Genomic DNA, 144,179 nt, shown 5'->3' on the forward strand with positions numbered 1-144,179 from the left:
TTGTGAAATTGTAGCAAGGGCTAAAATATTTTATTACACTGCTTAAAGAGGGTCAGCCAAATAGCACTTTCCTGGTAAATAACAGCTTTATCCTAACAGCTAGATCTTCTCCACTCTCCATTTACTTTCAGGATTCTTCCTCTCCCTCTGGCCTGTCCAAGTTGTCTTTCCACAGGTTTCCCACAGGGTAGCTAGATTTTTTTATATGGAATCTCAAGGTTCACGAAAGCACAAAAGTGGAAGCTGCCAGACCTTTTTAGACCCGGACTCAGACCTGACACACCATCACTTCCATCACATTCTACTGGATAAATTGAATAATAGGATCAGGCCAGGTTCAAAATAAGAAAAGGCCTCACAGAGTGTGAATCTTGGAAGCCATGGTTCTTTTTTATACTAGCAATGACAAATCAATTAAAAGCACAGGCTTTGGTCCACCTAGTCTTAAGTTGTAACCCTGGCTCTGACATGTTTCCTTGGGCAAGTTACTCTACCTTTTTGCCCTTTAGTTTCTTTATGTCTCAACTGGTAATGATAATAGAATAAAATTCAAAAGTTTTGTTATAACAGATATAAACCACCTAGGAGTATATCTGGCACTATAGTTAATGTTCAGCAAATGTAAGTTGTGCTTATTATTTTTGTTATTCACCAGTTACAGGCTTACATTTGACTAAGATACTTAACCCCTTTCAGCATTAATTTCTTTTATAATGAGGGTAAAAATTCCCACCTACAAGTGCTGTTCAAAAATTCAATGAGATATGGTCTGGCTTCCTGGTACAGAGTACTTAGATAGTCAAAAAATCTAGTACTTTCCTCCCCAGGAGTGAAAGTCATGACGGAAGCTTTAAAAAAATTAATTTCAAAGTGCAACCAGCATGGTACTGAACATATGCAGTAATTTAATTATCAGTTGATATTAGCTAGTTAAAATATTTTTTAAATATTTTATTTATACATAATATTTATACATAATGTAATAGATAAAATATGTAAATTATCTGTTATTATTTATCAATAAAAAGAACTTCCATTTCAATAACTCAAAAGTTCCCTGTGACTACTATGGCTATCAATATACATTATACTTAAATTACTGGGAAAATGTAAACTTCAAATTATTAATAATTATTAATAATTGTGTCTTAGATACTGTCACCAGAGTACAATATAAAGGACTGGAATATTTGCATGGGTTGCAATTTCATAGCTTTGTCACTTGGGTTGAACACGGAAAATGCATACAAGGCTACACTAAGTAAAATCTTAATGAAACTTAAAATATCATTTACAGTATAGAACTAAGGAAAAGAAGCAAAATTGCTTTGAATGCTCCTACCTTAAAAAGTAATATTTAAACAATGAATCGATAAAAAGAACTCTAAATTATAGCAAATGATTATGCTATTTCAAGTAACTACTTTCCAAATGAGCTAATTATTCAATAAACATTACATATATATTCTAATCTTACAAAGTACATATTGAAAGAGTTCCTTGTGCCTCAAAAAAGACAGAAAGAAGCTAGCCTGAAGCTTCTTTGAAAATAACATTGTCTATGGAGCCTGAGGTATACTTGGGATGGAAATAGCATTTTGTTATTAGCACCATCGTGAAACCAAAGCATACCACACCTGTCTCAGGCAAACTTTCTCTAATTATCTCTCTCAGTGTTTTTGTCAACCTGTCTTGAAACCTAATGCTGGTTATAGAGAGCATTTCTAATACAGTAATTAAATCTGTAAACATCTAGGAATATTTTTTTTTGATCTCATACATGTACAAGATAAAGATAGCTCAATAGGATTTTAAAAATTATTTCCCTTATGTTGCTTATACCAGCTCCTTATAGACTAATTACATTCAATTTATCTAACATGGGCATTTATTTTACCTCTGTTCTCAACCAAAAAACTGTTGGATCTAGTCAATGAATTCTGTAAGTCCAAGAATATAAAATCAACATACAGTAATCAGTTGTGTTTCTAAAAAAAAAAAAAAAAAAAAAACTGAAAAAGTACAGAAAACAAGCCCATTCACAATAGCATCAAATAAAATACTTCAGAATAAAGCTAACCAAGGAAGTGAAAGATCTGTACACTCTTTCTGTACAAGATTATTAAAATTAAGAAAGAAATTGAAGAAGACACAAATGGAAAGATAGCTCATATTCATGAATTAGAAGAATTAATATTGTTAAAATGCCCATAGCATCCAAAGTCGTCTATAGATTCAATGCTATCTCTATCAAAGGTCCAATGGCACTATTTCACAGAAACAGAAAAAGTGATCCAAAATTTGTATGGAGCCACAAAAGGCCCCAAATATTCAAAGCAATCTGAGAAAGAAGATCAATGTTGGAGGCATCACATTTCCTGATTTCAAACTATACAGTAATTAAAACAACATAGTATTGGCATGAAAATAGACACACAGACCAATGGAACAGAGTAGAATGCCCAGAAACACATAATATCAACTAATATTAGGTAAGGGAGTCAAGAATATTTAATAGGAAAAGCATAGTTTCAACAAATGGTGTTGGAGAAATTGGATAACTGTATGCAGAAATTGAACCCCTATCTTAAACTACTCACCAAAAATAACTCAAAATGGATGAAAGATTTAACATAAGACCTGAAACCATGAAACTCCTAGAAGAAAACAGGGAAAAACCACCTTGACATTGGTCTTGACAACAATTATTTTGATATTACACCAAAAGTATAAGCAAAAAACAACAAGCAGGAATACAACAAATTAAAAAGCTTCTTGTAGTCCAAGAAACAATCAACAAAATGTAAAGGCAAAGTATGAAATGGGAAAAATATTTGCAAGCCATGTATTGGATAAGGGATTAATATCTAAAATATATATATTTTTAAAAACTCATACAACTCAATAACAACAAAATCCAATTAAAAAATGGGCAGAGAAACTGAAGAGACATTTTTTCCAAAGAGACATTCAAATGTCCAACAGATACATGAAAAGATACTTAGCATCACTAATCATCAGGGAAATGTAAATCATAACCACAATGAAATATCATCTCACACCTGTTAGAATGGCTATCATCAAGAAGATAAGAGATAACAAGCATTGGGGAGGATGTGGAGAAGAAGGAACCCTTCTGCACTATTGGTGAGAATGTAAATTGGATTGGACACTATGGAAAACAGTATGGCAAAAACAAAAATAGGACTACCATATGATATAGGAATTCCACTTCTGGGTGTATACCCAAAGGAAGTGAAAATAGAATATCAAAAAGGTATCTGTACTCCCATGTTAATTGCAGCATTATTCACAAAACCAAAATATGGAAACAACCTAAGTGTCCATCAACAGATGAGTGTCTCATGTATGTATGTGTGTGTGTGTGTGTGTAGTTCAGCCATGATAAAGAAGGAATCCTGCCATTGGCAGTAATATGGATGTACCTTTGTATCTTGAGGACATTGTGCTAAGTGAGATAAGTCAGAGAAAGACAAATGCTATATGATATCATTTACATGTGGAATCTAAAAAAAGCAAACTCATAGAAACATAGAGTAGAATGGTGGTTATCAGGGGGTGAGGGGTGGGGGAACTAGGGAGATGTTGGTCAAAGGACACAAATGTGTAGTTAGAAGATGATTAAGTTCTAGAAATCTAATGCACAGCATTGTGATTATAGTCAACAGTATTGTGTAATATATACTTGAAAGTTGCTAAGTGACTAGATCTTAAATTAAAGATCATTTCACAAAAAAGAAATGATAATTATGTGACCTGAGAGAGTTGTTAGCTAATGTTATGGTGATAATCATATTGTAATATATAAATGTATCAAATCTACACATTGCACACCTTAAACTTATACAATGTTATATTGTATATGTTGATTATATCTTAATTAAACAAACAGAACTGAAATTAATAGCATGTACTACTCATATTCTAGAGCCAAATTTTACTTCATGTGAATTGTGTAAGTAAAATTACTACAATGGAGTGGTAACTCAGCAAGGAGTTAATGAGCATCGGTTCTGAAGTTATACGTAATAGAGTTCAAATCTAGCGTCACCATTTCCTATCTATATATCTTTATACCATTTTTCCCAATGGTATGTCTCAATTTTAAGCAACCGACCATTTTTCAATAATTTGCTTGGAAACAAATAGCTTGTTCATTAATTCCACAATTAGTTTTCGATCTTCTTCTACAGCACTGTCCAAGAGAAATGACACTGATGTGAATCCCATAGGTGATTTTTAATGTTCTAGTAGCCACTTTTTAAATGTTTTTTAGAAAGTGAAATTAATCTTGATTGTACATTTTTAACATGAAATATCATTTCAATATGTATTCAGTACAAAAATTAATGAAATATTTTAGATTATTTATTTTACTACTCAGTCTTTGAAATCTGATAGGCATTTTACACTAACAGCACATCTTAATCTGGACTAGGTATATTTCAAGTAGCTGACACATACCCTGTGGGACAGAGTGGATTTACTATGATTTAGATTTGCTTTCAGAGAGTAAGATTTCAGCAATGACCAACAAAATTTGGGAGGAGGCATATATTCTAGAAGCAAAATCATTGCTTGCATTAAGATTATAGTGTTCATGCTGAGGAAGAATACTGTAGCAGTTATAGCAGGTACTTACTCTGTGATCAGACTGCTGTATTTAATCCAGCTCTACAACTTCTGAGTTATGAGACCTTGGCCAGTTTTCTTACCCACTCTGAGACTGTTATCACAGAAATTTTTAAAAAGACATCACAATAGGACTTATCTCAAAGGGATAGTCATGAGGACTTGTAAAGCAGTTAGAATAGTGTCTGCTATATAGTAAATATTGAATGAGTGTTATGTGCAGTATTGCTAGTATAATTGATTTGGGAGATCAAAAACTTAAGCATAGAGTGGAAGTATGGAGGATGGGCATGTTGTTTCAAATTTAATTAAGGTATCCGGGGAAGGCACGACTAAGCAGGTAACATTTGGATGAGGTCCTGAATGGGTTAAAGGAGTGAACCATGTAGACACCTGGAGTAAGAACAATCTAGGTAATAGAAACATCAGTTACAAAGCCCCCTAAGGCAGCAGCATGTCTGACATGTTTATGAATTATCAAGGAAGATTGTGAGGGAACACAACAGAGTAAGCAAGGGCTAGAATTGTAATAGATGAGTTCAGGTAAGTCATGGAGAGCAGAGCAAAGGACCACATATTCCAGATACTAGCCTCATAACTTAATCAGTTGACTCCTGATAAGGAAATATGGCTCACTTCTCCCCTTACAACATTTCTCAGCTTTCCTGGAAGTGGGGTGTAGCCCTGTGATTATATTCTGGCCGAAACAGTACAAGTAGAAATGGCACACTTAACTTCTGTGCTGTGTCTTTGGTGAGCTGGCAGGGGACATAGCATTATTCTTTTCAGTTGTCTTGCTGGCTGAAACGTGGATGTATTTGCTGGAACCTGAGAGCCCACTTTAGATGGAGGTTTCATTTGAGGTTGAATGAGGAGTCCCATCCTCAATGATCCTGCTCTCATCATATCTGTCCATAAGAGACAAAGCCACTCAACGTTTTTAAAAAACATTGTAATGGAGTAATGGGGGGAAAGTATTTTTTTAATTATTGTTTTTCTTAATCTTATCTAAACATCCTTCTAAGGGCATTTACATTTAAAGATTAGCTAATATTTATTGACTGTTATGTTCCAGCTACAAGGCTTAGTACCTTGCATAAATTGTCTACTTAATCCCTACCACAAACCTATGAGGCTAATAAAGTTAATATTTGCATTCACTGACAGGAAACTGAGACTTAAAAGATGTCAAGTAATGTGTCAAAAGCTGTATAGCTAGAAGCTAACAGGGGTGGATTTAATTCAAGGATGTCAAGAGATCTGGAATGGTTTGTAATTATTACACTACAGTGTGTATAGAAGTCTTCCAGAGAAGCAATGCCTTAAGTCAACTAGGAGCTTTCTGGTGGTACCATTTAAGGAATTAAAGAGGTCTGAAAAAGCTGAAATTGTGGGGCAGGATGAATTTAATGGTTCTGAGTATTCAACTTTATAGACTTTTGCATATTAACCAAGAACAATTCTAAGTGATCTGAGAATAACTGCAGGCCACTTTATTGATTAAAACTCTTAAAGGATAAAAAAATTAAGTGTAAAATATATTTTTCAAGTTTGAATAGATGATACTCTATGTGAATATATGTGTGTATATGAACAATGTATAGGTAAAAGTGATTGAATATATGTGTGTATATGAACAATGTATAGGTAAAAGTGATAACCACTATGAGAAACTGGATTAACTTCTCGAGGAATTATACATTGGAATGTATTTTGAAAGAGCTTATAATTGCTTTGATTGCAACCATATAAAAGCATCAGAGACTACAGATATGTGACCATATATCAAGAGTGATGCATCATCTACAACATACATCTACATAGAGCTATGTGACCACATCATTAGGTAGCACATTCAGGTATGGACATTTTCTTTTTTTCTTTCCCTTATTGATGGTCCTATTGATCATTTTAAATATTCATGATCAAAAATTATGAAATCTATTTGCAAGGAGAATTCCTTTTATTCTAGATAATTCACTTATAGTCAAATTTTAATCTAATGCTCAAATATATCAATTTATGCATATGTCCAACTAGTCATTCTATCATGGCAAAAAATTTTAAAACATTAAAACAAATTTACAGACATAATTTTAATTGTCATGTATTCAGGTTATATAAACCATTAATAAGAATTATTTATTTCAGGTTAAAAGATATTACCTATAAATTATCTTTTACTTTAATTTTATATATACGATGACATATTTTCTTTCTCCCTTTCCTGCTTTATTTTAGTTTTAGATATCCATGTGAAGAGGCTCTATGCATGTATTAGCATCCAAATAGTTTGCACTGTTTTTTAAATAATCTTGATCTCATTCCTCATTATACGATAGAGCTTCCACACAGGGCTCCATGTAGTAATCTTAATCGTTGCTGATTGGTGAATTTAAAAAAAAATACTGTAAAAAGAAGAACTTAAAAATAGGACTATTATAATTGTAAAAGAAAATGAATACGTGTTACAGTACAATTATTTTGCATGTTGGAAATGAGATGCTGACTTTAATTAATTAAAGGAAAACTAATCTAGCATGTACCAGGAATAATTGGAGATGCTGGGATACAAAGTTGGCTAAGACAAAGTCTGTGTCCACGTGAAACTTACAACCTAGTAGAAGATAGCCTGGTAGGAGGTTACTATAAACAGACAAAAACATGCATGAGGCAGTACTCTATTTGAAGAAAAAGAATTCAGAAAAATTTCTAAAATAATTTAGGAAAAAAGAAAAGAGAGGCCTGTAGAAGTGGTGAGAATGGTGTTAGTGCAGGGTGGTCATGGACTGCTTTTTGGGTATGCAACATATTAGCTAAGTTGAGTATGAAGTATAGGAAGTAGAGTGAGAATGAGAATAAAGGGAGGGAACAATGAGATGACCTGAAAGAAGTTTATCTCAGGCAAAGGGGTAAGTCCAAAGTCCATACAGCAGAACTGAGCTAGGCATGTTCACAGAATAGCACAGGCAGCTCTGGTTGCAGCAGAGTGAACAGAAAGAAGGTGGGTGGAGGAAGAGATGAGCATGGCGGCCAGGGGCTGAGGTAGAGTCCTGCGGATCATCGTAAGGTGTTTGAGTTTTATTCTGAATGTGACAAGTAAATATTGGCAGGTATAGGGCAGAGAACTGCCAGAATGACATGATTACTCTGTCATGTGTATGGGTGACTACAGATAGAGGATTGTAAATACGAAGGCAAAGAAATCAGTCAGAAAGTTATTGATATAATAGAGATGAGAGATCACTGTGGCTTCAAAATGATATGACATTTTAAGATTTCAGCTACATTTATAAATTGGAATTCTCAGTTTTAGTATTGACAGAAAAAATATACCTTCACACATAGAATGCAACTCTGTTTCAAAGACTTAATAACACTCCTTAACTACCTATTCTCATTTTAGCAGCTTAGAAAAACCCACATAAAATATCAAATTCAGAATTTTATACATAAGCCCTATAAAAATGGACATACACATAGATAACTGGTACTAAAATATAATTTAGTAGCCATATATTTCTTATGGATATATGGCAAAAGATGTTTAGAAAGGTAAGTAAAATGGATTAATATTCTATAATATTTTACTAAACTTATATACATATTGTACATACCAATGTTAAATATTACTGCAACTTTTTACATCAATACACATTTAATATATATCTTATTTTCAAATTAAGCATATAAACTGGGGAAAGATTAACCTAGATCACTTTCCTGATTTTCCTACACAAACACTATTCAAATGCTTAGCTCTTCCTATAATTGATTCCAAATGAATTAGTCCACAAAACATGAATTTGAATCCCAGCTGTAACACATAATAATAATGAATGTTCTAGCAAACATCTAATAGAATTACAGTTGACCTTTGAATGACATGGGGGTTGCAGTACCAACCCTATGCACAGTAGAAAATTCACATGTAACTTATAGTTGGCCTTCTGTAGATGTGGTTCCTCTGTATTCACAGTTCCACATCCAACGATTCAACCAACCACAGACTGTGCAGTACTGTAGTATTTACTATTGAAAAAAGTGAACCCATGCAGTTCAAATGCATGCTGTTTATGGGTCAAATATATATGGTATAGAGATAAAGCATATAAAAAAGAGGCTTGGAACATAATATTTTTATCATAATGATGTTAATCATCAAATTAAATAATATATAATTGACCAGTGTAATACAAGTAGAGTAATATGGAGAAAATGAAAAATAAAAAATTTACTACAGAGTACTATATAAAATAATAAATAATTGACTAGTGCATAATATGGAGAAAAAACATCTTAGAGTTAACAGTTGACCATATCATTTTGGTCTATAGGAACTGAAGATATAATGCTACAATGGTGATTTTCTGTGTTGACTGAGTCACAGAAGTGCCCAGATGGGTTAAAAATTATTTCTGGGAGTGTCTATCAGGGAGTCTCTGGATTAAACAGATTTCCCTCCTCAATGTAGTAGGCCTCATTCAATCTGTTAAGGACCTGAGTAAAAAGGCAGAGGAAAGGAGAATTCACCCTCCCTGCCTAACTACTTGTGCGAGGACATTGGTCCTTTCCTCCTCTTCCACTGTGACTTACAGCATCAGTGTTCTTGGTTCTCAGGCCTTCAGACTCAGACTAGAATAACACCACTGGTTTTCCTGAGTCTGCAGCTTGTGGATGGCAGATTGCAGGACTTCTCAGCCTCCATAATTGCATGAACTTATTCCTTCTAATATTCTTTTTATAGATAGATAGGTGATATAGAGATATATATGTGTATATGTATAATCTAAATGTTTTCTGTAGAAAAAAAGAATCTCTTGAGGAACAGAGTTATATAATTATATATGGGTAGATAATTTACACATATTCCATAATTATATACATGTATGTAATTAATATTTGAACATGTATGCCTGCATTTTCTCAAAATGTACAAATATTCATATATGTATAGCTTTGGAAGTTCTTCTCCAGAAGAGTTATAAAATATTCCAGTAGAAACTCTTCTTGATTCATTAAACTAACAAGCAGTAGACTTTTCTGGGCATTATGCCAAAAAAGTATGATAATGCTGACTTGAAATATGAAGCCCTCTTGTGGAAAGTCAGCTATATGCTCATACTTTTCCCAGAGCCTCATTGAGAGGGAAAAAACACCCTAAATATATCTCTTGCTGTACTCATTAAATACCATGAAACCATTAGGGCAGAACATCATTCACACTGCACCTCACTTTGTTTGGCTTTGTTTATAGAATCTATTTAGAAGCACTTGGAGAAAACATTTGCCAGATTTTTAGTCACTTATCGAATTCCTAGTAAGTAGAGTGCTTTCAAACACTAACAATCTATAAACACAGTTATAAAATCAAGCAACATGATATAGAATCAAACTGACAACTAGATAAGCACTTCAGCTGTATTTGTTGGAATTATTCCTACCCTCAAATGCTTTCAGCTATAAAAAAAAAGAAAGAAAAAGAAAAAAAGCAATTTCCTTATATTAAGCTACTGAGCTAGAAAGGGCAGTTGAATTAAACAAGATCTTAAAGACTGAAGAATGATGGTAAATAAAATGGTAAATAAAATTTACAGAAAATAATATTTCTTACAATATGCTTTACTAACCAATTGCTACAGAAGCAATAGTTTTAGAATGAACATATACAAATCTGAACTTTGGTAATTGAAAAGAGTACTCACAATTTAGCACTCACTATAAAGTAAATGCTTACGTATAATGTCCTCCATTTTAATTTATAGATTTGTTTCATAATTCTAACCATGTAAGTATTGTAATAGGTACATTGCAATAAAAGCAAAACAAGCAAAGAACAATCTTCTCTGCTTATGCATGAACTTGGAAACAACAGAGAAATAGGTGTGTAATGGGATTTTACATTTTTTCTATTTTGCATAATTATGTGTTCATCACCTATTTCTTTCATTTCCAGAAGATCTTGATGAAGAATTTTACCCTGAGTTACACTATATTTTACAATATACAGGATCATTTAATCAGGATAATTTTGAATAAAGATAGAAGTAAAGGTGGTAACAGTGTATTGCAAAGAAGAGATAATTACGATTAAAAGAAGTCCATGACCACTCTCCTGGTAAAATGAGAAATTTCTAGGTGTAAATAATGTTCCTAAAATGTGTACCCTCTTATCAAAATGAAAACATGTTTCAGAGAGCAGCTGTTCCAATTTTGAAAGATATTGCTTAAGAACTTAATAAAGATTAAACTTGTAATCAAATACAGTAAAAACAGATATTAAAAATAAACATTTAAATCATATTTAGTGTAGTTTCTGAGCTCTCCAAGAACATATGGAACATTATAGAGAACTTTACATACATTTAATAAAATCCTGAAAAACTATGATATACGTGTATTATATTATTAACAAATTCATGCATCAAACAAATTTTGATTGAATACTTACTGTGGCCAAGGGGTAGCTATAGTCTGGGGAAACCTTAGTGAATTTAGGATTTGAAATACCAAGATCTGACTGTATGTTTAACATCTATGTTTTTACTCTGTTGCAGTTATGCCCTTTAATAGCTGAAGAACATTAGACTTAGGCTAGGACCCAAAAGGCCAGTTCTTAGAGCTGTATCAAAATGCACTTCGTGCTCAAAAGATAGTACAAATTTTTATTTACTCTTTCATTCATATCAGAATTAGTTAAGATCAAGTCTGAGACCCCTTTGAATCCGTATCCAAAAGTCCCTCTCTCTTTTGTCACCTACTTTCCCTTCTCACTACTTCAGATACCTGGACCCTCCTGTTGCCCACCTGTTTTAGTGTTTAAACAGGTAGGATCAGTTTCATGCTGCTATCTCATAAGCACACACCAGTAAGTCTCCAAGTAAATTTGAACAAAATGACTAATTAGCTCAAATGCTATCATAATTATGTCTAAAATAATTATATACATTGTGTCATAAATATATAACATGCTATCTAATGATGAGCATATCTGAAGATCAAACGCAATATTCATATTATCTGAGACAAATAAAAGAGGCTAAATATGTATATAAAGAAATCAATATATTCCTAGAAACCTGATAGTCCTTGAATTGCCATTCCTGATGTACATTTTATCTATATATAATATTAAAAGGAATATATATATATATAATATATATAATATATATTATAATATAAAAAGTATATATAATATAAAAGAATATATATTCTTATATATAATATATATAATATAAAAAGTATATAAAATATATATATAATATTTTATATATTATATAAATATATATAATATAAAAAAGATATATAGCTTCCAAAATTTTCAAGATAAAGCTTTTATATTTTATCTTTTAAGTTTTTACTAGATTTTTTATAGGCATTGTGATGAGGAATTAAATGATATAACTCTATTGATACATGGAATAGTATTTCTCGATACTGTACAAATATACATTATCTAAATAGATACATTTCCACTGATCTTAAATTTACTCCCAGCTGCTCCAGTCTTCCTAGTTTTGGCACCCTTAGGAGATTCAAAGCGATTAAAGAGAGGAGCACTTTATTTCCTGAAATGTGTTGAGGTTAAGGATTGGCACCGGACAGCAGGATAGTCTTGATAACACCATAGGGAGTGTTTTAAAATGGGACCTGTGGCATGTTAGATATGGTTGAGAGATTTTTGTTTTCCAGATGAACAGATGGGAAAATTAAAAAAACAAAACAACAAAAAACTTAGTGGAAGGGTAAAACACCTGCTCCCAATTCGGGGCAAATACTGAAATGGTAGTTATAAAGAGATGTATACATTTTTCTGCTATTTATTTTAGTATCTTCATTAGGATTTCATACTAAAACCCTTGAACTGGTCCAAAGAACATGCTGACTACAAAATATTCTCTCAAATCTAGACTTTTCTATTGGTATGAAATAATCCCTCTTATGAAATCCACAGATGTTCTTTCTATTGTGCTAGAGCACAATATGAAACTTTCTGCCTCTGCATGACTTCAGCTTATGCTTCACTTCTGCAGTCGCTCCACTGAATTGTCAAGTCTTAGCACATTGGTAAAGAAGGAACAATCATTTGGAGATAGACTCAAATGCAAACCAGGAGATTGTTTATCTGTAGTACAATTTAGAAACAAGTGTAATAAAAAAAAAAAGTGCCATACTGAAAATCTAGCCAGAGTTGTTAGGTGACATTAGAAATTAGATTGAGACGATGTTAAACTAAGAATTATTAGGCTTTCTATAGGCTCTGGGGATGCTCAAGTAGTAGTTGTTTGCAAACTGGGCAGTATAATTAGCTTCTGGTTGGATGATACATAATTAAATTTTGCAACCAACCCTGACACTTATTATCCTATGCCCAGAATTGACACACCATTAGTAGCTTTGGGAATTGCTAAAATCATTTTATCTATGGATTTATGTAAGCAGTTTGGCAAATAGCCTTACATGAAAATTCAGCCAAAATGAAATTTGTGTATTGGATGTGATGTGAATGCTCAATAATATATCCTTTAGACTAGGGAAATGCATCTGTTTTTTTTTCCCCCCAAAAGTGAATGATTTATACAAACTTAGACAATTTCCTCTAATTTTTATTAGTGACAGTGATTTTTAGTTAGCACTACATAAACATCAGAAACAGTTTATGTTAGTGACAGCAAAATTCAGAGTTAAGCTATAGTGAATCTTGATGAATTCTAAACCAAGGTTTTAAAATTATATGGTCTAGAATACAAGGTCAGAATTTTCTTGTGAAAGAAATCATCTATTAGGAAAAAAACGTGTACAACTAAGAGATACTAAGTTATTTGGTAAACCCATAGAACAGTTTCATTTTATTATTCTTTCCTCAATTTGTTCTAAAACTAATAAAATGTATATCTCAGACTTTCTTACTAAAATGCATTATTATTTCCAGTTTTGAAAATTCTTCCATTTTCCAGGCTTCACTAGGATATTCTACATTTGACATGAATGTATTATAAGACTTAAAAATATATTTTAAAAAACTTATAATGGATATTTGTGAAAATATGTCAGTGACATCTATATTTTAGGCTTTTTTTATTTTGGTGGTAAAAGAAGCTCTGTAGAATGCCTTATAGATTATTAATCCATTGTACAGTAAACTATCTCTTGGAAAGGTCATCAAAATCTTAAGTAAATAAGTTACAGACATTTAAAATAAAGAGTGATGAGTGATGGAATGTAGTTTTAGTTTTTTTACTGCAGTAAAATATTATTTTTGAGGATTAAAAAATAGAGCAAATGTGATAACTAAAAATTATTAAACATAATTTAAATAGCTATATATTGTGCATGCATGCCATGTATGCTGGAATACATGCCAGGATGTTATTTTAAATATAGTATAATACTGTATTTAAATTACTATTACTATTTTCTGGATGAAACATATTTTCTTTCTGAGAGTAAGTCTGATTCTCTCTCTTGAACCAGCCATTTGTAAAATCTCGAGCTGAGTTTCCACTATTGTTAGAAAGACTTGAAAGTCTTTTATAGCTACATATTTAGTGACCAGAATAGTTGATGGAATCATCATTTACATATTCTTCTCATCCTTATAATTAGAGTGTAATCTTACTTCACCTAACAAAGGTATTTAATTCTTTTCAAATTTCATTTATTTTATCCTAAATGGGAAAGAATGCAAGATCATCTATGGGGCCATCAGGTACATTTCATCTGGTATGGAGTTATACTGAAAGTACCCCTGTTATTAGCTATAACAGTCTAAGAAGAATAGAATGTTTGTTGCTGTGGGAGACCGAAGTCACCAACAAGTGAAAAAATAACCCAAAGTGAAACCAAGTCCCCCTAAAACCAAGTTTCTCTTCTGAGTTTATGATTAACCTCTCTATCCAAAACTTTATTCCCTTTCTTTTCCTGAACCTGTTCCCCTCAAGACTGAGGAGTATCAAAGAAAAGGGGGGTGGATTGAAACTGTATACAAGCCCCTGTGTCTCTGTCTTTTGAAGTAAAAAGCTTTTGCTTTAATTTCCCTGGCCTCCCTTGAATCCCAAAAGGCTGGCTCAAGAGTCAATAATTTGGATATGAGAAGACATAGAAACAAAGAATAGCTGTTGGTCTCGGAAACTGGTAATAATTTAGATTATAAATTTGCCACATAGCACAATCACCGAACTCCCATGTCCCTGAAAGATACAGATAAAGGCCTGACACACATTCCTAAGCTGTTTTTATAGGAAGCAGACCCCCTCCAGATGAAAACTGCTGACCACAAGCACAGACCCTAGACTGGTTGAATCCAGAAGGCTGATGATGCTTGAAGCTTCACCTTGATTCCAAAGTCAATCCAAGAACTGTGCACGAGCCGATCAACCCTGAAACCCCTCCCTCACACTGCCTTTAAAATCCCTTCCATGAAAGGCTTTAGGGAGTTCAGGTCTTTTGAGCAGGAGCTGCTCGTTCTCCTTGCTTGGTGCCCTGCAACATATGGCGTACCTTCCATCACGATAACCCAGTCTCAAATCAATTGGCTTTACTTCACGTGAGTGAGCAGACCCAAATTAGGTTCGATAACAAAAGGCAACTTGACAATACACAGCTGTATTGTTGACAAGAAAAAACAGAAGAAAAACACTTCTAATGGAAACTTAATAGGAATACTTGAATGATTCACAAATCCCAGAAAGAATTTAAAATCATGAGAGGTATCAGAGCTGTACATTAGAAACTGTAGAACAAACTGAAGCTGAGGTAAAATACTGCCATGGAATAGTTAAATATTCATATAAAATAATAAAGTAATCTAATTTTAATAAATATTTTTACCTTGTATTAGGGAAAGGGATAAGAGATATTGGTCTTTAAAGTTAATTATGGAAAATTGATAGAGAATTCATTAAAACTTATAAATCACAAAATACAGAAATAAACTATTTATGAATATGGAAATAAATGCAAGAATAACCAGCAAAACTGTTGAAAATGATTATATCTAGATTGACAATGTGGGATGAGGATTGGGAAACCAGAAAAGCTTTTTCAAAATACAACAGCACAGCCAACATCATTCTCAATGGTGAAAAACTGAAATCATTTCCACTAAGATCAGGAACAAGACAAGGTTGCCCACTCTCACCACTCTTATTCAACATAGTTTTGGAAGTTTTAGCCACAGCAATCAGAGAAGAAATAGAAATAAAATGAATCCAAATCAGAAAAGAAAAATTAAAACTGTCACTGTTTGCAGATGACATGATACTATACATATAGAATCCTAAAGACTCTACCAGAAAACAACTAGGGCTAATCAATGAATTTGGTAAAGTAGCAGGATAAAAAAACAATGCACAGAAATCTCTTGCATTCCTATACACTAATGATGAAAAATCTGAAAGAGAAATTAAGGAAACACTCCCATTTACCACTGCAACAAAAAGAATAAAATACCTAGGAATAAGCCTACCTAAGGAGTCAAAAGACCTGTATGCAGAAAACTATAAGACACTGATGAAAGAAATTAAAGATGATACAAACAGATGGAGAGATATACCATGTTCTTGGATTGGAAGAATCAACATTATGAAAAAGACGATACTACCCAAAGCAATCTACAAATTCAATGCAATCCCTAGTAAATGACCAATGGCATTTTTCACAGCACTAGAACAAAAAATTTCACAATTTGCAGGGAAACACAAAAGACCCCGAATAGCCAAAACAACCTTGAGAAAGAAAAATGGAGCTGGAGGAATCAGGCCCCCAGATTTCAGACTATACTATAATGCTACAGTAGTCAAGAGAGTATGGTACTGGCACAAAAACAGAAATATAGATCAATGGAACAGGATAGAAAGCCCAGAGATAAACCCATGCACATATGGTCACCTTATTTTTGATAAAGGAGGCAAGAATATACAATGGAGAAAAGGCAGCCTCTTCAATAAGTGGTGCTGGGAAAACCGGAGAGCTGCATGTAAAAGAATGAAATTAGAACACTCCCTAACACCATACACAAAAATAAACTCAAAATGGATTAAAGACCTAAATGTAAGGCCAGACACTATAAAACTCTTAGAGGAAAACATAGGCAGAACCCTCTATGACATAAATTACAGCAAGATCCTTTTTGACCCACCTCCTGGAGACATGGAAATAAAAACAAGAATAAACAACTGGGACCTAATGAAACTTAAAAGCTTTTGCACAGCAAAGGAACCATAAACAAGACGAAAAGACAACCCTCAGAATGGGAGAAAATATTTGCAAATGAAGCAACTGACAAAGGTTTAATCTCCAAAATTTACAAGCAGCTCATGCAGCTCAATATCCAAACAACAAACAACCCAATCCAAAAATGGGCAGAAGACCTAAATAGACATTTCTGCAAAGAAGACATACAGATTGCCAACAAACACATGAAAGACTGCTCAACATCACTAATCATTAGAGAAATGCAAATCAAAACTACAATGAGGTATCACCTCACACCAGTCAGAATGGCCATCATCAAAAAATCTACAAACAATAAATGCTGGAGAGGGTGTGGAGGAGAGGGAACCCTCTTGCACTGTTGGTGGGAATGTGGATTAATACAGCCACTATGGAGAACAGTATGGAGGTTCGTTAAAAAACTAAAAATAGAACTACCATACGACCCAGGAATCCCACTACTGGGCATATACCCTGAGAAAACCATAATTCAAAAAGAGTCATGTACCACAATGTTCATAGCAGCACTGTTTACAATAGCCAGGACACGGAAGCAACCTAAGTGTCCATCGACAGATGAATGGATAAAGAAGATGTGACCCATATATACAATGGAATATTACTTAGCCATAAAACGCAACAAAACTGAGTTATTTGTAGTGAGGTGGATGGACCTAGAGTCTGTCATACAGAGTGAAGTAAGTCAGAAAGAGAAAAACAAATACCGTATACTAACACATATATATGGAGTTTTAAAAAAATGGTTATGAAGAACTTAGGGGCAGGACAGGAATAAAGATGCAGACGTAGAGACTGGACTTGAGGACACGGGGAGGGGAAGGGTAAGCTGGGACAAAGTGAGAGAGTGGCACAGACTTATATATAGTATCAAATATAAAATAGATAGCTAGTGGGAAGCAGCCGCATAGCACAGGGAGGTCAGCTCGGTGCTTTGTGTCCACCTAGAGGGGTGGGATGAGGAGGGTGGTAGGGTCATGCAAGCAGGAGGGGATATGGGGATATGTGTGTATGTATAGCTGATTCACTTTGCTATAAACCAGAAACTGACACACCATTGTAAAGCAATTATACTCCAGTAAAGATGTTAAAAAATACAACAGTTACTCTTTGATGCTTAAATGTCAAGTATGACTTACATTGACAAAATTAATAATTTTTAAGATGGGAATTTTTTTCTGTAGCTTCCTTTCCCACTTAAAGTGCAAGATCTACGATTCTAAAGTACATTTCAAGTTGTGTTTTTAAATAGTATTTCAACGTGAATATGTATAACTGAATAACTCTGCTGTACACCTGAAACTAACACAACATTGTAAATCAACTATACTCCAATATAAAATTTAAAAAGACTTTTTAAAATAAATAGTATTTCATTCTTCTGCCATCTTGAAGCAGTGTATGCTGTTTGCAAAATCAAAACATAATTTGGTGAAAAAAACTGTAAAGATTAAATCTTAAAATTCAAGCATAAAATATTTCAAAAATAATTAACATGGGTCCCTATATATCTGATATAAATGTCATTAAAATTAAAATTATTTTAGTTTCTTTCAATATATTTGTGTCAATTTCTTCTTCTTATCCTTGTTAAACACAATTATTAGAAATGGATATGGACAAGCTCATAAATATAAAGGGATTTATTCATCATTCAATCATTAATTAAATTTTAATCATCCACTGTTTAGCTATAGTAGCCAGATTTTTTAAAATAAAAATAAACATTGTCTTTCTTGCTCATAAAGCGTTTCCCTTCTTAGGAGACAGAGAAATAAGCTAAAAACCACCGTGCAGTGTGAAAAATATTAAGATAGTGGAATATTCTAGGTTCTAGAAGAGGACAGGAGTAGGGGGGATCTAAATCACAAAAACTCTACCTGTGTGACAAGCTAAATAGCATTAATATACATACATTAATTTTATTGCCTATATCCAAAATATTTTGCCATTTCAAACATTATTTTTTACGTGTGCTCATGCAAAAAATACAAGTCAATGAGTGTTACCATCAACAATTAAAACCACTGAAAAATTGTAAAAAATGCAAACCACTTACAGACATATGCCTAATAAATAATAAGACCACGAAAAATTTTACAAGATGATTAAGGAAGTGATTTTAATGGTATTTTAACAAGTGGCGATCACTATCCAGTTCTAAATATTTTAGATAATGCAGTTGTCACATTCAAGGCAAATGTTCATGCTGCAAATAGACCTAGGGCTCACAGAGACTATGAACTAAATTAAATAAACTATGTCCTCACGAAGACTGGCAGGGTCTTAAAGGAGAGCTAGGGTACTTCTAAAGAAAGAATTAAAGAAAAAATGATGTGGCCTAGAATATAAATACCTTGCATTCCAAGACATGGCTTTCAAACTTCCTTTGGAATGTGTTTGACTTCACTGAAGGTGTTTCAGTAGGATAAAGTCAGAATCTCAGCTCTCCTGAGGATAGAGGAGAGACATGCTGTTAAGATATTATAACAATAATCTAAGCAGAGGTTTCAGAATAAGCCAGATTTGGCCCACCTGTTTGTTCCTTCAGCAAACACCCTATTTGAATGTGGTTTGTAATACAGTCAATACTTAAAATCTGGGAGATTTCACACAAAAACTCCAGCTTTCAAGTTTCTCAGGAGAAAATTTAAGTTCTAACCATACTAGGCCCACAGTCTAGCTTGTCCACTGTCTTAATCATTTTTTATTGGCTCTGTAATCCTGAGTCAAAGTCTCAGTTTCTGTGCTGGGTATCAATTTATTGCCTCTCAGCTCCAAATTCACTCCTTTTGATTGCTCTGTAAAAATGGACCAGAGACCTTTTAAATATGTTTTCCTTTGCCAGATGGCACTGGCATATTAGACAAATATTTCACTCTACTCATGTCTTTATCAAAAGTGGAAACATGAAATTTAGAATGACTTGATTTTTTCAAAATGAGAGGGCATATTTTCCAATGGAAAGGCAGTATATTCCCATGTTTCATAAAAAACATGAACTGTTGCCAAAAAAAAAAAAGTGTGCCTATGATTTCAATATAACTCGACCTGTCAGGAAATGTGATTTTTTTTTCTTTTTTTTTTTTGATGCTGGAAGCCTGGAGGCAGGGGCACTGCTCAAGGATGCCTGGACTCTGACTCTGCTTTCACCCCTGCCTCCCCATGTTGATACTGTGGCCTCATTGCCACTGATTTTGATTAAATAAATTTACTTTTTTATTTAAAGTATTTCCAGAAATACTTTTTTAATGGAAGAAGTAAAAGAAAATTGTTAGTTTAAGTTTCCCCTAATATGTATGTAGGCTGCAAGGGTTTCACCCCATCATAAAATACAATTTCTTACATCTGACAAGATCCACCATGAACAGGATTTGTCATCACCATGAGGAACCCCATTAAGTGACTTTTGAGGCTCATGGAGTCTTAGATGAGCTACGAAACATGTATTTGTTCTGTTTGAATTTCTCATGCCATGATTTTTATTTTTTTTTAACATCTTTATTGGAGTATAATTGCTTTACAATGATGTGTTTCTGCTTTATAACAAAGTGAATCAGCTATACATATACATATATCCCCATATCTCCTCCCTCTTGCCATGATTTAAAAACTTTTTTTTATTAAACAGGAAAGTTGATCCAACATTATAATGTGTGTACACTTTTTTCTGTGTGGGTTTCTTCCTACCACCAGTTAACCTGTATGCAATACTGCAATATCATAATAAGAACCATAACAAGTTTATAGAAACAAGAAATGGTGGAAAGCATAATAAACTGAAGAAAAATCCATAAATGTTTAGTATTTTTAATGTGAATTAATGGAAACATAAATTATTATTACAGTGATATATAAAGTATAAAAATTATACTATAATTGGCTATAAAAAATAAATTTGGGCTATGAAAATTATAGCCAAATCATTATACTGATGGTGGATTTAAAAAATAAATCTGTTGATTAAAATATAAATTAAATGTTCTAAACCAAAACAAACATTTTCAAAAGTAATCTAGCTGGAAATAATTTTCTTAGTTTGGTGAAGATTTAGCTGAGAGCTTATAGGATGACAGATCTATAATAATCTGAATTAGGATAGCAGCCAAGACAGTGGTGTAGAAGGACCCTAAGGTCACCTCTTCTCACGAGCACACAAAAATCGCAACAATCTGTAGAACCACCGTCACTGAAAAAGACTGAAACCTACCAGAAAAGATCCTCTACAGCTAAAGACATAAAGATGGAACCACAATGAGACTGGTAGGAGGGGTAAACTTGCAATATAATCAAATCCCATACACCCTGTGTGGGCAACCCACAAACAGGAGAATAATTGTATTGCATAGGCTCTTCCATAGGAGTGAGAGTCCTGAGCCCTATGTAAGGCTCCTCAACCCAGGGGTCTAGCACCAGGAAGAGGAGCCCCAGAGCATTTGGCTTCGAAGGTGAATATTTCAATATCCCCAAATCAATCAATGTGATACACCACATTAACAAGCTGAAGAATAAAAAACATATGATCATCTCAATAGATACAGAAAAAGATTTTGATAAAATTCAACATTCATTTATGAAAAAAACTTTTCAGGAAGTGGTAACAGAGGGAAGATACCTGAACATAATAAAGGCCATATATGACAAACCCACAGCTAACATCATACGCAACAGTGAAAAGCTGAAAGCATTTCCTCTAAGATCAGGAACACGACAAGCATGCGCATTCTTGCCAGTTTCATTCCACATAGTTTTGGAAGTCCTAGCCATGGTAATCAGAGAGGAAAAAGAAACAAAAGAGATCCAAATTGGAAAAGAAGCAAAACTGTCACTGTTTGCAGATGACATGATGCTACACATAGAAAATCCTAAAGACACCACCAGAAAACTACTAGAGCTCATCAGTGAATTTGGTAAAGTTATTGGATACAAAATTAATATATAGAAATCTGTTGCATTTCCATATACTAACAACAAAATATCAAAAAGAGAAATTAGGGAAACAATCCCATTTACCATTGTGTCAAAACAATAAAATACGTCAAAATAAACCTACCTAAGGCAGCAAAAGACCTGTATTCCAAAAACTTTAAGACACTGATGAAAGAAATTGAAGACCACACAAACAGATGGAAAGATATACCATTTTCTTGGATTGGAAGAACGAATACTGTCAAAATGACCATACTATCCAAGTCAATCTACAGATTCAATGTAATCCCTATCCAATTACTAATGGCATTTTTTCACAGAACTAGAATAAAAAATTTTTTAATTTGTATGGAAATACAAAAGACCTCAAATAACCAAAACAATCTTGAGAAAGAATGGAATTCAAAGAATTATGCACCCTGGCTTCAAACTATACTACAAAGCTATAGTAATCAAAACAGTATGGTACTGGCACAAAAACAGACATATAGATCAATGGAATAGTGTAGAAAGCCCAGAAATAAACCCACGCACTTATGGTCAATTAATCTATGACAATGGAGGCAAGCATATACAAGGGAGATAAGACAGTCTCTTCAATAAGTGGTGCTGGGAAAATTGAACAGCTACATGTTAAAGCATGAAATTAGAACACTCCCTAATACCATATAAAAAATAAACTCAAAATGAATTAAAGACCTAAATGTAAGTCTGGATACTATAAAACTCCTAGGGGTAAATATAGGCAGAACACTCTTTGACATAAATCTAAGCAATATTTTTTTACATCTTCCTTTTAGAGTAATGGGAATAAAACTAAACAAATGGGACCTAATTAAACTTTAAAGCTTTTGCACAGCAAAGGAAACCATAAACAAGACAAAAAGACAACCTACAGACTGAAAGTATTCGCAAACAATGCAACTGACAAGGGCTTAATTTCCAAAATATACAAACAGCTCATACAGCTCAATATCAAGAAAACAAACGACTCAATCAAAAAATGGGCAGAAGACCTAAATAGATATTTCTCCAAAGAAGACATACAGATGGTCAATAGGCACATGAAAAGATGCTCAACACTGCTAATTATTTGAGAAGTGCAAATCAAAAGTACAATACAGTATCACCTCAGACCAATCAGGATGGCTATCATTAGAAAGTCTACAGATAATGAATGCTGGAGAGGGTGTGGAGGAAAGGGACCCTCCTACACTGTTGGTGGAAATGTAAATTGGTACAGCCACTATGGGAAATAGTATGGAGGTTCCCCAAAAAACTAAAAATAGAGTTGATGTATGATCCAGCAATCCCACTCCTGGGCATATATCCAGAGAAAACTATAAATCATAAAGATACATGTACCCCAGTGTTCATAGCAGAAGCATTTACAATAGCCAAGACATGGAAACAACCTGAATGTCCATCAACAGATGAATGGATAAAGAATATGTGGTATATATATACAATGGAATAATACTCAGCCACAGAAAATAATGAAATAATGCCATTTGCAGCAACATAGATGGACCTAGAGATTATCATACTAAGTGAAGTAAGCCAGACAAAGACAAATATCATATGATATCACTTATATGTGGAATCTAAAAAAACAAGATACAAATGAACTTATTTACAAAACAGAAATAGACCCACAGACAGTTACCAAAGGGGAAGGGAGGTAGGGATAAATTAGGAGTTTGGGATTAACATATACATGCTACTATGTATAAAACATGTAACCAACAAGGACCTACTATATAGCGCAGGGAACTATACTCAGCTATACTCAATATTTTGTAATAATCTACAAGGGAAAAGAATCTGAAAAAGAATATATATGTATGTGTGTGTGTGTGTGTGTGTATATATATATATATAATTGAATCAGTGTACTATACACCTGAAACTAACATGACATTGTAAATCAACTATACTCTAATAAAACTTTTTTAAATGATACAAATGAACTTATTTATAAAACAGAAATAGACTCACAGACATAGAAAACAATGTTTACCTAGAAAACAGTGTTTACCAAAAGGGATATTGTGGTGAGGGAGGGAGATAAATTAAGTTTGGGATAAACATATACACATTACTATATATAAAATAGGTAAACAACAAGGACCTACTATATAACACAGGGAACTATACTTAGTGTATCATAATAATCTATAATGGAAAAGAATCCAAAAAAGAATAAATGTATATGTATTACTGAATCACTTTGCTGTACACGTGAAACTAACATTGCATTGTAAATTAACTATATTTAAATTTAAAAAAAGAAATGGAAATTTAAAAATTGCATTTGGAATGAACACTCCAAAAATAATTAAAAATTTAAAAACATAAATTATATGTATCTTCTTCTATTATAAATGTCAAGAGGACAGATATGCAGAAATATCACCCAATTGTCTATATGAGACTACCCATTGGACTGAGTACATTTTCACATGGTATCTATGAGAAGAATTTGTGTGTGTGTGTGTGTGTGTGTGTGTGTGTTCACTGAGAAAAGTTTGACAGATTTATTAGAGATGGGTCAAAATTAGAAACTACAAAACAAGGCTACCAATGTGCTCTTTTATATTAATATTATACTTGTAAAATTGTATAAAAAATATAATGGCCTCACACTAGCTGAATTTCAGGAAAGGTGCCCTCCAGAACTTTCCAGAAATCTGACCACTAGGGTGCAGTGAAAGTGTCTAACCTATGGCATCCTGGCCAGAAAGCACACAAGCAAGAGCCAGGGGAAGCTGTGGCCAAAGGGTACTTCTGTTATGTGCTCCAGGGTCTAGACACTGGAGAAACTATGAGCCTGGCAGGAGCTTGGTGCTAGAGAAAACTGAAGGAACTGAGCCCTGGGGGGGCCGCATGTCTGCAGAAATAGGATTCTGGAGAACAGGTTCATTGCTGCAAGAGCCTGCCAGATGAGCACACCAGAACCAGAAAGCCATCCTTTCTCCTCCTGCAATATCGTTAGCACGCCCTCTACTAACTAAAGTTAGCATCATGCCAGCAGCAAAGAAAAAATATTTCAAGGAGCCATATCCATTTTCATAGTGAAGGAAGGAAGGAAGGAAGGAAGGGAGGGAGGGAGGGAGGAAGGGAGGAAGGGAGGAGAAATGTGAGTGGGGGCAGGAGAAAGGCACATAAAAGATCCCCACTTTTTAGATCACATTTCAATTTCTTTCTTTGACTTCCCTTCATAGTCAAATTATGAGCCCTAAAAAGAAACCATTCTCATTGTTTACAAAATGATCTCACCTTAGATTGGATTACTATTGGTTGATAAGTTTTTGGTTCAATTACATGTGTGTATGTGTGTGTGCTTGTGAACATGTCATACATTATTCTTTCAGTCAAAATCAAAAAGTAAGTTTGAAAGCCACAGTTGAAAGTAATCGTCTTCAAGAAATCAAATAACAGATAAACCCTCTTGGATGTGTACATTGTGGTCATTTTAAATACTACTATTTTTTAGTCATATCTATTACATCTGATTTTACTAATCTTTACTTTTTTTGGTTGTTGTTGATTAGGTTAACTCATGAAAAAAATTCACTGCTTATTGTTGAACAATATTTTTTCACACATATGTTAAACAACAATTAGCAAATGAATAATCAAATGTATAAGAGTAAAAGCTTATATATAAACAAAAAATGAAAGAAAATATAAAAACTTTATATTGGGGCTACAAAACAGATACTTCTAGTAGACGTAAGTATTCACATACAGGTTCACAAATGGCTGCTGGATTATTCAAACTAAATTTTTAAATTTCTTTTGTTTTCTTTCTATTTAAAAATTTTTTTTTCTTTTGAAATTGCAATAAACATATTTTTGTAAAGTCAGGTTTAGGAGAAAAATGCTTTGACTATTTGATAATACAAGATAATTTAAAGTGGCCTACCCTTAATACTACATTCCAAAGCTGCTTATGAATCCTAGAAATGGAAATGTCTTTTACAAATTTACATGGGGTTTCCTCAATAAAAGTTGTTTATTAATATCAACTGAATGAAAAAACTCATGCAAACTTGAATTTTGGAATATTTAGAGCTGAATGCTACCTGGTTATTTGTAAACCAATGCAATAATTTAAAGTAGAACTACTTAATACTATCAAGTTGGAAACTCTAGAAGATCTCTCTGAATAAGTATATAAGCAGGGTTCATAGTTAAATTACTAAATTTTGCATATTTTAATAGGTCTATCTAAAGATAGTTTTTAAAATGTTTAGGTCAAATTCATAGAGAAGTTCAATATGAAAAAGTCACGACTGGACATTAAGATGCATCTGAAAGGAAAGTGTATATTGAGTTGTGACATGGAGCTCTGACTGGTTTCATGATCAAAAGTTGCCGAGAGCAGAGAGAGCTAAGTATTAACTAAAACTGTCAGATGAATATGAGATAAAAAGAAATGAGACTCTATAAAATAACCAAGAGGGCCTGCATTTTTTGACAAGTGTGTCAATATTATTTCTTCATAAACAAGGCAATCGATTCCTCTAGAAAATTTAATAAACAAACATATCTTGTAAAAATACCTTTTTTCACAGATATTTCAAAAAAGTCATACTTAACACTGTCTAAATTACAGAAATTCTGAATTAGGAGGAAAGACCTTAATGGCAAAATAACTTATATAGAAAAGATACAAATTTATATTTATAGATATATGTTAGATAAATGCAGTCTACATAAGTATATAGATAGAAGCTATTAAATATATATGATAATTTATAATATCTAACATAAGCATGATAGGTTACTGATATAAATTATCTAGCACCCATGGCTAAGTTTTGCTAAGAAGAGCAGCAGTGCCTTATATTAATTAAGTAATTCTATCCTCATGACAATTGTCTGAGGCTGCTGCTGTTATGTTGTCAAATGACAAAACCAAAAAAATTTAGTAATAAGTTTGATGCCCTTTATTCAAGGGAAAACAATTCAGGGTTTGGGGCAGTATTTTGCCCCACAGCAGTGAAGCACTATTCCTGAGGAAATTTGGGCAAGAGTAAGTTTTGTAGAACATTGGAGAAGACAACACAGAAATAGGACACGAATAGCTAGGAGGTCTGGAATTTCCTATAAGGCGAGCAGGTCCTCTTTTCTAAGATGAGGTGAGATAGCTAAAGCTGAGTTGCAGGATTGTGATTGGTGTGTGTTAGGTTTCCTTGACAGTGAGGTGTTTCCCATGAGTGCAGGCTGACTTAGGTTTAGATTTGTGATGTGGGCCAGGCCCCTAGGGTGGCCTCCATATTTTGGGTGCTGATATATGAATTAATTTTATCAATACCCCCTTTTGATCAAACTCTCAGTTGTACTAAGAGTACTGACCAAAGTTTCAGGTATTAGCGCCTCTCTGAGCTTCCACTTTTTGCTGATTTTGGAGTGAGTTTGGGTCTCTAACTGAAATTTGTAGGCTAGGGTATCAAAGTCCCTTAGTTGGCCATTTTCTTTATCCTATTTTTGGTGTTCCAGGTGAAGGGAGATCGTTTGTCTGGTTGCCAGCTGCTCCAGGCATGCATTTAAAGCTTTTGAAACAACATAGTGCACCAGGTAGACTATTAGAATGACTGTAAACAGGATAATACCAAACATTTGGAGGGTGCTCTGAAGCCATGGTCCCCAGGACTCAAACCAACTTAAATAGATCAAAGGAACCTTGTTTAAGGAGTCACTTTCTGAAGCCAAGTGATCAGTGATTTTAGGTAGCTGAGTCCCTACTTCCCCAGAAGTATTAATCCAAGTGCAGCAAGTAATGTTGACCACAACACAGACAACTCCTAGCTCAGTGAAAAGATAACTGACAGCCATCTTATTATCAAAGAACATCTTTGAACAGACAGTCTAGGGATTTTTGTTGGAAAGCTTTTGCTTCAGCAGTAGATTCTGCAATATCTTCAAGATTTAAGGAGAGTTTCCTGATCCTAGCCTCATCTATACTTACTCCTAGCCAAGGAAGTAGATCTGCCAGGAGAAGCAAATTTTGAATCATGAATGTCTTCTAGTAATTCCCGCTTCAGTCTGTACTGTAAGATGAGAAGTGCAGCCCAACGTGAAGCCTTAGTTTGGTTGTGGCTAGTCAGGGACCTAACTAGGTAGCTCAGACCAAAGCTTCCCACTATTTTTAGTCTATTTAAACATGGAGTCGCCCATGCATGAGGAGGTGCTTGTCCTTCACAGTAAACCTGGGAGGAGCCCAGGCAGAGCTGCCAAAAGAAGTATTCCCATGGTGATGGCTACCTGAATTGTGATCGGCCAAGGCTCCAAATTGGAAAGATTATAGCCCTGGAGACCAATAGGATTTAGGGGTCTGCAGACCACACAGAGTGTATCGTTCTGATTTCTCTTTAACTGATGAAGTTAACTTGTATATTGGGACCCACAAAATAGAATCTGCCCCAGTGGCCTGGCCCATGTCACAAATCTAAACCTAAGTCAGCCTGCACTTATGGGAAGTACCCCAGAAACCTAACACCAATCACGATCTTCCAACTCAGCTTTAGCCAGCTAACCTCCTCTGAAAAAATAGGACCACCTAGCTTTACAGGAAATGCCCAGCCTCCTAGCCAATCATGCCCTGTTTCTGCGTTGCCTCTTCTAACTTTCTATAAAACTCGTTCTTGCCCACGCTTCTAGGAAGAGAGCTTCACTACTGTGAGGCAATGTACTCCCGATTCAATGGATTGTTTTCCCTTGAATAAAGGACATCAAACTAGTTACTAAATTGTTTTAGTTCTGTCATTTGACAGTGTATCTTACAGGTGAGGAAAGCATGTTTTTTTGAGATTAGATAGCTACTGAGATGCACAGGAGGGATTATAACCCATTCCAATCTGTAGCATATAAACTGACCTCAGTATTTCAGCTGGGAAAAGGACATTTGGGTATAAACCATAAAGCAAGCGTTAATTACATACCTGTGTCTCTAGTTGTAGTAATTCCTAATATTTACTAAATTTTAAGAGTCACAATTAAATTAACAATGAGAGTAAATATGCCTGCAATTCATTATCCATATAGTTGCTCTTATCAGGTAAAATCATGAGACTATAAACTGCCACAGAAATTATTTCAATAAAAACATCTTCAAAATTCGTGCAATACCGTTATATATCAAATAGGTTAAATTGTAATCTGTGAAAATTGTTAATGATAGTAAGGGAAATAATGTTATGGTTGTTTTTCCTCTAATATATCTCAAGAAAAGTATAGCCTTTAAAGAAGAATGCACTGAATATTTTTTATATTAACCTGACAATGTATCTCTCTCACACATTGTTAATTTAGTTTAGTTTTCAATTTCCATTTAAGCTAATCTTTGTTTTTAAAAATGGTATGTTAAAAAAATTAGTGTCATGACAAAAATTGAGAATTTCTCTAATTTCTGTGATCTGAGAGTTTTAGGTCGTGCTAAATAAAATAATGAATGCAATAAAACAATTGCTTTTGTTTCTAGCCTCTTGCAAATCAAGGAAAGACAAATATCCATTTAAAGTGGAAAATTCTCAGTTTCTAAACAAAATATATAACCTTTATTTTTTTCTCTTTTCAACTTATGTTTTTTGTGGGGTTTTTTTTGTTTTTTTGCGGTACGCGGGCCTCTCACTGTTGTGGCCTCTCCTGTTGCGGAGCACAGGCTCCAGACGCACAGGCTCAGCGGCCATAGGTCACGGGCCCAGCCGCTCCGCGACATGTGGGATCTTCCCGGACCAGGGCACGAACCCATGTCCCCTGCATTGGCAGGTGGACTCTCAACCACTGCGCCACCAGGGAAGCCCAACTTATGTTTTTTATGATTAATATTTTTTTAAAAATCTGAAGCATTGTGCAAGTGAAGGGATGGTGAACGTTTACAAAAGGCCTTCATAGCAGCAAGATATCTCATGTATTTCATGTTGTTACATTTAAAACCTGACTCTCTTATCTAATCACATTTTAGGTGCCAGAAAAATATAGGCAAACAACTCTTGAGACATTCCCTTAATTGTTTTCTCGTGGTAGTGTGCAAAATGCTGGAAATAATTGCAAACAAATTGTATCTGTCTGAGCAAAAGAAACAATCTGTATGCACTTAAATACAGCAATTAAAGACTAATTATTTCCATGAGAAACAAATATATGTACGTGGACATCTTGGGTAATGAATTTGGCCAGTTCATATGACATTTTATAGCTACCAAACAAAGGGAAGAATTTATGTACAAAATTTTCACTTACATTCACCAGGGAATATAATGTCACATATAATCCTTAATAGAAAACAATATACAAAATCATTTTCAACCTGTTAAAAATCACAAATGCAGTTTAAAATATTACTTTTCCATTTATAATTGGTACCTTTAAAAATGATAATACCATGGGCAGTGACATAATATTATATATTTCTGGTTGCAACTCATACATCTTTATTTATTTTTAGAAAGTAGTTTAATGATAGGTATCAGGGTCATTTTATGTTCACCTCTACTCTACCATAAATTTTTATTAAAGTAGTACATGCAGAGAACCACACAAATTATGACTATCCAGCTTGATGAATTTTCAAAAAGTGAACACATCTAAATGTGAACAGTGAAAAATATTAGTAAATTAATATGATGGCCCAGCTGTTGTCCCCCCAAAGTAACCTATATCCTTGCTTTTAGCACCATGAACAGTGCCAAACAACTAAAGTATTTATATTTCCAACAATAATGTATAAGAGGTCCCACCCTCCATATCATTGCCAACACTTGATATTATCCAGTTTTCTTTCTTAAAAATTTAGCCATTCCAAAAAAAAAAAAGGGCTTCCCTGGTGGCACAGTGGTTGAGAGTCCGCCTGCCGATGAGGGGACACGGGTTCATGCCCCGGTCCAGGAAGATCCCACATGCCGCAGAGCGGCTAGGCCCGTGAGCCACGGCCGCTAAGCCTGCACATCCGGAGCCTGTGCTCCGCAATGGGAGAGGCCACAACAGTGAGAGGCCCACATACCGCAAAAAAAAAAAAAAAAAATTTAGCCATTCCATTAGGTGTGTGTAGTTGAAGTTTTCATTTGTATTATTTCATTGCGAACTAATAATGCCAAATACTTATTCATATTTGTGAATTAGTAGGATTTCTTTCCCTAGTCTCTTTATATGTATGAATTATATATGTATAACAAAATTTTTATATATAACCAATTCTATATATACATACATATGTGAAACCAAGCATGGTGTATGATATAATTTCCTTTCCTGATGCTTTGTAAGGTACATTTCTCATAAATCAATTATGCTCTGCAAATGTGGATCTCTTTCCAAGATTTTATAATGATTCTTGACTAGTTTTTTAATAATGTACTTTATGGACATAGAATGTCAATGCAGTAAAATGCTCCCACTTCAGGCATGTGCTTTGATGACTTGTCACAAATATATAAACATAAGTCACTACTACAACCAAGATATAAAACACTTCCATCACACCCAAAAGATTCATCTCTATCCCTTCCCAGTCAGTTCTCACCCCTGGAGTCACTGGTGTGCTTCTCACCAAGATTCCATTTTAAAGCAATACTACAGCAAAGGTCCTGAGGAGAGACCAGTGAGGTAGGAGGAAACCAACCAAATGAGGAAAGGGATTCTAAGAGGAAGAAGTAAGCAACTGTCAAATGGAGTTGATCATTTATGTTAGATGAAACATGAGTTAGAACTAACCTATGGCTTTATCAAGGCAGAGGTCATGTCTTAATTTGACAGGAGCAGTTTCTGTGTGATAGTCGAAGATACGTCCAAACTGAAATGGTTATAGGTGAAAATGAGAAGAAAAAGAAGGGGACATAGTGAGCATAATGATGCATGTCTTTCAGAGTTTTGTGACCAAGGCAGAGCAAAGGAAGGAGACAGTAGCATACCTCTCAGAACTCATCCTACTGCTCTTCCACTCATTTATTCTCTATCTGTCACATGGGCCTTTGGCTGTATCTCAGTCATGCCAGTCACTGTCTACAATGTTGGGTCTTTCTCAGAATGCCTTCCCTAACATCTCCTCTTGCCTAACTCTCTTCAATTTTGCTTAAATATCGTCTTCAAAATTTGGCTTTCCCTGTCCATTTGGATGTTAACTGCCTCTCTCCCTCCATCTTCATTCTGCTAATCCCGCTTCAATTTTTATTTTTTCCTAAGCACTCAGTACTTTCTAACATACTACACAATTAATTTATTTATGATGTTTATTGTTTACTGTCTGTCTTCTCCACTAGAAGGTAGCAGGAATCTTTGTTTTGTTCACAGATGTATTAGAAGCACCTAGAAGACAGTCTGTCACGGAGTAGGTACTCAAAAAATATTTGTTGCATACATAAATGACATTGTGGTGGAAAATAATGGCTTTGAACAGACCAGTAGAAGCCTAGTATCGAACAAACAGGAAATAATGACAAAATGTCTTGTTTGGGGGTGGAAAGAATAGTGGAGAAGTGGAGCTGTAGTAAGGCTGTTACATTTTTCCTCTGGAGGATTAGCAGAAGGAAGGAGCTCCAAAAGAGTAACTGCGGAGGCGAGAGGCTAAACTCATTACGTCATGTTCATCTAGTTAGAATATTTTTCCCAGTTAGTAGGTGAAATTTAATTCAAGGGAGGGGGAAACATGAATTTTAAGAAGGGAGACCAGGTAAACATTCGTTAACAGGATTCGGGCCATGGCTCAGATGTGTTGATTCTGTACCAATGCTTATAACACAAGGTGTGTTGATGGCATTAAACACATAGATGATATAATAGAAAATAGTGTGAGGTAGCAAAAATGCTAGAGAATAATACTATATTAAAAAAATAAAGAAGTCTGTTAAAAGTACAAAAGAAAACATGAATAGCAAACTTCAACCCAGCAGCAAATAATTGCACATTAGCAGTATCAGGATTTCAAAAAGAGATATTTAAGCTGCATATGTAAATGACATACTTTCACATGCAGTGGGTATTTAGATTTGCATTTATCCCTTTTTATGTATCTGTGTATACAAATAAGTTATTTGCATGCATAATGTGGACACTCCTTCTTAATATTGGAAGCATACAGTTCAGTGGTATTAAATACATTCACTTTGTTGTGGCGCCATTGCCACCATCCATCCCCTTAACACTTGTCATCTTGTACATCTGAAACTCTATACCTATCAAACAATAACTCAGTCTTCCCTGCTTCCAGTCCCTGGCAACCACTATTATTATACTTTCTGCCTTTATGATTTTGATTAAGTAGCTCTTATAAGTGGAATCAGACAGTATTTGGCTTTTTTGTGGCTGGTTTATTTAACTTAGCATGATGTCCTCAAGGTCCAGCAATGTTGGAATATACTGAAGAGTTTCCTTTTCTTTTAAGGAAAATATACTATTGTATGCGTATACCACATTTTGCTTATCCACTCATTATTTGATGGGCACATGGGTTGCTTCCATGTTTTAGCAATGTAATAATGCTGCTATGAAGATGGAGTACAAAACCTCTTCAAAAGCCTACTTACAGTTCTTTTGGGTATATACCCAGATGTATTAATAGAATTGCTGGATCTTGTGGTAATTCAGTTTTTAATTTTTTGAGAAATTTCCATACTGTTTTCCACAGTGGCTGTACCATATCATGTTCCCACCAATGGTGCACAAGTTTCCAATTTCTTCACTTCCTTGACAACACTTGTTGTTTTACGGGTTTTTTTTTTATGGTAGCTCTTCTAATGCGTGAGGTGGTATTTCATTTTAGTTTTTATTTGCAAATAATTGGCCAGAAGGCAAGTCATATTTTCCAGAAATTAGTATGAAATTATCTATATTATTTCCACTCCATATACTGTATCCAACACAATTTTTGTTTAGTTTTATTACCTTAGCAATAAAACATTTAAAAGAAAGTCCTCTTCATTTTATGTATACAAATTATCTATAGGATATTTTGTAAGCATGATTATCCAATGAAAACTTTTGAGTGCCTAATATGTATAAAAATTCCCATAAACATTGAGTTCAATCCTAAGAGTAAGTTATTTCTGCCACCAAAAGGTTTACCAATTGAGGACAGTCTCAGAGACCTCTGGGACAACATTAAATGCACCAACATTAGAATTATAGGGGTACCAGAAGAAGAAGAGAAAAAGGGACTGAGAAAATATTTGAAGAGATTTTAGTTGAAACTTCTCTAATATGGGAAAGGATATAGTTAATCAAGTCCAGGAAGCACAGAGAGTCCCATACAGGATAAGTCCAAGGAGAAACATGTCAAGACACATAATTATCACACTATCAAAAATTAAACACAAAGGAAAAATATTAAAAGCAGCAAGGGAAAAACAACAAACAACATACAAGGGAATCCCCATAAGGATAACAGCTGGTCTTTCAGAAGAAACTCTGCAAGCCAAACGGAGTGGCAGGACATATTTAAAGTGATGAAAGGGAAAAACCTACAACCAAGATTACTCTACCCAGCAACGATCTCATTCAGATTCGATGGAGAAATTAAAACCTTTACAGACAAGCAAAAGCTAAGAGAATTCAGCACCACCAAACCAGCTTTCCAGCAAATGTGAAAGGAACTTCTCTAGTCTGGAAACACAAGTGAAGGAAAAGACCTATAATAACAAACCCAAACAATTAAGAAAATGGTAATAGGAACATATATATCAATAATTACCTTAAATGTAAATGGTTTAAATGTTCCAACCAAAAGACATAGACTGGCTGAATGGATACAAAAACAAGACCCATATATATTCTATCTACAAGAGACCCATTCAGAACTAGGGACACATACAGACTGAGAGTGAGGGCATGGTAAAAGATATTCAATGCAAATGGAAATCAAAAGAAAGCTGGAGTAGCAATTCTCAGATAAGACAAAATAGACTCTAAAACAAGGACTATTGCAAGAGACACAGAAGGACACTACATAATGATGAAGGAATCAATCCAAGAACAAGATATAACAATTGTAAATATTTATGCACCCAACATAGGAGCACCTCTATACATAAGGCAAATGCTAAAGCCATAAAACAGGAAATCGACAGTAACACAACCATAGTAGGGGACTTTAAGACCCCACTTTCACCAGTGGACAGATCATCCAAAATGAAACTAAATAAGGAAACACAAGCTTTAAATGATACATTAAACAAGATGGACTTAATTGATATTTATAAGACATTCCATTCCAAAAAAACAGAATACACATTTTTCTCAAGTGCTCATGGAACATTCTCCAGGATAGATCATATCTTGGGTCACAAATCAAGGCTTGGTAAATTTAAGAAAATTGAAATCTATCAAGTATCTTTTCCAACCACAACATTATGAGACTAGATATCAATTACAGGAAAAAAATCTGTAAAAAAATACAAACACATGGAGGCTAAACAATACCCTACTTAAAAACCAAGAGATCAGTGATGAAATCAAAGAAGAAATCAAAAAATACCTAGAAACAAGTGACAATGAAAACACGATGACCCAAAACCTATGGGATGCAGCAAAAGAAGTTCTAAGAGGGAAGTTTATAGCAACACAATCCTACCTCAAGAAACAAACATCTCAAGTAAACAACCTAACTTACACCTAAAGCAATTAGAGAAAGAAGAACAAGAAGAACCAAAGTTAGCAGAAGGAAAGAAATCATGACGATCAGATCAGAAATAAATGAAAAATAAATGAAGGAAACAATAGCAAAGATCAATAAAACTAAAAGCTGGTTTTTTGAGAAGATAAAACAAAATTGATAAATCATTAGCCAGACTCATCAAGAAACAAAGGGAAAACACTCAAATCAACCGAATTAGAAATGAAAAAGGAGAAGGAACAATTGACACTGCAGAAATACAAAGGATCATGAGAGATTACTACCATCAACTATATGCCAATACAACGGACAACCTGGAAGAAATAGACAACTTCTTAGAAAAGCACAACCTTCCAAGATTGAACCAGGAAGAAATAGAAAATAAAAACAGACCAATCACAAACACTGATATTGAGACTGTGATTTAAAATCTTCCAACAAACAAACGTGCGGGACCAGATGGCTTCACAGGCGAATTCTATCAAACATCTAGAAAAAAGCTAACACCTATCCTTCTCAAACTCTTCCAAAATATAGCAGAGAGAGGAACACTCCCGAACTCATTCTACAAGGCCTCCATCACCCTGATACCAGAACCAGAAAAAGATGTCACAAAGAAAGAAAACTACAGACCAATATCACTGACGAACATAGATGCAAAAATCCTCAACAAAATACTAGCAAACAGCATCCAACAGTACATTAAAAGGATCATACACCATGATCAAGTGGGGTTTATCCCAGAAATGCAAGGAATCTTAATACATGCAAATCAGTCAATGTGATACACTATATTAACAAACTGAAGGAGAAAAACCATATGATGATCTCAATAGATGCAGAAAAATCTTTTGACAAAATTCAACACCCATTTATGATAAAAACCCTACAGAAAGTAGGCATAGAGGGAACTTACCTCAACATAATAAAGGCCATATATGACAAATCCACAGCCAACATCGATCTCAATGGTGAAAAAATGAAACCATTTCCTCTAAGGTCAGGAACTAGACAAGGTTGTCCACTCTCACGACTATTATTCAACATAGTTTTGGAAGTTTTAGCCACAGCAATCAGAAAAATAAAAAGAAATAAAAGGAATCCAGATCGGAGAAGTAAAGCTGTCACTGTTTACAGATGACATGATACTATACATAGAGAATCCTAAAGATGCTACCAGAAAACTACTAGAGCTAATCAATGAATTTAGTAAAGTAGCAAGATACAAAATTAATGCACAGAAATTTCGTGCATTCCTATACACTAATGATGAAAAATATGAAAGAGAAATTAAGGAAACACTCCCATTTACCACTGCAACAAAAAGAAAAACATACCTAGGAATAAACCTACCTTTGTCAAGGAGACAAAAGAACTGCATGCAGAAATCTATAAGACACTGATGAAAGAAATTAAAGATGATACAAACATGTGGAGAGAAATACCATGCTCTTGACTTGGAAGAATCAACATTGTGAAAATGACTATACTACCCACAGCAATCTACAGATTCAGTGCAATCCCTTTCAAACTACCAATGGCATATTTCACAGAACTAGAAGAAAAAATTTCACAATTTGTATGGAAACGCAAAAGACCCCGCAAAGCCAAAGCAACCTTGAGAAAGAAAAATGGAGCTGGAGGAATCAGGCTCCCTGACTTCAGACTATATGACAAAGCTACAATAATCAAGACAGTATGGTACTGGCACAAAAACAGAAATATAGATCAATGGAACAGGATAGAAAGCCCAGAGATAAACCCACACACATATGGTCACCTTATCTTTTATAAAGGAGGCAAAAGTATACAATGGAGAAAAGACAACCTCTTCAATAAGTGGTGCTGGGAAAACTGGACAGCTACATGGAAAAGAATGAAATTAGAACACTTGCTAGGACCATACATAAATACAAACTCAAAATGGATTAAAGGCCTAAATGTAAGGCCAGACACTATCAAACTCTTATAGGAAATCATAGGAAGAACACTCTGTGACATAAATCACAGCAAGATCCTTTTGACCCACCCCCTGAGAAATGTAAATAAAAACAAAAATAAACAAATGGGACCTAATGAAACTTAAAAACTTTTGCACAGCAAAGGAAACCATAAACAAGATGAAAAGACAACCCTCAGAATGGGAGAAAATATTTGCAAATGAATCAACTGACAAAGGATCAATCTCCAGAATTTACAAGCAGCTCATGCAGCTCAGTATCAAAAAAAGATACAACCCATTCCCAAAATGGGTAGAAGACCTAAATAGACTCTTCTCCAAAGAAAAATATACAGATCGCCAACAAACACATGAAAGGATGCTCAACATCACTAATCATTAGAGAAATGCAAATCAAAACTACAATAAGGTATCACCTTGCACCATTCAGAATGGGCATCATCAAAAAATCTACAAAGAATAAATGCTGGAGAGGGTGTGGAGAAAAGGGAACCCTCTTGCACTATTGGTGGGAATGTAAATTGATACAGCTGCTATGGAGAACAGTATGGAGGTTCCTTAAAAAACTACAAATAGAATTACCATATGACCCAGCAATCCCACTACTGGGTATATACCCTGAGAAAACCATAATTCAAAGAGAGTCATGTACCACAATGTTCATTGCAACTCTATTTATTTACAATAGCCAGGACATGGAAGCAACTGAAGTGTCCCTCAACAGGTGAATGGATAAAGGAGTTGTGGCACATATATATAATGGAATATTACTCAGCCATAAAAAGAAACGAAATTGAGTTATTTGTAGTGAGGTTGATGGACCGAGAGTCTGCCATACAGAGTGAAGTAAGTCAGAAAGACAAAAATTAATACCATATGCTAACATGTATATATGGAATCTAAAAAAAAAAATGGTTATGAAGAACCTAGGGGCAGGAGAGGTATAAAGACGCAGACGTAGAGAATGGACTTGAGGACATGGGGAGGGGGAAGGGTAAGCTAGGACGATGTGAGAGAGTGGCATGGACATATATACACTACCAAATGTAACATAGATACCTAGTGGGAAGCAGCCACATAGCACAGGGTGATTAGCTTGGAGTTTTGTGACCACCTAGAGGGGTAGGATAGGGAGGGTGGGAGGGAGACGCAAGAGGGAGGAGATATGGAGATATATGTATATGTATAACTGAATCCCTTTGTTATATCGCAGAAACTAACACACCAGTGTAAAGCAATTATACTCCAATAAAGATGTTAAAAAATAATAGCATAGGCACCCTATAAAATAATTTCGTAGTTTCTTGTAAAATTAAACATGGAACTACCAATTTGCCTAGCTATTGTTCTCTTGGGCAATTATTCCAGAGAATGGAAAACTTACATTCACACAAAACATATACGCCAATATTTTTATCAGCTTTATTCATAACAGTACAAGAAGTAAACTACCTACTTGTCCTTCAACAGGTAAATGGATAAACTGTGGTACATACATACCATGTATACTACTCAGCAGTAAAAAAGAATGAATTATTGATTGACAGGACTTTGAGATATCTCAAGAGAATTGTGCTGAGTGAAAAAAAAGCAAATATCTAAAGATTACATAGTATGAGTTCATTTATATAACATTCTTGAACTGAAAAAATTATAGCAATGGAGAAAAGACTATTAGTTGCCAGGGCTTGGTGAAATGTGTGAGAAGGAGGTAGATGTGATTATAAAAGGGAAACAGGAGGAATTTTTTGGTTATGAAACTACTATATCTTGAGTGTAGTAGTGGATACATGAATGAACATGTGATAAAATTGCAAAAAAATACAAATACAGACAAAGTGCAAGTAAAACTGGAGTAATCTTAAGAGGACTGGTGGATGTCAGAAAGAGAATGGAAGGAAGGAGGGAAGGAAGGAGGGAAGGAAAGAAGGAAGGGAGGGAGGGAGGGAAGGAGGGAGGGAGGGAGGGAAGGAGGGAGGGAGGGAGGGAAGGAGGGAAGGAAGGAAGGAAGGGAGGAAGGAAGGGAGAGAGGGAGGAAGGAAGGAAGGAGGGAGGGAAGGAAGGAAGGAGGGAAAGGAAGGGGAAGGGAAGGGGAGGAAGAAGGAAAAATTTTTAAAACAGGTATTATTTGCACAATGAACCGTATCCTCATATAAGAAACATATGGTTTCTATGACAAATGTAATTTTCTATTCTATAAAGGATTTTATAAACCAATTTCTACAGAGAAAATTGTTCATGTCTACTTTATCAAATGCATATCAAATGTTTGTTTAAGGTAGTTTCTTCAAGAAGTGATTAAAATACATGAAAACCACAGTTCAGTTGTCATTTATTAACAATGATTAATTCCAATCAATCAATGTCCATCGCCAAAGCTCTCTTTTCTATGTTTAAGTGTTTCCTTTATTTATTTAAATGTTTCAATTTGATAAAATCATGATGGTGATTCAAGGGAGGATTTAGATAAATTAGGGATAAATTCCCCAAAGTTAAGGTGAATTCTGATCTTATAATTCATTCTGAATTGCAGTGACGAAACAGGGGAGTTTATGATAGGGTGGTACAAGGAAGCAGAGGGCTGGAGCTGCTCTCAGGGGCAAATATCCATCTCCCTGAGCCATCAGAGAGGAATTGGCCAGAGCATTTGGGCATCTTTGAAAACACACACACACACACAAACACTTTTACATGTTTGTGCACACTCAAGCACTAAAGAAAAGGAGAGGAGAAGTGAGGAGAGGAAGAGAAGAGGGAGAGGAAAGAAAAAAAATGAAAAGAAAGGAGGGAGGGAGGGAGAGAGAGAGAAAAAAAAAGAAAGAGAAAAGAGGAAGAAAGAAAAACAGAGAGAGAAAGAAAAAAAGAAAGAGAAAGAAAGAAAGGGAGGGAGGGAGGGAGGGAAGGAAGGAAGGAAGGAAGGAAGGAAGGAAGGAAGGAAGGAAGGAAGGAAGGAAGGAAAGAAGGAAGAAAGGGAGGGAGGGAGGGAGGGAGGGTTTATGTAAAAGATAGTGGTATGAATTCCCTGCCAGGATACTGTCAAAGTTAATTATTTATTACCTTCTCTGACCCATTTCAGAAGGCTAAAATGGACACTATGTGCAATTCCTACTTAGAAATGTTTGTGAGTAGGAAGATGAATCGATAGTAATAAATTTCAGGTGAGTACCTAAATATTATTAATCCCTGAATACTGAACTTACATATCCTTAGGCTCCCTCCTGAGTTTTCAATCAGCCTTTTAAAGAGCTTTCCTTAATTACCGAGTTTCTTCATATGTACTATTGCATACATACTACTGCATACTACTACCACTAAATCCAAAATCAAAACTAGTTGTTTTAATCCTTAATATCAATTCCCCCTGACGCTTCCTCATCCCAGTTAATGGTCCTCTAATTTTCTGGCCAGAGAGGACTGAAATGTGATTGAAATTTTTCTTTAACATCTGCTCTCCCTTTCCCCTTGTTTCTAGTCAATCAGAAAAGGTTTGTCAATTTTTTTAATATTTGACTCATACATTTACTTCTTTACATTTAACATGCCAATGAATTATTATACACACATCTTACATCTTGCTTAAACCGTATTAGGTTTCTGATGGGTAGCCTTTCCCATGAAACCCACACCACATGGTGATGTTATATTAGGTTTACTAGTATGCTATTTTGTGCATGTCACACCCTTAAATGAAATCACTAGGTACTATCAATTAAAGTAAAATTTACGTACCGCAAAATGACTTTATAAGTCACTCTGTAATCTGCTCCCAAGCTCATATTACCAGAGCCTGACTGTAACTTTAAGTCTTCTGTCTTACTGCCTTAGCTAGTGTCATTCATTCCCTTAGAATATCTTAGTTTCTCCTCCAATACTACAAAACAAGGTTCTGTTCCACCTAGACCTCTGAGTGAAGATTTCCCTGATATTTGGTCTATAAATCTTTCATACTTCCAAAATTCTCTATAAAAATATAGCAAAATGTCCTTCCATCTTTGATAACACCTTTGGAGTACTGTATTTTTATATTTGAGGATAAGCATTTGCTATTTAATCACATATTTAAAAAATAAGCTCTAATTGTTACATGGCTTCTTATTCATCTCAGGTACAGTTTGACAGACGTCAGTTATTGCACTCAACCTAGCATTTCTTTTTTTTTTTTTTTTGCGGTACGCGGGCCTCTCACTGTTGTGGCCTCTCCCGTTGCAGAGCACAGGCTCCGGACGTGCAGGCTCAGTGGCCATGGCTCACGGGCCTAGCCGCGCCGCGGCATGTGGGATCTTCCCAGACCGGGGCACGAACCCGTGTCCCCTGCATCGGCAGGCGGACTCTCAACCACTGCGCCACCAGGGAAGCCCCTCAACCTAGCATTTCTGACAGTAAAGTTTTATACTTTCTAAATTATTTGATGTGTTTAGAAATATTGATTTAATTATGATTTTAATTACCATTATAAAGCATTTTATTAGCATCTGTGTTAGTCACTTGTAGCTTTCCTTTGTGAATAATTCCATTAATTGAGGTTTTAGAATTGTATGTGATTTCTTTGTTTTTATATGCACTCATACTATTTAAAAGACGTAGACTCTTGTCCTCTCTGAATTGCAAAATGTTGATTGCTTATTTTATTTATTTACTTTTTGATATAGAAAAGAGTTTAACATTTCAAAATGAATATACCCGTTTCACCTTGTGAGTGTGTCTATTCCTTCTAAAGTTAATACTACCCACTCTCCAGGTTTGATAAATAGCAGCTTTTTAAAACTTTTATAGTTTTATTAAAAATTATTGCTCTTTACTCCATTTGGAATTTATTTTGGTAAGTGCTGTGAGACTATAAATCAACACTTTTTTTAAAAGAAAAGCTTTCTCAATCATACCAACTCCTTTTGTTGAGTAATAAACACTTTGCCCTTTCATCTGAGTTGCCTCTTGTAAAATACATCAAGTTATTTATTATAACTGGGTCTTTATGTAAGCAATCAATTTTTCATTGTGATCTGTTTATTCTTGAATATTCCAGTATGAAGTTTATGGTAATTGTATATGTTTTAATGATTGCCAAGCCAATTTTTTCTTTTCTTTCTTTTTTTTTTTTTTGTCTTCTTAATCTCAACAGTTAAAACTTTGCAGAGTATATTTTTCAAATGTTTTCTTGTGATAGCACGGTCCTTTTAATCAAACTAAGTTTGTGCAGCAATCCTAAGTATAAAGCAGATGAAAGCTGAGCTGCTCTGGTTGAATAAGCCTGAAGCCCTGATCACCAGAATTGTTTCACCTCACACTGGCAGAATTTTAGGGCTCCTTGGACTCATGTTTAAATCTGCCATTCTGCAGCAACTTTCATATATTTCTGAGAAATTCAACCAAAATAATTTTGATTTTTGTTGAAATTGCATTAAATATATAAATTAATTTGAACATAACTGACAATCAAAATTATACCTGTTATCAATTTACTGTTTCTTAGAGCCAAACTGACGATTCATTGCCGGCTGTCCCGATGTTAAGCTCTGTTGGCAGAGGGTAATAGAGGGGTCATGGGAGGAGATGGGTTTTTTGGGTTTTTTTCCCGTTACTTGTGTGCTTTTCTTGACTTATTCCTGTGATATACAGCAACCAGCCCTAAGTGGAGACACCAGTAATGTTTAGCCTCCAGCTTGCTAATTAAGCCCTTGGTTCCCTGCCCCATCAACCTCTGTCAAACAGCTCCCCAGGGGAGCTCCTGGCTTGCAGATCCTCTTTTGTCAGCTTTAGTAACCGATACCCAGCAGAGGCTTCCCTCTTTTCCTTGCTCACCTATCTCAGGCAACTCTAGGTTACCTGACTGAGGTTTTCTGACTGCCAGGCTTTGCCTGCCAACACCCTGTGGGTTTTAGTGAGGATTTTATGCTTGCTGGCTAGCCCAAGTTTCCTTGTCCACCAGCTTTAGTTGGATGACATCCCAGTGGGTGATTTTCTGATTGACAGGCCCAGCCACCGTTCCTCACCCTCCAGTGATGTCTGAATTATAGCTTTGAGGAGGAGAACCTCTTCCAACTGTCATTTTTCTGAGTTTCTTTCGCCTTAGAGAAATTTTTGGAGTCATTTTGTACTTACTCTTGGTAGCTAATCTCCTGTATATTGTTGCTACTTATTTCTGTTAACCCTCTAAGAACTGAATGTTTGTATTCTCCCCAAAGTTCTTGTGGTGAAAACAAAAGCCCTCAATGTGATGGTTTTAGGAGTAGAGCCTTAGGTCAGTAATTAGGTTATGAGGGCAGAGCAGTCATGAATGGGATTAGTGCCCTTATAAAAGAGACCACAGAGAGCTCTCTTTACCCCTTCTTCCACATGGGACACAGTGAGAGATGGCCATCTGCAAACCAGGAAGTGTCCTCACCAGACACTGATCTGCCATTATTTTAATATTGGATTTTCCAGCCGCCAGAACAGTGAGAAATAAATATTTGTTGTTTAAACCATCCAGTCCATGGTGATTTTTTTTTACAGTAGCTCAAACAGACTAAGACACACACACATACACACAAACACACAGAGGTGTTTTTTTTCTTTTGAAGGATCTAATGAATCAGCTCATTATTTTAAAAACTGCTAAGTTAAGGGAAAGAATCAAGCATTTATTCTGGGTTTCCAACATAAACTAAGTATCAGTGTAACTAAAAATTTGATGAGGGGTTATTACTCTATTAATGAATTTCAGCTACTAAATTGAAAATAATGGAATTAAATATCACAGTTTTGTAATTCCTAAAAAAAATTGGTGAATACAGGTATTGAACATCAATGGCTACTAACAATCAGAAAAAGAGAGGTATGTACATGTCACATGTCACCTGAGGAAAGAATATTCTACTACCTCTGAACCTGAATTTAAGTACTCCATCAAATAGAACTAACTATTTTCAGAAATTTTATGGAAATACAGCTGGGAAACTGCACACCACAGATGCAAACAGAAAAACTGAACCTGGAGAATTCTATAGTAAAATCAATCCAGTTTCTTAAAACATTACTAAAATACAAAACAGAGAAGGATGGAAAGGAAATCTGTAGATTAAAAGGGTCAAAAGATGTCAGGCAATCAAATGTGTGAATCTTTTTGAGTCTGAATTCAAAATAAAAACTGTAAAATATATACATATTTTTAATTAGTATTTTTACACTGGATGGATATGCGATGTTAAAGTTATTAAGAAATAGATGTTTCATAGTGTGGTATGCATTGTATTAATATTATAAATAAAAAGATAAATAGATATGTAGATAGAGACATATGGTAGATGAAATATAAATGGATGAAATAACATATCTGAAATTAGCTTTAAAATAATATGAGGGTGGATAGAAATATAGATGAGGCAAGATTTGTCATGAGATAATTATTGCTGAATCTGGATAACTACATTGTTTTACTACACTATTTTGTCTATTTTGGATATTTTTGAATGGTTTTAATTAAAAATGTTAAATGAAAATGGTGAGGATCTGACTCCTCCTTTTATAAGAGATTTAGCTCAGAATTATCTCCAAGAAACGGTGAGACTATAAAACAACAGCAAGAGTTCGGCATTATAAAATATTCAATGAAGCAGTATCATCTTTCCCAGATTTTAGAGATAGTGCAGTGGTGTGCTTAATAGGATGTGCTGGAGAGTCTGATTTACATGGAAAATTTACTTAACGTCCCCAAGCTGTATTTTCTCACTTGTAAAATGGATGAAATATAGTACCTGCATGAGTTAACACCTTATAAGCACTGAGAAAAATGTTCAATAATAATCCATGTTAAAATAACTGTTACAGCTATTGAAGCCATCTCACCTCTGAAATCGACATTATTAGCAATATATAAACAAATAGTAAAATTATAATATTAGTATCATTTTGCAGTTGTATTTAAGTCTTCAAAATAATTGTGTTTTCTAAGAAGATAGCAACCAACTTCAGTGTTAGTGAGAGCCATTCAAATAAATATTATGGGACTTTAATAAAAGAAATAACATAAGTGTAAAATAACTAGCCTCTATAATCAAAAGACACTAAAATATACATCAGGACACAGGTCAATAAACTATGTATAGACCAATAGCAAAAAAGTTACTTCTGTGATGAATTAGTTATATGATCTATGGTCAATAGAAAAGACGGAGTTATCATTTCATACAAAATCTTATCAAGCTTACATCCTTTAGAAACATTCGATTGAAAGATTTGCCTGTTATGAAAAATTTTAATAAATGAACTAGTAAAAATTTTTATAAAATAATTAAAAACAAAAAATAAAGCCCATATGTGTTATTATGCAGATACTTCTAAATGATAAACCAAAATTACTAGTGAATCTTTTTCATCTATAAATCAGATACTGGACTGTAGTTTGCAAAATTGTTTCCTTGAATTTTAGTATCCATCATGTTTTTTTACTGTGTTCTTATAGTTTATGAAGTCAGTATAAACTACAGAGTGAATTTATAACCTTCTGTTTTCTCTGGCAATATTAAATATCCCACATATGAATAGATAAACCTGAGGACATAAATTACACAGTTATTAAGCTTGTTCATGTGCAACTAAAGGTAAATTTATGGAGAAAAAACTAAAATTAAAAAATTAACATCTTTCATTTGAAAACATTGTGACAAGGTTTTAACATTCAATGTAGGTAGAATCAAGATCCATAAAATACTATTATGGCCTGCTCACACTTGAAAAGCAGTTATGTTGATGCAATCTTTAGTCAATTAGGTCTCATTCAGCTTTCAAGCCATTACACAAAAAGACAACTTGTAACTAAGGCATAGAAGAGAAATTTGCAATTTATCAAAGGATGATTAGATTTTATGTCAGTCCAGCTTCATTTATCACTATCCTTGGAATATCACCATCTTAGATGTAGATGATTGAATGTAATTTTTAAAATTAGTACTTTGCTCTGATAAAATTGATCTAATTTTGATCTAATTTTGACCTTTATTGCCTTAAAGAATGAACTATAATGGAGGAAGTCTGTTAAACTACCCATCTTTTCCAGTTTTACTTAGTTAAATCGACCATAAGAAAAATGATCTTTTTTGGGTTTTAAAAAACTTTTAATCTTTACAATTCTACTTTAATCACATATAAATAGGTTATCACCCATGTCTTTATTCAAAACATATATAACAATCATTCTCTCAGTTTCAAACAATTCGTTTTAGGAACCATATTACTAATGTTTTCAGAGCTTAAGATAGATAAATAAAAATTAAGTTACTTGGATTATTTTACTCTCAATCATATAAACTGATAAAAGTGTAATAGAAAGTGTTCATGCTGATGAAGTATACCATTTTTTACAAGTTTAAGAAAACCCCAAATCTGATTATTTCATGTTTGATTACATGATTTTTAAATAAAAAATTTTATACATATTTGCATATGTGAAAAGTTCCATTCAAAAAATAATATTTTGTATGGTCTGTACTTTAAAAAATTCATACTAACATAACCTAAATTATGAATGTTTTTATGTCCATTCCATAGTCTCAATATTTTAATTTACTATATATTCTGAAATAAGTTGATTTATATAAATGAATAATAGTTCTTCAAAAATATTATTTTATTCCTAGGTTTCTTTCTAAGTTCATTTTTTTTTTTTGTCTTATGTTAGAGATTTTTTCTTGATAATGAGGCAAAACAGTTTTGTCCAAATTTGTCAAGTGCTACAGAACATGTTACCTGCAATCTCACTGGGTACTGACTAACCCATACTAAGAAAATAACTGCATTTATAAATTGCTAAATTTTATTTAATGATCTCCAACCTCAGAATCAGAAATTTTAAATTCTAAATATTGAGTTAATAAAATGAAAAACAATAAAGGTAGCCATGAGAAAGTGAGACATAAGTATTTGATTCTGCCTTCTATAAAACTATAGTTAAGGTATCGTCCACAAGTTTCAACAGTGCTTAATGGAGAACTTTTAGTGAAAAAGTTGTTGACACATTTTGTAAAATTTTAATTAGTAAACTAATTTTTCGAACTGTTCTAGGATTACAAAATAACTGAGCGGTAAGAACAGAGTTTCCATATACCCTCTTATCTCTCCCCCCAGTTCCTCCTATTATTAATATCTTGCATTAGTGTGGTGCATTTGTTACAACTGATGAGCCCATATTTCTACATTATTATTAACTAAATTCAATTGAGGCAGGCGATAGATGGGCCCCAGGCTGGGCAGCTGGTTTGTCCCCTGTGCACTGATATTCCAAGATGAAGATAATAACAGGAGGATAATAGGAGAGGCTGAGCGCTGCCTAGATAAAAGATAGAGACTGCATATTCTTCATTCTCGAGGTCAAGGAGACCTTCCCAACTATACATGCATAGAACGACTCCTTAGAGGTCAAAAAGAGAGTGATGACAACCTACCCATAGGCCTCTTCGCCAGAATCATCTTGGCTAAGAGATGCACATGCACATATGCGAGGAACCTGAGATAAACAGAGACTCAGAACCAGGCAAAGCAAGATAATTGGCCAAAGGAAACCCAGAAGAAATGCCCCATATAAGTGATTCAAACTACCACGAGGATGCGACTCTCTCTCTGAGTCTGCCATTGTGCGTGCCTATTCACACGTACTCTTTTTCCTCCTAATAAACACTTGTTTCACTACTTTCTGTCTCTTTGTGGGAATTCACTTCTACAATCTGACGGGCCAGGGGCCTTGTTACTGGCCACTGGTCTAGTGGCTAGGAATCAGCGCTCTCACTGTCGTGGCCTGACTTGTCTCTGGCCAGGAACTGAAATCCTGCTTCCAGCCGCTGCAGGCCAAGGCCACCGGAAATCACAAGCACAGACATTAGCGTTTGCTTTTTGTGTTGTATATTCTATGGGTTTTGACAAATATATAATGACATAAATCCATACTACAGTAACATACATTTCACTCCTAAAAATCCACTATTCATCCTTTCCGCCTACACATATTTTTTAATATGCAAATCACTCATTTATTGACGTTTATTTATTACAGAAATGAGGAAACCCCAGGAAGCTCATCTACTCCAGTCATTGTGGACCAGGCAGTCCTGGCAATCCGTCAACCGAAAATAACCTTGATGTCTGGAAAATAAAACTTCTTAAAGGAGCTAAAGAGCTGGCAAGAAAGTACAGTGTACACAGGACAGAAACTAAATGTGTTAGGTAGTTAGACATTAGCAGCAAGGAAGTGACAGCAGCGAAAAGACAAGAGGGAGTAACCGAGTCACACCCAACCATCTGGGGACCCTCGCCTAACATTAGCAGCAAGAAGGCGACTGTAGCGAAAGAGGGTAGCAGCCACGTTACACGCTAACCATCTGGGAACCCTCCCCGGACCCCACCCAGAACAGGTGAAACTGTGGTCGTGTGGTGGGCAGCTTATCCTGATAAAGAGGGGCACAGTAACACGAGGGGACTTCCCTGCGCTGCGCATGCCCAGACCAGACAGGCGTATAACCTATAGTAAACCCAACCTCACTATACCAACATTATAATAAAATCTACTTGTGGTTTTGCCCCCTATTTCTTAGCAAATCAAGGGTGAGAGCATGCGCAATAGTGAACTTGACAGCTCGGGACTGTCAATCAAATAATGACCCCTGTTACTCACCCTGCCTCCCCGCAAAATGCTCCTTAAAAATGACTTTAAGCCTGTACAGGAATGCTGCTTTCACTTCGCAGAAACAGCCCGCTCTCTATCTCTGAGAGTGCACCCACGCTTAAATCAACTTTGCTTTGCGCTTACGCCTGAATCTGTAGTCTGCAATTCTTTGCTTGCTACCGCGAGGACCGAGATTGCTGGTCAGGGTCTTCTGTTGACCTCCTCGGTGGAAGCAACTGTGACACAACGCACGCCACCAGGTAACAAATGGAGGGAAGAACCCAGGATGAACAAAAAGACTTAGCAATGAGAGTATTTACCCACAGAAATGAAGTGAGTTTTAGTTTTCACAGGGACAGAGGGGAGAGCATACAAAGGAGAATTTTCACTCATGCTGGAGAATATAAAAGAAAACACTTATTAAACTGGGATTCAAATTTCTAAATATCGAGTGTAGAGGTGAATTAAGAGTAGGCCTCTGCCCGGGAGCTCTGAGAAAATTGCCCGTCTTAATTTGACACCCAGTGGAGTAGGAAGAAAATTGCCTCTGAAAACTAACAGTCAGAAGCTGGCCCTCACATGAATTTGCAGAATGAATTCATGCTACTCCAAGCAAAGAATTTAGTCAAAAATAGTTCAGTACAAGTAACTGTTAAGTTTTTATATATAGGTACTTATTTTATCCTCATAGAAACACAGGTTTTGTGTGTAATTAACTCTGTTTCAGAGACTTTCACTGGACAACACAATGAGAGCCAGATGTAGCCCGGGCATTCAGGGGGTTCTATGCCAGAGGAGAGGAACTTGAAGCTTATATAGCTGCCTACCCTCTGCCTACTCCAGAGGACAGGGAGAGTCTTTCTCTTTCTAATATAAGCACATCCTCTCTGGGGAGAGAATAGAAGGTCCCAAGGTAAATTACCCTTTGTAATGTAAATAAATGGCTCCAGAGGAGATTAGACAAATAAAATAAATAAATCTCTCCTGAGGTCACAATTCATTGCTTCCATTGTGAAATAAAATTCATATTTTATGGCAAGACAAGAAAAATTTAAACATTAAAAAATTGCATTATGTATCCACCAAACCTCCCCCACTAGCAGAAATACCTGCTCACACATAAAGAGCAACATTCTCCTAGCATCAACAAGACAACTTCTTAAAAGATAACATTCCTTCTTGATCTCTTAAGGTGACAAGATGACAGATCTGTATTGTGTAAACTGTCAATAAGTCATTTAATGTACAGCCAGCTCTCTGTCTCAAAAAACTTATATAACTGTGCCTTGACTTCTAATGGGAGGAACAGTTCTCAGAGATTTCTGAGATGCTCTTCCCAGGTTATAATCCTCGAATTTGGGGCAAATAAAATTTTCCATTTTTTTATCTGCTGACTAAATTTGTTGACACCATTATAATAGATTTTAAACCAAGTTGTCAGCAATTTTTGCTCAGAAAGTCCTGACTGTGAAGAAACGTGAAAATACTCAACAGCACTGTTTCTCACCAGTAATTTCCTAAGATATCTTATAAACATAAAAGACGTTTTTGTTTCAAAATGAACCTATTCTCATTTTAGGACTCAAATAATCCCTATCTAATATTTTCCAAGAAACTTGATGTCACATTCAAAAATAACAAAATACACAAGGAAACACTGCACCATGAATCAGAGCAAACATAAAAGCAGAATCATACCAAAAATTCCCAAAAGGAATTCAAAGATACAAAATAAAAAATAATAATATATAACTTATTTAACTTTCAGGTGAACATATTCCTAGAAATTAAGAGCAGAGATGAAAATTAATATAATGTAAATTCTTGTCAAGCAACTTTGTATCAGTGGTTTAGCTCAATGAATGTTTACTTCTCATTCATGCTGTATTTCAGGGTGGGATTTTCTGGTTGGTTACAATTCAAAAAGTCAGGGTGTTCTACTCCATGCAGGCATTCAAGAACCCTGGTTTACACAGTGTTTTCCGTCTTAAGAATTTAGCTATCAATGTCATCCTGAGACTTCATGTCTAGCTGTCACATGAGGAAGGCAAGAGATGATTACATGTTAGTACGGCCATGGCCAGGATGGATGTGACACCCATCACTCTGCTTTCATTTAATTGCATGGAACTCTGCCACATGGCAACATCTAACTTTAAGACAGGCTGATAAATGTAATTTAGCTTTGTGCCCTGGAAGATGACGATATACCTTTGGTGATCAGTTAGCAGTATTTGATACCCTTAATAATGATAACGTACTCTTGAGGAAGATGTACAATTAAAAATTTTTCTGCACTTAACACTATAACCTCAAAACAGATTATGCAAAGATTGACAAATGCAGAAGTAGAAATTTAAAGTCTATAATTACAGTGAGAATACAACACCGTAGAAGAAAAACCACTGTTGACACAACACACTAACAACCCCTCCAAAGAAATCTTAACCTAATGATTAGGGTTGCAAGACTATAGTCAACAACTGTGAAATACACTTTCTTTAAAAGTTCAGATATAACATTCATAAAAACTGAGCACATTTGAAAATATAGCTGAATATTTTTTCAGTTATTAAAGAATGTGAGGCAAAAAGCATCCAAAAAGAAAACTCCACATCCTTTTCACAAATTCCCTGAAACTCTCAAGTCATATACATGCCTATATATGTGCATGCACACACACACACTATATATACATACACATGTGTATATATCAATAATATATCAATACATATTATATATATGTTTCCTATTGCTGCTAAAATAAATAAGCTATAATAATATATTGCTGTTATAATTATAACAAACATAACTGAAATTTATTCTACCACGAGGTAGAATAAATTCACATTCTAGAGCCCAGGAATTAAAAGTGAGTCTTCCTGTGTTAAGATGGAGGTCTCAACAGGGCTCGTTCCTTCTTGAAGCTCCAGGGGAGAATCTATACTTGGACCCCCTCCAGTTCCAATGGCTGCCAGGAGTCCCAGGCTTGTGACATTATTCCAGTCTGTTTCATCATCACTGTTCCTTCTCTTCTGTAGCCAAATATCTTACTGCCTCCTTGTAATAAGGATACTTGTTATTACATTTAGGACTCACCCAGATAATCCAGGATAATTATCTCAAGATCCTTAATTTTATCACATCTGCTAAATTTCTTTTGCCATATAAGGCAGCATTCACAGTTTCCAGGGATTAGGACCTGAATATCTGTGAAGAAAATTATTCAGCTTAACAATATCAGAGTTGAGAAAATAAGAAAACATCAACCAAACTTATAAACAAGCATAAAATAAATTCTAAATATAGGATCTATCAAGATCAGTATAGGAAAGCAATATCTGTAAGCTACTTTTTTCTTTCTTTAAAAATTATTTATTTATTTTTATTGAAGTATAGTTGTACGATATTATATAAGCTACAGGTGTACAATATAGTGATTCACAATTTTTAAAGGTTATACTCCATTTTTAGTTATAAAAGATTAGCTGTATTCCCTGTGTTGTACAAAATATCCTTGTAGTTTATTTTATACATAATAGTTTGTACTTAATCCCCTACCCCTATATTGCCCATGCCCCCCTTCCCTCTCCCCACTGGTAACCACTACTTTGTTCTCTGTATCTGTGAGTCTGTTTCTTTTTAGTTATATTCACTAGTTTGTTGTATATTTTTAGATTCCACATGTAAGTGATATCATACACTATTTTTTTAATATTTAGAATTGAAAATTCCTTAACTGGTAGCTAGCCAAATCAAATAGTGCCTTTAAAAAAGGATAACACCATAAGACAGTTTTATCTTATTACAAATGCAAAGTTGATTAACATATAAAAATCAATTAATGAAACCATCATTTAACAGGTTAAAGAAGAAAATACTAATCATAAATTTAATAGAAGCAAAATTAAAAGTTGAATATTATTAGCAATCATTTGTAATAAAACTGCTTACCAAAATGGAAATGGAATGAAACATTCTTAAATTGATCATATATATCTTCAAAATTATATAGCAAATACCATACTTGGTTATTAAAAGATAAAAGCATTCTGAATGCTACAAGATACTGTAACAGTTTTTTATTCAACATTGTACTGGAAATTCTAGCTAGTATAATAGGATAAGTATTATTTAGAGGTAAACAGAAAAAAAAGAAACAAAATTTTATTACTTGAAACCCCAAATTATATATAAGTTCTTGGGATTAATAAGTAAATCTTACAGATTTTCTGGATTTAAAGTCAGTATTCAAAACCAATCACTTTTATATACACCAGCAACAAGCAATAAAATAAATTATAAAGAGAATAATGAAATTCATAACAGCATAGTACTTAGATATCAAAACACAATACAATACATAATCTCTCCAAATTGTTAAAGCATTAAAAATACAAACAAGATATGGAAAAACCTTAAAATCACTACACTACTGGAAAAGATTTGGCATTACCTAGTAAAGAAAGATGTGTATACACGAAGTAGAAATCCCACACCTGGCTATAAAACCTAGAAAAACTCCTGTACATGAACACTCTGAAATATATGAAAGAATTTCTAGTAGCTTTTCTAGTACTACTAACATAAATAAATATAAAAAGTAGGGTAGAAGTATATCTTGTAATCTATCCTTACTGTATTTTATATGGTATATGTTATACATCACTTGCAATACACAAGTGAAGGTGAAAGAATAACATTTAGTGGCCACAACATTTAAGTGTCTCAGAAATGTTCTGCTGAAATAATAAAGTAACAGAAGAATACAGAAAGTATAATTCTCTTTTGATGTTAAAAACAGAAAACATTTAAAAATTGGACAGTATACAATGTATAATGGTACAAACATATGTGGGAAGCACATATTTAAAAAGCAAAAGAATCCTAAATATAGAATTCAGCATAGTGTTTTTATATGAGAAGGGAAAGATGTAGTTAAAATAAGGAAGAGAGACACAGGCAAGTTTAAAAATAATGAAGTAAATAATAAAAGTGTTTGATCACATTCCTATCATGTTCTTTTGTATCTATGAAACATTTTAAAATATTTTAAAAATTAGGCGAGTGTACCATAACAGCAAAAAAGAATTCTCTAGGTCTTATAACTAAGAATTAAGGCAAAATTTTGGTATCATAATTATTGAGCTTAGAAGCCATGGTATTAAAACCAACTACAGGTGTTTCTGAAAAATATATACATATTAAAAAATGACCATGGATGAAAATGAAAACAGGACACAATATTTTTTGACAAGGAATTGAACTATGTCTATCTAAAATAGTTTCTTAGTAAAGCAAGATTGTGATAAAGTGCTGAAACTCAAATATGAATCTGAAATATAGATTTTAAATTAATTAACAGAAAATTAGTTTGGGCAGAACTAATTAACACTCAGAACAATGCCTTATGCTTTTCATGCAGACAAAGCGTTACTTTAGACTTTATTTTTCTAAAAAGGATCACCTGGAATTTGCAGTTAAAATCACAGTGCTTTGAAATATAACATGTTGAAATATTTAGTGCTTCCCAGGTGAATTTTTATGTCAATTGTAATGGTATGGAAAGCCCGTTGAACATGCAAGTTCAGACGATCAAATTCCTAACTCTTCCTGCTTCAGTGAACTGAGATTGGGCCAAGAAATGAGTATTTTTCATGGATGTGAAAGATAATTCTGATAGGAGTGAGCTGTGAAGAACATTTTGAGAAATGCTTGTTTTAAAGTAATTAAAGCTTTTCAGTTAAAAAGAGAATTCATATTTCAAATTTGCTGAGAGAGCAGATATTAAATATTCTTACTATAAACACACACACATACATACACAAATGGTAACTATGTGAGGTGATAGATGTATTAAGTTATCATATCAATAGGGAAGAGCAAATCTGACTCCATATTGGATCTGTTTCTTTCACTTTAACCTTTGTATTCTATTGCTTTTGCGACAACTTAATCACTAAAGGGATGTTGCCTATGGCTGAAAGTATACATAATGGCCCGTCTCAGGGAACCCTCCCTCTGATACCTGAGCATTAAGCAAAAATACTTTGGTTTAGCTCACAGGAGACATTCTGACCAGGCCCACCTGTGAATGGCTGTAGGAAAGAAGAAATTAAAACATCTCCTCAGGAGTCTGGCCAGAACCAGGAAATATTAATATTTGCAACAACTTTTCACCTTTTTAACTTTACCTCCTCACCTCCCACTCTTCGTCTATAAAAGAAGCCTGAATTCTAACTTGGGTAAGATGGTTCTCTGGGACACTAGTCCACCATTTCCTTGCTTTGCTAGCTTTCTGAATAAAGTCGATATTCCTTGCCTCAACAACTTGCCTCCTGATTTATTGGCCTGTTGTATGGTGAGCAGTATGAGCTTGGTAAAAAACTGTGGTAATCATTTCACAATATATACATATACTAAAGCATCACCTTAAATTTACACAGTGTTATTGTCAATTATATCTCAGTAAATCTGGGGGAAAGAAAGCAAGAGAGAAGAGAAAGAGAGAGAGAATTCATCCAAAAGAGTTAATGGGAAAGGAGAATATTAAATACCATCTGTTAAAAATGTAAATTAAATTTTCTCAGTTTTTGTCTTGTTCTCATAAAGACTATATACAAAATAAAAATAAGGAATTTTATTTTAATTTAAGGTTGCAAAAAAATAAAAGCCAAAATACATAAAATTATAAACATGTTTATATCTTTGAAAATCAGATAAGTTATTATCTCCTAAAAACACATGTAAGGATATTTAATCATAAACAGCGTTTTGCAAATAATTTATTCTTTAGCTTAATGAAGTGAAGACTTTGATAAGTAGATTCCTGTGAGACTCATAATATGTTTTATATTATGTGAACATAAAAAAGTATTTCATTTAAACTTTTGGCAGGTTTGCTTTTAAAGATTTAATACTTTCTTAATTTATTAATATTAACACTTATTTTATAATGATTTTTGTGAATATGTACATATTTTATATTTTCTGATACCTCTATGAATTTGGGACTTCAACTCATAAATTAATGAGGTAAAAATATTCTGAAATAATCTGGGAAACTAAAAATTTTTATACCATATATTCTAGAAATAACTGATCATTTTAAACTTTAATTAGTTTTATATGAAATTTTGGTTTGGAAAAGATAAAAAATACACGTGTTTATATGCTTCCATTATTTAATTGAAATACTGGATCTTTTCTCTGGCTCAAGAAGTAAACTATACCTCTTTTGGATAATTCTTATTGGATGATACTTTTCTTAGACCTATATGTTCTCAGCCAATAAAAAATGTGGAGCCTAAATAGAGAAAATTTGAAGCTACACTGTCACAGCATGAGTCAAACAAGATATTTTTTATTCATAAACATCTTGACTCTTTATAACTCCAGAAATTAGTAAAGTATGTAATCATTTCTCATAGCTTCTTATTATATACATAATTGATTTTACAAGTTGTAAAACTGTAGGTTTAAAAACCTTAAAATTCTGTAATTTAAGCACATTAATTTTTATGAATTAATGTATCTAGTTATATTAAGTTGGTAATAAAGTGGGCATTAAAGAGATATATCTGGTTACTCAGCAAAGATAAAAGGATGGTAAAAACTTCATTTGGGGGCTGAGTAACATTATATTTAAAAGCTCTACAAGCACAGTGGCTCTAATACGAAATTGCTAGTTGTGCTCCACTATAACCAAAAATTGTATACACTTTTATATCTTATTACCTATCATGTAGATTTATTCACGTACTTGTTAGATATATAGACTATTATGCTAGCTTTGTTAAGATTAAACCTTTTCAGTTAGGTTAGAAGTTGCATTATGGATTAGAAATTAAATAGGTGTTAAATCTAATATTGGAGAAAAATAAGAAAATATCATTATTTATTATATCCTTCTAGGTCTGTTCATGACTGTGGCTTGGAAGCATTGCCACCCCAGTTACACTGATATTTATCCCTAATAGTTAGGTTTTTATTTCTGATATGATTTTCCTCTAAAAGTAAGCAGGCCTCCTCAGGAAATCCCCGATTCCCATCTGGAGTTAGGAGGGTATGATGTGGGCAGGAAATAATTTATTATTGCCAGAAAGCAAGATTGGGTAAAACTTTATCATATCTCTTGGCATCTAAAGGACACAGCTGCTTAACCTCCCACTGGTCAAGTTCTGATAAATTTATTTTAAATATATTATATTTAATAAACTGAAAATTAGTTGAACCTGCCAAAAATAAAACAAAACAAAAGCCATATGTCCATAATAACACTCAAAAGAAAAAAACACTCTACCTTCATGGTACTCTATTCAGACTGATTTTATGAGTAATATAAAATATTTATTAATAGTTATTTTTCCAGATTATAAAAAGAATCATACATGTTTAGCCTCAGAAAGAGTCTTAATAGTATTTCAGACCCCAAATGTTCTTGTTCACCAGTTAAAACAAAGGCCTATGCTATGCTCTCCAAACTGTATAAATGCTAGTGTTAGAGTACATTAATGAGCTATGTTAAGACATTCCACTCAATATTATGTATAATTTGGTACCAGATCCTCCACCATTCAAAACTGCAAGTGCACTGTGATTTAAACAACAAAACCTAAAAGTAATCATGTTTGTTGCTGCAATGTAACCTGGTCTATTTTGTCTATATAGTCACATAAGCTAGAGGCTCCCCTGTTTAAGTTAGGGAGGAGACTGACAGTGGGCAGGCTACAGTTGAAATTAATAGTACAAGTAAAAGCTATTGAATCTAAACAAAAGAGGACACACCAGGCCTTATCCATCATTAGTGTTATAGAAATTTACAAAGATCTCTACTCCTGGGTGAGTGCTTCCCAAAGTAAGAAAAGGTCAGCTTCAGGCAATGTCAACAACCCTTCAGGGAGCTTCAAGTCTACTTCCTTGGTGATCTTTGCATAGGGCTATATCATGCTTTCTCATACACAGATTTACGTTTGCTTTTTTAACTGAGAATGAGCCCTAGTCATCTCAGAAGTAATGTTAAAGTTTTGAAGAACAGATCAGTGAAGATATCAAGCTCTTGTCCATTTGAGAAAACAAAAAATTACTTGAACGACAGCCATTCAAGTAAACCACGCATGGCAATTACCCTTGTGATTCCTTGTTGCTGTCATCAAATTACAAACTAGTGAAAATATGAGTTTCAGGAACAAAAATTTGCCAAAAATAAACAGAGAACAATTAAGTGCTAAGATTGACTGAATGTGTTAGCTGTCATAAAACTTGTGGGCTTTTACCCAACTTCTTTTATCAACCATATGTTTATTAAACACAAGGACCTAAATATTAAGATATTGAAAAGATTCAAATGGAGTTAAAGCAAACTGTAAGTAGAAAACATTTTAACAATGTCAAATATGGAACACATAAATCTTTCTCTATGAAAATGTCCACATTCACAATAGATTAGTGATGACAAGGCCAGTTATTTTGACCAAATTGCAACAGAAATAATGCAACAGAGTAATGCTATTTATTTAATGCTAACCAGCAAAGTAGGCAAATAAAAATAGATAAGAACTTCTGCTAAAAAAATGTAATATACAAAATAAATATTCTATTTTTGCCTAGTACTCCACAAGCAGTTTTAATTTTTTAATTTTTATTTACTGGTCCACAGGCTGGACAAAATATAAAACACAACTCTTTGAAGGCAGTGTAAAGTGACCAAAAATGAGTTTCAACCCTTGAAAGAAGACAATACCACTAGGTTTATATGGCTCCCCCACAGCCCACAGCCCCTGCTTTCTGCAATCCAACACTGCAAGGCAGTAGATTTAAGACTACAAAAGAAATAATTATAATTCCTAGCAACTGAAAAAGGAAAAGAAGCTTAGTGCAATGGGATATGGTGTCAATAAGCCATAACTGCCCTTGAAATATTTGCCAAACTATTTAATTATACATGTGTGTTTTAATAGTTAGATGAGGAACGAGAGAAAAGAACTGTGCATATGTAGGGTGCAGGGTTGCAATGAAATAATAAGTCTCTATACATAATTTTGGTTTGTTCTCCTGAGGATTTGAGATTCCAGTTTGTATTACATGTGCAGGCTGCCAAACCTCAAGCAAGAAATTAACTTTAATACATCGGTGATTTACCTCTATTCAGTTCTTGTAGGATTCCCATATACAGATTTTCAACTACGTAAGCTCACAATTCCATTAAAATATAAATTGAGGAGATACAACAAAATCAATAAGCAAAAACAGAGAGAACAAATTGTCCATATTGTACTGGCAATCTTAATTACTGTAATATACAATAAAATAGAATTATTATGATTAAAATGAATGAATGACAATGAAATTTTCAGAAAATATGTTTGTCCACTCAAAAGAATCTACAGAAAATTAGAATTTATAAGTGCATTTAGTTAGGTTGCTGGATCTAAGGGTAATATTAAAAATCAATTGCTTTATTATGCCACAGCAACAAAAAATTGAAAACTAAAATTTTAAAAATGTTTACAGAAAAAATATATGCAAGAATGTTATGGAGGATTTTATAAAACCTCCTGAAGTACATAAAAAATGTTTAAACGAATAAAGATCTATAGTATTTCAGAGATCAAAATATGATAAACATATCACTTTTCTCCAAATTAATAAATTAATTCATTAATTTCCAAATAAACTCCTAATTGGTTCTGTGAATGTGTGAAAACACATTGATTCAAATTTTTGTGGTCGCAAAAACTGCAAAATAGGTGATATAGTGTTGAAGAACAAATTATAAGAAATGGCCTGATAGTTATCAAGAATGTTTATAAAGGTATAATTATTAAGATAATGTGATATGGGTGTTATGAAAAAAAGTAACTCAGTTGAATTCAATAAACAACTAAATAGACCCACAAACATGGGAATTTGAGGCATGACATTGCATGGGTAGAAGAAAATGTTAACTAAATGGAGCTGGACCATTTGCTTATCAACTGAAAGAAATGAATACCTACCTCTATCATGTGCAAAAATATATTCTGGGGTTTATAGAACTAAAATTGGAAAGAAAATACTTAAAACTTCTGAAGAAATATAAGGGAATATTTTTATAATACTAGGGTAGGTAAATATGTCTTATGGCACACATAAACACACAATAAAAAGAAAAAATTGATAAATGTTGATTCATTTGACTTTAAAAGTCCTTTATTCAACAAAATTCATGATAAAATGATAAGAAAAATGAAAGGCTGCAAAAAAAAAATGTACCAACAAATGTAACAAAGGATTAGTATTCAAAATCTATAGCTCAATAAAAAGTGAACTATATGGACCCCCCAAAGAACATCTGTGTTATAAAAGTATATATATATATATGTATATATAAAACAGAGATGCTGAAACTTATAATAACTTGGAAATTGCTGATTAAATCCATAATTAGATACCAATAAATTGACGAACATTAAAATTCTTGACATAAAGAAGGGTTGGCAGGGATATGGAGCATATAGAAATCTCACACACTACTGTTGATAGTTGGTGGAGTTTGAAGGTGCCACAGAAAAATGGTCCCTTTCCCTAATTTAAATATTAAAATTAAGAAAGTGTATTGAGTGGGGATTGAAATATTAGCATTAGTGTAAGAAAGACCATATTTGAAGAAGTGGTTCATGTGTGAATCAACAATGGATTACCTAAGTAAAAAGACTTACTCATCCAGTCCTGGAATTCTTTCATACTAACTTACTCGTGACTATAATTAGACAAGTATGTTCTCAGTGGACAGGTAGATCACTCCATGACCAAAAAATGAGAGAAAATGGGATAGAGAGTGGTTAAAGGTGTGAAAGGAGGTTCCCTTAAATTTGTACAAACATTTTGAGGAGGCATTTTTGCAACTAGTAATAAAGCAGATGATGGACATCTCAACTCAGGAATATAGAGAAATTTTTGTACATATTCAGGAAGAAATTGTAAAGGATTGTTCAGAGCAACATTATTTTTAATATTTAAAAATGGAACTGAATTTTATATCCATTAACTTGAAAATAGATAAATATACCTGACATATCAACACAAGGGAAGACTATCCCTCTGTGAAAATAGGTGAACAAACACATTATATACCAATTTAATTGGATGGATCTCATAAATGTTATACAGTAATACAAATAAGTTGCAGAATAATATAATCAGCATTATTTCATTGCTGTCTTATATAAAACATGAAAAAACTATAGTATATATTATTTTAAAATACATAGGTATGTAATATGAGAAATACATGGAAATTTTAAAACCCAAACTCAGAATAGTGGTTGCTTCTGAGGCAAATGAAGGGCTGAACTCAAGGAGAGGTACAAAGGCATTAACTGTATTGGGAGAGGAGCACATCTGTGCTTACCGCATGTAGGATATATTTTAAATTATCTTTAAAAATAAGAAAAATTAAACAATTTAGCAAAATATAAAGAAGGAATATAGAGCATGTTTACAGATTATCATGTTTATCATGAAATGTAAATTGAAATCTATACTTATTATTCCATATGATGGTGATGTCTCATTTATTTATTTACTTATTTATGGCAGAGCATTTCTTTGGGATAAGTATCCCATAGGTCACATTTTGGAAAATATTAAGCAAGTGATTTGTTCCAGCAAAGTCTTAGAAAGTTCTGAAAAAATTAGGACAGGAATTAGTCTCAATTCTATAGAGGATAGAAGCCATTTAATGTATGGGCAAAAGATTTTAGAAGACATAATAGCTCCTGAGGGTGTCACTGCACAAAAAATACATGGTACCAAATTTGCCATAAAACTGACTGGCAAAATATCATGCTGCAAGTTCCTCTTGTATGTTTCCAAGGGGACATTGTGAGAGAGGTACTGGGAGACAGGAGCAAGTAACGGTTAAAATGTGGATTCTTGAATAATAGTTCTTGAGTGTGAATCATGGGTCAACCACTTGTTTGCTTTATGATTTTGAGCAATTTAATTATACCATTAAACCTATATTTCTTATCTATAAAATGGAGTTAATAAAAGCCCCAAAGTTACAGGGTTATTAATGGATTTCAATGAGATTGGAAACTTCGAGTGCATCTGAAGTTATATAGTGAGTTGCTTAATACACACGTTTATTTTATTATCATATACCTGTAGACTTGACTGTTAACATAATTATCCTGACATTATTTCTTACATTTTCTATTTTTAAATATAAATTGTAATTTAAATATTTATTTTACTACAAATATGGTAATCACAAAAAATAATGTCATATCCTACCAATGTGCCATCCAATAACCTGCACAAATTCATTCACATTCTGTAAGATAGTAGTATTTTACTATTTACAAGTCAAATTTCTGGCCTGCTAACTGGAGCAGAGAGGAATCATGAGCACAGGCCTAAGGAAAACTGCCTCTCACTAAATAAAATGGATAATATGTAACCAAGAACAACTGCCCTAACAGTTATGCCCTAAAGCTTCATAGTATTTAATCACGAAAGAAGAATTCAGGCCCATATATAGATAATGATAGATAGATAATATATATATAGATAGATGATAGATAGATGATAGATTGATAGATGATAGATAGCTGATAGATTATAGATGATAGGTAGATAGACAGGTAGATAGATAGATATAAATAGAAAGAAATTTACATTTGCCTTCCTAGCACCCAGTGTAAATCACATGGAATACATTAAGTATAAGTATACTTATACATAAGCATAAGGTTGCAGTGCTTTAATTGATATCTTATTTGGTTTTTAGAAATTAAAAAATCTTTAATGTAATCATACTATTAAAGTAATATGACAACTAGCATGGGGGATAGATTATCATAATTTCTATAGTCTTTCAAGAGATAACAGTTATCTTACAGGCAGCCATACCCATTTCTTTCAAGGTAGAAGTGTGTAGTTCCAAATAGAAAATAAATGACCATCTTTGAAATAAACATTAATAAGGGAAGCATTACACTCAAATATGCTTCATTCTTTTATTCCCGTTTTTGTATTCCAGTAACATATATACTTTCCCTTCTAACTTCTGAATAAGTTAGGTTTTTATTTCTATAAATGTAGAATATAATTTGCCTTCACTATTAATCTCAAATATACTTCTTAATACCGCACTTTGGGTAGACATTTCCAGGATGTTATCATCATCAGCTTTGCCATAAGCTTGATTTAGAGAAAAAGAGAAATGAAGGTACCTCTGCTTTCAGCTCTGATGTATAAAGACCTTGAATATCATCACTTCCATCTTTTCAACAAGAAGATTCTTGACAAACTGAAAATTAGTGACTTTTTCTGGATCCATTAGAGGGACTGGTGTTGCAATGCAAACTGTGCTACATACTATGGAGGGATAGGTGACTCAATTAATATTGTTAAAATGAAGAAGAGGAATTAGTGGTAGGAGTGTGAGAAGGACTCAGTCCAGTTTTGCTGGCTTTGAGGAGGGTGGAATGGGGCCATGAGCCAAAAAATGTGGGCTGTCTTTAGAAGCTGGGAAAGAAAAGGAGAAATTCTTCCCTAGAGCCTCCAGAAAAGATTTTGATTTTAGCTCAATGAGACCAATTTTCAGACTTCTAACCTCCAGAACTATAAGATCCTATATTTGTGTTATTTTAACCACTAAGATTTTGGTAAATTGTTACAAAAGCAATAGAAAACTAATAGAAGTGGTAAGGCCAGGTCCTCTTGGAAATAGAAGTGGTAAGGGCCAGGTCCTGTTGGAAATGTTTCCCTTCTTAAGGCCCATTCAATCTGCCCTGCGCAAAGAGCTTCTGTTACTACAGACATCATGACCATGGCTAAGTACTCACTATCACCCATTATCTCGCTAAATTCTCACAACACTCCCAATGAGTTATGTATCATTATTCAGATATTATGGATGAAGAAACTGAGGCTCAAAAGTTCTTGCCAAAATTCCAACATTTAGAAAAGGCCAGTCCTAGGATTTTTAACTCAGATTTTCTGACTCCAAATTCATATTTTTCCATTGCATCCAGTTCCCTACTGTGAAAATAAAGTTTCAGCTTGTGCAAAACAAACAACCACCCCCAAAACCCCTAAAATGTAATATTTCCACTTTCTTGCACCACTCTCCCCATATTATCATAACAGCCACACATTTGTGTGTATCCCTAATATGAAACATTACAATGTTATGCGACAATATTAAATTTGTTTAAAATTATTTTTTAATTGCTTAGAGATGCTCAATTTTATTTTTACAGATCTACAACTATATTTCAGAAGTGTCTCCAGCCAACTTTGTTCGTATTTCAATCAGCCTCAGGATTCCCTACAGACTTCCACCCTCTTTTGTTTCAGGGACATTGCTAGGGAAGACACCTTAGCAGATGGGAAAACCCATACAGATAAAAATAGCTTTGTGTTGGGGTAAGAGGTCACAATTGTTTCTTACTAGTGCTGCTTTGCTAAATAACTTATCTCCAAAATTCTGGAACCTTTTTGCTTACCTAGACCTGGAGGATTTGCTAGTACTTGGTAGATGATAAATGCCCTGAGGCAGAGATAACATGTTAATTGATTAATAGTCCCTTGATGTAGCTCAGTGCGTGGCTTAAATAAGGTGTCAAGTTAATGCTAAAAGAAGAATCCATGTTGAACTCTAGCTCCTGCTTGTGATTGATGAACTGTCCTGTGAATGCTCCTGCCTAAACAGTCATGTTATCTATGAGGCCCTGGCTACCGAGCAGAGCACTTGATGCCTGTTCCTCTTGATATCTGCTCCTCATATTGTGGTTCTGACTGTGGCAGTACGACCTGAATTTAACTTGCACAGTTGAAAGAAAATATCATGCCTAAGAACAGTGCTGAATATAAACACAAAATTAACATAAGTCAAACTATATGAGAAAAGATTAAAAAAGCAATCCCTCTTTCTAGGTTGTGCTAGTGGAGAGAATCCCCAATTATTCCTTTTACACTCTTTCAATGTTGCATGTAAACAGGGTTTTCCTAGAGAGCAGTGAGAAATGTATAAAACTAGGAAGTTGCATATTCAATTTAAATTTTGGCCAGCTCTTATAATATTTGTTTTTTTTTCTGAATTGCCCTGTAGCTATGAAAACTGGTTTCTCGTGTGAAGGCAGCTAGTAGTAAGAAACTGGTTTTATGATTGAATGCATTAGGAAACTCAGGTTTGTTAGTATAATTATGGAAATATGGTTCATAGCCTTGGGATATTTCCTTTTTTTTCAAAGAAAAATAGGAGACTAACATAAGGAAACAATTTGGTTTAAGTAGTAAATATTTGTGAAATATTGAGAGGTGAAAACTTTGGGATGTAAGTGTAAAAACTGTTCACTGAAAATACTTTTATTTATTTCATTATTCATTGTTTTCTCTAAAATGTAAAACATGAAATGTGGTACAAATAACTTTTTAAAACAAACAATAGTAAGGGAAATGCAGAGATAAAAATAGGCAGAGAAAGGAAAGAGTTAAACACAATAAAATCTCAAATAATATTTTTATCTTCTTCCTCTTGATGTATTAAGTAGATCATCTATTAAGTCACATATAGGAATGCAAGGATTCTTCAATATATGCAAATTAACTGATGTGATACACCATATTAACAAATTGAGGATAAAAACCATATGATTATCTCAATAGATGCAGAAAAAGCTTTTGACAAAATTCAACACCCATTTATGATAAAAAAAACTCCAGAAACTAGGTACAGAGGGAACTTACCTCAACATAATAAAGGCCACATAGGACAAACCCACAGCCAAGATCGTTCTCAATGGTGAAAAACTGAAAGCATTTCCACTAAGATCAGGAACAAGACAAGGTTGCCTACTCTCATCACTATTATTCAACATGGAAGTTTTAGTCAAAACAATCAGAAGAAAAAGAAATAAAAGGAATCCACATCAGAAAAGAAGTAAAGCTGTCACTGTTTGCAGATGACATGATACTATACATAGAGAATCCTAACGATGCTACCAGAAAACTACTAGAGCTAATCAATGAATTTGGTAAAGTAGCGGGATACAAAATGCACAGAAATCTCTGGCATTCCTATACATTAATGATGAAAAATCTGAAAGTGAAATCAAGAAAACACTCCCATTTACCACTGCAACAAAAAGAATAAAATACCTAGGCCTAAACCTACCTAAGGAGACAAAAGACCTGTATGCAGAAAGTTATAAGACACTGATGAAAGAAATTAAAGATGATACAAATAGATGGAGAGATGCACCATGTTCTTGGATTGGAAGAATCCACATTGTGAAAATGACTCTACTACCCAAAGCAATCTACAGATTCAGTGCAATCCCTATCAAACTACCAATGACATTTTTCACAGAACTAGAACAAAAAATTTTGCAATTTGTATGGAAACACAAAAGACACCGAATAGCAAAAGCAATCTTGAGAAAGAAAAACAGAGCTGGAGGAATCAGGTTCCCTGACTTCATACTATACTACAAAGCTACAGTAATCAAGGCAGTATGGTACTGGCACAAAAAAAAGAAATATAGATCAATGGAACAAGATAGAAAGCCCAGAGATAAACCCACACACATATGATCACCTTATTTTTGATAAAGGAGTCAAGAATATACAATGGAGAAAAGACAGCCTCTTCAATAAGTGGAGCTGGGCAAACTGGACATCTACATGTAAAAGAATGAAATTAGAACACTCCCTAACACCATACACAAAAATAAACTCAAAATGGATTAAAGACCTAAATGTAAGGCCAGACACTATAAAATTTTTAGAGGAAAACATAGGCAGAACACTCTATGACATAAATCACAGCAAGAGCCTTTTTGACCCACCTCCTAGAGAAATGGAAATAAAAACAAATATAAACAAATGGGACCTAATGAAACTTCAAAGCTTTTGCACAGCAAAGGAAACCATAAACAAGACCAAAAGACAACCCTCAGAATGGGAGAAAATATTTGCCAATGAAGAAACTGACAAAGGATTATTCCCCAAAATTTACAAGCAGCTCATGCAGCTCAATATCGAAAAAACAAAAAACCCAATCCAAAAATGGGCAGAAGACCTAAATAGACATTTCTCCAAAGAAGATATACAGAATGCCAACAAACACATGAAAGAATGCTCAACATCATTAATCATTAGAGAAATGCAAATCAAAACTACAATGAGGTATCACCTCACACCAGTCAGAATGGCCATCATAAAAAAATCTATGAACAATAAATGCTGGAGAGGGTGTGGAGAAAAGGGAACAGTTGGTGGGAATGTGAATTGATACAGTCACTATGGAGAACAGTATGGAGGTTCCTTATAAAACTAAAAATAGAACTACTATACGACCCAGCAATCCCACTACTGGGCATATACCCTGAGAAAATCATAACTCAAAAAGAGTCATGTACCACAGTGTTCATTGCAGCTCTATTTACAATAGCCAAGACATGGAAACAACTTAAGTGTCCGACAGATGGATGGATAAAGAAGGTGTGGCAGGTATATACAATGGAATGAATTTTACTCAGCCATAAAAAGAATTGAAATTGAGTTATTTGTAGTGAGGTGGATGGACCTAGAGTCTGTCATACAGAGTGAAGTAAGGCAGAAAGAGAAAAACAATACTATATGCTAACACATATATATGGAACCTAAAAAAAAAAAAAGGTTATGAAGAACATAGGTGCAAAACAGGAATAAAGACGCAGATGTAGAGAATGGACTTGAGGATACGGGGAGGGGGAAGGGTAAGCTGGGACGAAGTGAGAGAGAGGCATGGGCATATATACACTACCAAATGTAAAATAGACAGCTAGTGGGAAGCAGCCACATAACACAGGGAGATCAGCTCGGTGCTTTGTGACCACCTAGAGGGGTGGGATAGGGAGGGTGGGAGGGAGATGCAAGAGGGAAGAGATATGGGAACATATGTATATGTATAACTGATTCACTTTGTTATAAAGCAGAAATTAACACACCATTGTAATGCAATTATACTCCAATAAAGATGTTAAAAAAGTTTCATATAACTACAAATTATTTGGAACTTTTTAAAAAATTAATTAATGGGTTTCCCTGGTGGTGCAGTGGTTGAGAGTCCGCCTGCCGATGCAGGGGACACGGGTTCGTGACCCGGTCCGGGAAGATCCCACATGCCACGGAGCGGCTTAGGCCCGTGAGCCATGCCGCTGAGCCTGTGCGTCCAGAGCCTGTGCTCCACAACGGGAGAGGCCACAACAGTGAGAGGCCCACATACCGCAAAATAATAATAGTAATAATTTATTTATTTATTTATTTTTGGCTGCATTGGGTCTTCATTGCTGCATGCCGGCATTCTCTAGTTGTGGCGAGCGGGGGATACTCTTTGTTGCAGTGCTTGCGCTTCCCATTATGGTGGCTTCTCTCGTTGTGGAGCATGGGGCTCTAGTCACGCGGTCTCTGTAGTCATGGCTTGCAGGCTCTGGAGCGCAGGCTCAGTAGTTCTGGTGCACGGGCTTAGTTGCTCCACAGCATGTGGGATCTTCCCGTACCAGGGATCGAACCCATGTCCCCTGCATTGGCAGGCGGATTTGTAACAACTACGCCACCAGGGAAGTCCTGGAACTTTCGTCTAATTGCTAATGTATATATATATATATATTTAAAAGCCATAGGATTCCGTTATGCAATATGGTTCCAAGTTCCTTCTGCATTTTATGTTTGATTCTCTAAAAACATGTAGGTAATAGCTACTAAAGTCTAATATTTTTCTCTTTTCTTTTGCATTAGTCAAAAATATCTTTTTAAGAACTAAATGTAAAATATCAAATTATGCCTCCTAGGGACTCATTGATTATAATAACAAAAACAAAACAAAGGACTTAACAATTACAATTTGGTTTAGAAATGGAGAGACATTGTTAGACTACAACAGGCGAGGAAGGGAAGTACCAGAAGATTAAATTTATAGCATACATTTCATGATTAGATACATTTATATGAAGAAAGACAAATAAACCAAAATGTAAGTATAAATAATCTTTCAAAAGTCAACATTTATAACCTAATTGGGGTATCAGGAATGAAGAGAAATAAAGGATCAAAATCAATAGCATTTGTGTACTTCTGTATAAAATATATAGAAACAAATGGCTACTACTTTTCTCTTAATTAGGATGACATTCAAAGACATAATCACTTTCATCTGTGATATAATTAAAACTAATCTTATTCATAACCAGTTTCAATCAATCTCACTTTGTAAATGAATTTCAACGTATTTCAGTCCTCTATATCTTCATCATTACCATATTTCAAGCTACCATTATTTCTAATCTTGAATAGTAACATAGTGTCCTAGCCAGAATCTTTTCATAGAGAAAAAGGAAAGGAGTTTGTACAGCAGGTAAAGGGAAGAATATAAAAAATAAAAATGTCTTCACACAAGTTTTGTTGATACAGAACATAAGGGCTTTTTCACTTAATTTGGTCAAAGTGAATATAGATAATGCTCTTTTTACTTGATTCTAAATGCACATTTTCCCACTTTTAAAAATATCTCTGAAACTGACATAATCAATGCTGTTATGTTTGATAAGATGTGGTAACTCAGGTGTCTGCATATCATATTGCCTCACTGTTCTACAGGCTAACACTTGCTACCTGGAAGGAAGGAAACTTTATTGGTTTTGTTTTTGTTTGTTTTTAATTTGAATAGGGAAATTTTAATATAAAGAATTATTAACTCTAATGGGGGATTGAGATAATGGGAGACTGGCTCATAAGGAGTAAAGAGAACTCTAAAGAATACAGGAATAGCAGATACAGGCAGCAGTCACCATCCCTAGAGCTGAGATCGAGCCCACAGGGAAGGAACAAATGTAGAAGAGGACCATATCCCCGAGGCTGCAATCCAGAGCTCCTTGCTCACCGGATGGTGTTCTCTGAAGCTGCAGAACTGCCCTGAGAGAGCGTCCGGGATGTTGTCCATGAGGGGTGCCATGCCAACAGCCCTCACCGGGAAACCGTTCTCTGGGGGTGCGGCAGGAGGATGCCCCTAGCGGGTGCTGTGCCTCAGAACTCAAGGGGTGCTGGGAGAAGTGCTTCATGGGAGGGGCCAGGCCTGCGGCACCGGCTCGGAAGCTTTCCCAGATGTCTAAGGGAAGCCGCTTATGAAAAGGACCACCAGTGGCGCTTTGCTGCAAAGCCTCCTGAAGCCATGCTTACCCTGGGGAAAGTCACTTGCCCCACAGGAGTCCGCTTACGGAGCGCACCAGCAGCAGCCAGAGGAACCCCTTCCTCCTCCAGTGTCCCTCCGATGCCCTCTACTGGCGAAGCTTAACATTGTGCCAGCAGGCAAAAGATCAGTGTTTTCAAGCCCAGCTCCATTATCACAGAGCAGACAAAAAGAAGGGCAGGATGGGAGCTGAAAGGCAATAAACTAAAAACTGGCACAATATATAAAGAGGAAAGTTCATGAACTATATTTGGGGCAAGTTTTAAAATTATATGCAATTCAAGGTAATCTGTTGCTCCCCCCCAACTCTCCCTCTGTTAATAGTTTTCTCCTTCTAAGGTAAGAGTAATTGCGGTTCTCCATTTTAAAGTGTTTCCTCTTGAGTCAGCAGTTACAGAATGTTCATTAGAGTTGGATTTCTGGATGCATTGGGTATCCCTTTATGTGCTAAAAGGAAAACAGGATTCAAACCAACATCAAATTGGCTAGTAAATTCTGAAGTTGACTCTATTCATGTGCCTCACTTATTTTGTTTAAAAATGTGCAGATTTTGCTAGGGTAACCAAGGTTTTAACCAGTTCTTCCCTGATCATCGCATTACTGGTGTCTGGACATGGAAAAATTCTTCTTGTAAACTGTCATTATTTCTGTTGTTGTTGCTGTTTGTCTTTATATAATTATTTTCTGTGCGTCTGACAATATTTTATATGTGAGATTCTTCCAGGTTGTTGCATGTTGTAATAGTTCATTCTTTTTTTATTTTTTAAACTTTTTAAAAACTTTTTTATACTGGAGTATAGCCGATTAACAATGTTGTGATAGTTTCAGGTGCACAGCAAAGCGACTCAGCCATACATATACTGTATCCGTTTTCCCCCAAAGTCCCATCCCATCCAGGCTGCCACAGAACACTGAGTTAGTTCCCTGTGCTATACAGTAGGTCCTTGTTGGTTATCCATTTTAAATACAGCAGTGTGTACATGTCAATCCCAAACTCCCTAACTATCCCTTCCCCCCAGCTTTCCCCCTTGGTAACCTTCAGTTTATTCTCAAAGTCTGTGAGTCTGACAATATGTTATTTGTAAGATTCTTCCAGGTTGTTGCATGTTGCAATAGTTCATTCTTTCTTGTTGCTGTAAGGTATGCCAGCATATGAATGTCACACTTCATCCATCTCACTTTTTTTAACATCTTTATTGGAGTATAATTGCTTTACAATGTTGTGTTAGTTACTGCTTTATAACAAAGTGAATCAGCTATACATATACATATATCCCCATATCTCCTCCCTCTTGTGTCTCCCTCCCACCCTCACTATCCCAACCCTCTAGGTGGACACAAAGCACCGAACTGATCTCCCTGTGCTGTGTGGCTGCTTTCCAGTAGCTATCTATTTTACATTTGGTAGTGTATATATGTCCATGCCACTCTCTCACTTTGTCCCAGCTTACCCTTCCCCCTCCTCATGTCCTCAACTCCATTGTCTACGTCTGTGTCCTTATTCCTGTCCTGCCCTGCCCCTAGGTTCTTCAGAAACATTATGTTTTTAGATTCAAAATATATGTGTTAGCATATGGTATTTGTTTTTCCCTTTCTGACTTACTTCACTCTGTAAGACACACTCTGGGGCCATCTACTTCACTACAAATAACTCAATTTTGTTTCTTTTAATGGCTGAATAATATTCCATTGTATATATGTGCCACATCTTCTTTATCCATTCATCTGTCGATGGACAGTTAGGTTGCTTCCATGTCCTGGCTATTGTAAATAGAGCTGCAATGAACATTGTTGTACATGACTTTTTCAATTATGGCTTTCTAAGGGTATGTGCCCAGTAGTGGGATTGCTGGGTCATATGGTACTCCTGTTTTTATTTTTTTAAGGAACCTCCATACTATTCTCCATAGTGGATGTATCAATTTATATTCCCACCAACAGTGCAAGAGGGTTCCCTTTTCTCCACACCCTCTCCAGCATTTATTCTTTGTAGATTTTTTGATGATGGCCATTCTGACTGGTGTGAGGTGCTACCTCATTGTAGTTTTGATTTGCATTTCTCTAGTGATTAGTGATGTTGAGCATCCTTTCATGTGTCTGTTGGCAATCTGTATATCTTCTTTGGAGAAATGTCTATTTAGGTCTGCCCATTTTTAGATTGGGTTGTTTGGGTTTTTTTGATATTGAGCTGCATGAGCTGCTTGTATATTTTGGAGATTAATCCTTTGTCAGTTGCTTCATTTACAAATATTTTTTCCCATTCTGAGGGTTGTCTTTTCATCTTGTTTATGATTTCCTTTGCTGTGCAAAAGCTTTTAGGTTTCATTAGGTTCCATTTGTTTATTTTTGTTTTTATTTCCATTTCTCTAGGAGCTGGGTTAAAAAGGATCTTGCTGTGATTTATGTCATAGAGTGTTCTGCCTATGTTTTCCTCTGAGAGTTTTACAGTGTCTGGCTTTACATTTAGGTCTTTAATCCATTTTGAGTTTATTTTTGAGTATGGTGTTAGGAAGTGTTCTAATTTCATTCTTTTACATGTAGCTGTCCATTTTCCCCAGCAGCACTTCTTGAAGAGGCTGTCTTTTCTCCACTGTATATTCTTGCCTCCTTTATCAAAGATAAGGTGACCATATGTGCGTGGGTTTATCTCTGGGCTCTCTATCCTGTTCCATTGATCTATATTTCTGTTGTTGTGTCAGTACCATACTATCTTGATTACTGTAGCTTTGTAGTAAAGTCTGACATCTGGGAGCCTGATTCCTCCAGTTCCATTTTTCTTTCTCAAGACTGCTTTTGCTATTCAGGGTCTTTTGTGTTTCTATACAAATTGTGAAATTTTTTATTCTAGTTGTGTGAAAAATGTCATTGGTAGTTTCATAGGGATTGCATTGAATCTGTAGATTGCTTTGGGTAGTATCATCATTTTCACAATGTTGATTCTTCCAATCCAAGAACATATCTCTCCATCTGTTTGTACTGTCTTTAATTTCTTCCATCAGTGTCTTATAGTTTTCTGCATACAGGTCTTTTGTCTCCTTAGGTAGGTTTAGTCCTAGGTATTTTATTCTTTTTGTTGCAGTGGTAAATAGGAGTGTTTCCTTAATTTCTCTTTCAGATTTTTCATCGTTAGTGTATAGGAATGCAAGAGATTTCCATGCGTTAGTTTTGTATTCTGCTACATTACCAAATTAGCTTTAGTAGCTTTCTGGTAGCATCTTTAGGATTCTCTATGTATACTATCATGTCATCAGCAAATAGTGACAGTTTCACTTCTTCTCTGATTTGGATTCCATTTATTTCTTTTTCTTCTCTGATTGCTCTGGCTAAAACTTGCAAAACTACATTGAATTACAGTGGTAGAGTGGGCAACCTTGTCTTGTTTCTTATCTTAGTGGAAATGGTTTCAGTTTTTCACCATTGAGAACTATGTTGGCTGTGGGTTTGTCATATATGACCTTTATTATGTTGAGGTAAGTTCCCTCTATGCCTACTTTCTGGAGAGCTTTTATCATAAATGGGTGTTGAATTTTGTCAAAAGATTTTTCTGCATCCATTAAGATGATCATATGGTTTTTATCCTTCAATTTGTTAATATGGGGTATCACATTGATTGATTTGCATATATTGAAGAATCCTTGCATTCCTGGAATAAACTCAACTTGATCGTGGTATGTGATCCTGTTAATGTGCTGTTGGAATCTGTTTGCTAGTATTTTGTTGAGGATTTTTGCATCTATGTTCATCAGTGATATTGGCCTGTAGTTTTCTTTCTTTGTGACATCTTTGTCTAGTTTTGGTATCAGGGTGATGGTGGACTCGTAGAATAAGTTTGGGAGTGTGCCTCCCTTGCTATATTTTGGAAGAGTTTCAGAAGGATAGGTGTTAACTCTTCTCTAAATGTTTGATAGAATTCGCCTGTGAAGCCATCTGGTCCTGGGCTTTTGTTTGTTGGAAGATTTTTAATCACAGTTTCAATTTCAATGCTTGTGACTGGTCTGCTTATATTTTCTATTTCTTCCTGGTTCAGTCTCAGAAGGTTGTGCTTTTCTAAGAATTTGTCCATTCCTTCCAGGTTGTCCATTTTATTGGCATAGAGCTGCTTGCAGTAATCTGTCATGATCCTTTGTATTTCTGCAGTGTCAGTTGTTACTTCTTTTTCATTTCTAATTCTGTTGATTTGAGTCTTTTCCCTTTTTTCCTTGATGAGTCTGGCTAATGGTTTATCAATTTTGTTTATCTCTTGAAGAACAAGCTTTTAGTTTTTTTGATCTTTGCTACAGTTTGCTTAATTTCTCTTCTCATTTACTTCTGATCTGATTTTCATGATTTCTTTCCTTCAGCTAACTTTGGGTTTTTTGTTTTTGTTGTTGTTCTTCTTTCTCTAATTGCTTTAGGTGTCAGGTTAGGTTGTTTATTTGAGATTTTTCTTTTTTCTTGAGGTAGGATTGTATTGCTATAAACTTACCTCTTAGAAGTGCTTTTACTGAATCACATAGGTTTTGGGTCACTGTGTTTTTATTGTCATTTGTTTCTAGGGGATTTTTGATTTCCTCTTTGATTTCTTCAGTGATCTCTTGGTTTTTTAGTAGCGTATTGTTTAGCCTCCATGTGTGTGGTTTTTTTTTTAAGATTTTTTCCTGTAATTGATATCTAGTCTCATAGCACTGTAGTTGGAAAAGATAGTTGCTATGATTTCAATTTTCTTAAATTTACCAAGGCTTGATTTGTGACCCGAGATAGGATCTATACTGGAAAATGTTCCATGAGCACTTGAGAAAAATGTGTATTCTGTTGTTTCTGGATGGAATGTCCTGTAAATATCAGTTAACTCCATCTTGTTTAATGTGTCATTTAAAGCTTGTGACTATTTTCATTTGGATGGTCTGTCCATTGGTGAAAGTGGGGTGTTAAAGTCCCCTACTATTATTGTGTTACTGTCAATTTCCCCTTTTATTGCTGTTAGCATTTGCCTTATGCATTGAGGTGCTCCTATGTTGGGTGCGTAAATATTTACCATTGTTATATCTTCTTCTTGGACTGATCATTAAGTACTCTCCTTTGTTTCTTGTAACAGTCTTTATTTTAAAGTCTATTTTGTCTGATATGAGAATTGCTACTCCAGCTTTCTTTTGATTTTCATTTGCAAGGAATATCTTTTTCCATGCCCTCACTTTCAGTCTCTATGTGTCCCTAAGTCTGAAGTGGGTCTCTCATAGACAGCATATATATGGGTGTTGTTTTTGTATCCATTCAGCCAGTCTATGTCTGTTGGTTGGAGCATTTCATCCTTTTATATTTAAGGTAATTATTGATATATATGTTCCTATTACCATTTTCTTAATTGTTTTGGGTTTGTTATTGTAAGCCTTTTCCTTGTCTTGTGTTTCCTGCTGAGAGAAGTTCCTTTAGCATTTGTTGTAAAGCTGGTATGGTGGTGCTGAATTCTCTTAGCTTTTGCTTGTCTGTAAAGGTTTTAATTACTCCACTGAATCTGAATGAGATCCTTGCTGGGTAATTTTGGGTGTAGGTTTTTCCCTTTCATCACTTTAAATATGTCCTGCCACTCCCTTCTGGCTTGCAGAGTTTCTGCTGAAAAATCGGCTGTTAACCTTATGGGGATTCCCTTGTATGTTATTTGTTGTTTTTCCCTTGCTGTTTTTAATATTTTTTCTTTGTATTTAATTTTTGATAGTTTGATTAATATGTTTCTTTGCATGTTTCTTCTTGAATTTATCCTGTATGGGACTCTCTGTGCTTCCTGGACTTGATTGACTATTTCCTTTCCCATATTAAGGAAGTTTTCAATTATAATCTCTTCAAATATTTTCTCAGTCCCTTTCTTTTTCTCTTCTTCTTCTGAGACCCCTATAAGTCGAATGTTGGTGTGTTTAACGTTGTCCCAGAGGTCTCTGTCCTCAATTCATTCCTTTTTCTTTATTCTTCTCTGTGGTAGTTATTTCCACTATTTTATTTTCCAGGTCACTTATCCGTTGTTCTGCCTCAGTTATTCTGCTATTGATTTCTTCTAGATAATTCTTAATTTCATTTATTTTGTTGTTCATCATTTTTTGTTTGCTCTTCATTTCTTCTAGGTCCTTGTTAAACATTTCTTGTATTTTCTCCATTCTATTTCCAAGATTTTGGATCATCTTTACTATCATCTCAGCCTGGGGGGAGGGAGGGGTATGGTGGTTATAAGTGGAATGCAGGGCAAGCCTGTGGTGCCAGAGGCCAGCATGACACTGCAACAGCCTGAGGCATGCCATGTGCTCTCCATGGGAAGTTTTCCCTGGATCACTGGACCCTGGCAGTGGCAGGCTGAACAGGCTCCCGGGAGGGGGCTGTGGATAGTGACCTGTGCTTGCACACAGGATTCTTGGTGGCTGCAGCAGCAGCCTTAGCATTTCTTGATGTATTTTGTTGATGGTCGGCACTGATCCTCTGTGCAGGAATCTCTCCGCTTTGCCCTCTGCATCCCTGTGGCTGCGCTCTCCTCCACGGCTCCGAAGCTTCCCCCCTCCGCCACCTGCAGTCTCTGCCCACGAAGGGGCTTCCTAGTGTGTGGAAACTTTTCCTCCTTCACAGATCCCTCCCAGAGATGCAGGTCCTGTCCCTATTCTTTTGACTCTGTTTTTCCTTTTTTCTTTTGCCCTACCCAGGTACGTGGGGAGTTTCTTGCATTTTGGGAAGTCTGAGGTCTTTTGCCAGTGTTCAGTAGATGTTCTGTAGGAGTTGTTCCACATGTAGATGTATTTTTGATGTATTTGTGGGGAGGAAAGTGATCACCACGTCTTACTCCTCTGCCATCTTGAAGGTCTCCTCCAGGAAATTTTATTGTTAAATGGCAGATGGCATTTCCATAGTAGCTATGTAAGCAGGCTTTCGATCAGAAAAGCTGTACATTTCTGCTACTTTTTCTCATCAAAAATTGTTTCAATCTACCCAGAAAGTTTGGTAGGAATAGAATCAACAGTAAAGTGGTAGAAACATGGACTCTAAATCAGGTTGGCTAGGATATATAATAAAGTCCTCACATGGTGAGACACTTTTTTCTCTGTGTCAACAAAGTGCATATAACAGTAATAATTTCAAGTATTTTTGAAGTTCAACATAAATCATATTACAGTACCTAACAGATAATATGTAATTCACTAGTTATATATGTTATTATATTTTAACGTTTATTAAATATGTTCCCTTGAGGATTTAAGGCCTCTTCAGAGCTTTAGATAACTAGTTAATATCACTTACCCATGGATCTATTCAATCAAAATCTAGTTAGTGTTATTTTCAAAGCACAGGTGCTGAAGCTACAGTATATACCTGGCTTTGGAGGAGTATATGATATAATGAGGGAGACAGATTAAAAAATAAAAGTAAATATTTGTGGTGGTATAATATTGCTATTATAAGAATTACACTCATATTAATATAGAGTAATACAGTATAAAGATTGTAATAACTTTTTTATTCCGATTTGTTTACATTCCAATTTCATACTGAACTAAAACACATCTAAATTTTATTTAAACATAAACTTCATTCCATTTTCTTTAAAAATGCACATAATTTTTTTATTCCAAGTTTTTTTCAAGTTTTATTTTTATTTCTAAGACATTAATCTTTCTATAGTGTAGGTAGCATATAAGATGACACAAAAGTTATTTTTAGTTAATATTTACATGATAGAAGAATAGTTACTGTTTTTTTCCAAATGTTAATTGCTTGAGCATAACTTGTTACCAACTTTTTGCATGCAGTTTTACTTCATTAAGAGTTTTTAATACTTGTAATCTTTTTTTTTAAGGGATAAGTCTAATCATTTCCACATATACACATTTCTATCAAGGAGGCTAAATTAATTGTGTTTATATACTCAAAGCTCTGCAAAAATAAACACTTTATGAGTAATTAAGGAAAAAAGAAAATAAGAAACCAAAAAAGCTCCTACTTATCAATGTCTAAGAAAACCTATTTTGCTATGTTTAGAAACTAAGGGTTTTGCAAGGCAAATCTAGGTTCTTACTGAAACTCAGTTTCTATTTTTGTTCACTTTGTTATTTGGAGTCATTTTATCTACATTTGAAAAGAGTTCCTTTAAATCAAATTATTAACTGTGATGTTACAAAAAGACTTGGAAAACAGTTCTGTGTTCAAATATGAGCCTGTACCAAATATTTTACAGAAGTCAGGTTCCCATAATGTTCTTTACATTCACGTCACACTACTGCTTTAGAGGTATGAATTCAATTATAAAATTATTGTTGAAAGAAAAATTAGTCTTTTTCATAATCAATTATTTAACCAGTACCAGCTTCTGTTAAAGAAAAGCCCCAAAATACTTTGTTATCAAAATCACGAAGCTAGATGGGTAAATATAAATAATATCCCCTTAATAAAGCACAAGATGGCACCTTTTATGCTTCAAGGGAAAGCAATCAAATTGAGAAAGGAAATCTACTTCCAGTAAAAGCTTTTCCCCCGTGTCCTAAAGCAGCACACTTATTCTCAGTATGCAAATACTGAAGATTTTCCTTTTTCTATTGTGCTTGTATTTGTGTTTTCTCTGCTGTTTTGTTGAGATTCAGAATACTTTGCTCTTCTCTCTCTAGTGCTGGCCTGCACATTTCTTGATAGATCTAGTTTTATTTATAAAGCAAATATGGAAAGTTAGCCTGTGGTTGGAGCGGGAGTGGGGTTGGTAGGAGACACTACTGCCAAGGCTTGCTACCTGGGGGGAGAGCTGCCAAAAGGGCCTGGACTTATCCATTATTGTCTGTATTAGGTGATGATATATATGTTGTGTGTGAGTTTGAGGTCTCTTTGGAAACACAATTTCCTCATCATATGTAAGAAAGATAATAAGGGTAAAGATAATGAACTTCCCATGTGTGTTCAGCACTATGGTTTTATTTTTTCTGATTGTGTCCATTTAAATCAATCTGCTTTACCATCTTCAAGGAATTTATTATTAATCAATATTCTGCAAACTTGTTCCTGCCATTTCATGTGATTTGGTATGGGAAAGGAGGTAGACTTAGGTACTAAATGTTTTGCTTTCATTGTCAACTCATAAAATTCCTGTTTCTACTATTAAAAACATAATATGCTCTATTCTTATAAATAGTATGTGAATACTTTTTAAATGAGCTAATACAAAATTAAAGTTATAAAAATACATCTAAGGGTAACAAATTAAATGTACATTAGCACAGAAATTACTTTAATTGCTTTAAGAGAGAAACATTTAAATAAGTATAAATGATGAATACAGATTCTGTAGTTTTTTGATCATGCCTTAATGATAATGACTTTTAAATTGAACATCTTTTCTGATTTTTAAAAAATAGTATATATGGTGTGGCAGACACACCCATAATCTGTGATGAATTACACCTTTGTATAATCCTCAGCCCTTGAGCTTCAGAGGAACCAGTAACTTGCTTCTTACCAGTAGAATAAAGGTGATGGAACAGTACCCCTTGATTAAGTTATGTTATCTGGCAAAGGTGATGGGTTTACACGCCTGTGTTAGATGACTCAGTCTTAGCAGACTTGGGCAAAACTGTTAGCTCTGAAGAAGAAAACTCTTATTTTGTGAATAGCCTTGGGTAATTTCCCCATGTAGTTTTCCTTATTATTCATTGTAAATGAGTATGTAATAACAGTTTTTTTATTGTCTGAATTTCCCTCAAGAGTTTTTTGATATATGTGGAAAATTAATCTATTTGTTTTAGGAATTTGAGTGATTCTCTAAGAGGCAGCTTTTATAATTCTGTTAGTGAACCTAGTAGCAGTTAGTACTGTGCCATAATTAGCAGAATCTAAAATGTAAATGAACTCTATAAAGAAAGCAAGGTTTGGGTAGGGGATACTGAGATACTGTATGTTGAAAAGGTGGAACCCATTTTATTCTGTGTCAAAAATTTTGGTTACAATGGTGCTATTTTATGGCTCCCAGATTCAGAACAAATGGGAAAAATTTTTGGAAAGTAGTATGTTGATTATTTCTTGTGAGTTTTCTTTTTATTAAATTTCCATAAAAGATGGATTAACTGACAATAGAGCTGACCACTCTGTAAGAAAAAGACGGAAAATAATACACAGCTATACTAAAAGTTATTTAACCTGTGGCCTACAGTCTAAACTGGATGGGGAAAATAATTTTCCTCTCCTCTCCTAAGTATCAGACAGGTTATATTTTTCATACATAGTGAGATAGGGTTGGTGGGGATGCTCTGCAAAAGACAGGGGTTCAGACACTTTCCATCTTTATCCTCTGATCTTCTCAGCATATAGATATTCTCCTCTTAGTTGCAAAATCACATGTTTATTCTGAATAGCAGGCAGGAAAATAGTATGAAATGAAGAAGTCCAAAGGAAATATACCAGGTGGGTCTATCTTTAAACATTTCCCATTTACCTATTTCTGCAAATGTAAAAGTATGAGAGGCAGTAAAGGGTGAAATAAGCCCATGGAAATTTTAATGACTGATGCTAAGAGCATGCTTGAGATACTCTTCGAGAGCATATGGGAACAGGTCAAAGAGTTGAAAATTACAAAATAGGAGAGATGAAGGAACAAAGAGCACCTGGAAATGACAGGTGTTTCAAAGGAGTAATTGGGATTCAAACTAAAATCAAGATCAAAACTGAAGATTTTACTGGGCTGAAAATAGCACCACATAGGCACACTTAAGTGAAATTAAAATTTATAAAAAAGAGAGAAGGAGACACATTCTGGGCACTTCTGTTTCTTGAGACATAGAAAACTCAATGACCTGAAAACCTAGGTGTTACAAAAGTCCTGGAAAGTCTTAATAAAATATGTGACCCATACACCTACAATCAATTAATCTTCCACAAAGGAGGCAAGAATATACAATGGGGAAAAGATAGTCTCTTCAGCAAGTGGTGTTGGGAAAGCTGGACAGCAGCACATGAATCAATGAAGTTAGAACACACCCTCACACCAGTCACAAAAATAAACTCAAAATATTTTAAAGACTTAAACATAAGACATGACACCATAAAACTTCTAGAAGAGAGCATAGGCAAAACATTCTCTGACATATATTATAGCAATATTTTCTTACGTCAGTCTCCAAAGGCAATAGAAATATAAACAGAAATAAACAAATGAGACCTAATCAAACTTACAAGCTTTTGCACAGCAAAGGAAACCATAAACGAAACAAAAAGACAACCTCCAGAATGTGAGAAAATATTTGCAAATGATGCAACAAACAAGGGTTTAATTTCCAAAATATACAAACAGCTCATACAACTCAACAACAACAAAAAAACAAATAACCCAATCTAAAAATGGGCAGAAGACCTAAATATATATTTCTCCAAAGAAGACATACAGATGGCCAATAGGCACACGAAAAGAAGATGCTCAACATCGCTAATTATTAGAGAAATACAAATCAAAACTGCAATGAGGTATCACCTCACACCAGTCAGAATGGTCATCATTAAAAAGTCTACAAATAACAAATGCTAGAGAGGGTGTGGAGAAAAGGGAACCCTCCTACACTGTTGGTGGGAATGTAAGTTGGTGTAGTCACTATGGAGAAGAGTACAGAGGTTCCTTTAAAAACTAAAAATAAAGTTGCCATATGACCCAGCAATCCCACTCCTGGGCATATATCTGGAGAAAACCATAATTCAAAAAGAAAACTGCATGCCAATGTTCACTGAAGCACTATTTACAATAGCCAAGACATGGAAACAACCTAAATGTCTATCAGCAGATGAATGGATAAAGATGTGGTATACTTATATACAATGAAATATTACTCAGCCATAAAAAAAGAATGAAATAATGCCATTTGCAGCTACATGGATAGATTTAGAGATTATCATACTAAGCGAAGTAACTCAGAAAGAGAAAGACAATAACATATGTTATCATTTATATGTGGAATCTAAAATATGACAAATTAACTTATCTACAGAATAGAAACAAACTCACAGACAAAATTAACTTATATACAAAATAGAAACAGACTCACAGACACAGAGAACAGACTTGTGGTTGCCATGGGGGAGGGAGTGTGGGGGAGGGTGGATTGGGAGTTTGGGATTAGCAGATGCAAACTATTATATATAGAAAGGATAAACAGGAAGGCCCTACTGTATAGCACAGGGAACTATATTCAGTATCCTGTAATAAACCATAATGGAAAAGAAAAAATAAAATATCAAAAAGATATTTTACATAGTTGAACTTAAAAGTTTACAGGAGAAAATCTCACAAACAATAAAAACAACAAAAAATGGAAAATAGATGCTGGTGTTTCAGTGTACTGAAGGTGATGGGCTGAGGGAAAAACTGTTGGCCATAAACCAAACAATTTCTAAAGTAAACATCTTTACTGAAGCATAACATACATAAAGAAGTTGCACCAGTTTATGAATTTTCTCAAAGTGGAGTAAACCTAAGTAACTACTAGGGTAATCAAAAAGTAGAGCATTACAAGCACCATAGAAACCCCTCATAGCAGCAACAAAGGAAACCTGAATTGTATTATAGATCATTTTCTCTATTTTTGAATGTTAAACAAATGGAACCAAAGAGAATACACTTGTTTGTGTTGGCTTCTTTTGCCCGCACTTATGTTTGGAGGATTCCCTCATAAATGCATTTATGCATCTTTATTTTGTAAATGTATCACAAATGTCTTCTGATTGTTAATGATATTTAGATTTAGTCTAGCTTTGAGCTACTAAATATAATGCTACTATAAACATTCTTGTGCATATCTCCTTGTAAATGTACATAGGCATTTGCACTGGATATACCCCTAGGAGTAAAAATATCGGATCATGGAGTATGGATAAGTTCTACTCTTGTAACTAGTGACAACAAGTTTTCCAAGATGATTGTATGCATTCACATTTCCATCAGCAGTATATGAAAGTTTCAATTGTTCCCTATCTCTACCAACACAAGGTACTGTCAGTTTTCTCCCCCCCACCAACCCCCAGTCAGAATTTTCCCCCCAGAAGTTGTGCTAGGCATACCTTTCTGGTTTTAATTTGCAGTCTCTTGACAATTAATGAGATAATTAGTAATTGAAATTAAATATATTTCTCTACTTTATAGGCCACTTGGATATTCAAAAGAGAAAATGCACAAAAGAATAAAGCACCTTTCAAGTCTTTGGCTCATTTTTATCGTCTGAATTTTCTCTTATAGAATTGTTGGAATTTTTAAAATAAATGCATTCTGAATATTCATCTTTTGGCTTGATTTTTCACTCTTTTAAATTTATTAATTAAAAATATACTCCTTACAATAAAAACATTTCTTTATGGTCTTTGCTTACTGTGACCTAATTAACAAAGTCTTTGCTAATATAAGGTCATGATGCTATAACCCAATGTTAATTTACTTTTCTAGAGCTTTTATTATGTTACATTTTATTTTCCACCTAGAATTGTCATACATATACGATGTGAGAAAAGTCAGGCTTCTTTTTATGATCCATATCAATGGTCAATTAACCTAGCACTTTTATTTTTTTTTTTTTGCGGTATGCGGGCCTCCCACTGTTGTGGCCTCTCCCGTTACGGAGCACAGGCTCCGGACACGCAGGCTCAGCGGCCATGGCTCACGAGCCCAGCCGCTCCACGGCATGTGGGATCTTCCTGGACCGGGGCACAAACCTGCGTCCCCTGCATCGGCAGGCAGACTCTCACTGCGCCACCAGGGAAGCCCTTCTTTTTTAAATGTAATTATTTTCTCACTGTATTATATTGTCAACTTGGTATAAAACAAGTAACATGCTGTGTGAGTATGTACCTTGAACTCTTTATTTTGTTCCCCTGGTTGAGCTATTGCTCCACTGATATTACAATATTACTTTATCTTTATGACAATTATTTTAATTGTTATTTGGTAGAATATTTCTCCAAATTTCTTTTTCTTCTTTACATTTCTCTTGGTTCTTCCTGGCCACATGCATTTCCATATATTTTTTAGAATCAGTCAAGGATACTCACATACACCACATATAAGTAAACCTAATGCATCACTGGGAATTTTATTAGGATTATATTGAATTTATAGATACTTTAGGGAATAAGGACATTTACAATACAGAGTATTCTAAACCACAAATATAATTCCACTTAATATCAATAATATTTAAAAATTTTTATGTAGTGTTTTTATATTTTTTCTTAGATTTATTCCTAAGTATATGGTAATTTTTATGTTACTGTAAATGATGTAAATTTTAACAGTGAAAAATGTTTATTGTCACTGTATAGAGATAAAATTTTTTACATTGGCCTCACATATTCAACAACTTAGTTAAATTCACTTTATTATTCCTAATAGTATCTGTAAACAACCATAGTATGATCTATTTCTCATTCTCGATCCTTTTCCACAAAATAATCTAGAGTTTAAAGAAATGTTCTGAACAATCTCCTAAAGCCCATATAAAAAAATAAAATGTATAACGAAGTAGCATAATTACTAGAAACATGGTCCCTGGACACCTCATAAGAATACCAGTGGAAAGAATAATTTTTATAATTTATTTAGAAAACTATGGTTTACTTATTCAAAATCAAAATTATCATTAGAGTCTCATGCAGAAACTAAGATTAATTACTTAAATTCTTGGTTCCACAAACGACTCATGCTATGAATGATTTGGGTTGTTTGTCATGTGGTTTTCTTTTTAATATTAATATATGTGTGAGTGCATTATATATTTAATATAAAATCCAACAATAATAAAAATAAAAAGTTTGAGCCATTGTGTGTCAGATACTGTTCTAAGCATTTCATATATATTTTAAATATAAAATAATAAAATAATTTAACCTTCACCATAAACATCTTTACATATAAGCCCTTTGAAGAAAACAAATAATTTACGCATGATCAAATGGCTAACAAACAGTAGGTCTGGGATTTTAGCCCTATCAATCTAAGTCCAAAATCTTTGCTACTAACCACTAAACATACTACCAAAAGAATTCTAAAATACTTTGAATAGATTTTTTTATCCAATACTAAGTTTTTATATGGGCAATTAATTATGTACATTCATTCTTTACATAAAAACGTACAGAAAGTAATACAGCTCAAATTTTATGATATTCAAAAATGTGAGTATATGTACATGGTAGAGGAAGTTAAAACAACAGTAACAAAACAAAGTTTCTATTCATATTGACTTTAAGTCACAACTGTAAGTCTACTCACTCATTTCCATTAAAATCTCTCAAACCCCCTAAAGTCCATCTGAGAAGCTAAATCGGGAAGTAACTTACAGTCTCTTAAAAATGTAATTTGTGTTTTCTAATACAAGCCTTGTGGCATATATATGTGTGTGTGTGTGTGTGTATAAATTTAGAATTAGAAAAACTGTCATAGGAGGCACAACAAAATTGATACTACCACCATATAGAATAATGGTGAAGAAAGAAGAGGTGGGTCTGACTCATCTTTCACATTCTGCATAGTTTTATCAAAGATGTGTTTTTCCTCTTTTAGAATTATTAAAAATATTCACACTGAGAAAAAAGGTAAATTCAACTTGATTTTTAACATTTTTAAAATTTTCATTTTATTTTCATAATCGTTTAATTTCCCTGGAATTTTGTACTTAATTCACAAAACACAAAGTCTAGAAAGCCATATCAAGGATGATTGGCAAAACGTTCCTGTAGGACTTTCGTTTTTAACTATCACGTGGCATCTGCTGCTAATGATGTAGTACCATTTAGAAAAAGAATGCTTTTCAAAGATCTGTTTCCTTATGGCATGATTCATATTATATACAATTATTGTTTTGCTAATATAAATAATGAGCTCAACAGAAATCAGTAAAATAATAGCCAGGCAGCAGAAATCCAGAAAACAAATGATGATAATAGAATTTCTTCAGATAAACTGATCAAAGGCAGTGCTCATATTTTCAATGACTTTACTTCAGATTATGCATGGGAACCATGGCTTGTTTTAGCCAGTGACTTCTCAAAAAATGCCTGACCATTATAGTGAGAACCATATATATTCATTTTGGAAAGTGATGAAATAAGTTAGAATACTGGGTTTACTTTTCATATAAAATTCTGTTCAAAATTACAACGCTACTGTTAAGAATAAAAACTTTTAACCTAGGTGATTGTAATTGAAGCATTCACTAGAGTGCTAAGAAGTACTAATGAGAAACTTTACTACAACTGACAAATGATCCTGGTTAAAAGAAATATGACACAAACAACCAAAAATGATAAAGAAGTTGTCATATTAATTAGCCATGATGAGTCATGAAGAAGCACTTCTCTTTTTCTATTCTTAATACTTTTTGAAGGTACATAAAAAGGATCTGTGAGATCACAGAGTCTATCTAAGAGGGGAGAACTACTGAAAAATTTTAGGAAAATACGGGGCAAGGAGAGCCTTGCCATAGAAAAAAACATAATTTTAGAAAGATCTGTCTTAGAAATCTCAATAGAACTAAAGAAAATGTTAACTCCTTAAACCAAAGGATGTAAGAAGAAAGGTTATATGTAGAATATAAAAAAGGAGGAGCAGGAAGAAGCTGAGAGGATTGTAAAAACATAGGATTCCTTTGAGTGGGGGGAAAGGTGAGGACACAGAAACAAGAACATAATTTAAACCTACATTTGTAACTGTAAAATACAAAACTGACAATGCAGAAATTGTAATTAGAACTGTCTAGCGATTACAATTCACTAAACACAAACTTATCCTGATGAAATGGCAAAATTTTAAATCAAAGAATCCCACAAGTAGACTGGCAAAATAATAAGCAAAACAAAATATGCTTGCTATAAAAATAAAAGAAAGAAAACAAATGCAAATGGAGCATCATGTTGCCTGATACTAACAGGAAAAAAATGGAATGAAATAGTTTTGAGAGAAAAATTTTGTGATCGACAAACTACATCGTTGATTTGTTGTTCATGTATCATAACAGCAATAAGAAAATCTTCAATAGAGAATCTTAAACATAAAAGGACTTGGTAACCAGAACAACCTGAAACCTTGCTGAAAATAAGTCATTCCACATTAGAGTCGTGGGAAATATACTGAATCATTACAAATAACTAAAAATTTAGGAAACAATAGGAAAAAGTGATTGATGGTCAATACTGAACAAAAATCAAAAGTATATGTAGAATTAAAGCCAATTAGCACTTTCATAGATAAGAGTACTGAAATATTTTTAAAGTAATTTAAAGATAAATTATCTGATTTTAGACTAAATAATTTGATTTAAAATCCAATAATATGCAAGTATAAATTGAAAATGACTGTAGCAACAGTATAAAGGAATATTGGTGTACTCCTATCATTTCTGAAAAAGAAACAAATACTTTAAACTTAATGTTAATGAAATAATAAATTTTAATTATTTTAACAATATCAATAGAAATTAAAGCTAGTTATCTACCAGATTATATATAGGAACATATTTTTAAAAAGGAAAATACAAAAAAAATGCACAAAAATTGAAAGAAGATAATATGAAGGCAACCATATAAGTTATGATGATGAATTTTGGGACATTAGATAAAATATTTTATGATTCAATAAAAGCAAGTTCTCAAAATAATATAAATTAGTTATTTAGCAACCTGTCCATACACAAAACCAGACTTGTCACACCCCAAGGTCATCCATTCTTGAGGACTCGGGATTTTGTTTTGTTGTTATCTATTTACACTGGACATGAGACAACAGATATATTATCCACAGAGTCTAAGTTACTTTTTAAGACTGAACTAATCTTTGTTAAACTTACATCTGTCATTATTTTTATAAGTTTATTGAATATTAAACCTGCTATTCAGTATTTCACATAAAGTGCATTTCTGTTGATCGGATTCTTAAAATAAAAATCATATTTCACTGATGTCTTCTTATAATTTTTGTATTTTATCAGAAAATACATGCGTTAAAATATCACACACTGGACTTCCCTGGCGGTCCAGTGGTTAAGACATCGCCTTCCAATGCAGCAGGTGTGGGTTTGATCCCTGGTCCGGGAGCTAAGATCCCACATGCCTCGGGGCCAAAAAACCAACACATAAAACAGAAGCAATATTGTAACAAATTCAATAAAGACTTAAAATTTTTCTTTTTTAAAAAAAAAAAATAATCACACAAAAAAGTGACCTAATAGTTCTTGCTTTATAACACACAACAATGTATTTTTTTTGCCTCTGTCATTTTTAGCATTCTTAAATTTGAAGTCTCTAAGATTTGCAGTATTTTTTCTATTTTGCATGAATACATTTAATTTTATTTAAATAATTAAATTACCTTGCTATAACTGTTGCAGTAGTACTGATATATGGTCACCAACATCTCAGTCAAGTCACAGTTTGGACCACAATAGTTTGAATCTATTGTAACAGATTTCTATCTAATGTCCTTATGCAGGTATTAATTCAGTAAGTACTATATAAAGTTGTCAAGAAGGTATTACAAATATTAAAGTTTCCATTGTTCATGTTTAATTCATGTCATATATATATGAATTAAAATATTTTTCTTCTTGTAGATAATAAGTAAAATTTGTTCTAAACCCTTCTAGATTCCAGGTGTTCATCACCAATGTATGCCTCAGAAGAGAAAATATGTAAGATTATTTTAATCGCCATGAGCAATCATTGAATAATTGGCAGTATGCTGACAGAATGTCATAATGACATATTTGCAAAATCATGCCTCCTCACCTGAGTCCTTTATCCTTACTTTGCCAAGTTTATTTTCCCCTCCTACATCTTTTCTGTACTAAACATTCTTAAAGCTGAAGTGGAGGAATAACATCTATTTGAGATATGTTCAAAATCATGACTTCAGTCATCCTCATCTTTCGTCTGCTTTTTACCAGTTTATTATTTTTGTCTCACTGTGCAGAAAAGCAAAGAAATTCAAGAACGGATCCTGAAATAGTATCTTTTTTCATATCAAGTTTACCAGCTGTGATGGTGGAGACACTTTTTTTCCCAAAAGGACCCTTCCTCTTATCTTGCTGATAATGAGTTCTTGGGGCCTATCTATTTAGGCTACGGCAATCTTAGCTTTTGCTGGATGCCTAGCATGTATGAATAGAGGGCCAGCTGGTGCAAAATTCTTTAACTAGATATGCTGTCTCAAACCATATGTAGTTCACAGCTATAGATTTGAATTACTATACTGTTTTACACTCCAGCACTTTTTGATTGAAGATGCTCATCTAGACCAATACTCTTCTCTAAATCATGTTATGACCCATTGCCTATTTCTGTGTCTCATTTTCCAACATTAAATTTTGTAAATTGGAATTATTTTTGCATTTTAATAATGTAAGAAGTAAGAAGTGTAATTTGGTAGATTAACAAAGCATGCTATGAGGACAAAAAAAGGCTTCCAAAGAGTTCTATCTCTTTCTTTGATGTATTTTCTCATACAAGGGGAAGAGGGAGCCTTGGGATATAGTTTTATGTGCCTATTATGTGCCAGGAAATTTGGGGGTCTTTACATGGCCAATACCTAAAATATATGGAGGTTACCTATCACAGATTAATTTATTTAACTTCAGAGACAAGATAAAATATGAAAGTCATCAATTACTAGATTCTGCCAATTCTCACTCTAAATATATTTATTGAAAAGTTGTTTACCTTATGGTTGTTTTATTCCAGGCACTGCTTTAGGAAAAGAGTAGCCAGTGATTAAAAAAAATACATATAAACTCTATTCAAGAGAGCCATGCAATAAACAAATAAGCTATATATGTATATATATATAAAATGTATTCAGTGAAGATACATACTGTAAAGAAAAGCAAAGAACTGTAAAGGGATAGAGCAGTGAGTGTGTATCTATGTGCACACACACAACTTCAGCTTAAGAGGTAAAGACCTCTTTGATAAGGTGACATTTATGAGAAACCTGAAAGAAGTGAGGGAGTAAAGCCATATGAGTTTCTCTACATTTCTCTAATTCATGCACTTTTCCTCCTCATCTGCACTACTATTAACTTAATTCATAATTCACTTCCAGCGATCCACATCTCTGGGCATTTCCTTTCTCATCCTTCTTCATATTGCATTTAGAGCTGAAAATTTTATTTGTCATCCCCTAGGTAAAATCCTTCAATAGCTCCCAATAAAATGGAGTCTAACTCCTTTAATAAGGCACATCTAGAGGCTCCTTGCTATAGCATAGAAGGAAGCGTCCTGTGAAATATTCCTGACAGCTTCATGCTCTCTCTTTTCAACCTGCACATAACTAGTACATCTACATCTCTCAGGTTGCAGTCTACCTGTTCCTATTTCTGGGAAGATTTCCTAGACAAGGCTTGGTATTTCCTCTTACTTAAGTAATACCTTAGGCGTTCCCAAATAAGAGCATTTACTAAGCTTTGGTACATTGCATATCAATTTTATCTTTCTTCCCCAATATTAAAGGAAGGGTCTGTTTCCCTTGCACAGAAATGTGTTGTCTTACTTATACTCCTTATTCATTGAGTAACTGTGGTGAATAAATAAATGAAATAATAATGAAACACATTCCTACGGTTACACTATTAGCAAATGTGAGGGTGAAACTGGAACTTAGCTTTATCAGATCTAAATTCTATGGTCTTTCTAGTAGATCATACAGATCTGGGAAAATCGTTTTAAGTTATTGGTGGCCTTTTTTAGTTCATATAGATATCTATTTCTTTTTTACAGAAATCTAAATGTATGTGATACTTGAAAACCCTGCTCACACGTGTATCCTGTGAAATATTTAATTATTAATTATGCACATGTTTCAGCATATGTTTCAGCAGTTATCATTAGATATACAATGGGTCATTGATTATAACCATCTGAATCAAGAAACTAGACAAGTATGAGGTATAAACTTATATCTTACCAATCAGTTCCAACTATACTATTTTTGAAAACTTCACCTGTATTTTTATTCTCTAATCACACAGGGAAAGCCATTTATTATTCACTGCTTCCTGTTTGTACAATTGTCATTTTAAGATTAAGTCTGCTTAATGCAAATTATTGTATTAATAAATGCTGCTTATAGAATTGAATTTGTTCATATTGCAAAAGGCGACCCTTTGTGCCCCTGTGAACATAATTGCAGGAAAATTATACTAATCTACAGGCACTTATGATACCAGTACTAAGGAAAGAAAAAGACTGCTCTGACAGCAGTTTCAAGGCAATTTCCCATAAAAATAAAAAACAAAAGAGAATGAAGTTACCATAGGTTTGTTGAGCTTACACAGGGTACATATAATATAAACAAAGAAGTATTCATTTATCAGGAAGTGAATCCAAGTGAAAAGCACTCATCTTCTATCTACAAACTGTGAACTCTATGATTGAATGAGAAGCTTTGGGAAAGTGAAGAATGAAAGTAAAAAGATATAAAACACATCACATTTTCAACTACATCAGAAGTGCACAGTCAGCTGTCCTAAACAAAGATATTTCTTTATTATAATTGTTTGCATTTCTAATTGTTAAAATGCTACATTGATGTTTTTAAAAGCCATAAATTAACTCTTCCACAAAGAAAATGATTAATTACCCCCCCCAAAAAAAAAGTTTCTTCTACTGTTGCCTCTACTTGGAAAGTTGCCCTCTTACTCTCTCAATCAAAATGTTACTCATCATTCATTTCAGAGGGCTAGTCTTACCATGAAGACTGTCCTGATCACTCTAACTAGTAGCAAGCTCTTTTTTTTTTTTTTTTGCAACTTCCTACAACTCCCAACTTTATTTTACTTGCTTAACTTTTTTCCAGGTTATGTTATTTGTGATGTGTCATACACTCCACTTTCAACTTAAGACCTTGTCTTATGTCTTTAGGCTTTTAAAAACACTAAGTAGAAAAAACAAAACAATAAAACACTAAGTAGATTATTTTGGAAATCACACACAGAAATATAATTATTAAAAAAAATTAACTGAATAGGACAACAGTCTCTAAGTTTCCATTATAATTAAAGCATCCAAAGGTTGTTACTTAAGGCTTACCAGTGATATTGACCTAAGGCAAAACTGCAGTGGATTGGTTTGGGGAGAGAATTCTCCATGGCTCTATCCTACTTCTGCACCTCAGGCAAGCAGAGGCTCTGACTCTGCTCCAGACAAACTTTGCAAGAATGTTTGTAGAGTAAACAGTCTTGCAAGAAAGAAATGATATTTCCTTGTGTAACTGAGTCACTTTGCTGTACAGCAGAAACTAACATAATATTGTAAATCAACTATACTTCAATTAAAAAAATGATATTTCTTTCTGAGACAAAGGGAATGCAAATAAGGTAAAATCTCAGACTCCTCTTAGCTCTTCACAGTTGGCTACAGGGACTTCAGGAAAGCAACGAGAAAGTTATTGGAAATAGTGACAGGAAGCACTGTGCTCAAAGCACTACTGGACCATATTTATGCATCTTGAAGTTTGTTAAGTGCTTCTAAAATAATTTAAAGTGATGAGGAAGTAGATGAATTTAAAATATTCAATTGATACTCTTTTAAATTACAGAAATATAGCCCATAAGAAAAAGATGTCATTATTTTGTTATTCAATATGAATCTCTTAGTTTTAATAAATAAAATCATTATACACATGAAACATAACAGACACTAGTTTAATTTCTTATTTTACCAATGCAGTATAGTATGTAAAATACCTCTTCATTTTACTTGGGTGAGTTATTAAGTAAAAATGTCTTAAGAAGTTTATGGTTGTTCTGTACATCAGATATTCTAACCTGATCATCAACTTGGACTATTATTTTTAACCTGAGGACATTTTGTATAAAACTTTTTCACGACCAGTCCTGTCTTTAATCCAAGCATGAAGCCGTTAATAATAGTATATTAGTATTTCTAAATAATTTTCTATCTAAGGACCAAGTTGCTTTTTTCTCAGCCTAAGGCAAAGTCATGTACCACTAAAATATTCTGACTATTAATTATTTATCAGTCATTAATTCACATCAATTGTTCTATCAAAACAGTCTATTTTTTAATAAAAGAGATAAATTATACATTGCTTTGCTGTTTTCACTATTATTTAGAATTGAGATATCCTTTCATAATAGGAGTTTTTAAAACTACCTTTTTTCAAAGGGAGTTTCTGAGGAATTCTCTGCTACTGGGACCAGAGTAGACGAGACAAAATAAAGGCATAATAAGAAAGCAACATGCACATTGCAAATATCATAAGTTTTATTTGTGGCTTAATAATATTGGATCTCTTTTGTGAACTTTCAGTAAATACTTGAAAAGAAGAATTTTACTATGACACAGAATTTACTATAAAACTTTAAATTTTATCTTCTTGATTATGGTACTTAGGTATTCCATTGCCCACTTTATTTCCTATATTTTATCTGCTTGGACTAAGAAAGTTATATTAAAGTCACCTGTGTTTCCATCTAATTATCATTGCATTCTTGTCATTTGCATACATGAAATTTGCTGCTGTACAATTGGTTCAAAGACATGATAATGATAACATCTTCATAGTGAGTTATTGTCTTTAACATTAAAAATCTTAAATGATGTTTTAATGGTTTTTTTCTTTTGGTTCTTCTTTCTACATGTTTAATACTAGAGCATTCTCTTTGCATTTAGTTTTTACATGAATACAACTTTGATTTTTTTTTATTCTCAAGCTTCCTGATAAATTAAGTTTAAGACTATAGAGCATTCAATAAGATTTTGACCACATAAGTCAATCTGCAAGTAATTTTCTCTTATAAGGGAGATAAGCTACATTACTTTTATAGGTATAGATAACATGCTGGGACTTCTTTTCATCATATTAATTTATCTTTACTCTATATGCAGTATTCTTTATGTGAAAAACATGTAAGTATAAATACAAAAACATTCTTTTCTGTGTAGCACCTCTGATGTTTAGAAAAGTATTATTATTCTTTTGGTAAACTTTATAGCTTAGTATAAAAGCAAGGACCCCCTCCTTTCTAAACAGTGTCTATTATAAGCAACCAAAAATTGGCTTATACATTTTTCCCCCTCCTCAAATTCTTCCCATTTAATATTTCTGTCTATTTTAGTGTATTTTGTTGGCTCTTAAATATGCTTAATTTTTAATTCTTGATTTGTAAGAGAAATAAAAAGTATTAACCTGAAAAATATAGAGAAAATTGATAAATTGTACTTCATTAAATTAAGAACTCATATCCATTAAAAGATAACATTTAGGCAAGTCACAAAGCTAGAGAACATCTCTGTAGGATGTAATCAACAAAGGGGTTATAATCTCTAGATTCAGGTAGATAATTGATTGACTGATGGATGGATGGATGGATGGATAGATCGATCCTACAAATGAATCCAAAAAAGACAGAGAAGTTAATAGGCAAATGGATGGAAGAATTAAACTGGTACCGCACAAAACAACATATCCAAATGGCCATTAAAAAAATGTGGAAGTATTCTCAACCTCTTTAGAAATCAGGAAATTAAAACTGTGAGATATCACCACCTCATACCATCATGAGGTAATTCTTCTGTTTGTTTTTGTTTAAATTTGGCCTAGCCGGGCTTCCCTGGTGGCGCAGTGGTTGAGAGTCCGCCTGCCGATGCAGGGGACACGGGTTTGTGCCCCGGTCTCGGAAGATCCCACATACCGCGGAGCGGCTAGGCCCGTGAGCCATGGCCGCTGAGCGTGCGCGTCCGGAGCCTGTGCTCTGCAATGGGAGAGGCCACAACAGTGAGAGGCCCGCGTACCGCAAAAAAAAAAAAAAAATTTGGCCTAGCCAAATGATTTGTTTTTGCCAAAGAAATATGAACAGAAATAATGTGTATCACTTCCTGGTGGAGGGCTTACACGTCTCTATTTGATTCATCACGTCACGAAATCTCCTCACTGAAACGCCTTCAACCTGAATCACTGAGGAGCTACAATGAGCCGATGCCCACCCCCGCCCCGCTTCCCCCTGTCCAATGGCTTCGTGTTGAATCTGTAGTTTGAGCAAGAGATTAAAATTTGTCATGTTAAGGCACAGAGAATTTGCTCTTCATGTTACCCAGCATGACTTCACCTTTGCTGTTTCAAGAGGTAAATATTAATCAATCAATGGCTAATAGTCTTCAGGATGCCATTGCAAAGAGGAAGCTGAGATGCTTCATAGTGGGGATATTTGGAAACTGAAAACTGCTTCATGCAATCCTACTGCACTTACTGTTAAGGCAACGAATGTGCTAGATCACAGCTTTGACCTGCGTCACTGTGTCGGACACTAGCAACCACAACTCTTGGACCCCAGTCCATGGACAGAGTGTGGGATGGTGGTGCTTCTTTTACTATGAATAATGAAGTGGAAAATAGGACTGGAGGCCATGGTTATGTGCATTATTCAAGCTGAAGATTCAAGGCTTGGGCCTATCCCTGGCAGTGCTGAGGAATGAGGCACTGTTTTATCAACCGGGCAGTGTAAAAGTCCTAGAGCTCACATGTACAGAAAGAGAGAAAGGAAGGAAGGAAGAGGAAAGGAGACTGAGGATTTTTTTTTGCAAATTTAGAACACTTGGAGAAAAACATGTTTTTGTATGAACAACCATTTTGTGGTTTCATTCTCCCTGACTTATTTATAGTAATTGAGAATTGTTTAATTTTAAGGAAACCCTTGGGTTTTCTTTAAAATTCTAAATTTCTGTTCTATGCTATTTTCACTTTGATATTTTACATTATTGGTGTACTTTTAAAGCTATAATTTTTTGTTTTCACTTTATATGGAGAACCAGTGCAAAGATTTTAATGTATGCAATTGAATGGGGAACACTAAAAGAACGATCTAAATAAAACATTTCAAATTTAAATGAAAGTTAGCAAATTATAAAATTAGTGATTTGGATCCCTAAAGATTAGTATATATCCTATTCTTTAGAATTTCAGTAACAATCTGTCACTTGTTTCAATAGTTTATAAAATTTTTCATAAAAATAAGAAAAAGCATATTACTTCCATGATAGTTTTAAAATATAATTCTAATTTTTATTGACTATATAAGCATTTTTTAACTGAAAGTTGTGAAAATTTTGTGTCTGGATGCTGTGTTCTATGACTTTTGTTTTTTTTAAAATCATATGATTACATAAGTTTGGAATCAATAGATCAAATTGTTTATTTACTATAAGATTTATATTTATATATTTATATGCAATAAAAATTTCCAAGACAATATCTATGCCATTTATCAGGTGTCTTTATTCACAGAAATTTTTCTTCTCATATTCCAATTAAAACCTCTCAGGGAAAAAAAAAAATCTTAAGAATTTGGAAAAGGGCTATGTGAGGCTGTTTCTCCTAATCTTATAAGAAAGTACTTGTTTTGAAACAGATTTTTTTTTAGGAAATAAAATGTGATATTATATAGTAAACATACAAAAAGAATTTGTCATCATGTGGCCAACTTTAGCTTATTTAAGCCGATCTCTGTGACTTACTATGGTAACACATTTTAAGACTGTAAAAAAACAGATTATTTTTCTCTAAAAACTGTAAGAAAATTGCAGACAAAATTGTTTACTCATGACATGTGATTAGACTTGGATGACAATAACTTTTTTTTCCCATTAAAATTGCTGGTGAATTTTAAAAGGTCCCAGCCTTCTATTAGAGTAAGTGATATATTAGTTCCTAGGTACTTATGTAATGAAAGTGATAGAGGCCACTTATGTATATCCTTGGAACAAGAAATATTTCAGTAGTGTGCAAAATAACTGGGTAGATACATTTCCTGGAAGGTTGGCTCTAAGTACACTAAACTAAAATAAAATTAACCAAGATTCTAGATACTGGATTGCTATTGGTTGATCTTTAAGGCAATAACAATATTTTTGGGCAAAAGGAGAATCTGTTTTTCTCACTGAATAGATTAGGTAAAGGATTAACCTGAATAATTGAATCTTTAGGAATTTTAACTCCATTAAAGTAAAAGAAAAATTATACCTGTGATGTTATATATACTGGCAGATAGATCAAGATCTTCAAGAGTCTGTCTTTCATAGATGCCAAATTATACAATGCATTTTACTCTGATTATCCTTTATATGTTAGGTTAATTTTAGTTTTATGAATTAATTATATTTTAAGATGAGGTATATCTTATATAGTGAATAAAAATGGGAAATTTCATCATTTATATGCTACATAAATTTATCTGCTTTGTTTTTATACCATCTGTTATGGTTAATTTTGTGTGTCAACTTGGCTGGACCACAGTGCCCAAATATTTGGTCAAACATTGTTCTGGGTATTTCTGTGAAGGTATCCATTTGGATGAGATTAACTTTTAAATCAGAGAGCTTTGAGTAAAGATTACCCTTATCCAATCAGTTGAAGGCCTTAATAAAACAAAGCATGACCTCCTCTGAGCAAGGAGAGATTCTACTGTCTGGCTGTCTTAGGACTCAAACAAACTGCAACTCTTCCCTGCGTCTCCAGCCCGCTACTCTACCTCATCAACATTTTGGATTCACCAGGCTTCCATAATCATGTGAAGAGCCAAATAGAATAAATCTCTTTAAAGTCTCAGAGGTTTATTGTAAAGAATTGGCTCTCACACGATCATGATATGTATCTACATATATACACATCTTGTTGGTTCTCTTTCTCTGGAGAAACCTGACTAATACATCATCTAAGTTATAATACTTATAAAGGATACACTGGATTGTGGATTCCTGTAAATTTCTTTCTTTCTATCTATCTACCTACCTACCTATCCATCAATGTATCTATCTTTGTATCTACTTAAACCAGTTAATAATATATGATAACATAAATATGATAGATGATAAGTGACAATTACCCTGCACATGATGGTATGATGAAATAGACCTCTATTTGGAGACAGACTATCATAGAATAATTTTCCCAGTAACAATGTGTGACAGCTAATGATCTTCAACTTCCAGTATATATATACACTTGACACTTCAACAACATAAGTTTGAACAGCAGGGCCCACTCATACGTGGGTTTTTTTCAATACATACTATAGTACTACGTTATCTGCGATTGGTTGAATCTGCAGATGTGGAACCACCCATATAAAGGGCTGACTGTAAAAGGTACAAGCAGATTTTCAACTGCCTGGGGATTGGCAACCCTAAACCCCGTGTTTTTCAAGGGTCAACTGTTTTCAAAACTATAAAAGTGGTTCTCAATAATTAGATCATATTTGAAAATGTAGATTATGCTTTATGTATTTAAAAAATATAAAGCATTATTGTCACTCAAAATCTTGATATGAAGTATGTACATGATACCTTAGTAAATAGCCATGCATTTTATCATATTTATTACTTTCTTTCTCTTCAGCCTTTTATGTACATTAACTTTTCCTCTATGGTGCTGGTTCTCATAGGGATGGTTCAACCCCCCAACCAGACATTTAGTGATATCTGAAGACATTTTGGATTGCCATGACTTGCTGGCACTCCTGGCCTCTTGCAGTAGCAGCCAGGGATGCTATTAAACATCCTACAATGTACAGGGCAGCCTCTGGCAAAGAATCATCCAGTCCAAAATGTTAATAATCTTGCTTGGTATAATTTTCCTTCTGCCTGAAATATATCTTTTAGAAGTTAAAATCTCTATTATGCTGGTCTGCTGTAAGCAAACTCAGTTTTTATTTGTCTGAAAATGTTTGCTTTTATTATTTATTTTTGCAGAATTATTTATCTGGGTATAAAATTGTAGTTTGGCAATTATTTTCTTTCACAACATGGATGCTAGAGACAAATCAGCTCTTAATCTGTTGCCTCTGAAGATGATTTGTCTTTTTTGCTTATAGTTTTAAAGATGGTCTCTTGTTTTAGCTTTCTGCAGTTTTTCATTTTGATATAACTAGGCATGTATTTCTTTGTTTGATATTCCTTAGATTTACTGGACTTCAAGAACCAGTTAATTGATGTTTTTCATCAGTTCAGGAAAATTTGAAGGCATTATCCTTTCAAACATTGCCTCAAACATTGTGTTATTTAGTCATATATCTTCCCACTGGCAAGATACATGAGAGTAGAAATTGTGCTTATTTTGCCCATCATTGGAACAACTCATACCTAATGCAGTACCAGGCACATACTGAATGAATAAACAAACAAATATAAAAAAGAGTACCAAATATCTTAAGTATATGTATGTATACACAAATACATATGCACGATGAATATACTGTAAAAACAAAAATCTGTGTCTAGTTAAAATTGTATTTTGCATTTGAATGATACAACTTTAAATCTAAATGGAGATTTTATTCTTCTTAGCATGGAGTCTCCTGAAAAATCTCTGTCTCAAACTTTCTCTGAACTCCTTAAAATATGATATATCAAGAAAATAACATTGTACACTGGATTAATTCTGAGATATACAAAACAGAAATGACATCACCTCTATTCTGAAGAAAACCTTTTCATTAAAGAAAATAACACATTAATTTTCTGACAGCCTTTATCACATGATTGAATTATATCTTGATATTACAGTCAACTCAAATCATTAAATAATGTGTTAGTTGTCTAGTTCTCTAAATTTTTTGAGCATATTTCCTAGTTTCTAAAAATTAAGAGTTATAATGAAGTTTCACTAATTATAGTGCTGACAATATAATAACAAATATTCTTGATGCTAGATTAAAGGGTGAGATGGTTAAAAACTCTGAACATATTTTTTTCCTTTAAGCTGGAATACTAAAAAATACCTAGTATATTAAAGGAACTAGACCAGATGTTAGCTTATATTAAATGCTTATAGGCGGCTTTAGTGTGACATTAAATAGCGTCATCAAAAGAAAGTGACAGGTAGGGTGAGAAAAGAAGAGACACTATTATACATGAACAAATGTTGGAACGGAAAGCACTGTACTAAAAACAAGAGAAATTATGGAAACGTGATAAAAATCATACATTAATTAAGAATTCATTAAATTAAGTCACATAAAGGGAAGATTAAACTTCAAAGACACAGGGGTCTGAATGAGGAATAATATATAAAACCTACACGATCCTTTCACTGAACTACACATGAAACTATTTGTCTACATAGCTTTTCAAAAAGAGAATAGTCTTCAATTTTTTTTTCCTGAAGTTGTTTAAGCAGCAAGAATTTGGAATTTTTTTAACATCTTTATTGGAGTGTAACTGCTTTACAAAGGTGTGTTAGTTTCTGCTTTATAACAAAGTGAATCAGCTATACATATACATATATCCCCATATCTCCTCCCTCTTGTGACTCCCTCCCACCCTCCCTATCCCACCCCTCTAGTTGTTGCAGAAGGATTCAAGTGCTGGGTTGTGGAGTAGATTTTAGGGGGTCACTAACCATTTGTAGGCATGTGATTCACCAAGACAGCCCCACAAATAGAAGAGATATTTTGCTAGAAATGAGAACTTTGTATTATAAAAATGTTTACAGATTTCATAAACATGGAACATTCTATTGACTGAATCCTGAGCACTGTACTTCTTTGTTCAAATAAACTATATGTGAAATCTACTGAAAAATTCCTATCATTCACACACACAAAAATACACTGTTTCCCAGTCTGTTTTCACTATTTCAGTTATTAATATTTCAACAAAACTGCAAACTCAATTACATTGTTATTTGAATTTCCCTTTGTAATCCTATCAATAGTTCCCACAACATACAGAAAAAAAAATCAGCAACTGGAGAAAAAAAGAACAAACAAAATCCAAAGTTAGTAGATGGAAAGAAATCATAAAAATCAGAGCAGAAATAAATAAAACAGAGACTAAAAACATAGAAGAGATCAATAAACCTAAAAGCTTGTTCTTTGAAAAGATAAAAAAAATGATAAACCTTTAGCTAGACTTATCAAGAAAAAAACAGGAGAGGCCCCAAATCAGTAAAATCAGAAATGAAAAAGGAGAAGTTACAACAAACACCACAGAAATACGAAGGACTGTAAGAGACTACCATGAGCAAATATATGCCAATAAAATGGACAACCTAGAAGAAATGGACAAGTTCTTAGAAAGGTGCAATCTCCCAAGACTGAACCAGGAAGAAATAGAGAATATGAACAGACAAATTACCAGTACTAAAATTGAATCAGTAATTTAAATACTTCCAACAAACAAAAGTCTAGGACCAGCTGGCTTCACAGTTGAATTCTACCAAACATTTAAAGAAGAGTTCACACCTATCCTTCTCAAACTATTCCATAAAATTGCAGAAGAAGGAACATTTCTGAACTCATCCTATGAGGCCACCATCACCCTGATACCAAAAGAAGACAAAGATATCTCAAAAAGAGAAAATTACAGGCCAGTATCACTGATGAACATAGACACAAAAATCTTTAACAAAATACAAGCAAACCAAATGCAATAATACATTGAAAGAAGCATACACCATGATCAAGTGGAATTTATCCGAGGGATGCAAGCGTTTTTCAATATCAGCAAACCAATCAATGTGATATACCACATTAACAAACTGAAGGATAAAACCCATATGATCATCACAATAGATGCAGAAAAACCTTTGATGAAATTCAACACCCATTTATGATTAAAAAAAAAAACTCTCCGGAAAGTAGCACAGAAAGAACATACCTCAATATAATAGAGGCCATATGACAAACGCACAGCTAACATCATACTCAACGGTGAAAAGCTAAAAGCATTCCCTCTAAGATCAGGAATAAGAGGAGGATGCCCACTCTATTAGAGCTCATCAATGATTTCAGTAAAGTTGCAGGATACAAAATTAACGTACAGAAATCTGTTGCATTTCTATACACTAACAAAGAAATATCGGAAAGAGAAATTAAGGAAACATATCACTTTGCTTTACACCTGAAATATTGTAAATCAAGTATACTTCAATTAAAAATACAAGTCTCTTGCTTTGATTTTTTTACATTATTTACAATTGCATTAAAACTTTAAGCCACATATTCTCATATGTTCTCCAATATTGGTTTAGAATATGAATCCTGTTTTCACTGTGTACTAGCTTTGCGTCCATGGGGGGAAAATGTTATTCTACCTCAAGCCCCAATTTTTTTCAAACTTAAAATAGAGATATTGATAAATGCATAAGAGTGGTGTCATGTGGATTAAATAGGATTATATATTAACTGCAACTATTGTAATTTAGAGCAAGCCTCTTTATGCATGATTACGTGGTGAAACTTACCAGTCAGTCTTACCACTCTGAGATATCTAACCATTGGGAGCAGTCACGAATAAATTCAATCAAAATGTCATCCTCCAAAAGTTAGATTTTTTTTTTTTTTGCTACTCTTCCACAATTTGACTCATACAAAAGATTGATAAGTATGTCACTTCTACTTTTAGTTGTTTTTAACTGAATTTAGTATAGGTTACTTATATAGTAAATAAAAATTCTTTATATTAAAAAGATTACATTTCGATCAGGTGCTCCAGAAATAATTAACATCATTTTTACTGCACATGCTTTATTTAGTCAATTTATTACTAAAAAGATGCCTTGGCAAGTACACTGCCTCATTTTTGAAGGAAAATATCATATAAGTTCCTTTTATTTGATTATGTACTGTCAAACCAGGCAATCTCAAAATAGTATTATATGACAAAGTATTTCAAATTAGATTTCATTGATACTGTAAGTGAAAAGGAAATTTTCTCTTTGAGAATAGAACTTATTTATTCTAGAAATTATCTGCGGCATGTGTGACTTTAAAGTATTATTATAATACTGTTTTGTGTGGTTAACTCTGAAATTATTCATTTATTCATCTACACAGATAGAGTTTAATCAAAATAATTATTAATTTCTCAGAGATTTCTAGACTTTATATTAATAGTAGGTCTTCAATTATAGCTTCTAATTCAAGTTAAAAACTCTTGCATCTGTTCATGAGGAAAATTACATGGAATGCAAAATAAAGGTAGCTAAATTATTTCTAACTATGTAATGCATTTAGCAGTTTTACTTGAGAACTGGACATTTAACATTAAGAATCCCAATGAGGGAAGCAAATCGAGGACAGGGAGAATGAATTTAGTTAGATATACAGATATGTAACTATCAGATTCTTATAAAAATTGGAAAAGAACTAGAAGGATATTGTAAACTTTCAGTTCATTCCATAAATAATATGGGGCATTTTAAATAAATTTGTTATTAAATGATATAAAAGTGTTTTATATTTATAAATTATGCATATTTCCATATTACCTTTTGTACAAAAGATTGGTAAATCTGGCAAATGTTCCCAATATATAGTTTTGTTTATCATGGGCATAGATTTGAAGGTAATTGTATAAACACTAATTTGCTCATAAAGTAGTTTCCTGTCATTTCACTTTTCTGCTTATCAAATTGTGGATGCCCCTTCCATTTTATATTTTTCTTTACACATTTAAGGCTGATATTCGGTCACTAGATTGAAAATAGCTACAGAACAAGTTGGTTTAATATTTAAATCTGTAAGTACTTTTTCTGTTTGCAAATGTTTATTAATAATTGCAATAAAATATAAAATTAATAATTTATGTTCTGTCACAAAGACATTGGTTCAAGTCATTTAAGATGTTAGGACAACTTTGATAAATGGCTTTCTCATACACTATATGTTAGATTTAGTTCATAATAGACAATGATGAATAAACACTTCAGAGAATTCTCAGGGTTAGAAAATATTTTAATGTACTTGATTTTAGTTCATCAAAGGTTGAAATTGAATTTACCATCATAAAGGAAGAATAATTGATGCACACAAAGTATTTATTTATTGAGGTTACAAGTCACCTAGTAGTTTTCTTCTCTTTTAACCTCGTAGGTAGGTGGCAGGGATGAGAGCAGTACTGACACAGGTGTGGTAAAGCTTGGAGGTCCCTGAGTAGACCAAAGCAGTATAAGGGCAGTGAGGATCTATCTGGAGCATCTGCCCCCTGCTGTACAGTAGCACAGGATGCTCTACAGTGGCACAGTCCTGGCCAGGAGGGGGAGAAAAAGGCTGTGGAGGAAACTGTCATGAAATGTGGGAAGTACAGGTGTCCAGGTGTGTTCTTAGCTATAGTGTAAGCACCATGTTTTGTTGTCCTCCTATTGTAACAAAGGACCAGGGATTGAACAGCTGTCACAAGAAATGGATATGTTTCCCTGTGTAAAGTGATAACTAAGAGAGGGCATAACTCATCCATGAGAGCAGAATCGGAGTGCTCACAAAATTTTCTAAAACTCAACTAATGATTTGGGAATTCTTGGAATGGTATAATAAATGACTTATTCCTTGTGAGTTATTATACCTTGTGACTATAATTTATACCACAAAGTAAGTATTTTGTGATAGTTTATTTTAGTCACAGAATAAGAGGAAATAAATGTTTGATTTCTGATCTTACAGTATTTTATTTTATTTGAAAGGTGTCTTGGATACCCATAAATATCTCCCATGTATAGGCTCCTGATTTTTCTTTCTATTGCTTGTTTAAAGAGGAGTTACTCTCCAACTATAAGAAGCAATATTTTATTTTCTTATTAAATCCAATAATGGGACTGGTGGCAAGGAAAAATGGTCAAAATATCAATAGAAGATGGGGAACTTTTTGTTGTTCTTACTATATGCCAGCCATGGAGTCAAGACATTACTTTTACACATGCTGTCAAGTAAAAGCAAGTCTTATTTTTGTTTCTTTACATATAAGTTTAAAAAAACATAGGCAATCACAAGAAAGAAAGACCAGCAGATCCTAATGTTAACTGTCAAAAAGAATGACAATTTAGGTAACAGGAGAATAGATAAATTGGTGTATGCTTCAGATACAACAAAGTTTTCAAAGATCCATTTAAGATAAAATAAAATTCTTTCCTAATTGGATAATTTGCTCCTGGAATCTCAAATTATTTTTCTATTTATTTTTAAAAAAAGCTGAAAGTAATGTTAGTAAAAGTTACATTTTAATGACAATTAGTAGAAAATTGTACCTGATTTTTTAAATTAAATATTTTCTCTGTTTTGAGATACTTTCTGTTAATATACAGATGTGCAGTTTGTTTTTGGTATTCATAGTCATAAGTTTAGTGCTGGGCAGATTCTAGTGACAAAATAATTATTTATTAGGTGATAGGAAAAGTGAGCTATAATGAGGAAAATAAAGTCCAGGGGAAGAATAATATGTGACTAAACGGGAAAAGTCAATTATGAATCTACCTTTGAATATGCAAGTTCCCTTTAGTTTTATTAAGAGGTTACACACTAAAAATGTAACTAGGGCAAACAAAATGTATTTTTCCCTTGGTATAGCTGTTATAAGATAATGAGAGGCAATAAACATGAAAAAGGCCACTAAAAAAATATAAAACTAAGTGTAATTCAGCCCACATATACTTTCTTTCTCCTTCTGTGTATTACTATGTCCATGGAAGGCCAAAGTGATAAAGTTCCCCTTCTTAATATAGATGAAACTGCCTTACATGGGTTTTGTAAGAAAGGGAAGATTTGGAATAACGTTGAGTGCTAACTGCATTGCAGACACAATGCAACTGCTATTTCATTCAATCTTTGTAGTGACTCAGATTAAAATTGTCCCTATTTTACTGATAACAAGTGACTAAATAAACAGGAGTTAACACAACTAAGAAGACCTAGACTTTGAAACCAGTTGTATTTTAAAGCAGAGTTTAAAACACAGAGAAAAGGTAGTAAGATGCTGAGTGTCAGAGAGAATATGCGTCTTCAGTGGAGTTGAGTTTCAAACACATTGGGCTTGCTTACAGTAATAATTTTAACATTTTTCATAATTTAATACTTTCGCTTTCATACCCATGACATATACTGCTATCAGAATAATAGAAATAAAACTCAGCATTGACCATTCTCTGCCCTTGAACTAAACAATTTAGTTCTTCGTTTATTCCCAATATTTCAAAGTCAGCCTGGCATTTAATTAATCCGCAATCTGACCTCTACCTTTCCAAAATGTTTAGCCAATCAACTCTACTACTCCACACCTTAAAATTCGGCTACATTAATCTACTTAACTATCCTCAACACCTTCTCTTCCTCCCCATCTGCCCCTTTATTTATTCTGGCTCATCCTTTTCCCTGAAATGTCCTTCCCGCCAAGAACATTTGTTAAAATTCTTCCAGAGCTCAAAGGCCAGTTAAATCCCACAGCCTTTTTTTTAACATCTTTATTGGAGTATAATTGCTTTACAATGGTGTGTTAGTTTCTGCTCTATAACAAAGTGAATCAGTTATACATATGTTCCCATATCTCTTCCCTCTTGCGTCTCCCTCCCTCCCACCCTCCCTATCCCACCCCTCTAGGCGGTCACAAACCACCGAGCTGATCTCCCTGTGCTATGCGGCTACTTCCCACTAGCTATTTTACGTTTGGTAGTGTATATATGTCCATGTCACTCTCTCACCTTGTCACAGCTTACCCTTTCTCCTCCCCATATCCTCAAGTCCATTCTCTAGTAGGTCTGTGTCTTTATTCCTGTCTTACCCCGAGCTTCTTCATGACCTTTTTTTTTTTTTTCTTAGATTCCATGTATATGTGTTAGCATACAGTATTTGTTTTTCTCTTTCTGACTTACTTCACTCTGTATGACAGACTGTAGGTCCATCCACCTCACTACAAATAACTCAATTTCGTTTCTTTTTATGGCTGAGTAATATTCCATTGTATATATATGCCCCATCTTCTTTATCCATTCATCTGTTGATGGACACTTAGGTTGCTTCCATGTACTGGCTATTGTAAATAGAGCTGCAATAAACATTTTGGTACATGACTCTTTTTGAATTATGGTTTTCTCAGGGTATATGCCCAGTAGTTGGACTGCTGGGTCATATGGTAGTTCTATTTTTAGTTTTTTAAGGAACCTCCATACTGTTCTCCATAGTGGCTGTATCAGTTTACATTCCCACCAACAGTGCAAGAGGGTTCCCTTTTCTCCACACCCTCTCCAGCATTTATTGTTTCTAGATTTTTTGATGATGGCCATTCTGATCGGTGTGAGATGATATCTCATTATAGTTTTGATTTGCATTTCTCTAATGATTAATGATGTTGAGCATTCTTTCATGTGTTTGTTGGCAATCTGTATATCTTCTTTGGAGAAATGTCTATTTAGGTCTTCTGCCCATTTTTGCCACAGCCTTTTATGGGCAACTTTCTAGATTCCCATAAAGAAAGACTTCTACTTTTGAATAATTCTGAAGTGTAGCAATGAATCTCATTTATCTTGTGTTTGTTTATTCACCTTCCTTCCCCTTGAAGGGGGAGGACAAACTTCATAGTTCTCTATAATAGTTAATACTTAACTATTTGACATATTAAATCTAGTAAATTTATCTTGGTGTTTAAGCTGAATTTACATATATTAATATAATCTATTATTAAAAAAATTATATACACTGCATTTGGTATATGGAATCATCTTATAAAATTTCAGTAACTAAAAATGAAAATGACAATGTCAGATGTTTCCTATGTTAAAAGTTGACACAACCAAATAATTCAGCAACAGATTGGCTTGAAACAAGTTATTTTGGTGAGATGAAGGCTGTTTTATAGGCAAAATAATATTGTCATCAGCAGTGCTTTCCAAACTCTGTTCCTGGTAGTCTTAGAAACTCCGTGAAATTCTTTTAGTAGCTCTCTTCCCTTTCAACTAAATTAAGCTGCTCTTATTCAAATTTTTTAAAGAATATAAGATTTCCATTGGATATACTATACCTTACAAAGCCTAAATAAGTCAGATATTTATTGGTTAGGGTTAACTATGACAGCATAAATAGTTCATCAATTTATATCTCTACTATCTTTATAACAGCATATTAAAAATATATAAAACAAGGAAAAAAAGAATGACTAAAATTGTTTCTGGAAACAGACTTTTGACAAATATAAACAATGTGAGAGCCCAAAGGTTCAGGCCAAAGCTTTTCTAATATTTTTTGGGTAAAGAAGTGCAATTCATTGTGGGGTAGTTTTAAGGCAGTATTTCCATTCTATAACTCTTTCTTTAGAACTCTTAGAAAGTATGAACATTTGATTCTTATATATAAAAGAAAATATTAATATATTGAATTCCTGCATATATGTAATAGCTCTTCTTTCAATAACTGTCTAAAATCTAGGCAGGTAACATAACAAGAATCTACTATGGGATTATTTTATTATGAAGTACTGAACATTGACAAACAAAATATCCAATTAAACATAAATGTTAGAGAATTTTCCATCTATTTCAATTTATTATGTTTAAATAAGAAAACTTAATAAAAAATTTTAAATGGATATGCTAACTTCTGACATACTTTATCAACTAACAAATATGAATGATAATAAACAAATCCCACGTGTTCATAAATGAACTATAGTTTGCATTTTAGTCATATGATTTCATATGTTATATGAAGCTGCTTTGTAGTGACTCCATTTTAAAGCAGGTTTCTATTGAAATTTTTTAAAAAAGAGGTTAATTAATGTTAAAAATCAGAGGGGAAGGGAAAAAAAATTGACTCTGGTTTATCAGAAATCAAAGTGAGAGAAAAATCCTCACGAAACAAATATATTTAGCAGAGATTTGAAAAATGTAAAGTGGTAGAAATTGATATACAAACTAAATTGAATTTTAGTAGAGCTATTCTTCGTTTTCAGGAAAAAAACACATCAGAAAGAAACCATTAAATCTGGTCTTAACAATGTACTGGCATTCAATTATTTAATAAGAGAAACTCCACAGAGAGACGAGGTTTCAATAAAAGTTACAAAGCACAAAGATTATCTTCAGGATGATGTCATGCCCTCTTCATGAAAAGAGGAATCACATATCTTCAGGAAAGAGAACTAAGAATTTTGTGAGAAATAAGATATTTAGAAGAGAAGATTTAAATTGTTAAGCTTGTAAGATCTCTGCTATATCAACAGCTGACTGGAAAAAATTTTTAAAGTAGAACATAGGAACTGATTTTTCCCTTTATAATCGTCTAATGCAGCAGTCCCCAGCCGTTTTGGCACCAGGGACCAGTTTTGTGGAAGACAATTTTTCCACGGACAGGGGGTGGGGGATGGTTCAGGCAGTAATGCAAGCGATGGGGAGCAATGGGGAGCGGCAGATGAAGCTTCGCTCACTTGCCCACTGCTCGCCTCCTGCAAATATCACATACATTAGTATTTTAAAAAATTATACACAAGTTAGGAAATGCTCACTTTAGAAATGCTTTAAATAAGTAATAATGTCATGCATGTTATAAAAATAGCTTCTATTCTATCATTTTCATGAGTGAGGCGAAATAAATCATTAGCTCTTTGTGTTATAAGATTACGACCTACAACCTACTGGCTTAAAATAATTAAGACTATTAATGATGTTTTAGCATTTCATAGTTACTTTACTTCCAAACAATCACTATGGAAGTTGATTTTGTAACTGACAATATTGTAGCAATAGAATATAAAAAAGACTATTGCCTATGGTAATTAGTGTATATGATGATTGAATTGAGTTTGAAATGGTTATTGCCTGCAAATATATAGTTTATGATATAAGAAATGAAAGAAACATTAATCAAAATTGTTGAAAGCAGATTCATATTTTATCATAAAATTTCCAGCAAATGTATTGAGAAAAAATTGACCTTTTTCTGATTATTTTACATTAAGTAAAAAGGCTTTGCATAAATGGATAATGGACTTCCTTCAAACATTAAGAAAAGCACTTTTGAATATTTGCTTTAAGTTCCATAAATAAAAAGTAGTTTTAGGTGTTTTGACATATTTCCTGCCACGCTTCTATGTACAAGAAAATTTTCTGCTCTTGTTAAACACATGTAAAAAAAGAATATTTTAAAAGTAAAATAAATGGAAATCACTTGTTTAGTTTCTAATTATGATTATGTATTCAAATACAAGTATTCATCATTTTGTTTTATATAGGACTTTACAAATGGAGTAAAAGATAAAGCAGACCATTTTACATGACACAAAACCAGAATGTATTTACTAAAAGTATCTCATAAAATATTTTTATTTAATTAGATAGCTGAAGGAGTTGAATGAATTTCAAAATGATATTTAATTAACAACTCTTGACAAAGGCTATCACAAATTCCCATTAAACATTAAAGAGCACACACAAAACATAATGAGATGGGGACTCAGATTGATTATTTTCTACATATAGTTTCTGTTTTATCTCTTCCAAGTCAGATACAAAGATGGAAAATTTTAATTCACTTTTGCAAATCTAGCATTACCTTGATGTGCAAATAAAAATAGCATCAAAAATAAAATATAGGCAGTTTTTGCAAGATGGGTAATGGTAACTTTTAGAGTAGTAAAGTTTAATATTTATTTGTTTTCTGAAATTCCAATAGTTTCATAAAATATTATAACTGAACAAAGAAATACTAAGTTCTTTTTCTTAGTTTTGGTTGTTCATGTTGTTTTAAAAAATACTGTATTACAGTAGCCAAGATGGTGGAGTAGAAAGACCCTGAGCTCACCTCATCTCATGAGCCCACCAAAATCACAGCTATCTGCAGAACAACCATTGATGAAAAAAACTGGAAGCTATCAGAAAAGATCTTATACATTTAAAGATATAAAGAAGAAACCACAATGAGATGGGTAGGAAGAGCAGACCTGCAATATAATCAAATCCCATAACTCTCAGGCAGATGACCCACAAACTGGAGAATAATTATACTACAGAGGTTCTACCACAGGAGTGAGAGTTCTGAGCCCCACATCAGGCTTCCCAGCCTGGGGGTTCAGTACCAAGAAGATGAGCCCCCAGAGATTCTGGCTTTGAAGACCAGCGGGACTTAATTGCAGAAGCCCCACAGGATTGGGGGAAATAGAGACTTCACTCTTAAAGAGCGCACACAAAATCTCACATACACTAAGGCACAGGGCAAAAGCAGTAATTTGATAGGACCCTGGGCCCTACCTGCTGGTACTGGAGAGTCTCCTGGAGAGACGGGGTCTGCCCCTGTCTCTCACCTTGGGGACACAGCCCCACTCATCAGCATACAAGCTGCCTAAAGACTTTCTGAGCCCACAGCTTCCTCAAGACATACCCCTAGACATGGCCTAGCACACCAGAGGGCCAAGACTCAGCTCCACCCACCAGTGAGCAGGCACCGGCCCCTCCTACCAGGAAGCCTGCACAAACCTCTAGACCAGCCTCACCTACTAGGGTGCAGACACAAGAAGCAAGAAAAAAACAATCCTGCAATGCAGGCCAGACCCTACCCTCTGAGCTGCTGGGTCTGGCCCTGCCCACTAGCAGGCCAATGCAACCTTTGAGACACCCTGGACCTCATACCCAACTGTGTCAGGAACTGATCCCTCCCACTGATCTGAAATGAGCTCTGGGATCCCTGGGATGTGCAGCCAGACTCAAGGAACCAGCTCTGCCTGCCAGTAGTCCAGTACTAACCCAGGATCTGGCTTCACCTGCCAGTGGATGAGCAGCAGCCCTAGGGTCTTCGGGACACTGATTCCATCCACAGTGAGACAGCACTAGCCTCAGTGCCCTGTAGGATTCTGCAACCAGATCTTTCTCGACTGGGCCCCACTAAACAGCATCCAAAAGCAACTACACAGGCAGGGCCTGGCAATCAGCCAGACTAGGGGCCAACCAAGCCTACTAGACCAACCATACAGTTACCCTGCCACAACAGAAGAACCCATGCAGCCCTCACAAGGGGAACCCCCAGAGCATATAGCTTGGGTGATAAGAGGGGAGTACACTTCTGGGACACATAAGATGCCTCCTACAGAGGGCCATTTCTCCAAGGCTGAGAAACGTAACCAACCTACCACATACATAAAAATACAAATAGCAACTTAGACAAAATGAGGCAGCAGAGGAATATGTTCCAGACAAAGGAACAAGAAAAAGCCCTAGAAGAAGAACTAAGTGAAGTGGAGGTAGGCAACTTACCTAAAAAAGAGTTCAGAATAATGACCGTAAAAATGATCAGAAAATTTGGGAAGAGAATGGATGCACAGAGTGAGAAGTTAGAATTTTTTAGCAAAGAGTTAGAAAATATAAAGAATAACCAGAGATAAAGACTACAATAAATGAAATGAAAAATACACTAGAAGGAATCAATAGTAGACTAAATGATACAGAAGAACAGATCAGTGAGCTGGTAGACAGAGTAGTGGAAATCAGTGCCAGTGAACAGAAAAAAAAAAAGAATGAAAAGAAATGAGGACAGTTTAAGAGACATCTGGGACATCAAGCACATTAATATTTGCAATATATTGGTCCCATAAAGAGAAGAGAGAGAGAAAGAGTGTGAGAAAATATTTGAAGAAATTATATCTGAAAACTTCACTAACCTGGGAAAGGAAACAGTCACTTAAGTCTAGGAAACACAGTGTCCGATACAGGATCAACCCAAAGAGAAACACACCAAGACACGTTATAGTTAAAATGACAAAAATTAAAGATAAGGAGAGAATACTAAAAGCAGCAAAGGAAAAGCAACAAATAATATACAAGGGAACTCGCACAAGGCTATCAGCTCATTTTTCAGCAGAAACTCTGCAGGACAGGAGAGAGTGGTATGATATATTTCAAGTGTTGAAAGAATACTCTACCCAGCAAGGCTTTTGTTCAGATTTGATGGAGAAATCAAAAGCTTTACAAAGAAGAAAAATCTAAAAAAAATTCAGCACCACCAGACCAGCTTTACAACAAATGTTAAAGGAACTCCTCCAGGTGAAAAAGGAAAAGCAGCAACTAGAAACAAGAAAATTACAAAATGAAAAACCTCGCCAGGAAAGGCAAATGTACCATAAAAGTAGGAAACTGTCTACACATAAAGCTAGTAGGGAAGATAAAATACAAAAGTAGTAAATCTGTATCCACAATAGGCAGTTAAGGGATATACAAAACAATTAGACATAAAATATGACATCAAAAAACTAATCATGAGGGGAGGAGAGTACAAATACAGGATATCTAAAATGCATTTGAAATTAAGAGATTAGCAACTTAAAACAATCATATATATATATATTCATATGTGTGTATATATATATATATATATATATATATATATATATAGCATTCTATACTAAAAACGCATGGTAACCTCAAACCAAAAATCTGTAATAGATATACACATAAAAAAGAAAAAGGAATCCAAACATAAAACTAAATAAAGTCATCAAATCACAAGAGAAGAGAACAAAAGAGGAAGGGAAGAAAAAAGACCTACAAAAACAAATCCAAAACAATTAACAAAATGACAATAAGTATATACATATCAATAATTACCTTAAATGTAAACAGATTAAATATTCCAACCAAAAGACACAGACTGGCTGAATGGACACAAAAACAAGACCCATATATATGTTGTTTACAAGAGACTCAATTTAGATCTAGAGACACCTATGGACTGAAAGTGAGGGGAGGGAAAAAGGTATTCTACAAAAATGGAAATCAAAAGAAAGACAGGGCTTCCCTGGTGGCACAGTGGTTGATAGTCTGCCTGCCAATGCAGGGGACATGGGTTTGTGCCCTGGTCTGGGAAGATTCCACATGCCGCGGAGCGGCTGGGCCCGTGAGCAATGGCCGCTGAGCCTGAGCGTCCGTAGCCTGTGCTCCACAACGGGAGAGGCCACAACAGTGAGAGGCCTGCATACAGCAAAAAAAAAAAAAGAAAAGAAAGCCAGAGTAGCAATATTTATATCACACAAGATAAACTTTAAAATAAAAACAGTTACAAGAAACAAAGAAGGACACTACATGACAATTAATAGATAGATCCAAGAAGAAGATATAACAATTGTAAATATATATACACCCAACACTGGAGCATCTCAATATATAAGGCAAATATTAAAAAATATAAAAGGAGAAATCGACAATAACACAATAATTGTAGAGGACTTTAACACATGCCTTAAATAACACATTAGACCAAATGGACTTAATTGATATTTATAAAGCATTCCATACAAAAGCAGCATAATACACATTCTTTTCAATGTACATGGAACATTCTCCAGGATAAATCACATGCTGGGTCTCAAAGAGGGCCTTGGTAAAATTAAGAAAATTGAAATTATATCAAGCATCTTTTTTGACCACGATGCTATGAGACTAAAAATCAACTACAAGAAAGAAACTGCAAAAACACAAGCACATAGAGACTAAACAATACACTACTAAATAACCAATGGATCACTGAAGAAATCAAAGAGGAAATCAAAAAATAACTGGAGACAAGTGAAAACTAAAATATGAGGATCCAAAACCTATGGGATACAGCAAAGCAGTTCTAAGAGGAAAGTTTATAGTGATATAAGTTTACCTCAGGAAACAAGGAAATCTTAAACAAACAACCTAATCCTACACCTAAAGCAACTAGAGAAAGAAGAACAAACAAAGTTAGTAAAAGAAATCATAAATATCAAAGCAGAAATAAATGAAATAGAGATAAAAAAAAGAAATAGAAAAGATCAATGAAACTAAAAGCTGGTTCTTTGAAAAGATTAACAGAATTGGTAAAGTTTTAGCCAGACTCATCAAGAAAAAAGGGAGAGGGCCCAAATCAATAAAATCAGAAATGAAAAATAAGTTACAACCAATACCACAGGAAAACAAAGAATCATTAGAGACTACTATGAGCAAATATACACCAGTAAAATGGACAATCTAGAAGAAATAGACAAATTCTTAGAAAGGTACAATATCCCAAGACTAAACCAGGAAGAAATAGAAAATATAAACAAACCAATTACTAGTACTGACATTGAATCAGTAATATTAAAAATTCCCAACAAACACAAGTCCAGGACCACATGGCTTCACAGTTGAATTCTGTCAAACATTTAGATAAGAGTTAACACCTATCCTTCTGAAACTAACCCAAAAAAATGCAGAGGAAGGAACACTTCCAAACTCATTCTGTGAGGCCACCATCACACTGATACCAAAAGAAGACAAGGATATCACAAAAAAAGAAAATTACAGGCCAATATCACTGATGATCATAGATGCAAAAATCCTTAGCAAACTACTAGCAAACTGAATCCAACAAAGTATTAAAACGAGCATACACCATGATCAAGTGGGATTTATCCCAGGGACGCACAGATTTTTCAATATTAGCAAAATCAATGTGACATACCACATTAACAAACTGAAGAATAAAAACCATATGATCATCTCAAGAGATATAGAAAAAGCTTTTGATGAAAGTCAACATCCATTTATGATAAAAACACTCTTAAAAGTGAGCACAGAGGGAACATACCTCAACCTGATAAAGACTATATATAACAAATCCACAACTAACATAATACTCAATGGTGAAAAGCTGAAAGCATTTCCTCTAAGATCAGGAATAAGACAATGATGTTCACTTTCACCACTTTTATTCAACATAGTTTTGGAAGTCCTAGCCACAGCAATCAGAGAAGAAAAAGAAATAAAAGGAATACAAATTGGAAAAGAAGAAGTAAAACGGTCACTGTTTGCAGATGACATTATACTATACATTGAAAATCCTAAAAATGCCACCAGAAAACTACGAGAGCTCAAAAATGAATTTGGTAAAGTTGCAGGATACAAAATTAATATACAGAAATCTGTTGCATTTCTATGCACTAATGATGAAATAGAAAGAGAAATTAAGGAAACAATCCCATTTACCATCATATCATAAAGAATTAAATACCTAGGAATAAACCTAAGGAGGCAAAAGACCTGTACTCTGAAAACTATAAGACACTGATAAAAGAAATTAATGACAACACAAACAGAAAGATATATTGTGTCTTGGATTAGAAGAATCAATATTGTTAAAATGAATATACTACCCAAGTCAATCTACAGATTCAGTGCAATCCCTATCAATCAATGGATTTTTCACAGAACTAGAGCAAAAAAATTTAAATTTGTATGGAAACACAAAAGACCCCGAATAGCCAAAACAACCTGGAGAAAGAAGAACAGAGCTGGAGGAATCATGCTCACTGCTTCAGACTATACTACAAGCTACAGTCATCAAAACAGTATGGTACTGGCACAAAAATAGAAATATAGATCAATGGTACAGGATAGAAAGCCCAGAAATAAATCCACCCACTTATGGTCAATTAATCTACGACAAAGGAGGCAAGAATATATGATGGAGGAAAGATAGTCTCTTCACAAGAGATGTTAGGAAAATTGGACAGCTACATGTAAAAGAATGAAGTTAGAACATTCTCTGACACCATATACAAAAACAAACTGAAAATGGATTAAAGACCTATATGTAAGACTGGATACTATAAAATTCCCAGAGGAAAATACAGGCAGAACACACTTTGACATAAATCACAGCACAAATTGGACCTAATTAAACTTAAAAGCTTTTTCACAGCAAGGGAAACCATAAACAAAATGAAAAGACAACCTACAGAATGGCAGAAAATATTTGCAAATGATGTGACCAACAAGGGCTTAATTTCTAAAATATACAAAGAGCTCATACAGCTCAATAACAAAAAAAAAAAACAATCAAAAATGGGCAGAAGATCTCAACAGACATTTCTCCAAAGAAGACCCGCAGATGACCAACAGGCATGTGAAAAAATGTTCAATATCACTAAGTATTAGAGAAATGTAAATCAAACCTACAATGAGGTATCACATCACACCAGTCAGAATGGCCATCATCAAAAATTCTACGAATAATAAATGCTGGAGAGGGTGTGGAGAAGAGGGAATCCCCCTACATTATTGGTAGGAATGTAAATTTGTACAGCCACTATGGAGAACAGTATGGAGGTTCCTAAAAAACTAAAAATAGAACTACCATATGATCCTGCAATCCCACTCCTGGGCATATATCAGAGAAAACTCTAATTCAAAAAGATACACGCACCCCAATGTTCATAGCAGCACTATTTACAATAGCCAAGACATGAAAGCAACCCAGATGTCCATCGACAGAAGAATGGATAAAGAAGCTGTGGGATATATACACAATATTTATTACCCATAAACCAGAATGAAATAATGCCATTTTCAGGGACATGGATGGACTAAGACATTATCATACTAAGTGAAGTAAGTCAAACAAAGACAAATGTCATATGATATCACTTATATGTAGATTCTAAAAAAATTATACAAATGAACTTATTTACAAAACAAAACAGACTCACAGATATAGAAAACAAACTTATGGTTACCAAAGGGGAAAGAAGAGGGGAGCTTGGATAAATTAGGAATTTGGGATTAACATATACACACTACTATATATAAAATAGAGAAACAATAAGGCCTACTGTATAGCACAGGAACTAAATTCAATATCTTGTAATAACTTATAATGGAAAATAATCTGGAAAAGATTATATATGTGTATATATATGTAGAAATGAATCACTTCACTGTAGACCTGAAAGATTGAAAATCAACTATATTTCAATAAAAAATTAATTTAAATATAAAATAAAAATATTCTACTAATCATTTATAAAATTCAATTCATTTATTGTTTTCACTAAATCAGTATGTCAATTATTCCAAATTACTAAAACAATTCACCCATGTTATTGGTCAAATCTTATTCTATTCCTATTACCCCATGTTAATTTTATAGTTAGGTGTGCTGGTTATAAGGAATACAGATTCAGATTTTATGTGCTTTGTAATAGTTATGAAGATTCCTAAATTTGTTAATATTTCTCTAAGAAATTATTAGTGAGCAAATCCAAATATCTTAGGGAACACTGAGCTTTAGGGGGAAATAAGAATTTAGATAAAATTTAATACCTAAAGTAAATAACAACAAAAGCATTATTAATATTTTGAGTAAGTTTACTTCTTTGTGCACTTATATGCAATTCTGCCCTCTCCTCCCAACTCTTTTTTTTTTTTTTTTCAGTCCTTAGGCCAATATACAGTTTACTTTTTCACATCAGGAGGGGAACAAAATGTTAAGCACAGAGGACCTTAAAGATGGCGGAAGAGTAAGACGCGGAGATCGCCTTCCTCCCCACGGATACACCAGAAATACATCTACACGTGGAACAACTCCTACAGAACACCTACTGAAGGCTGGCAGAAGACCTCAGACCTCCCAAAAGGCAAGAAACTCCCCACATACCTGGGTAGGGCAAAAGAAAAAAAGAAAAAACAGAGACAAAAGAATAAGGACGGCACCTGCACCAGTGGGAGGGAGCTGTGAAGGAGGAAAAGTTTCCACACACTAGAAAGCCCCTTCGCGGGCGGAGACTGCGGAAGGCGGAGGGGGGAGCTTCGGGACCGCGGAGGAGTGCACAGCGACGGGTGCGGAGGGCAAAGGGGGGAGATTCCCGCACAGAGGATCGGTGCCGACCGGCACTCACCAGCCCGAGAGGCTTGTCTGCTCACCCGCCGGGGCGGGCGGGGCTGCGAGGTGAGGCTCGGGTTTCGATTTCAGACGGAGCGCAGGGAGAGGACTAGGGTTGGCGGCTTGAACACAGCCTGAAGGGGTTAGTGCACCACGGCTAGCCGGGAGGGAGTCCGGGAAAAGTCTGCACCTGCCGAAGAGGCAAGAGACTTTTTCTTTTCTCTTTGTTTCCTGGTGCGCGAGGAGAGGGGTTTAAGAGCGCTGCTTAAAGGAACTCCAGAGACGGGCGCGAGCCGCGGCTAAAAGCACGAACCCCAGAGACGGGCGCGAGCCGCGGCTAAAAGCAAGAACCCCAGAGATGGGCGGGAGACGCTAGGGCTGCTGCTGCCGCCACCAAGGGGCCTGTGTGCGAGCACAGGTCACTCTCCACAGCCCTCTTCCGCGGAGCCTGTGCAGCCCGCCACTGCCAGGTTCCCGGGATCCAGGGACAACTTCCCCGGGAGAACGCACGGCGGGCCTCAGGCTGGAACAACGTCACGCCGGCCTCTGCCACCGCAGGCCCGCCCCGCACGCAGTGCCCTTCCCTCCCCCCCCCTCCACCCCCGGCCTGAGTGAGCCGGAGCCCCCGAATCAGCGGCTCCTTTAACCCCGTCCTGTCTGAGCAAAAAACAGACGCCCTCCAGCGACCTACACGCAGAGGCAGGGCCAAATCCAAAGCTGAGCTGCTGTGAGCTGTGAGAACAAAGAAGAGAAAGGGAAATCTCTCCCAGCAGCCTCAGAAGCAGCGGATTAAAGCTCCACAATCAACTTGATATACCCTGCATCTGTGGAATACCTGAATAGACAAGGAATGATCCCAAATTGAAGAGGTGGACTTTAGGAGCGAGATCTATGATTTTTTTCCCTTTTCCTCTTTTTGTGAATGTGTACGTGTATGCTTCTGTGTGAGATTTTGTCTGTATAGTCTTGCTTCCACCATTTGTCCTAGGGCTCTATCCGTCCATGGTTTTTTTTTTAAAAATTTCTTTTCTTAGTAATTAATTTTAATTGTAATAACTTTATTATACTTTACCTTCGTTCTTTCTTTCTTTCTTTCCTTCCTTCCTTCCCTCCTTTAGACAACGAATCACCCCAAATTGAGGAGGTGATCTCTGAGAGCAAGATTTATGATTTTTCCCCCTTTAACTCTTTTTGTGAGGGTGTATGTGTATGCTTCTGTGTAAGATTTTCTCTGTATAGCTTTGCTTCCAACATTTGTCCTAAGGTTCTATCCGTCCCTTTTTTTTTTCTAAATGTTTTTTAATTCAATAACTATATTATACTTTATTTTATTTTTACTATATCTTCTTTCTTTCTGTCTTTTTTCCTTCTTTCCCTCCCTCCTTCCTTCCTTCCTCCCTCCCTCCTTTCTTTCCTTCTTTGCTTCTTTCTTCCTTCCTTCCTTTCCTCCTTTCCTTATTTCTTTCCTCATACTTCTACTAATTCTCTCTACATTTTCTCCCTTTTATTCTGAGCCGTGTGGATGAAAGGCTCTTGGTTCTCCAGCCAGGAGTCAGGGCTCTGCCTCTGAGGTAGGAGAGCCAACTTCAGGACACTGGTCAACAAGAGACCTCCCAGCTCCACATAATATTAAACGGCAGACACCTCCCAGAGACCTCCATCTTAACATCAGCACCCAGCTTAACTCAACGACCAGCAAGCCACAGTGCTGGACAACCTATGCCAAACAACTAGCAAAACAGGAACACAACCCCACCCATTAGCAGAGAGGCTGCCTAAAATCATAATAAGGCCACAGACACCCCAAAACACACCACCAGACGTGAACCTGCCCACTAGAGAGACAAGATCCAGCCTCATCCACTGGAACACAGGCACTAGTCCCCTCCACCAGGAAGCCTACACAACCCACTGAAACAACCTTAGCCACTGGAGACAGACATCAAAAACAACGGGAACTACGAACCTGCAGCCGGCAAAAAGGAGACCCCAAACACAGTAAGATAAGCAAAATGAGAAGACAGAAAAACACACAGCAGATGAAGGAGCAAGATAAAAATGCACCAGACCTAACAAATGAAGAGGAAATAGGCAGTCTACCTGTAAAAGAATTCAGAATAATGATAGTAAGGATGATCCGAAATCTTGGAAATAGAATGGACAAAATGCAAGAATCAGTTAACAAGCACCTAGAAGAAATAAAGATGAAACAAGCAACGATGAACAACGCAATAAATGAAATTAAAAGTACTCTAGATGGGATCAATAGCAGAATAACTGAGGCAGAAGAACGGATAAGTGACCTGGAAGATAAAACAGTGGAAATAACTACTGCAGAGCAGAATAAAGAAAAAAGAATGAAAAGAACTGAGGACAGTCTCAGAGACCTCTGGGACAACATTAAACGCACCAACATTCGAATTATAGGGGTTCCAGAAGAAGAAGAGAAAAAGAAAGGGACTGAGAAAATATTTGAAGAGATTATAGTTGAAAACTTCCCTAATATGGGAAAGGAAATAGTTAATCAAGTCCAGGAAGCACAGAGAGTCCCATACAGGATAAATACAAGGAGAAATACGCCAAGACACATATTAATCAAACTGTCAAAAATTAAATACAAAGAAAGCATATTAAAAGCAGCAAGGGTAAAACAACAAATAATACACAAGGGAATCCGCATAAGGTTAACAGCTGATCTCTCAGCAGAAACCCTACAAGCCAGAAGGGAGTGGCAGGACATACTGAAAGTGATGAAGGAGAAAAACCTGCAACCAAGACTACTCTACCCAGCAAGGATCTCATTCAGATTTGATGGAGAAATTAAAACCTTTACAGACAAGCAAAAGCTGAGAGAGTTCAGCACCACCAAACCAGCTTTACAACAAATGCTAAAGGAACTTCTCTAGACAAGAAACACAAGAGAAGGAAAAGACCTATAATAACGAACCCAAAACAATTTAGAAAATGGGAATAGGAACATACATATTGATAATTACCTTAAATGTAAGTGGACTAAATGCTCCCACCAAAAGACACAGATTGGCTGAATGTATACAAAAACAAGACCCTTATATATGCTGTCTACAAGAGACCCACTTCAGACCTAGAGACACATACAGACTGAAAGTAAGGGGATGGAAAAAGATATTACATGCAAATGGAAACCAAAAGAAAGCTGGAGTAGCAATTCTCATATCAGACAAAATAGACTTTAAAATAAGGACTATTAAAAGAGACAAGGACACTACATAATGATCAAGGGATCGATCCAAGAAGAAGATATAACAATTGTAAATATTTATGCACCCAACATAGGAGCACCTCAATACATAAGGCAAATACTAACAGCCATAAAAGGGGAGATCGACAGTAACACATTCATAGTAGGGGACTTTAACACCCCACTTTCACCCATGGACAGATCATCCAAAATGAAAATAAATAAGGAAACACAAGCTTTAAATGATACATTAAACAAGATGGACTTAATTGATACTTATAGGACACTCCATCCAAAAACAACAGAATACACATTTTTCTCAAGTGCTCATGGAACATTCTCCAGGATAGCTATCTTGGGTCACAAATCAAGCCTTGGTAAATTTAAGAAAATTGAAATTGTATCAAGTATCTTTTCCAACCACAACACTATGAGACTAGATGTCAATTACAGGAAAAGATCTGTAAAAAATACAAACACATGGAGGCTAAACAATACACTACTTAATAATGAAGTGATCACTGAAGAAATCAAAGAGGAAATAAAAAAATACCTAGAAACAAATGACAATGGAGACACAACGACCCAAAACCTATGGGATGCAGCAAAAGCAGTTCTAAGGGGGAAGTTTATAGCAATACAAGGCCACCTTAAGAAGCAGGAAACATCTCGAATAAACAACCTAACCTTGCACCTCAAGCAATTAGAGAAAGAAGAACAAAAAAACCCCAAAGCTAGCAGAAGGAAAGAAATCATAAAAATCAGATCAGAAATAAATGAAAAAGAAATGAAGGAAATGATAGCAAAGGTCAATAAAACTAAAAGCTGGTTCTTTGAGAAGATAAACAAAATAGATAAACCATTAGCCAGACTCATCAAGAAAAAAAGGAAGAAGACTCAAATCAATAGAATTAGAAATGAAAAAGGAGAAGTAACAACTGACACTGCAGAAATAAAAAAAATCATGAGAGATTACTACAAGCAACTCTATGCCAATAAAATGGACAATCTGGAAGAAATGGACAAATTCTTAGAAATGCACAACCTGCCAAGACTGAATCAGGAAGAAATAGAAAATATGAACAGACCAATCACAAGCACTGAAATTGAAACTGTGATGAAAAATCTTCCAACAAACAAAAGCCCAGGACCAGATGGCTTCACAGGTGAATTCTATCAAACGTTTAGAGAAGAGCTAACACCTATCCTTCTCAAACTCTTCCAAAATATAGCAGAGGGAAGAACACTCCCAAATTCCTTCTACGAGGCCACCATCACCTTGATACCAAAACCAGGCAAGGATGTCACAAAGAAAGAAAACTACAGGCCAATATCACTGATGAACATAGATGCAAAACTCCTCAACAAAATACTAGCAAACAGAATCCAACAGCACATTAAAAGGGTCATACACCATGATCAAGTGGGGTTTATTCCAGGAATGCAAGGATTCTTCAATAAACACAAATCTATCAATGTGATAAACCATATTAACAAATTGAAGGAGAAAAACCATATGATCATCTCAATAGATGCAGAGAAAGCTTTTGACAAAATTCAACACCCATTTATGATAAAAACTCTGCAGAAAGTAGGCATAGAGGGAACTTTCCTCAACATAATAAAGGCCATATATGACAAGCCCACAGCCAACATCGTCCTCAATGGTGAAAAACTGAAAGCATTTCCACTAAGATCAGGAACAAGACAAGGTTGCCCACTCTCACCACTCTTATTCAACATAGTTTTGGAAGTTTTAGCCACAGCAATCAGAGAAGAAAAGGAAATAAAAGGAATCCAAATTGGAAAAGAAGAAGTAAAGCTGTCACTGTTTGCAGATGACATGATACTATACATAGAGAATCCTGAAGATGCTACCAGAAAACTACTAGAGCTAATCAATGAATTTGGCAAAGTTGCAGGATACAAAATTAATGCACAGAAATCTCTGGCATTCCTATATACTAATGATGAAAAATCTGAAAGTGAAATCAAGAAAACACTCCCATTTACCACTGCAACAAAAAGAATAAAATATCTAGGAATAAACCTACCTAAGGAGACAAAAGACCTGTATGCAGAAAATTATAAGACACTGATGAAAGAAATTAAAGATGATACAAATAGATGGAGAGATATACCATGTTCTTGGATGGGAAGAATCAACATTGTGAAAATGACTCTACTACCCAAAGCAATCTACAGATTCAATGCAATCCCTATCAAACTACCACTGGCATTTTTCACAGAACTAGAACAAAAAATTTCGCAATTTGTATGGAAACACAAAAGACCCCGAATAGCCAAAGCAATCTTGAGAACGAAAAAAGGAGCTGGAGGAATCAGGCTCCCTGACTTCAGACTATACTACAAAGCTACAGTAATCAAGACAGTATGGAACTGGCACAAAAACAGAAAGATAGATCAATGGAATAGGATAGAAAGCCCAGAGATAAACCCACGCACATATGCACACCTTATCTTTGATAAAGGTGGCAGGAAAGTACAGTGGAGAAAGGACAGCCTCTTCAATAAATGGTGCTGGGAAAACTGGACAGGTACATGTAAAAGTATGAGATTAGATCACTCCCTAACACCATACACAAAAATAAGCTCAACATGGATTAAAGACCTAAATGTAAGGCCAGAGACTATCAAACTCTTAGAGGAAAACATAGGCAGAACCCTCTATGACATAAATCACAGCAAGATCCTTTTTGACCCACCTCCTAGAGTAATGGAAATAAAAACAAAAATAAACAAATGGGACCTAATGAAACTTCAAAGCTTTTGCACAGCAAAGGAAACCATAAACAAGACCAAAAGACAACCCTCAGAATGGGAGAAAATATTTGCAAACGAAGCAACTGACAAAGGATTAATCTCCAAAATTTACAAGCAGCTCATGCAGCTCAATAACAAAAAAACAAACAACCCAATCCAAAAATGGGCAGAAGACCTAAATAGACATTTCTCCAAAGAAGATATACAGAATGCCAACAAACACATGAAAGAATGCTCAACATCATTAATCATTAGAGAAATGCAAATCAAAACTACAATGAGATATCATCTCACACCAGTCAGAATGGCAATCATCAAAAAATCTAGAAACAATAAATGCTGGAGAGGGTGTGGAGAAAAAGGAACACTCTTGCACTGTTGGTGGGAATGTGAATTGGTTCAGCCACTATGCAGAACAGTATGGAGGTTCCTTAAAAAACTACAAATAGAATTACCATATGACCCAGCAATCCCACTACTGGGCATATACCCTGAGAAAACCAAAATTCAAAAAGAGTCATGTACCACAATGTTCATTGCAGCTCTATTTACAATAGCCCGGAGATGGAAACAACCTAAGTGCCCATCATAGGATGAATGGATAAAGAAGATGTGGCACATATATAGAATGGAATATTACTCAGCCTTAAAAAGAAACGAATTTGAGCTATTTGTAATGAGATGGATAGACCTAGAGCCTGTCATACAGAGTGAAGTAAGTCAGAAAGAAAAAGACAAATACCGTATGCTAACACATATATATGGAATTTAAGGAAAAAAAATGTCATGAAGAACCTAGGGGTAAGACAGGAATAAAGACGCAGACCTACTGGAGAATGGACTTGAGGATATGGGGAGGGGGAAGGGTGAGCTTTGACAGGGCGAGAGAGAGTCATGGACATATACACACTAACAAATGTAGTAAGGTAGATAGCTAGTGGGAAGCAGCCGCATGGCACAGGGATATTAGCTCGGTGCTTTGTGACAGCCTGGAGGGGTGGGATAGGGAGAGTGGGAGGGAGGGAGACGCAAGAGGGAAGACATATGGGAACATATGTATATGTATAACTGATTCACTTTGTTATAAAGCAGAAACTAACACACCATTGTAAAGCAATTATGTCCCAATAAAGATGTTAAAAAAATAAAAAATAAAAATAAATGTTAAGCACAACCTCACTCTTCTAAATATTTCCATATAAATATAAAACACAAAACAGTTTATCCAAAGAGTGGCAAGGTAAGGAGTAAAATAAGAAAAAGCTGAAGAGAAAAGAAATATATAAATTCAACACAAAGTGTAATTATAGCAATTCTGAGGGTACTGTGAAATATGGAAAGAGAGTAACCATGGCAGGAGAATACCCTGAGTTTGCATTCATCTCTAATATATTCTTATATGTTTTCAATCTCAGTTTTCTCTTGAACACAATGCATAAGATACACCCTACAGCAAATATAATTAACAAATGTATATATTTGTGCATAGATTACTTTTATTTTTCAAGAATTTATTATCAAAATTATTTACGTACTATATTAGAATGAAGAAAATGTGTCTTCTTACTGAGATAGAAACAAGGTAAAGATGCCCACTATCTCCACTAATATTTGATAAGTAGGTGTTAGCCCATAGAATTTAAACAAGACAATCAGAGGCATAACATTGAAACAAAAGAAAACTATCTCTGTTTGTAGATGACTTGATAGTATACATGGAAATACCTTGAGTCAATGATAAAATTAACTAAAAAAATAATTCAGTAACATATCAAAATGTAAAATTCTCATGCAAAATATAGGTGCATTCATAAACACAGATAAAGACCACTTAGAAGATATAATGGAAGAAAAATTCCATTTACAATAACAACAAAAAATGAGGAAATAGAAATGGAATAAGCTTAAAAGGAAATGTTAAAACTGCTATGAAGAAAACTATAAAATGCTCTTAGAAGTCACACAGGCTTTGAACAAATATAAAACCCTGCCTTGATTTTATTTAGTAAATCTTAACCATATCATAATGCCAGTCCTCCTTATCTTAATGTATAAGTTTAATGGGATCTCTGTGAGCTGTTTTATGGCACTAGACAAGTGAACACTGAAGTCCATAAGGAAACTAAACACACAATAGTAGCTAGGAAAACACTAGAAAGAAAGAGCTCAGTAGGGTAACAGCCCTTTCAGCACACTAGGAATCCTCTAAAATTAAAACACCATAGTACTGAGGGATACAAAAAGGCCATGAAAGAAATTCCAGGACTATGTGTAGAAATACATGTACATTATAAAGATAGTGTCAAATTACTGAAGCAAAGATAGTGTTTTTAATAAATGGTACTGGAATAAATGGATAAATATCTGAAAAAAGATGAATCATCTTCATTTCATACATCACAGATATATAAGAATAAACTGTTTACAGAGATCTTAAAGTGATATTTATAAATTATATAGTAAAATACAAAGTATTTATAAAAATAATAAAATAAATAATTAGCTAATCTCTCTATAATCTGGGCATGGGGGAAAGGTTTTCTAATTATGAGGATAAACTCAGATGTAAGAAAAATAAGTGTCGATAATTTTGATTATATAAATTATATTTGGTTATATCAAAAACTTTTGCAAAGAAAAATAGCTTAAGTATATTCAAAGACAAATGACCAACTAGAAAAAGATATTTGTGGCTTTTAGCACAGATAAGGGCTAATATCCCTAACAAGGAAGAACTTTTTAAAATCAAGGGGAAAGACTAAATATCACATATAAATATTAAGAAATATTAACAAATGGTACAAACAATTCAACAAAGAAATAAAAACTGACTCAAGCATATGAAAAAATGTTCAACTTTACTCATCATAAGATACATGCAAATTAAAACTTCCTGATGTACCATCTCTTACCCATTAGATGGCAAAATTGAAAACCTTGACCAGTTCAGTGAGTTTGAAGGAAAAGAGGCAATCTTACACATTGTTTGTGGGAATGCAAAATAATGCAACTTATATGGAGGGTAATTTTTTAAATATCTAACTATGTAAGCAATGTATTAGTTTGTTAGGGGTAATATAGCAAAATACCACAGACTGGGTGGTTTAACAGATATATGTATGTGTGTTTATGTGTGTGTGTATATATACATGCACTTTCTCTGTCTCTTACAAAGCTGGGAAACAGACATTCCAGTTGCAATGAGTACACCTGTACCCAGGTCTTGTTTCTAATACCATTCTTTAAAAAGAAACCAGGGATCCATAGAGAACTAGCTGATTCTAGAGTCAGAGCAGGGTAGAGACAAAAAAAAAATGAAATATCTTGTTATGCCAGAAAGTAAAAAGGTGATCCAAAAAATGAAGGGACTTTCATAAGAGAAGTATAGCTACGTCAAAAGTGCCAGTATGGGACAATTTGACGATGAAAATAATCAATTATACACACTTGAGTGAAAAAGAATCCATGGGACTTCCCTGGTGGCGCAGTGGTTGAGAATCCGCCTGCCGATGCAGGGGACACGGGTTCGTGCTCCCGTCTGGGAAGATCCCACATGCAGCGGAGCGGCTGGGCCCGTGAGCCATGGCCGCTGAGCCTGCGTGTCCAGGGCCCGCGTACCGCAAAAAAAAAAAAAAAAGAATCCATGAATCCACACAATGGGAAATGCATAAAGGAGGAACAAGGGAGGGCTATGTCTTACAGAGGAATGCTGAGTGCTTCCTGACAAATGTGGAGAAAGTGCTGGAGTTGAAATATTATCTTTTTGCAGCCATCACACTAAAGACTGATTTAGGAAAGAACAGCAGTTTATCAATGGTTGAAAACTGGAGGAGGGGGGATTTGATAAGAAATGAGGTATTTGTGTAATCTTAAAATGTAAGTATACAGTGAGATGTATGATCAAGTGATTAAAATTAGTATCACCAAAGAGCAGCAGATGAATATCACATGCTTCCTAAAGTGATGGCCTGAGAGAAGCACAATATCCCTTAAGGTAGTGTACTGTTGAGAATATACATCCTTGTTTTGATCACAAGGAAACATCAAATAAAATCAAAACCAAAATGAAGAATTTTTAAGAGGGGGGGTGGGGAGAACTATACTCTTAGAATATATCAAAATGTCAAAAACTAAACAAAACAAAAAGGGCTGTGGAAATATTCCAAGTTAAAGGGCACTAGAGATTGATAACAAAGAATGTGATCTGGACTGAATACTATACTGGAGGGGAGAAAACAGTATTGTTGTGTCAATTAAGAAAATTAGAATATGATGGTATATTAAAGTAATACATCAAAGCTATATACACTGAAGTTATTTAACTACACTGTAATTATCTAAGATGAAGTATTTAATTTTAGGAAATGCACACTAACGCAGGTAGAGATACAGGGCCACAATATATGCAACTTATTCTCAAAGGTTCATTTCGGATAAAAAGAAAACAAAGGAGGATATATACCAGGAAAGAAAGAGTGAGCACAATAATAAATTAGCAAATGGACAAAATGTTAATAATAAATAAATCTGAGTAAGGGGTATACAGGGGTCATTTGTACTCTTTTCTTCACGTAATTTTCTATATATTTAAAATTATTTCCAAATACAGCTTTTAAAATATGCCTTGAATTAGTATATGAGACAGAGTGATGAGGAAGTAAGCTTTTCTTAGTGATCATAAAGAAGCTAAAATGAATCCAGAGTACATATTTCAATGTTATATTATTCAAGAATTTTAAGAAAAATTGAAAGTATAAGGGTTTTGGACCACTCCTTCTCTTGTATCTAATCTATTTCCTACTTAATTCGTTGTGTCCTGAATTCAGATACTTTATCTGAATTTTCTCTTATTTTCGAATGTTAACACTGAAGGAAATATAGAGCTGTCTCATTTTACAGAACAGGAAATTAGGTCCAGAGAAGCAAAATAACTTTTTCTTAGCTCACCCGAGATTTTTCCTGAGAAGTTTAACTTGAAAGATTGGCATTAACTATTGATTATGGAGGAATTATAGGCATTTTTGTTATCTTAAATCCTTCCCTCTAAATTAAGGTGTTAGACATGATTAAATATCAAGTATCTTTAAGAGAAAAAATAATTCAAGATTCACTTTTTCTTCTCTCATTCAACAATTCTGTATATGTAGCAATTTTTGTGCTTCTAATAATTTTAGATTTAAAAAGACAGATAGCTTTGCTTTCTGTTTAATTATGCTTTAAATGAAAACTAAAAATCACTCTTTTGAAGATTATTTCTTAAATATGATATTGGATTTTATTTGATATAGTTAGGATGTGTCATGAACTCCGTTATTTAAGTACATTTCCCATTGTATAATTTTGTCATTAAAATGTCATGATCTTTAAAATTGTAATTTAGTTTAGAATTTACTAAAATATGATATGATAGAAACAAGTGAAATTTCAGTCTAACAGAATATTATGAAGACTGATATCTTAATTCTTCATTCAAATAAATGTTTTTTTATTGATAATATATAGAATTTTGCTTTATGCATTTAGTATATAAATTATATTGTGTATTTTTTATTTTGAAAGATGAGGATCTCTAGATCAACTTAATAGAAAATTTGAGTGATATTTACCTGAATTTTTCATATGTTCCTGGGATAATTCTTTTGTAGAAGGGATCATTAAATTGGCCTTGAAAGAATTAATGGAGTTTAATTTTCCTTAGCAGTTTATTCTGGTTATGAAAGTCTGATTAAGTGTTTAAGAATAAAATAAATCAAGTAGATAGTCTAGTCTTTTATAATTCCTATGAATTACCCACCTGTGGACTGTCAGCTCTATAATAAATAGTTCCTCCCAAATTTTAAAACATAAAATTATTAACATCCAGGAAATGCCAATGCAATAAAATAAAATTTTAATTATTTTAATGTTTTAAATGTGCCTTCAATTAATACCTGAGAATTAATATCTGGCAAAATCATGGGCATTGATAAAATGTAATATATAATGGTAGAAATTAAAGCAATAATTTACAATATATGCTAATTACTGAGGTTTTACACAAAAAGCTTGTGAAAGTATTTTGACTTTACACAAAAAACTTGTGAAAAAGTGGGAAGCAGCTGCATAGCACAGGGAGTTCAGCTCGGTGCTTTGTGACCACCTAGAGGGGTGGGTTAGGGAGGGTGGGAGGGAGACGCAAGAGGGAAGAGATATGGGGATATATGTATAGTTGATTCACTTTTTTATAAAGCAGAAACTAACACACCATTGTAAAGCAACTATACTCCAATAAAGATGCTAAAAAATAAATAAATAAAGACAATCATTAAAAAAATGAAGAGGGAGAGAGATTTCTCTCTTTCTGCACATGTGCACTGAGAAAAAGCTACATGAGGATGTGAGCACATAGGGAAAAGTTGCCATCTACAAGCCAGGAAGAACATTCTCAGAAGGAACCAAGTCAGCTGGCACCTTGACCTTGGACTTCCCAGTCTCCAGAACTGTGAGACAAAAAAACTGTCTAAGCCACTCAGTCTATTTTGTTACAACAGCTGAGCCAACTAAGACAACCTTATGCAAAAAACTTGTGAAAATATTTTGCCTTAAGTTCAAATAATAATTTCATGGAATACTTCGCTCTTTATCAAATTTGATGCACAAAGAATTGCTAAAACGCTATATTTATTGAGGGCCTATATGCTTGTATTATAGGCACTGACGGTTAAGCAAATAGATAAGTATAGCTCCTTGCCCCTAAAGGAGACTAATCACATAAATTGATTCATATGGTGATAAATTCTAGGATGAAAGTGAAAGAAGATGATAAACTAGAGAACGGCTTTGAGGAGAGGAAGACCACTTTGAAGGTTGGTTAGGAATGGACTCTATAAAACAGCAAAAGTTAAACAAGCTTGACTAGTAAAAAGTAGGAAGCTTCATGTTAATATGAGAAAATAGTCTTGCAGAATGGGCGACCACCAAGGGCTAAGGCCTCCAGGAGTTTCTGCTATCTGTGATTTCAGGGACTTTCAAATATTTTTGATCTGGTATTGGTGTTTATTGTTTTGAGGAATGCAAATAACATTTCTTAAGCAATGTTAAGCTTTAATTCAATTACCTCAGCTAGTCCTCATATCCATGTAAGGTAATTAAATTCTTATTCCCTTTAAGGATGAAGACTCCTAGGTTACTGTGCCAGGATTCCACAGGGATAACAAGCAGTAGACCAGGAACTGGACCCTAGCTCTGCCCATTCCTGGGCTCACCACACAGCCTCCCTTCTCTGGGGCACATCACCCTCCACCTATTACATACTGAGCAACTGTATAGAAAACTTTCACTTTCTAAGAAAATTAATTTGTTAATTTCATTATGAGAATTCTAGTGACCATTCTGACATAACTTGAGAAATTCTAGGGCATTGAAAAAATATAAATGAGTCCCAAAGTATCTTCCTAATAAGCACAGACAAAGTATATGTATTATGTGATATGTGTTAAGGTAGAATAGTTCAACAAATTGTTTTGATTAAGGTGGCTATAAACATACTATTGTTTCTTTATATCTGAAATTGTATTCAAGATAAAATAACTATGGTGTCTTGGTGAAAAATACCATAATTGTCCAACTGGGAAAATATTTTTCCTTCGTTTACATGCCTTTATGAAATAACAAGACAAAAACATTTCTGTGCCACATTCTGAGTAAGCTTCTCTGATAAATGCTTGAACTGCTTTGAAAACAACTTGCTATAAAATATATATAATTTATTATTATATTATCATTATTATTACTGGTGTCATTAATAATACTATCTACTGTAAAACATGTAGTAATTTTATAACCATTCCAAGATGTATTAGATAAGTTACAGGGAATTTCTGTTACTTACAGAAGTCTGTAAGTTATAACTCAGAGAGGACTTAACTAAAGTTGTATTCAAACGCATAGCATATATATTAATAATTGTAGCTAAGAAAACCTTAGCTGTTCTTGATTTCAGTAGTCATTAAAAATACTTTCATGAAATGTACAATTAAAAAATAACTATAAAACAACTAGATCCTATTTTTCTAGATAAAACCAAGACAATTGTGTGCAGCAATAATTTTTTGAATATTTAATTTTCTTAAAGATTCATAGTTTAATCCCCATAATATATACTCACATAATGGAAACTCAAGAACTCACTCAATTTTCAGGTATAATTTTCTCAATGTTTCATAATATACATCAAACTACACTTTATAGATTTTTTAAAAAGTCCACACGCATGATCTTTGATCCTCATAATAATCCTTTGGAATGAACAAGGTAAACATTCAAACTTAAGAGTCGTCAAAGGCCTTTCCATGCTTCTCCTTTGCCATTCAGGAAAGTAAGAAGGTAAATATAGATACAAAAAAAATGACTATAAGACTCCTAAATTCTTGTAACATTCCAGATTTAACTTTTTTATCAACCATTATCATTTAAGTCATTAAGAAAACATCTTTATCTTTTTCAGAGTCAGATGGGAAGTTGTCTACAGGGTAGATCTTGTCCATTTCCTCAGATCAGAAAAAGAAAGTAAAGTAGATCATATATTTTCACTTCTTTAAACAATCTCACACCTTATGTCCCCCTTTTTGAAGAAGCAGCAATTGTTATATCTGAATATCAAATTCATGTAGCACTTTCCCTAGTGAAGCTTATCCTTGTTTACCTTTTCCAAGTCCTGCATTTTCTAGATACTCTCAAAGTCTCTTAGTGAGTTCCTGAGCTTTTATGATATTTTAAAGTAGCTCATGTTCTGTGTGCCATTAATTCCCTCTAGACATTTAATATGTGAAGATGATCTGAAAGTTCTTATCAGCTAAGTATTGGCTAGAGAAAAACATCATTCATTTATGACAAGTAAATCCATTTAAAATGCAAGTCATTTCCTTTCATTATCTATGTTTGCATAGATTATTATGACACATTATTTTCTGTGATTTATTTTGCTGTTTTAATTTTGCCAGAAGTTGAAGGTATGAAAAAAGGTAATATTATGCTATGAGAACAAAAGCTCAAGAAAATATTTGTTATCAATGCCAAGTAAGAAACCAACTCAAAGCTTAGTAGATTTCTTTAAAAAGTTTCTTCTAACATATCTGTGGGTCAACCGGGTCTCAGCTAGTACAGGCTGGACTTAAGAGTAACTTTGCTTCAGGTTGAAAAGGCTGGTATGACTCTACTCTTCATTCAAAGTTTGAGGGGCAGCTGTTCTGCTGGGCTTCTGTTTTCCTCCTTGGGTGAGCAGGCTACCCAGGCCATTTTTTAATTTTATGGCAGGCTGAAATACCTAAGACTTAAGGCTTGTCCTCATTTTACCCACATGCCATCTCCAAAGCCAAGCCCTGTGTCAAGGTGTAGTGAAAATACATCCAGTATGAGGCCATAGCAGATATGTGGAGTCAGGCAAGAGCTAAGATATAGAAACAACCTAAGTGTTCATCAATGGATAAATGGATAAGGAAGATGTGGTATATATGTGAAATGGAATATTATTCAACCATAAAAAAGAATGAAGTTCTGCCATTTGCAACAACATGGAAGGACCCAGAGGATATTATGCTTAGTGAAATAGTTCACACAGAGAAAGAAAAATACTGTATAATACCACTTATATGTGGAATCTAAAAATGCCAACTCCTAGAAATAGAGAGTAGAATGGTGGTTACCAAGGACTCAGAGGTGGAGGTAATAGGGAGATATTGGTCAAGGGGTTCAAACTTCCAGTTATAAGATAAATAAATTCTGGAGATCTAATGTACAGCATGGTGATTATAATTAATAATACTATATCATATATTCGAAAGTTGCTAAGAGAATGTACCTTACAAGTTTTCACCACAAAAAAGAAGTAGTAATTATGTGATATGATGCAGGTGTTAGCTAATTTTATTATGGTAATCAGTTCGCAATATATAAGTATATTAAATCAACATGTTGTACACCTTAAACTACACAATGTTATATGTCAATCATCTCTCAATTAAGTTGGGGAAAAATTAAAACAAAGGCAGAAAAATTTTCACATATACACAAAGATATAGATGCAGGGACAGGCAAACAACCAGTGCCAATCATTTAATAGTTAACAAAAATGTTTGATCATGTTTATGTGTATATTCCTAATAAGAAATTAAAACATGGGTAATCAAGTTGAATTTATCATGAAATATAATGTTCAGATATATTTAGACATTTTTTGTATCATACAAAATATCTATATCGTGAAACAGCTTAAAATTCAATTGTATTTTGTTTATTATTCTTCAACAGATAAATATCAAATAAGAACTACATACCACAAACTCTGATTAGAATAGTATTAATATTTCTTTAAATCTTACTGTCTACAAAGAACTGTGTTAAAATCTTTTTTAGGAATAAGTTTAATCTTCACAAAAAATACCACGGAGTGTTTATGATTATCCCAAATTTATGGAGGATAAAAATTAAGACAGAAAGTTTAAGGGATGTGTTCAGGATCAAAGATACAATTTAAACTTACACACTCTATACTCACAGAGCATACATTCTTATAAATGCTAATTTGTCTATAAGTAAGTATTGTCTGATTTTTCAAGTACTTCTAAACTAACAGCAAATACAAAAATAGATTTAAAATAGCAATGTGCTCAGAAAGTGCAAGAAAAATATTTTGAGAAAAGCAAGAAAAATGTTTCCCAATATTCAGTCTAAGGAAATTACTATAAAAATTCTGGAATCATTTCATTCCCTGATCAAAAATCAATGTGATCTTCCTTTTTAAATCCATTTAATATCTTCTTCTTGTATTTAGGCATCTATTAAAAGGACAGAGGGGGACCTCAAGATGGCAGAGGAGTAAGATGTGATGACCACTTTCCTCCCCACAAATACATCAAAAATACATCTACATGTGGAACAACTCCTACAGAACACCCACTGAATGCTGGCAGAAGACCTCAGACTTCCCAAAAGGCAAGAAACTCCCCCAAGTACCTGGGTAGGGCAAAAGAAAAAACAGAGACAAAAAAATAGGGATGGGACCTGCACCTTTGGGAGGGAGCTGAGAAGGAGGAAACATTTCCATACACTAGGAAGCCCCTTCACTGGTGGAGATGGGGGGTGGGCGGGGTGGGGGGAAGCTTCGGAGCCTTGGAGGAAAGTGCAGCAACAGGGGTGCAGAGGGCAAAGTGGAGAGATTCCGGCACAGAGTATCAGTACCAACCAGCACTCACCACCCTGAGATGCTTGTCTGCTCATCCACTGGGGTGGGTGGGGGCCGGGAGCTGAGGCTCGGGCTTCGGAGGTCAGATTCCAGGGAGAGGACTGGCGTTGGCTGTGTGAAGACGGCCTGAAGGGGGCTAATGCACCATAGCTAGCCGGGAGGGAGTCTGGGGAAAAGTCTGGACCTGCCTAAGAGGCAAGAGACCACTGTTTTGGGGTGCATGAGGAGAGGGGATTCCTTCCCTGTCTGCCCACAGTAGGCAGAGCACTGCCTAAATGAACTCCAGAAATGGGCATGAGCCACGGCTATCAGCTCAGATCCCAGAGATGGGTATGAAACGCTAACGCTGCTGCTGCTGCCAGCAAGAAGCCTGTGTGCAAGCACAGGTCACTATCCACACCCCACAGAAGCATGTGCAGCCCGCCACTGCCAGACTCTGATGATCCAGGGACAACTTCACCAGAAAGAACACACAGTGTGCTTCAGTCTGTTGCAATGTCACACCAGCCTCTCCCGCCACAGGCTCACCCTGAATTCTGTACCCCCTCCCACCCCTTGGCCTAAGTGAGCCAGACCCCCCTAGTCAGCTGCTGCTTTAACCCCATCCTCTCTGGGTGGGAATGGAAGCCTGAGGGCAACCTACATGCAGAGGTGGGGCCAAAACCAAAGCTGAACTCCAGGAGCTGTGTGAACAAAGAAGAGAAAGGAAAATTTCTCCCAGCAGCCTCAGCAACAGCAGATTAAATCCCCACAATTAACTTGATGCACGCTGCATCTCTGGAATACCTGAATGGACAAAGAATCATCCCAAAATTAAGGAGGTGGATTTTGGGAGCAACTGTAGACTTGAGGTTTGCTGGCTGCAACTGATTTGTTTCTGATTTTTAATGTTTAGCGTAGTATAGTTTTCAGTGCTTGTTATCACTGGTGGACTTGTTTATTGGTTTGGTTGCTCTCTTCTTTAAATTATTATTTTTTATTTTAATAATTTTTAAAATTTATTCCTTTTTTATTATCATTTTTTTCTTTCATTTTTCTCCCTTTTCTTCTGAGCCGTGTGGATGACCTGGGCTTGGTATACCAGCCGGGTGTCAGGTCTGAGCCTCTGAGGTGGGAGAGCTGAGCTCAGGACACTGGACCACCAGACACCTCAGGGCCCCATGTAATATCAGTCAGTGAGGACTCTCTCAGAGATCTCCGTCTCAACGCTAAGACCCAGCTCCAACCAATGGTCAGCAAGCTTCAGTGCTGGATGCCCCATGCCAAGCAAGACAGGAACACAACCCCACCCATTAGCAGAGAGGCTGGCTAAAATCATACTAGGTTCACAGACACCCCAAAACACATCACCAGACACAGCCCTGCCTGCCAGAAAGACAAGATCCAGCCCCACCCACCACAATACAAGCAACAGTCCCCTTTACCAGGAAGCCTACACAAGCCATTGCAACAATCTCACCCACTGGCAGCAGACAATGAAACAAACGGGAACTATAAACCTGCAGCCTGTGAAAAGGAGACCCCAAACACAGTAAGTTAAAAAAAATGATAAGACAGAGAAATAAGCAGAAGATGAAGGAGCAAGGTAAAAACCCACCAGACCAAACAAATGAAGAAGAAATAGGCAGTCTACCTGAAAAAGCATTCAGAGTAATGATAGTAAAGATGATCCAAAATATTGGAAATAGAATGAAGAAAATACAAGAAACATTTAACAAGGACCTGGAAGAACTAAAAAGCAAATAAACAATGAGGAACAACACAATAAATGAAATGAAAATTTCTCTAGAATCAATAGCAGAATAACTGAGCCAGAAGAATGGATAAGTGACCTGGAAGATAAAATAGTGGAAATAACTACTGCAGAGAAGAATAAAGAAAAAAGAATGAAAAGAATGGAGGACAGTCTCAGAGACCTCCGGGACAATATTAAATGCAGCGATATTCAAATTATAGGGGTCCAAGAATAAGAAGAGAAAAAGAAAGTGTCTGAGTAAATATTTGAAGAGATTATAGTTGAAAACTTCCTTAACATGGCAAAGGAAATAATCAATTCCAGGAAGCACAGAGAGTCCCATACAGGATAAATCCAAGAGGAAACACTCCAAGACACATGTTAATCAAACTATCAAAAATTAAATACAAAGAAAAAATATAAAAAGCAGCAAGGGAAAAGCAACAAATAGCATACAAGGGAATGCCCTTAAGATTAACAGCTGACTTTCAGCAGAAACTCTGCAAGCCAGAAGAGAGTGGCAGGACACATTTAGAGTGGTGAAAGGGAAAAACCTACAACCAAGATTACTCTACTCAGCAAGGATCTTACTCAGATTTGATGGAGAAATTAAAACCTTTACAGATAAGAAAAAGTTAAGAGAATTCAGCACCACCAAACCAGCTTTACAGCAAATGCGAAAGGAACTTCTTTCAGCAGGAAACAAAAGGAAAAGAACTATAAAAGCAAACCCAAAACAATTAAGAAAATGGTAATAGGAACATACATATTGATAACTGCCTTAAATATAAATGGATTAAATGTTCCAACCAAAAGACACAGACTGGCTGAATGGATACAAAAACAAGATCTGTATATATGCTGCCTACAAGAGACCCACTTCAGACCTAGGGACACATACAGACTGAAAGTGAGGGGATGGAAAAAGATATTCCATGGAAATGAAAATCTAAAGAAAGCTGGAGTAGCAATTCTCATATCAGACAAAATAGACTTTAAAATAAAGACTATTACATGAGACAAAGAAGGACACTACATAATGATCAAGGGATCAATCCAAGAAGATATAACAACTGTAAATATTTATGCACCCAACACAGGAACACCTCAATACATAAGACAAATGTTAACAGCCATAAAAGGGGAAATCAACAGTAACACAATCAAAGTAGGGGACTTTAACATCCCACTTTCACCAATGGACAGATCACTCAAAATGAATATAAATACGAAAACACAAGCTTTAAATGACACATTAAACAAGATGGAATTAATTGATATTTATAGGACATTCTGTCCAATAACAACAGAATACATTTTCTTCTCAAGTGCTCATGAAACATTCTCCAGGATAGACCATACCTTGGGTCATAAATCAAGCCTCGGTAAATTTAAGAAAATTGAAATTTTATCAGGTATCTTTTCTGACCACAATGCTATGAGACTAGATATCAATTACAGGAAAAAAGCTGTAAAAAATACAAACACACAGAGGCTAAAAAATACACTACTAAATAACCAAGATATCACTGAAGAAATAAAAAAAATACCTAGAGACAACTGACAATGAAAACACAACTACCCAAAACCTATGGGATGCAGCAAAAGCAGTTCTAAGAAGAAAGTTTATAGCAATAAAATCCTACCTCAAGAAACAAGAAATTTCTCAAATAAACAACCTAACCTTACACCTAGAGCAATTAGAGAAAGAAAACCAGAAAAAACCCAAGGTAGAAGGAAAGAAATCATAAAGATCAGATCAGAAATAAATGAAAAAGAAATGAAGAAAACAATAGCAAAAGTCAATAAAACTAAAGCTGGTTCTTTGAGAAGATACACAAAATTGATAACCCATTAGCAAGTCTCATCAAGAAAAAAAGGGAAAAGACTCAAATCAACAGAATTAGAAATGAAAAAGGAGAAGTAACAACTGACACTGCAGAAATACAAAGGATAACGAGAGGTTGCTACAAGCAACTATATGCCAATAAAATGGACAACCTGGAAGGAATGGACAAATTCTTAGAAAAGCACAACCTTCCGAGATTGAACCAGGAAGAAATAGAAAATATAAACAGACCAATCACAAGCACTGAAATTGAAACTGTGATTAAAAATCTTCCAACAAAAGCCCAGGAACACATGGCTTCACAGGCAAATACTATCAAACATTTACAGAAGAGCTAACACCTATGCTTCTCAAACTCTCCCAAAATATAGCAGAGGGAGGAACACTCCCAAACTCATTCTACCAGGCCACCATCACCCTGATACCAAAACCAGACAAAGATATCACACAAAAAGAAAACTATAGGCCAACATCACTGATGAACATAGATGCAAAAAACCTCAACAGAATACTAGCAAACGGAATCCAACAGCACATTAAAAGCATCATACACGATGATCAACCGGGGTTTATCCCAGAATGCAAGGATTCTTCAATATACGCAAATCAATGTGATACACCATATTAGCAAATTGAAGGATAAAAACCATATGATATTCTCAGTAGATGCAGAAAAATCTTTTGACAAAATTCAACACCCATTTATGATAAAAACCCTCCAGAAACTAGGCATAGAGGGAACTTACCTCAACATAATAAAGGTCATATATGACAAACCCACAGCCAACATCATTCTTAATGGTGAAAAACTGAAACCATTTCCTCTAAGATCAGGAACAAGACAAGGTTGCCCACTCTCACCACTATTACTCCACATAGTTTTGGAAGTTTTAGCCACAGCAATCAGAGAAGAAAAATAAATGAAAGGACTCTAAATCAGAAAAGAAGTTAAACTGTCGCTGTTTGCAGATGACTTGATACTATACATAGAGAATCCTAAAGACGCTACCAGAAAACTACTAGAGCTAATCAGTGAATTTGGTAAAGCAGCAGGATACAAAATTAATGCAGTGAAATCTCTTGCATTCCTATGCACTAATGATGAAAAATCTGAAAGAGAAATTAAGGAAACACTCCCATTTACCACTGTAACAAAAGGAACAAAACACCTAGCAATAAACCTACCTAAGGAGACAAAAAACCTGTATACAGAAAATTATAAGACATTGATGAAAGAAATTAAAGACGATACAAACAGACAGAGAGATATACTATGTTCTTGGATTGGAAGAATCAACATTGTGAAAATGATGACACTACCCAAAGCAATCTACAGATTCAAAGTAATCCCTACCAAACTACCAATGGCATTTTTCACAGAACTAGAACAAAAAATTTCACAATTTGTGTGGAAACACAAAAGACCCCGAATAACCAAAGCAACCCTGAGAAAGAAAAATGGAGTTGGAGGAATCAGGCTCCCTGTCTTCAGACTTTACTACACAGCTACAGTAATCAAGACAGTATGGTACTAGCACAAAAACAGAAATATAGATCAATCGAACAGGAGAGAAAACCCAGAGGTAAGCCCACACACATATGGTCACCTTATCTTTGACAAAGGAGGCAACAATATACAATGGAGAACAGACAGCCTCTTCAATAAGTGATGCTGGGACAAGTGGACATCTACATGTAAAAGAATGACATTAGAACACTCCCAAACACCATATATAAATATAAACTCAAAATGGATTAAAGACCTAAATGTAAGGCCAGACACTTTAACACTCATAGAGCAAAATATAGGCAGAACACTCTATGACATAAATCACAGCAAGATCCTTTTTGATCCACCTCCTGGAGAAATGGAAATAAAAACAAAAATAAACAAATGGGACCTAATGAAACTTAAAAGCTTTTGCACAGCAAAGGAAACCATAAACAAGACGAAAAGACAACCCTCAGAATGCGAGAAAATATTTGCAAATGAAGCAACTGACAATGGATTAATCTCCAAAATTTACAAGCAGCTCATGCAGCTGAATATCAAAAAACAAAAAAAACCAATCCCAAAATGGGCAGAAGCCCTAAATAGACATTTCTCCAAAGAAGATATACAGATCGCCAACAAACACATGAAAGAATGCTCAACATCACTGATCATTAGAGAAATGCAAATCAAAACTACAATGAGGTATCACCTCACACCGGTCAGAATGGCCATCATCAAAAAATCTACAAACAATAAATGCTGGAGAGGGTTTGGAGAAAAGGGAACCCTCTTGCACTGTTGGTGGGAATGTAAGTTGATACAGCCACTATGGAGAACAGTATGGAGGTTCCTTAAAAAACTAAAAATATTACTACCACATGACCTAGCAATCCCAGTACTGGACATATACCCTGAGAAAACCATAATTCAAAAAGAGTCATGTACCACAATGTTCATTGCAGCTCTATTTACAATAGCCAGGACATGGAAGCAACCTAAGTGTCCGTCAACAGATGAATGGATAAAGAAGATGGGGCACATATATACAATGGAATATTACTCAGCCATAAAACAAAATGAAACTGAATTTTTTGTGGTTAGGTGGATGTACCTAGAGTGTGTCATACAGAGTGATGTACGTCAGAAAGAGAAAAACAATACCATATGCTAACACACATTATGGTATTTTTTAAAAAATGGTTCTGACGAACCTAGGGGCGGGACAGGAATGTAGACACAGATGTAGGGAATGGACTTGAGGCCACATGGAGGGGGAAGTGTAAGCTGGGATGAAGTGAGAGAGTAGCACTGACATATATATACTACCAAATGCTAGTGGGAAGCAGCTGCATAGCACAGAGAGATGAGCTTGGTGCTTTATGATCACCTAGAGGGGTGGGATAGGTAGGGTGGGAGGGAGACGCAAGAGGGAGGCGATATGGGGATATATGTATATGTATAACTGAATCACTTTGTTATACAGCAGAAACTAACACACCATTGTAAAGCAATTATACTCCAATAAAGATGTTTAAAAAAAAGATATAGATGTAGAAAAGTTGCTTGACTCCACAACAAAATGAAATGTATAGCATTTCCTCTAACATTGATTTTATCATTTAAGAAATAATTAGAATTTTTCTTCTAGAGAACAGATTTTTATCGAAATATCAAAAGATTTTTGCTAACTTTATCTTTTAATCTTTGTGGCAATTATTCCCAGACCCTATTGTGGTTTCCTGCACAAAATTATACCCTTAAGCATAGCAGACTTACATTTACTACAGGCTCAGAACAATAAAAATTCAACAGCAGGTGAAAATATGTTTTATATGTTCAGTTGACTTTACACACAACTCAAAAATATTGGCAAGTGACAGTTAATTATGTTACTCTAGTTTCTTTAATAGATCTCAAAAATTGCCAACCCAAATGGAGATTATTAATTTCTAGTTATTTAGAGGTAGAATAATTATTCCTATTTTTAAAATCTTCAAATAAGTCTCTGTATTTATGGTTTAAAAATTTCTCCCCCATTCAATGTTGTAGCACTGTCACTCTGTTTTTTAACTTATGTTATCTTCAAATATAAAATGAAGGAAATTTGTGGCACATAAAAATATAAATAAACTAGACATGAGTAATCCTAAATAAATTAATTAAATAAAAGGAGATAGAAATAGCATAAAACTGTTAAAGCACATAGTTAATGTGTAAAATAACTTGACTTTTTCTCATTTCATAAGTTCATAGCAATATTAATGCATATCATTGCCAAAAATATATTTATTAAATGTTGATTTTCAACATAAAGATTCATTTTGTATTCTACATGCAGAAAAATTTGCTATTAAGTTGGATCATATATAATTTTTCACAGGGAAAAAAATGTACATAACACATAGAGCACTCTATAGCGTCTTGCCACCCTCAGGGGACACAGCAACATCCCATAATAACACTCAGCATTTTTGCACAGGTACAGGAAGAATAAGGCAATATTAAATCCAAATGTTCTGTGTATCCATTCACAGAGGAGCACTTTAATTCAAATCATAACTGAACCACTGGTGTGGGAGAACTAATGGACATATTTAAATCAAATTAGCTTGAACAATTTCCTAAGACAAGCATTTGCTAACACGCAGTGTGTGGAGTTAATTTTGGTATGATTTCTATTTTGAATTCAGAATTTCTCATGTCCTCACATCTGTCAAAAAAATCTTGATTCTCCTAGAGTAGGCTCCAAACCTTCACTAAAAGTTCTTCAAATTTTTCCCTGTCATGACGAGTCCTGCTCTGAGAGTCTGCCTACTCAGAATGCTTTGGTGATGTCATTGAGTGCATCTGTGCCTTCTAGTCACATAATAGCCCGTCAATTCCTAGATTCTCTACAGTGACTCTGAGTTTGAGGGACCAGTGGAACAGGCTGATTTTGACAGGACTCTGAAATCTTTGGGGTCTCCCATGAACAGAACAGAGGTGAGAACTAGAAAAGTGGGGTCTCCAGGCCAGAAGGGAATACAATGCATCCCTAACGATCCATCTTGAGGCCCCCAAGCACTGAGTTCTGAAATCGCCTCAAAAGAAATGAACAAGTCCAAGCCACTGCTCCATCTTTACATCATTAATTCTCAAGATATACACCTAAAAGGGACATTCTAGATCATGTTCCCTGAGCTACTCAATTGACAGGTGAGAAACAGAGGTTCATAATTATCAGAAAACAGCTAATGCTTTCTGACACGAACATCATACAGAACA

The sequence above is a fragment of the Delphinapterus leucas genome, chromosome 1 (genome assembly GCF_059928025.1).
Source record: "Delphinapterus leucas isolate spDelLeu-1000000601 "Yukka" chromosome 1, BTC_Dleu_Yukka2, whole genome shotgun sequence".
Lineage (NCBI taxonomy): Eukaryota > Metazoa > Chordata > Mammalia > Artiodactyla > Monodontidae > Delphinapterus > Delphinapterus leucas.